Source organism: Cyprinus carpio, chromosome B24, assembly GCF_018340385.1.
Source record: "Cyprinus carpio isolate SPL01 chromosome B24, ASM1834038v1, whole genome shotgun sequence".
NCBI lineage: Eukaryota > Metazoa > Chordata > Actinopteri > Cypriniformes > Cyprinidae > Cyprinus > Cyprinus carpio.
The window spans coordinates 9542065-9686243 of NC_056620.1; the positions used below are offsets into that span (position 1 = coordinate 9542065).

Genomic DNA, 144179 nt, shown 5'->3' on the forward strand with positions numbered 1-144179 from the left:
TCCAGCTTCCCAATCATTTTCCAGTTTGTGCCGTTTCCTCCAGAGTGCTGTTCAATAAGGTTCTAAAATTTGACCTCTTACATCACGTTGGCACACAGGCACTCATAGACACGGACTGATGGGTCCTTAATGCCCTGTTTTTGAATTAGCACATTATTGCTTTGAAATAATAGAGCCAGAGAAAGTAAGAGAGAGCGGGACCTTCAAGAATCAGACTAGGTCAATGCCAGCAAGTACAATGGTGTCAGAATAATATTTGCATAATGAATTGTGGTTGGTCTTCTTTTGTATATTAACGTTTGAAAATTTTGTGGTTGGGGAGATTTTTAAAAACTCTTTAAAATAAGCCTCTTAGGCTCACCAAGGCTGCATTTATTTGATCGAAAATACATTAAAAACATTAATATTGTGAAATATTAGTGCAAAACTGTTTTCCATTTTAATAGGCTATATTTTCAAACGCAATTTATTCCTGTGATTGCAAACTTGAATTTTCAGCAGCCGTCACACAGTCTTCAGCATCACATGATCCTTCAGAAATCACTCTAAGATGCTGATTTGCTCTTTTATTATCAATGTTGAAAACAGTTTCTGCTTCTTAATATTTTTGTGGTGGAAACTGTGATGAATAGAAAGCTCCCAAGAACAGCATTTATTTGAAATCTGTTGTGATTATATAAATGTCTTTACTTTCGCTTTTGATCAATTCAGTGCATCCCCAAAAACTTTAGAATGATAGTGTACATTGTGGCCTTTTTTATTTCTTTACAAAGTCTAATACTTCCCTAAAAATTGAACACTGCTCTTTTGCTGCATTTCAAGTTCTGGTATTTCCTTCAGGAAAAGCAGATCTTGTTTTGGGATGTAACCAAGCGTGTGTCGCCAGACAGTTTTTTTTTGTTTTGTTTGTTTTGTTTTTTTTCAAGACTTCGGCTTTTATTTTTCTCCCACACAAGCCGGAAATAGGCTGCCAAATTCAACAGATTTAAGTCATTTAGTGTTTGGCACCACAAGAAGTTGTGTTTACATGTTCCCATGCCATATGTTAACACTCTTCTTTGAGGGTGGAAATGTTTGATAGCCAAAAAAATAAAACAAAAACTAAACCCTGCTGGTGTGACAGTTTGTTTGATGGTGTGTGTGTGAGAGAGAGAGAGAGAGAGAGAGGAAGAGTTACCAGCGCTGCAGGTAATCCTCAGCAAACAGGAAGTAAGTAAATGTCAGCACAATTACACACACGGTGCACCTACAAAACATTTACACCCAAAGGGGCAAACTGGCCTCCAGGACCACCAGGGGTCCACAGACCATTTTAACCTGGAAAAACAAAATAGAACTGTAAAGATTGGATAAAATGGGTGCAATTTATATAATTTTTTATTATATTAATAACCAAATTAACCAAACAGTAGGAATTGTTCAAGAAAGAAATTATAAATTATAGTTTTAAACTAAAATATTTCTAGATGTTCATCTCTACTTTACAACATGCTTTGTATATAAACAAAAGTGTGTGTGTGTGTGTGTGTATATATATAGCGTATATATATATATATATATATATATATATATATATATATATATATATAAATATATATATATATATGTACAGTGTAAATATATATATATATTATATATATATATATATATATATATATATATATACACAACACACACACACACACACATATATGTGACCCTGGACCACAAAACCAGTCATAAGTGTTTGGACATTATTTGGCCGAGATACAACTATTTGAAAATCTGGAATCTGAGGGTGTGAAAAAAAATCTAAATATTGAGAAAATCGCCTTTAAGTTGGCCAAATATAGTTCTTAGCAATGTATATTACTAATCAAAAATTACATTTTAATATATATACTGTAGGAAATGTACAAAATATCTTCATGGAACATGATCTTTACTCAATAACCTAATGATTTTTTGCATAAAATAAAAATCAATAATTTTGACCCATAAAATTTATTTTTGGCTATATTGCTAAAATATTGCTATAAAATCAACGACTTAAGACTGGTTTTGTGGTCCAGGGTCACATATGCATATAATTAGCATATTATGCTGCACACAGGCTCTCAACAACAACAGCTGATCAGCAATTTCAACAGCAGGCTAGATGGGGGTGGGTTAAATGCAGAGTAAATTCCTACATGGATCAGTAAAAGTAATCCACCAATACACTGGTCACTATGAACATTCACGTCGCTCTAAAATGACGTGCCCACAGCAGCAAAACTGTACAAATGCTGGACATCCACACACCACATACACCTCCATAACAATGTGCATGATTCAATACTCGTCAAATAATAAAGCACTCACCTGTCACTTGTAAATAAAGTCTGTGTGTGTGTCCCTTTACTCGAATTAAAAAGTAAACATGGCCAAATAACTTATTGTGCTCGGTGCTAGCTGTTAGCCAGTCATAGCTACAATCTTTGAAATGGCGCACAAAACCTTTGTTAGCAAATTCAGTTTGAGTAATTTATCCTTTCTCAGTGAAAAAAGCATTTAGTAGATAGGCAACAAGATCTGGTGTAGGTGCCGGCGACTGCGGCTATAATTTTCTTTTTGTTTAACTTCACTTTCATACCTTGGAAATTCCCAACTAAACGCTGGGGACAGTGTTGCCAAATTGGGCTACTTTAACACTGTTGCCATGGGTTGTTTTTCATGTATGCTGGTTGAAGCAAACTCAGTAACGTGATATTTAGCCCCTGGAATGTGAATTTTACCAGGGGAACCCTGCCAAAAATGTGTATTTTACTCCTGGAACTCAATTTTTAACGCGATTGGGCAGGTTTTGTCGAGAATACCTGACAACCCTGGCTAGGGGTAGCACTGGGCACATTGCTGGACCCAAAGGGCGTGCTGTCATTGAACAAATTTGATTGGCTAATGATTCTGTCACTAATGGTCGTTACAAATCAGATGCGACATCTTTGAACAAAAGGAAAGCGCTATCTGTAGTGCTGGCCGCAGAGAGTTTTTTTATGTAGGATATTCCAGTTCAACCTCAATGAAACTAATCATAGACCATTTTGTGTACATTACACAAATGAAAATGGTACCTTAATAATAATAATAATAATAATAATTATAATAATAATAATAACATTTTTCACACAATTGTATTTTTTATAGGGCCAGCAGAGAAGGCCCTGCTGCTATATATATAGCAAAAGTTTTTATTTGATCCAAAGTTTTTTTTATTTGATCCAAAGTACAGCAAAATGGTAACATTTTTGAACAAAAAAAAATTATATTTAAAATAACCGTTTTCTATTTGAATATATTTTAAAATGTAATTTATTCCTGTGATTTCAAAGTTGATTTTTTTTTAGCATCATTATATATATATACATATATATATATATATATATATATATATATATATATATATATATATACTGTATATATCAGGCAGTGTCTCCTCAAAAAAATTGGATGATAAAATAATCGATATTACAAACATAAATTGCAAATATTACTAAATATGGCATTAAAATGTGGCATTAAAATATATATAAACACCCCTTGAGGTTAAGCCAATTTTTCACAGAGGGTGAAAATGAAAATGAAAATGGAAAATGATTTCCATTTTCACAAAAAAAAACTTTCACAAAAAAAAACTTCATAAATTAACCTTGAGAAACAAACATCATATAAAAACTGAAAATGCATTTCATGGCCTCTTTTACAATACACAGCACTGACAAAATTGCAATACTGTGATTTTTATGAAAATAAGAAGAGCACAGACTTCTTTGAAGTACATTGGAGCACAAACAAAATACTTACAGTTTTTACAAACTGATACCATCACCGTACTGTTACCACCACAGTAATTTTTTTGTAAGGGTGACTCATAAATCCAAAAAAACCCTGTTCATACAGGTTCCTAGGTAATATAGCTGCTGTTCTCTTTCTTTCTCTGGTAATGCTAGTTAGTTGGTTTCATGGGGATGCTGGGACTACTCATGCTAGAACAGCCCATGTAAATGTCAGTATGCTTACAGTTTGCATGCATCTGTGCACACATGCACATTTATGTGTGTCCTCCAGGCTGTGAAATTAAATTTGTCAGACTCTTACAACCCCAGCATGTCGGAGAGCCACAAGTATACATCTACATCAGCACTTCTCATCCACCCCTCCTTAACATTTTTATTGCACGCTATTCCAGCCACATGAAATGCTTCTTAAACAAATGCAGTCTATAACCGGCACTCTCTCTTCACTTTACTCTGACTGTGGCATGAGTAACAGAAATGTTTAACATTTATATTCATTGTCTGTGTCAGACAGATGGATAGACCTTTTAAAATATCGGTTCTAAATGCTGCTTGTCCTGCTATCCACCGCAAGAGAATGAATGGCGGCATTAGAGCTTCATCTGTGTGGGATTGTAAATCAAACTGGTTCTGAATGCCTGTAGCCACAAAAACACAAAGCCCTACAAATGTTGAATGATGATAAGTGATACTGTATACTACTATACTGTAAAGTTACTGTACACATTCAAGTCTAAAAGGAATAGTTCATCCAAAATTCTTTTGTCAGTTAATAACCCTTGTGTTGTTCCAAACCTGTAAGATTTTCTCTTGTGGAACAAAAAAAGAGAAGATTTAGCAGAATGTCCATGCTGTCCTTTTCTATATAATGAAAGTGGATGGGGACTATAAAATATAGAATGCACAAAAATTTAAATTCTGGCTGACACTGATAAGTCAATATTTATTTTTATATTCAATAACCAATAAATTATTCATTATTTTGTTTAAATAAAATAAACTCTAAAAACGGAAATCAATTATTTTAAATGACAGAATTTGCCCATCACAGCATTACAAATTATTTATTTTTTTTTTTTATTCATTTGGACTTTTTGCTAAAGATTTAACTACACAGTATAACAGTGTTATCTATTTATTTTTTAGTTTTTTTATTTTTTAAAAGGATAATGACAGCAAAGTAATCTAGCATGAACAATTAAATATTCAATATAATCTAATATACACTATAATTAATATAAAAAAGTCATACAAAAGCAGACTAAAACAGAATAAAGTCTCTTTACTATACTAAACTATAAATGGCTTTACATGTACATATTTATACACTATATAAATAACTCTCTTTCAGAGAAGAAAGTCATACAGGTTTCTTAGTACATGACAGAGAATATATAACAGAATTTCCTTTTTTGGGTAAGCTATCCATTTAAGTCTGCTCTCTGCTTACCGTCTTTCTCTCTTTGTCTCTTTCTTTCTTCACTGTCCCTCTTTCACTCTATTTCTCTCTGACCAACAGGCCAAGTCTATCAATAACAAGGTATGAAGTCAATTTTGTTTCTTCTCAAGGGAATTCTGAGAAAAATAGAGGATAGATAAAGGGATGGAAAGGTAGAGCAGGGGGAGACAGGGTCTTTATAAACATCACAGCATGAGGTAAACCTCTTTTATCAGTATCAGGTACAAAGTATGTGTTTCACAGCTGAGTAACCACACTAAAACACAAGCCATGTTGCTTTTAAAAACACAACAGGTACATGTTTTCATTATTAGCAGAGTTTGCCAGGTCAAGCAATTTTGTATACCCATACTGTATATCATATATTTTGATCTGTCATGATCAGCTTGTAATTATTTACCATGCATGGGTGCGTGTAAATTTTGTGTGTGTATGTGTGTGTGTGTGTGTTGTTTTAAGCTGGGACAGATCTTTCACACACTGCCACTTCCCCTCCTCTTACAGCTTGTCTAGTGCAGATTATCCTTGCTCACGACTGCTTACACAAATCTCTGTGCTTTAGGAGTGTGTGTGTGTTTGTTTGTGTGTGTGTGTGTGTGTGTGTGTGTGTACTTAACCATATTTTGGGGACATATTTGTACCAAAAAGTGAGCTAAAACTGACAAATTCTCCAAAAACCTCCCTTTGGGAACATCCTCATTTGTAAAACTGGTCTAAAAATAAAGTAAACAAAGTTTTTTGTTTTTTAAATTGTAAAAAAGCAGAATGTTTCCTGTAAGGGGTAGGGTTAGGTGTATGGTTGGTGTAGGGCGACAGAATGTATGGTCTGTGCAGTATAAAAACCATTACGCGTATGGAAAGCTCCACAAATATAACAACACAAAACATAGGATTTCGGGAAAGTGAGATGACACAGACCTCATCTAGCCATGTTAGGGTGTTGCTAGGTCGTACACACTGGAACACTTCAAAAAAGACTGCCTCCATATTTTGCCTTATTGGGAATGAATTCAAAATTTAAAACAAATCTTTGATGTTCTGCACCAAATGGCACGATATTCCAGCAAACATGCATTTAAATGAATTTACAGCTGTCTTTCTTTACATTTAATATAATTTAAAACATGTTTTCCCTTGCGCAAGAAAACTGCAGGAAAAAAGCCCCACAGTCTGTTGTAGCTTGTGTTGTATTTTGTGATAACTTAGGTGATGACTTCGTAAGGGTATTTTTAAGCTGTTTTGTAATAATGTTTTTGCAAGTCAGAGTGTGGGAATTTCTTCTAAAGTTTTCTTTAAGATTTTTCTAAGGAATGCAGAAAGTCCTTGAGGAAAAACTGAAAGGTTTTTGCAGTTAAGTTGTGAAGGGGCCAGATTCAAGAAAAAAGAAAGTTAAGAAATTCTTAGAGTTCTTAGATTTTCAAATTCTACATTTGTAAGAACATTCTAAAGTAAAAATTCTTTGAAAAACTTAAGTTCTCAATACGTTTTTGGGAATACAAAATATTGTTAAATTTATTCTTAAATTAGAAAAAAAAGGGTAATTTTTAAGTTTCTTGAATCTGGCCCCATACATTTTCTACACACCTCCAATAAATTTCGGGTGTTCTTTAAAAACATTTAAGAACATTTCCTCATATAATTTAAAAAAAAAAAACAAGTCAATGCAGGAGAGCTGAACAAGAGTTACATCAGATTTAAAATACGCTGCTTTTGAGCTGTATCTTTTGTTTCTGCCCTGCTTCACACGTAACCTGTTGTCATGTTCCTCTCGAAGAGTTAAATGCATTAAGTGCCTGCGGTTCTACCAGGGCTACAGAAGAACAAGTCAGGGAAGAGCACCTCCACTTCATCAATTATTCAATGTTCCTTTTTCATAAATCTCACATGAACTGTACTTTCCCACTTACAGAGAAAAATCCCTTAAGAGTTTCTGGGAATTAGTGGGACATCAACCCACAAAGCTACAGAGCGGCACCACCACTTTTTAAAGATGCAAATCAATATACAATGCGCAACTTGACATACTGTCTCTCTGTCTTTCTCATACACACACAGTGTGGCCCAGAGCTGATTCGGTTTTGGATGGGCAGGAGCAGACACCGCTGACTAAGTTAACAGGCTATTTATTACTGTTATATTATCACACGCGACTATACATAATATAGATTTTAATCAGCATGCTAAAATATTTTGTTCATTGTTATAAACTATGACCTATCGATCGCTCTTTCTGACCAAAGAAGAGCGCTTTATCTCATTCAACGCATTGAAAATAATACATTGGCTCTGCCAGTATTTGTATGGTAACATTTGCTGGCCTGGTTTCCCTGACACTGAAAGGCAGAGGCGCTGGCGCCCTCCTACAACGGCGCTGTTTTTGGTAAAACATGCATTTACGTTTTTGTTTTTAGAAAACTCTTTTTAAAAGATATTCGTTTTTGTATAAATTGATATCTTAAATTTGATCAATTTTTATCAATCAATTGCCCATATTAATAAATCAAGAAGCAAATATATAGCAGACAATGTAATAACCTTAGTGTAATTGACAGAATTACTAAAAAATATTTTTGCTACCTAAAGTTAAAGATTTTATTGTGTTTCGCATTGCAGTCACATATTCAATAGAAAAGCATGGGAATGGCTCAATATCTGGAAATAGAGTATATAAACATACGTTTTCAAATTGGTATTAAAAGAATTTATATTTCAAGCCTAATGTCGAAAGCTCTTTGGTCCATGCAATCACTGATCACAGAATAAAATATGGATAATAAATAAAAAGACTGATTTACCTAATTACAGTCTCATCAGTCGGTACGCTTTCATTTGTTGTGATTTTTGATCCTGAAAGAAAACAGAACCAACTAAACAGGCGAATTTCATATGCCTATAACAGTACTGACGTGTTATGCTTCTTACGCGGACTTTTGGGACTCAGTTTTGAACTGGTGTCAAGGCGCAATGAATTGCACAGAATGGTAATTAAATAGACCCCTGAAATGAACGAATGAATGAATCTGCTTTTATGTAATATTCAGAATATTCACAAATGTGTTAGCTATGGCATGAAATATATGACAGTCAAATACATTTTTGAAGTGTATTTGTTCTTGAAACACCTTTTAACTCATGAGCTGTATGCGCGATATAATTTTTTGACACAAAATTTTGAAATGTAGCGCTTAAATCAAACACATTGTAATTCAGATTCTATGACAACATTATATTATATAATATATATATATATATATATATATATACATGGAAAACAAAAACACAACGAAAAATTTTGCAGCTGGCTGACCCCTGGTCATCAGCATCTGTATGTCATCTTTAATATGCTGTCACTTTCTTCTTTCCTCTTATTGAATAATACTGCCTTTTTGTATGGGAGATGCCTGGTTTTCTGACACACTCGTGGTCATACTTTTGTGGGTGCTTTTATGTGTGTTTGTTTGAGTGCACAATAGGCTATATTAAAGATTAATGGCTTAAATAAATGACTATTAGTCAACTAGAAAAATGGCCCTAACAGGTACTACATGCAAACTCAAACAGTAGGCCTAAATAATGATATTGATGTTCATTCAGTGGATTCATCAAGACTGACTCTAATTTACAGGTTTGTTATTTTTTTTTTAATTTTGTGGTTTAATTGGGGTTTAAGATTTTTTTTTTATGTTTTTTTATTTTTTTTTAACGATTAAATTGAATTGGCGTATGAGTGATTTGTTTGTGAATCAGACAACGCTGGTCATACAGTATGCATATTTTTGCATGCAGCCCACAAGGCCAACTCAATATAGTCTTGCTATTTTTGTGGTGTCTTGAGTTTATTGTATTTTTTTTTGTATTTTTTTAATTATCTAATGAAATTTAGTTTCAAAACTCAAGTAAAATATGGTATATTTTGCAAACTGCTGATGAAGATCTAACACATGCATGCAAATATAAAGATTTATGTTTTATTACAAATTAATGACTTTAATTTCATTCCTCAAACAAAGCTTTGTAAGGTTTCAAAATAATAATGACTTTAATTTCATTCCTCAAACAAAGCTTTGTAAGGTTTCAAAATAACGATTTCAAAATATTTGTTGTATGTCAAAATATTTAAGTCATATGCAACTATCCTTTAAATGATTACGGTATGAAGGACAAATATAAAGATTTATGTTTTATTAAGGATTGATTAATTTTACTTTGTTCTTCAGAAAGTGCTTTGTACGGTATGACTTCAAACTGAAAGTAAATAATCACGCCTTTCTTTTTTCTGTCTTTCTCTTTCCTTCTCATTTTTAACTTGTAAACTTTACATCCTTCCCTGTCATTTTATTCTTTTAAAGTCACTCTCTTGCTCTCTCTTGCTATGTTTGATTGTATGTGTTACGGTAGTGACAGATCAGGGCTGTGAGGCTGACAGTGCCGAGTCATGCCAGAGAATTTCAAAGAAGGCTGCCTTGTAGTCACGTGTCTGTGTGTAAAATCACATTCATTAGCACCCAGTGAGTCCACTGAAGTGAACTGATGGCAGTGCATGTCTGTCTTCTCCAAGTTATTACTGTCTGTTTACATTCCCTTACACACTACACTCTACACACACATCATAAATATAACCGCTGGCTTGCTTAAAGGATGCAGTGCAAGCTCAATGAAGCTGACAGTTGAAGATGAATATAAACACACACATACACACACACACACACAAACCAGCTTTTATGTTCTAGACACAATGTTCAAAAGCTCAGCAATTAACATCAGCTTTGTTCATCATAACGATAATACAGACAATTAATAGATTGTAAAAGTAAAAGATAATCATGTCATTGTCATAAACCTACCATTGCAAATATACGCTTCACTGCTCTCTGACATTTAAATGTCCCTACAAATGTACACCATGTGGGTCGCTCACATCACCACGTGTTCTATACTCTCCAGGCCACATCTCCAACAAAAACTATTCTGTGTTTATTTAAATTTAGCAATGTCCTTTTGTTAGTTACTTGGCTTCTATTTCTGTTTGCTGGGTAGCTCCGCCCACAGTGAGATCTCATTGGTCCAAAATTCTGCTCCATATAGCTGCATGTTAAACATCAAATATGTTCTTGTTATGTTATGTCACTCATATTCTTGATAGTATGCTTGTATGTCAGAGGTGTCCAAAATCAGTCCTGGAGTATCACTGTCCTGAGTTTAGATCCAATTTTCCATAATTTTCTCTTATTTAAAGTGTTACCCTAACCTAATTTCTGTTCGTACAGATTGATTTCACGTTGCATTGTTTTCATTATATTATGTAAACATAAAATTGCAGTGGATGCTTTTGAGGTGCCATGTTAAGACATTTAACTTTTAAAATAAGGTTTTAGCTATTTACTTGAAAAATACTTTACTATACAAACATTGTTTTTTATTATCATTTTAACATTTAGTAAAACTTTATTGTAAGGTGTTCTCATAGGGTTAGGGTTATTATACATGTTACATGTACCTACTATTATAATAACAATAAATTATGTATAATTACATGCAAGTACACCTAAGCCAAAACCTAATCCTAACCCTAAAATATAACCATATAGTAAGTACATGTAGTTAATTAATATTACTCAGTACTTAACTGCAACAAAGACACTTAAAATAAACCTAATATTTGTATAGTTAAATATTTACACAGAGTTGCAAAATGTAGAAAATACTAAATTAATTAAAAAATACATAGAAATATAAAAAATTTTAATATTAAATAATATGAACAAATATTTGTAATGTTACTTTTATTATTTGATAATGAGGGTCCACACTGTCCCATTTCTTCCTGCTCAGCACTTAAGCATGTTTAAACATTTCCATCGAAAAACACCTTTTAAACACTGGTAAAAAAGTTTCACTAATTACATTTGCCATGTCAGTGTATTTTTTCTTCTATCAATTAAACAAAACAAAAACTAGGTCTCCCAAATTTAATTTTTTGGTGCTTAAAGGGTTCTGGAACCCCCGACCACCCCTCAATAAGAATGCTTCTGCATCACATACATACTGATTTTGTTCCTCCTCTTTCTCCTAAATTATTTTCCATCACCTTTCACTTTCCTGTCTTATAAAAGTCTAAAATGGGTGATTCTTATTCCCATCAGTGAGTTCTTGGCCTCAGCATTCAAAGCCTCACTTGTCCTTTATTCCACCTTTTCCAAATTCTCCTCCATCATTCTGAAACAAGAGACTGATGGCTGCTCAGATGGCCTCCCTTGGGCAGCAGAATAGAACACTGAAGAAAAAACGGATCTGGGAAGGCTGAGAGAGGTTCCCGGCTGCCAGTGTCATCATGGCTCCGGAGCTCAGCTGCAGGGCCCTACAGGACTGAACTGTATTTCTCAGCTGTGATAAAGGGCTCTAAACTTCTGATTTGATACTGTGCTGAAATGGATGATTAGTGCGTGAATTTACCACCCCACAGACATGAAGTACACACTTCTGATAAAGGGCTTGACATCTGATTTGAAGTGCACACTACAGCGTAAAGGAGCTTGTATGAGATCTGCCCTAAGGCAGGGGCTACGCAGAGACTGAAGTACAGTAAGGGCTATCAGTGTAGCCGCAGGCTCTGTGAAGATGAAAAACAATCAAAAGGCACAGGACTACACACACAGTTACGTTTATTCAGTACTACACTATAAAAAAAAAAATTTTTGGTCAAAGTTGCAAATAAAGATTACAGGAATACATTTTACTTTATGAAATTACTATTTCAGTCACTCCAATTTTTCATGTTTAATTCAATGTGACCATTTCTTTGTAATTATTTGTTAAATGTAGTAAATTTTGGAGGGAAAATTGATTCAGTCAACCCTACACCAACTTTTTTTTCAATGCAAGGCAGCATCCTTGAAAGCTGTGTTTTTGACATTAACACACAAAGTTCTGCAAACAAAATGAAATTTATGATGTTCATAATATATATTTTATTTTCATTTAACACTCCTGTCAAGTTTTCTAAACTATTGTGGGTGAAGTTATTATAGAAATTGTTTACTACTCTAGTTTTCTGTTACACAAAGATGTTGACACTAATTTGAAAATGTACAAAGGTAGGGAAAAAAATCTCCTGCAAGTTTGGTTTATTATTCAGAGAGTCTCATTACTGCCATGTGCCACAGTGATGCACCAATCAGAAAAACATTCATTATTGATGACCATGCCTGCAGGCAACCAGCTGAACTCTCAGACAGACAGACAGACAGACAGACAGACAGACAGACAGACAGACAGATAGACAGACAGACAGAGATAGACAGAGATAGATAGATAGATAGATAGATAGATAGATAGATAGATAGATAGATAGATAGATAGATAGATAGATAGATAGATAGATAGATAGATAGATAGGAAATAGAGGTGCACAGCTCTTAGGTTAAAAAAAAAATATTTTAAATATGAAACATCTTTAGTTCTCAGAGAACATGTTTGGTCCATTTGAATCCCCTGCAGCATAGAGCCCAGAAGCGCTGTGTGTGGCATGCCTGAGTGTGCACGTGTGTGTGTGTGTACACATAATAAATACACAACCCCCCACATTGTGCATTTATGAAAGAAAAAAAAATCATTTACTCAAGATAGAGTGCAGATGGCCATTCATTGGGTGCATTACAAATAATAAGCAAATTAAATATTTAAGCATTTTTCGGTATGAAGTGTAAGAGCGTTCTATAGAGCTGAACTGGCCACCTATTACCACTCATACTGAATAAGAGTGGAAATATTTGATAAATGCTCAATGTGTTTTGGCTGACAGATGAAGTGATGAGGAGAAAGAGTGTGACGGTCAGCCTGGCAGCTACAGATATGCAAGCAGCCTAATAATGAAGAATATGCAGCAGTGTGGTCCGAGGAGGTAGAAGAATCTCTATCTCGTACACAAATACACACACAGCTCTATTATTTGAATAAAATGACTGTTGAGTGTAAATGGGAACCTAATGTAAGGGAGCAGCCAACAGTCTCCATTAAGAAAATGACTTAGACTAAATGTCTTAATAAAAATGTAAAAATGCAAAATGGTTTGTGTGAGGGTCATGTTTAGGGTTAGGACATTAAAAACAATAATGTTGCTGGAAACAATGAAACGTTTTTGTTTCAACCTGTCATGTTTTATTAATTTACTTCTTAATTTTTTTTTTACTTCCATTTCTATTACAAAGCAGAATCTACTATTAAATTTCTTAAAGAACCATCCATACTGGATACACATAATAACAAGAAATGAAACCAATGAAATCCTAAACATAAAAATGTACTCATAAATCCACACATTTCCATATAGCTAAAAATCACATTCCGGACTCAAAGACATTACAGTAAGAACATGCCACATACTTCATTCATACTGTGTCTGTGTGTGTGTGTGTGTGTGTGTGTGTGTGTGTGTGTGTGTGTGTGTGTGTGTTGTGTGTGTGTGTATTGTTTGGTGTATACATGTTATGTATGTATGTATATATAGTAGCCTACTGTACTGTACTTAAGTATTATGCATTTATTGTTTTATATTTAAAATACATTGACTTGGTGTTCATAGTACAACTTTTTCTCTTAAGTTCCTTTTATTATACAAACCTAATTCATACATTTTTGCCTCAAAAAAGGAATTTACAGGAAACAAACTCTTAAATTATAAGGTAATTCATACATTATATTAAAAAAAATAATACATTGTTATACATATATAAACACATAATTTCTTAATCGTAGGATATGGTAATGTAAACAGGTTTTTACTACAAGATTTTCCTATAGTTACAAACATTGTTTTACAGTGAGTGTTACTCTAAGATGTGTCTATGTAAAACGAAAGAAATACAGAACACAAGCAGTTCTATGTATAGCTTACTTCACGTAAACCTTTCCGCGCGGCTGCCATGCAGTTACGCACTAGAACGCAACACTACATGACGTCATAATTGCCTGAGTCCGATACAGTTAATGTTATAGAAGCAGAAAGATTTATTTATTATGATGCGTTTTGCCTGTGCACTTGCATTTAATACGTGCGTAATAACTTCTCCATTTCCACGTCCCTATTTCTTCAATCTCCAAAAGCGTAGACGTATAAAACACTTTAAAGTCGATCTGTGTAACACATTACACCCATAAGGTTCTCTCGTTCAACGTCTAAAATTCAACGATGAGATTGAAACTGTCTCACAATCAACAGTTCACTGACGCTCCTTATGGTCACTTGAGTACGGTCCAAATTCCCCGCAGCCGCAGGATCGATTGCAGTGACATGTTGAGAATTAAACCGCTTCCCACCAGATAAAACAGTGAGAGATGAGACAATAATACATAATGATACCACTGACATATGCTTTAATCCACGTACTGGAAACCATCCTTGCAGTAGCCTGCGTCCAAACCAGTGCGCGAGCCAAGCAACGCACACACGGCTTCCAACAATTGCATGAAACTAAGCTGTCAATTATATGCACGCTCCTTACCTCGAGAGTTTCACGGCGCAGATAAACACAGTACTTTCGGGAAAACAGCCTGTTAAAAACATTAAATCCGTAACGGTGCAGGTTGCGTGGATCTCAGCGGTGGACTCTGATGGGGTCTCGCAGTGTGAACGGAATTAAAGCCCGGGTTGCAGTGGATAGGAGGTCCCCCTACTATGGCGAGTGGTTCGTGCCACGGATTACCTGCAGAAGGAGACAGTCGTGTACTTTTACGTGTGAGAAGGGTATGGCCTCAACAGACACGTGACAAGTACGTCAGAAGCGTGACACCAACGTTGTTGATAAATATGTCGCTGCATTAGACAGTAATAAAAAAATAAAGATGAACACGTTTATTTATAATAATCCAGTAATATAATAAGTAATAAGTAATATCTTAAGTATATTTAGATGCTTATAGTCTTGTATTTTATTTTACTTAAAGGGGTCATATGATGCTGCTAAAAAGAACCTTATTTTGTGTATTTGGTGTAATGAAATGTGTTTAAGTGGTTTAAGGTTAAAAAAAACATTATTTTCCACATACTGTACATTATTGTTTCTCCTCTATGCCCCGCCTTCTGAAACGCCTCGATTTTTACAAGGCTCATCTCTCTGAAAAGCGAGGTGTGCTGTGATTGGCCAGCTATCCAGCGCGTTGTGATTGGCCGAATGCCTCAAGCTGCCCCGCCTTCTTTACGCCCTAACATATTGTGATGCCTTTTCAGGCCGGAGCGACGAGACATAAACCTAAAACCCATTATAAATGTGATATAAACATGATTTCTAGTCGTATTGACTTTTGGAAGGCCAAACAAAGTAGTTTTGTTTTCTCAACGAGCGTCACTCACCGCGGCCTTGAGTGAGCAGAGGCCCGGAGGCCTAGAGTGAGCCGCGGCCGGCTTGAGTGAGCAGAGGACTGCGGCTTGAGGTGGATTCTATGAAGAGCTACCTTGGGCTTGCAGCAACCACATGTGACAACCTCTGCTTCATCCACGGTGAAAGCGTGTGCTGTGATCGGCCAGCTATCCAGCGCGTTGTGATTGGCCGAATGCCTCAAGTCAGCCCCAGGCATGACGAAGCAGATATCGTCCTCTTTTGGAAGGCCAAACAAAGTAGTTTCGCTTTTGTGACGAGTGGGGCGGGGCCGAGAGCCGTGGGAACGGAGCGAGGCCGGTGGAGTGATTGGGAAATGAGCGACACCTGCTCCACTCACCGGTCTCGAGTCCCACGGAGGAGATCGGGAGGATACAAAAGAGGAGCGACGACAGTGAAGGACGAGAGAAGACCAGGCCTGGGTTTTATTTTGGGTTTGGTTTTATTTGTGCGCGGCAGTCGCCCGTGAGGGGCTGTCACGCTGTGTTTGTGTTTATTTGGTTATTAAAGTTTGATTTGAATTTCGCCGGTTCCCGCCTCCTTCTTCCCGTGACTATGGAGTTTTTTATTATTACATTGGTGCCGAAACCCGGGAGGAAGGAGGGACGCGCTGCTGAAGATCCCTTGCCGCTGGGGGTGAATCCGCGTGGCCGTGGAGCAGGGCGTAGCAGTCTGGCGCCGTGGGACGCTCGAGGCGGTGGCTGGAGTGAGTTGCCGGGGACGGACGAACTCGCTGCCGGGGCCGCCCGTGATGTGGAGGGGCGGCTGCTGTCCATAGCGGAGGAGTCGGCGTTCGCCAGGTGCGCCGTACACCTGAGGCCGGAGCCTGCTGCCATCCGCCATGATGGGGAGGAGCAGGGAACGGGGGACTCCTGTCCGCTGCCCGAATCCGAAGGAGCCGTCTCCGTCCACCAGGCGGCGGCCCCACCGAGGGCCGTCCAGTGCCACCGCCAGGCACCGCGGAGGACTTCACACAGCCGGTGGACGGCCGAGCGGCAGCGTGTCTGGAAACCAGATTTTTTTTTTTCTCCTCTCTCCCCTCTCTCGTCTCTGTCGCTCCTCATCCTTCCATCTCCTTTTATCTCACTCGTCTGTCCTTACCCCCAGTCCGGCGCAGGTCACCGTGAGCGGTCCCCCCCCCCCGGAGGGAGGGGTGGGGGGAGCGGAGTGGGGCGGGGCCGAGAGCATGGGAACGGAGGGGGAACGGAGCAGGGCCGTGGAGTGATTGGGGAAATGAGCGACACCTGCTCCCACTCACCGGTCTCGAGTCCCCGGAGGAGGAGATCGGGAGGATACAAAGAGGAGCGACGATAGTGAAGGACGAGAGAGGACCAGCCTGGGTTTTTATTTTGGGTTTGGTTTTATTTGTGCGCGGCAGTCGCCCGTGAGGGGCTGTTGCGCTGTTTTGTGTTTATTTGGTTATTAAAGTTTGATTTGAATGTTCGCCGGTTCCCGCCTCCTTCTTCCCGTGACTATGGAGTTTTTTATTATTACAGCTTTCACAGTGAAACACACAGCGTCTATATGGCGGCGGCAGCAAAAACAATACTACGACGAAAATAAAAGGTACGCCTTCTTTCTTTGCGTGAACATCTGGGCAGCGTTATGCAAATCGTCCCACATACTGACGTAGAGATGTGGGGGCGTGTTAGAACGAGCCGTTTCAGGGGGGCGTTGACGAGTCTTAACTTTTATAAAAAATATCTCTTTGGATTTTAGACTTCAGTCTTTGCAACTTTACAGATCTTCTTTATTCACCAAGAGCTTGTAACACTCCAAAGAGAAAGGAAAATTTGAAATCGCATCATATGTCCCCTTTAAAGGGATATATTTGTATTTTACTTAAAGGGATAGTTCACCTAAATCAAGAACTTCAAAACCAAGTAATCACTTTGGATTTTTGGCTTCCTTGTGATAAGCACAATGGCTCATTTCACTGTATTTTACAAAAACTATCAACACTAATAACATTTATAATACATATATTTATCCATTTATTTAACAGCCACTGTCCATTTAGTTGCTTATCTATTTATTTTCTGGTATCTTTTTTTCCCATTTTAATTTATGGTGACTCAGTATTTTGCTGTTTTCAAATGTCATCACTTGAAGGCACTGTTCATACTCTGCTTGCTCATGGAATAAAGCTAAGAATTAAAAATTGCCACTGCTTTATTTTATATTGTGGGAAGTGGTCTTAAAGCACTTAAAGCCATCATATTCTTACTGAATCATGAGTTTTGGACTGTGAGAAAACTAGATCAATTAAAAAAAATGCTAAGGATAAAAATCGAAATACGCTTTCATATTATGATCTAATTATTTTGATGACTTAAACATTTTTTATAAATATTCTAACATGAATTAAAATCACAACAAGAACAAAATGTGATGATTCAGATAAATGTTTAATAATTTAATAACAAATATAATATTTTTGCTTGGATATGTTTGTTTTACCTCTGTAAGCATTTTTTTCATATCTTGATGTGATGGTCCTCTTTGTTTTGTAAACGTTTTGCAATTAAATTAATAATCTGTGATTTGTTAATTCACATTAACATTTATTTAATTGACAAAAGTACAAAGAAAAGATTTCCAAAGAAACAGTCTATAAGCATGGTAAATTGGTAATAGTTAAGGGTATTAGGTTTGGCTCATCGGAAGATTATACATCAATTCTATGCAGTGATCCCACATGTTCTCTGTGCCAGAGCTCCTCTCAAATTGTCAAAGAGGCAGTGGAAATGTGTGCTGTGGTCAGATGAGTCCACTGTTCTCAGTCCCAAAGACCAAAGGGACCATCCAGACTTTCACCAGCGACAGATACAAAAGCAAACAATTGTCCTTGTGTGGGGGTTTATCAGAGCAAATGGCATGTGTGAGGGTACCATTGACATGGAGGAATTATATTGGCATTGTACAGAGACATATACTGCCATCAAGAGGACATCTTTTATGAGAAGTCCATGGTTATTAGATCAAGACAACACGCCATTCTGCGTGTGCTACAACAGCATGGTTTCATAGACACAGAGTGATCAGTCCATATCTGTCTCTTATATTGAACATGTATGGCCTTTCATGAAACAAATTTGTTCTCCGCGTGATTTAATGTTGAAGATCGAATGTCTAATATAAATACAACTTTATTTCTGTTAAAATGACACTCTTTTATGTCTAGATCACAAGGATACAAGAAAGAAATATCATACTCAAATCATGCATAGCCTCTTAGTGTTTCCGTACAAACTGAACATTAAAGGGATATTCCACCCCAAAATTAAAATTTTGTCATTAATCACTTACCCACATGTCGTTTCAAACCTGTAAAAGCTCCGTTCGTCTTCAGAAATCAAATTTAAGATATTTTGGATGAAAACCTGGAGGATTGAGGCTGTCCCATAGACTGCCAAACAAATAGCAGTGTCAAGGTCTATAAAAGGTATGAAAGTCGTCGTCAGAATACTCCATCTGCTATCAGACGTGCAATGGGAACACTTTTTGTAAGCGAAGAAAACAAAAATAACGACTTTATTCAATAATTCCTTTGTCAACAGTCTCCTCTGTGTCTGTCCATATCGCCGTATGCTGCGTATGCTGCGTATGCTCTTCTGTATCATCCCCGCCACAAGGATGTGCTGTTTTATTTCAAATCAAAGCTAAATACACGTAGAAACAGCACATCCTTGTGGCATGGATGACACAGAAGAGCATACACAGCATACAGTGATAGAAAGAGACACAGAGGAGACCATTGACAAATGAATTATTGAATAAAGTTGTTTTATTTGTTTTACTTCGCTTACAAAAAGTGTTCCAGTCGCTTCATATAACCCAGATTGCACGTCTGATGGCAGATGGACTATTCTGACGATGACTTTCATACATTTTATGGACCTTGACACTTTTATTTGTTTGGCAGTCTATGGGACAGTCACAGGCCTCCCGGTTTTCATCCAAAATATCTTAAATTGTGTTCTGAAGACGAACAGAGCTTTTACGGATTTGGAACGGCATGAAGTATTGAAAGGTGTAAAATTGATTGCACACACATGCATGCAGAGCTCAAAAACATGCGCACAATAGCCATTAAAATGTATGAAATGTATCAGCATTCAGTCATGTGTGCCCAGACATTTGGCTGCTACTGTATGTATTTGTCCCTTTCACATTCTCTGTTGGACTTTCTTTTGCACACGCACACACAGAAATGTGTGAGGCCACTTCATCATCATTATGAGTGTGTCAAGCTGGCTGGACAGGGTGGGTGTAGTGGTGGCCAGGCTGATTTAAGGGGCAACTGGGGACACAAGAAACATCTTTCCTGGGGGAGATGATAAATGAGCTTGCCTCATTTTAGAAAAAGGAAAGAAAAGTCCCAAATTCACCCTGTCAAGCACACCAAAAGATTTACTAAAAGTATTGTAATGTATCGCAATTCTTTTATACTTCTTTTGATACATTGATCATTTAGGTATAAATATTTTTACTGCACTGTAAATCTTTTTTTTAATGTAACCATTAATTTTACAGACATTTCTCTTAACTCTATAACACAATGCAATGAAGTATGAAATTCAAAATACTGGTAAAAAATAAATACAGAATTCCTTCAAATCAGACAGTATATTGTGCCCTATTTTTACACATTTTTTAGAGTGTGTGCAAAACGAAAAAAAAAAATGAAAGGAACACTTGAATCACACATTGGCTCTTGATGAATGAAATATTCAAGTTAAAAATCTCTACTTACAAACTGTGTAAATCATTGAGAACAACTCTTACAATGGTCAAAGGAAACCAAAATCACCAACCCACTGAGAGTTGCATTCAAAATCACACCAAAAATCAAAGTAAAAAATTTAATTACAGGCTGATCCAACTTGCATGAATTTTATCAAATCAACTCATAATGTAAAAGTCAACAATAACATACTATTTATGACTCCCATGTGCCTGTATACATTCCTGACAATGTCTAGGCATGTTCCTAATGAGATGTACTGGAGGGTCTCCTGTCAGATCTGGATCAGGGCATCACTCAGTTTCACTGAGCCTGGATAGTCTGTGGAGCTACTTGTTGGCTTCGGATGCTCTGTTACGTAATGTCCCAGACGTGCTCAATTGGATTTAGGTTTGGAGGATGTAAGGGCCAGTCAGTGGTATCAACGCCTTCATCATCCAGAAACTGCTGCTGGGTTGTTGCCCTTCTACAGCCCTCCATGCTCTTGAAAGTGTGCCTTGAGTACTAGTGAGAAGTACCCTAGAACTGAGAAGTAGTGAGAAGGACCCTAACACAATGAAAACTAGAGACAAATCAGTCAAGAAGGATAATTAGAGAGCTGTGGCGATCATTTATGGCGACTCATTGTCTTTTTGGGGGTTGTCTTCTTATCTCTCCACTACAAGTTTTGTTGCTTTCATTTGCACCAAAACAATCACAATCACTTATGCTTCATAACTGGACAGATTAATATCGATGAATTTTAACTGAATTGGTGTTATACTGTGATGATCAAGTGTTCCCTATATTTTTTTGAGCAGTATAATTTAGGTATGTTATTATGTTTTTACCAGTTGATATCTGGTGCAATATCTCTTTCTCATTTACATTCCAGTTGAGGCCTATATAGTGATAAATTCAGTGTCTTCTCTGAAAGGAATAGTTTACCTCAAAATGAAAATCTGCTAAAAATGTACTCACTCTTAGGCCACTCAAGATATAGGTGGGTTTGTTTCTTCATCTGACACTACATCACGTACAGTAACAATGCATGCTGTACAGTAAATGGGTGCCGTCAGAATGAGAGTCCAAACTGCTGATAAAAACTTCACAATAATCCACAAGTAATCCACATGACTCCAGTCCATCAGTTAACATCTTGTGAAGTAAAAAGCTGCATGTTTGTGATAAACAAATTTATCATTGAGACATATGAATTGATCAACTGGAGTTGTGTGGAAAACTTGTGGATTACTGCAATGTATAAGCGGTTTAACTCTTAAATTCTGGCGGCACCCATTCAACTACAGAGGATCCATTTGTGAGCAAGTGATGTAATACTAAATTTCTTTAGATCTGTTCTGATGAATAAACAAACTCATCTACATTTTGGACAGCCTGAGGGTGATAAAATGTTCTGCAATTTTTTATTTTTGGATAAACTGTTTCTATGTCAGGCCCCTTTGGCAAGAAATCAGAACAATGATTTAATTTCTGTATTAACTACACTGAAAATAACAAATATGAAGCTTATAAAGCCTGGCAGTGATGAACTGCAAGAATCAGGGTTTTTTTTTTTTTTAACTGCTCATTTTTTGTAATTTTTTTTTTTCTTTATTTTTTTCTTAAAAAAATTAAATATGCTTTTTCTTGTGTAACCGAAGCTGAAAGCAAGATTAATGCAGTAAACAGAAAAATTCAGAGGGACTGTATTATGTCTAATAGCACCGATTGGACATGGTGCATTTTAAATATTAGGACTGACAGTTGACTGGCCATCCTGCTAATGAGAGGCAGCAGCTCAATCACAGATCTTCTCCTTGGTCTGTTCTCCATAGAGACAACCATAGTGTCATTGGTGAATGTGTGTGTGCACTGTGCACTATATCCTCCTCATTATGTCTGTAATTGCTTTAACAGTGTGACCAAAATATGTTGAATCCACCCATCTGCCTGTCCACTTGAGGTCATTTTAATCTGCCATTCATTCCACTTGTCAATCACCAGTAACTTTTTATGGGAGATGCACAAGATTCCATAACTCAAACATTTTCAAGAACATTGTCTGCCCCATTGAGCCTTTATTATTTTAAAATATGTTTGGAATGTATATGTTTCAAATATGTTTCAAACTGTACGAGGTTCACACAAGAAAATTGGAGAAGTTGAGTGATGTGGTCTTACTATGTACAATGAGAATGAAAGAATGAACTCAATCATATCTGTTAATGTTGATAAATATCTTTACTTTGTCTTTTCAGATATATCAAATATATTATTTTTCACTCAAAATAACATCAGCAGATAGACAGACAGAAACAGTCACTAATGTATTATCCTCAGCTGCCACTACAGTCATAACCAACCCTGTAAAACCGCACATATGAAATAATATGAATATTTAAATATTAGTTTGTATATGTGTTTTTGGACACTAGAACTCAATTATGATACAGTAGGTTTTAGAGAATCAAATCATTAATTTATAATTTAAATAAATTAGTTAACACTTTACTTTTTTATTTTTATAGACAGTATGTTGGCAATATGAGTCCACTTGCTTTTCATTCATATTGTCTGGTACAAAGACAGCCAATGAGGAACTGTTCTGTCTGACATTAGAGGGCGCTGTTGTATTTGTTATGGGCTCCTCTGGATCGAATAGATTGTGTGTTTCTTTATTGCAGCTTTTACTTCAGTTCCATGATCCCTGGTTGATTTTCTGAAATGATTAGTTTTAGACACGATAACAATGATAGGTTGAAACCTTAATGTTAGGATATCACCTTAAATAGATTTAAACTTTGATTTATGAAAGCAAATCCAAGACAGCTGCAAATTGCACCACATATTTCTGTCAGATTAATATATATATTATATATATATAATATATATATATATATATATATATTATATATATATAATATATATATATATATATATATATATATATTATTTTTTTTTTTTTTTTATTTTTTTTTGAAAGGGGAATGCATAGTAGATCAACAGTCTATGCAATATTAATTGCAAACTGTAATTTATAATAGGCTATAATGGGTTTTGCACCTTATAAGAACTTTACACTTAAAGGGACAGTTCACCTAAAACGAAAATTTTGTCATCATTTACTCCCCCTCAAGTTATTCCAAACCTATGAATTTCTTTCTTCTGCTGAACACAAAGGAAGATATTTTGAAGAATGTTGGTAACCAAACAGTTACTGGCCTCATTGACTTCCATAGTAATGGAAAGTGTTAATTTTTTGGTGAACTATACCTTTCATTTTGATAGACCCTTTTGTAGTTGTAATATGGAGAGTAGCAGTGCTTGTGAACTTTAACCCTGAAGCAAAGAGTAAGAAATCCATCTCAGCAACAAAGCAAAATCTTTAATAGAAGACTTTAACGAAATTCAGAAGGTAAAGAAACAAAGTAACAAAACTTGGATTCACATATGTTCATAAAGCAATAAAATGAAACAAAATACAGCCAAACTAGGCAAGGTAAATAAGTGAAAATAATGCCATCTAGTGGCTGTTAGGTCTAAACTAAACAACAAAAAGGTCCTCTTTAAAACATAAATTTTGCAACAGAAAATATGCAAATGTGCATAATGTTTACAGTTACTACTTCTATTTATATCTTATGAACAATAACAATAATACTGCAAATAATAGTAAATTAAGGTCCAGTGTATATTATCATTTGATTTATAGCATTTATTTACAAGTGCATAGACATATTGCATACCTGAAATTTATATTCTCAGGCAGATTATGAAGCTTTACTACAAAAACTTATGTCAAGGTGTATTGCTAAGTGAATGTAGAGGATGAGATCATTTGAATGTATTGTAAAAGTGATATTTATCTACCTAGGTAAAATAACCACATGCAATTCTTTCCTCCTGAGCTCTTCTCTAAAGATCCTCAAGTTTCTGAACTCTTTTTTTTTTTTTTTCTTCAGTTCCTTTTGCTTTCTCAATCATGAAGTCCAGATGTCTTAAAGAGGATATAGATGGTGATTTCTTCCACAAGTCTTCTCCTCCTCAATCTTCCTGATTTATTCCTCTAGTTTAATCATTACACACTTGTTTTCTCCAAACTCATTTTCATATTTCTTTTTCAGATCCTCTTTTGTTCTTCTGACCCTCCTTGTCTTAATCTCGTTTATTTTCTCTTCTTTCACATGTTTAGTATGGTCACATTTCCCAGTGCAGACTGTACACTTTCCCTTCGTCATCACATCCCTGTTGAAAAAACAACAGTATATGCTGCTTAGGACCAATTTAATCCAGCTCAGACCAGCAGCCATTCTTTAAAACATACTTAACCAGCATATACTGTTTTTTTTTTTTTTCAACAGGGATCTTTGACCCACCAGCATCCAGGATAGAGACAGTTCTCCTGACAGAAGGTCACCTGAGTTGTCAAGTGCCATCATGATGCATCTATTTTGACTTTTGCTTTGTAGGGTTCATCAAATTCATATTTAAAGTTCTTCTGCTTTTCTCTGAAATTTTCCCACAGCCTTAAAGCTGTTTTTGTTTGCTCCAGCTCTTGTTTTTTTTTAGTTCTGCCAGCATGATTCTGGAGTTCTGCATCCAGTGGTTTTCGGGCTCTAAGCACATCTTCAGACATAAAAAGCTTTTTAGGTTTATCCCATTCAGATAATCAACAATTGCACAAAGCTTTCAGTTAAACGATCCCAGGATGCTTTGTAACTCTCTCTGTCTTCCTCATCAAAGATCACACTCTGACAGTTGTTCGATATGAAATAAACAGGCTGACCATCTGTTGTTTTTGCACATGGAATTTTGGATGTTTTGATAAATTTTTTTATTTATTTATTTTTTATGGGGGGAGGGGACAGTTTCATTAGAGTTTATAATGAGTACCACAATTTTCTTTTCTATAATAATGACAGACTTTCTGCAGACTGCATGAATTTAATAAATGCTATCCCCAGATCTGAACAACTGCTGTAGAGCTACAGCAATGCATTTGTCTTTATCTTCATTTATCTTTATCTTCATATATATATATATATTTTATTTATTTATTTATTATTATGTACCTGCAAGCTCAAGTTCAAAACAACAAATCACTGTAGAAGTTATATATGAACGATTCTGCACTTCATAAATAAACAAAGTTGCATCGATGAGTTTGCACTTTGCAGGCTTGTTTAGTAAAAAGAAAAAACAGCAAAAAATGATGTTATTAAATTTTTGTGTAATATATATTGTTTTTTTTTGGAAATATGTGAGTGTTGTTTTGTGTTGTGTGGAGTTTTTTGATGTGAAGGGGTGTGTATGGTGTAATCCCCACTTTTTCTCCAGAGTAGCTCTGTAAATACCTTTTTTTTTTCTTGCTGTATTTTAATATTTGCTATAGAATTTAGCTTTTTAACTTAATTTAATTTGTAGATTATATTGAAATGCACAATTGTATAGCCCAAAAGCAATGTTAAAGATGAACCAGAATCAGAGTGTAATAATGTGGATGAATTCCAAAACTGTGAATGAATAGCAAAAACTTAACATAATCATATGTAAACTTTCATTTTAACAACAGACGTCAGTGGAGAAAATTTCAAAGACCCACGCTTCTACATGTTTCCCTTACCAACCAAATTAAAAACACTCAGGACAAAATCAATACATGTGTATATATACACCAAACTCATCATTAGATTTACAGGAAAGCCCACCTTTTGAAAATCTTGTAAAGTACAAGAAAGCTTGGGGTTTTGTTTGTTTGTGTGCTTTTTTTATTTTATTTGGTAGCACACAATGAAAGGATAGTTATATAAGAGGACAAATTATATTTATTAACAAAACATCACATCCTATATAATAGCGGTGCTGGTCAAGTTACCATTATTTGTCTTAGTATTACTTCTTGACAAAACAGGTATTAAAGAAAAAGAATAAATTCACACTGAATAGCAGGTGTTAAATCTTCAAAAAAATATCTGAAGATCTTTGAGACTATTTTGGATGTGTGGGCTTTTTTGTTTTATTCATTCAATTTATTTATTTGTTTTCCTGTATTTCGCTAGTACTAATGTTAACGTAGAAAATACGCAGATGCAAAAGTCACATAATTCACAAGGAATTGTTTTTGTTGTAATTTGTTGTTGTTTTCTGTTGCGGCACACAATAACAGAAAAATATGGAGAGGACAATTACATAAGACATTTTTATAATAAAACATCCAACCATAGATCTCTGAAGATAATAACAGGGACCCTTTTCACATTTACAGGGCTCCAGCATCCTGGTGAACCCACAGAGGGTAAGCAGTTTGGTTAATAGATGAAAAATCAGAAGTAACTTCACCCTAAAATGAAAATTCTGTCATAATTTACTCTCTCCTCAAGTTGTTCCAAACCTGTATGAATTTCAAAAAAATATATATTGAAGAATATTGGTAACCACACAGTTTTTGGACCTCACTGACTTATAGTATTATTATTTTTAATACAATGGAATATTCAAACTACAACGTCCTATTACTCATACTTAAAAATTTACATCTTTTTTGTGCATTTATCTGTAATCGGAGTATGCCAGAAGTGGCAGAATATGCATATCAATTTCCCTCTCGATTACAATGAAAAAAAAAATCTTATATTTAAAAATGATCATATCTCAGCAGCAGAATATCACAGAAACCTTTTTTTTGTTCTAGGTGATAACCAGAAAAGAAACATGATTCCGCAAAAGTCATGTGATTTGTGTTTTTACTTGCGTGGAATGAGAAAAACTATAAGAATGCTTTATTCAAAGATATACAGTATGTGTAATCCTTTATTTTCCCTTTAAATTTCAGTCTAGCTAGCTTCTTGGCTATTATTGAATCTTATTCAAAATATTAAGTAGTAGTTCTAAAGTAAATGGAATCCTGGTGACATCCTTTACATTTAGCAGATTATCAAAATATTGTTCTCACAACTTAACAAACCATTATTTTTGATATATATATATATATATATATATATATATATATATATATATATTATATATATATATATATATATAAAGATTTTTCATTTTTAAGTGCATTGCTAGGGTAGATATGTATTTAACATGCCCAATCATGTATTACACAAAATCATACACTAGGGGGTAGAAGTTTGCTATACTGTATATAAAGACAAATATGTTTCCATACATGCAATTCAACCTTTAAAAATATTTATTTGTTAATCACTTTTGACAGTAATGGCCCTCATTTATCTTATGTGTGCTGTTAAAGGTATACTCTACCCCAAAATGAAAATTTTGTCATTAATCACAGTATTAATCACAGTATTCTGACGATGACTTTCATACCTTATATGGTCCTTGACACTGTTATTTACTTGGCAGTCTATGGGACAGTCTCAAGCCTCCAGGTTTTCATCCAAAATATCTTAAATTGTGTTCCGAAGATGAACAAAGCTTTTACGGGTTTGGAACGAAATGGGGGTAAATGATTAATGATAAATTTTTCATTTTGGGGTGGAGTATCCCTGTAAGTTATTGGTAGGTGTCCCTGGCCTTCATAAATAACTAAATGAATGAATAAATAAATAATTTAATGAATTCATTAATAAAAAAACATTCCTTAAAATATGCAAATACATACTAAAGACTCATTTTGAAATGTTCCAGTTTTTAATAAAACAGTTATCTTTTATTTTAACAGTTGTAAGGCATCATGCATGAAAAAGGCATACAAAAGCATATGTACCTCCTTCCTAAATAAAAGGTTGAATTACGTTGTGCAGATTAAAAATATAATTCATTACAAATATATGGAAGAGCTGACTGTCAATCCAAATAAAAGGATCTTATGGCGAAACACAACCTGCTCTCACAGTATTTCATTGTAAACATGAATTCAGCCAAAAAAAAAAAAAAAAAAACATTAGTTCCATGCTTTGACGTTAAGGAGGTTTATCAAAAAGCATGCAACTGAGTTGTAATATGATTTTCACAATGTCAACATCCCTTAAACACAGAGTGAGAGTGAAATTCCATAATTCTTTCAATAATGATTAAGATCATAAAGAAATATATGACTACTAACAGACAAACAGACAGACGGAATGAAGAGTCATGAAGATCCCATCCCCGTGTCGTCCTGTAGAGGGTAGTGTTGACTAGTCTCTGCTGCAGACCGCATGGGGGAGGGACATTTGGTGTTTGGCACAGGAGAGTGCAGGCTTGCTTGTGTTGTGCTATACCACGTTGAAGACCATTGAGAGATACTGCTCGTATGACACCTGGATCCAGCCGTCCTGATCTGTGTCATACCGCCGGAACACGTCAGTTAACCTCTGTTCAAAAGAAAATACACAATCAGTATTAGCTGTAAATCACTTCATAATGATGGACCATTCCAAACCCAGACTTTTGTTCTTCAGCTGAACAGGTAACGCTTTTACATTTAATTACAATGAATGAGAACTCATTGATGATTTTTAACTTCGATAAAGACAAAAGCACTATGAAAGTATAAATAAAAATGTCTATGTGTCATTTTATGTGTCACATATGATTAATGTCTATATGAGTCAAGAGCAATTTATTACGAATCTTCTGAAGTCCAATAATAACTTTATTAGGAACAGGCCAAAATTTTTTGTCTTTGTCTCCAGTAAACTGAACAACTGTAACTCGATCACTAAATCAGTGAGCTGAATTCAAGAAGCAGCTCAGACAGATTCATGAACAAATGATCAAATCTGTAACCAAATAAGTTAATTTTACCCCAAAACTCTTTTTGATGTATGCACAAAAGCTATTTCAGTTTGCAGTAAAAACATTGTATGTAACAGTAACTATGTGTTTCTGGGTACAAGTGACTGAAAATGATGGAGCAGGTTACAAATCATTTAGACTGGTTTTCAAATAGAGAAACTGATTCATCAAGAAAAAAAAAAAAAACTATTAATTCACAAATCATACATCATGGGCCTGGTATTAATACCAGGTATTGGTATTTACACCTGGTATTAAGATCACAAGTGGACACGTTAAATACTGTTGTAAATTGGGTTTAAAGACTAGATGCTTATGTGATCAAATGTGTTTTCGAACAGCCACAAAAGACTGCCTACCCACCGCCCACCCGTCTAACACATGAGCATGTTTTGATAAAGTGCACTGACACAATCAATTCCAACGTTGCTATGTTGTGCCAAAAAAAAAAAAAAGATTAAAAATGTCTGTTATCATTTGTATAGTTTCCATTCGCTTCCTTCCCCTCACTTTTAAGCAGCGTAATGGTTTAATTTGCTCAATCATATTCATGTGCCGCATTTGGCGCACCAGTGAAAGTGATGCAGAGTATAAAAAAACATAAGGGGAGGGTTTAGATCAGTGATATCTAACCCTGCTCCTGGAGAGCTACCGTCCTGCAAACTTCAGTTCCAATCCTGCTCAACACACCTGCCGGTAAATATCATGTAACCCTGAACAGCTTGATTAGCTGGTACAGGTGTGTTTGATTGTGGTTGGAGCTGAAATCTGCAGGACGGTAGCTCTCCAGGAGCAAAGTAGGAGATCCCTGGTCTAGATGAAATCTGAACACAAGTAGTCACAAGAGATGCATTTAAAATGTGTAATCGGTAAAGCGTCTCATCTGACCACCTATGATTGGATCTCTGAAAACGCATGCCTTTTTATGCTATCGGAAACTTCCTACTTCCCACTTCTGAAGTTGTAATTAAGAGTTTGTCATTTTAAAGTGTTTTGTTGTCGGTAAGAACAGAAATCATGGTGGACAGCCTATTCATTCTTCCTTGCTTGCTGGGGACATTGCATCCCATTTATTTGTAGCCATATGAATATTCACATCGATATCTAGATACTCAGCTGACGATTCCTAAATTTATGTCAAATAAATGCTATTTTTGCTATTTCGGACCGAGTCCCAAAACACACTTGTAACCAATCAGCAGTAAGGGGCGTGTTTTGTAATGATAGAGAGAAGAAGAGAGCGCTCAATTTGAGTGCACAGGACGGATATTAGCAGTTCGACTATAGACAGAGAGATGGCAGATAAAAAAAAGAGGAAAATATTGGAGAAACAAAATATTAAAAAGAAGGCTGACGATCAAATTTCGGAGCAGAACTCAAGGAGCAGGAAGGCCCGAAATCGGACTCAGAGGTTGTGTTGTTTCTCTTATTGATAGGAAACGTTGATTTTGTTTTGTTTCAAACAATTTATCTGTGTCGACTTTTGTTTGAATATGCTTTTGTGTCATCTTCACTTGTTTCCATGATTGTCGTTATGCCAGGGTTGTGTATGTACGTGTTGGGCGGAGATATCAAAATAGGGGCAAGGTCCTGTTGGGGTATGGGCGTGTTTGTTTTGGTGCTTTCAAATATACTTAGTGCCCCTTCAAATGGTTATTTTTATATGTCAATATACATGACTGTAATGACATATTTAAAGTTTATGGCTCGCCCAACTCAGAAACTCGGGTATTAAAATTATCTCCAAATTTCCCAGTTGTAAATACGATTAGTCAACCTGTTCATGTCCAATTTCCTACTAGGGGCTGTCAAGTTCAAACTTTGTAATTGTTTAGAACTTAACAGCCCCAGTATTTACATTCATTATATTAAAAAGAGTGGACAGGACATTCTTCGAAAATTCTCCTTTTGTGTTCCACAGAAGAAAGAAAATCATGGGATTGGAACAACCCCATGAATACCGACCGATTTCTGGGTGAAATATCCCTTCAAAGAGATTGCAAATGTTGCATATAACGCAGATCATTACCTGTAGTACAATACAGCACTGAATGAAGTCATCAAAAGCCACTTGGCTCCTCTTCTGACGGTCAAATTTCTCTATCAGTGTGTTGTAGAACTGATCTGAAAGACGATAACCTGTGCAAAGAGAGAAGCGTTTGAAGTTCAGTGTTTTCCTCAAGGGTGACATTAATAATTTTCCATCAGTGGTTCCATCAGTTTATTTGTCCTTCCTCTAATTGGTTTTGTGCATCAGTGCCCTTGCCTCTCATTCCTACAGGATTTTCTTTAAAAACCTCACCAAATGCATCTATCACCTTTCTATTTATAGCAGTCAATAAGCAAGCATTACAAACTCACCAAAGCCGGTGAGAGCCTGTTTGAGCTCGTTCTTGTCGATTAACCCTGAGTTGTCCCTGTCGTAGGTGCGGAAGATGTTCTGCCAGTCTGTGATGTACTTCCAAACACCGGCAAATTCATTGAAGGTAACCCCGCCTTTGTTCTCCCGATCAAACATAGCTGAAAAGAAAGAATTGTGGGAAGGTTTGTTCACATCTAATACTCAAATTCACACTTTGTTGACATTTTATTGATGCTTGGATTTATTGTATTACTTAGTATTATTAAGTGATTGGTTTATCAAAAACACGTATTATGTTTACAAAGAACCACACATACATAACATACTGCCATCAATCTGAAAAGATTGACCATGTTTGAAATGGTCAAAAAAATGTGAAAATGTGTTTAAGAAAGATCACAATTGAACTGTTATTGTGGTCATGTGTATCCACTTGAAATGAGCCAAAAGTGATTCCACCTTATACTGGAGTTAAGAATCATTACACATAGTCAATTATTATTGACTAATTTTCTCAAGAAAAGCGCTGCAGATTTCTGTTGCTTAACACACCAACCTTCCACTTTCTGAGCTACTTTCAATCCAGATGACAGCTACATTTTTCCAGTTTGAGCTGAAACAACTGAACCTTTCTTAGCTAAGTGTGCTAATAGGAAACATTGCAGGTTGTCATGGAGCTCACAAACAAACAGAGGATAATGGGACATGGGAGGTTTTTGTGAATGCAAGAAAATAACAATACTCACATATAATTGATCTAACAGTCACAGGGTTGAAAGGTGTCCATGTACCTTTGGATGATACAAAAACAGATAACAATATAAAATTTAATTATTAAAACAAGCAGAAGCCTGACTCCATATGCCATCACTCCTGCAAGAGAAATGTTGATAAATTGATGTCATGTTCCAGGTAAAAACCAACATGAAATAATCTTCGCAAAGCATTTAATTTCTGCAGTGTGACATATTATATAAGCAAAATAGAATTTTCAATAAAATAATAAAGAGCAGAAATTGATTTTATATATAAAATACATACAATGTTTCATGTTTCTGTCACTAAAATTTAATATTTTGCTAATATTTCCATTTATTAGATGTTTTCCAGTGCTATGTTATTTTTTGGAAATCTGTTAAAACTGATTTTTTCCGCTGTGTGCTGTCTTTGACGTCAATGGAGCTTTGGATTGCTTATTTTGGGGGTATTATAAACTGTTTTCTTAATATACAATTTTTTTATATAATTTATATATATTATATAATATAATCTATATGAATGAATGATTGTGATAGTGTAATATAATAGAGGTTACATCAGCAAACAAAAAGCACTGGTCAAACTTTAATGGGTCTTTGTTGCACAAATAAGAATTTGGAGTTACACTTTATTTAAGATGTTACAGTGTACTTTTACATTTACCTAATAATTAAACACATGCACTTACTAGGGTTCTAGTTAGGATTAGGGTTAGTTGGCTTAGGGTTACATTTATTACTATATTAAGTACATGTAATGTGTAACAACGGCACAGAAAAATACACAATGTAAAAACGTGTGACTTTAATATTAATTAACAACATGTACTTACTATGGTTTAAGGTTGGAGTTCGGTTTGGCTTTGCATTAAGTTACTTGTAAGTATGCATAATTACTGTTATTAACATTGCAGATACATGTAACATATATAACAAGGAACAAGTGTTACCAAAAGGTCCTGCACCTTTTGAAAGCACATGACATTTTAATAATAATAATATATATATATATGAACAAACTCTTAAGAATATTAAACACTGCACAATCATACACACTAAAACCAGGACAACTCATTCAATAGAGTCGGTTTAAATTTCATATCATTTTTAAGATAGCCAGAGGTAACAACACAGCTGGATAGATTCTATTTTTTCCCTCTTTGTAACATGTTCCTCTATTCACTCGCAGTATCCCATGATAGAATCATTAAGGAGTGGCACTGTGGTTATAACATGAGGTAGTAAGAAAGACATTTCAGGTACGCTTCAATAGACACCCTTCACTGACCTTGAGGAACACACTTTATAGTCTATATAGGTCAGTCTCTGATTCCAGCTCAGTGAACCATCCCTTTCTGCTTTGGCTGAAAGAACACTATCATTTGTTTGAGCGTGCTTATCTTAGAACACCTACAACACACAGTGGGGGCGTTGGGGGAAACAACACCAGAAGACACAGGACTGAAACATACAGCTGTGAAACAAAGCCATTCTTCTTCGCAATGCTGAGTCACGGCCTGCCACACACTCACAGAGCTGCTATGAGAGAGAGAGGAAGGACTTGCACTGGTGATGAACAATCAGGCAATCAGGTTATAATCACGATGCTCCTCTAGTTGGTGGGATGGGGATAGTTGTAAACAGAGCAGGAAACAGGAAGAACAGAATGGAAAAAATAACGTGTGTAATGTTTTTTAAAAAGGAGTGTGTTCCTCCCAAACAAGACCACCAAGGTCACCCTGACCATATTAGGTAGGCTATTGGAAATAGTGTGAATAACGTGGTGCCATCTCGGAGAGAGAATGGCTGCTAGTGGCAAGGACTTGAGAGGAGGCGGGTCTGAATTCAGGCACAAAGACGCCCCTATGTGCTGCACACTGGCTCCAGTCACAGCACTGCCTACTCCGGGAGGAATCATGGAAAAACTCACTCCACTAGACAAGTACACAGCAGTCTGCTGCATACAACAACACTGCATATGTTAACACAAGGACTTCTTTTTATATCATATTCGAGAGTCACACAGCTGATAAAACAGCATTTTATGTTAAGTTATGAGCTTGAAAAAGGTACTATATTATACTAAATCCAAATTTTTGATACACCTGCAAGCAGTGAGTGAATTATAAAAATAAAAAAAAATACTGGATGTAAATATTTCTTACAGGTTAGAAGACTGTATTTTGTATAAAAAGTAACTTTTTAAAAAAATAAATTAATACTTTCATTCAGCAAGGGCGCATTAGACTGATCAAACGTAAGACATTTTATAAAACATTTATAATGTTCTTTTGAACTTTCTTCAAAAAGAATCAGGACCAGTTTCCACAGTTTTAATTAGGACAACTGTTTTCAACACTTATAATAACAAGAAATGTTTCTTGATCAGCAAATCAGCATATTAAAATTATTTCTGAAGGATTATGTGACACTAAAGACTGGAGTAACGGTTGCTGAAAATTCAGCTTTTCCAGAACTGAAATAAGTGACATTTTAAAACATATTCCAATAGAAAACCGTTATTTTAAATTATAATAATATTACACAATATTACAGTTTTTGCTGTAATTTTTATTTTAAATTAAATAAATGAAGACTTGCTGAACTTAGGAGATTCCTTTCTTTCATAACAGTTTCCATTACTTCATGAAACCAAAAGGGCAAGACATATTGTTTTTATATTTTCATTTTGGCGGCCTAATGTGAGGAATTTTCTTCCTAAATGTCACCGTGTCACCACATGGAGATCTGAAAAATAATAAACTTCAGGGTTCCTATATAACCTTCTGATGATAAATTTTTCTCAAAGGTCAAAACTGATAGATGTTAGGATCACAGTGGTTTTTAGACAGTTTGATTTGGATCATTAATGTTGCTTAAATCAATGAGGGTCAGACTTTCATTTTTACTTTTCAGTTTAAAGTTGCATTTCTATATACAGTAACAGCCAACTTTCTTTTTAGGTGACCACTGATAAGTCTTAATTTAGGACTAGTAAGCTCAAAACACCCTATTCAGTCTGAACTCTGATGCCATTAACACCACAAGCAACCCTGCAAACTATCCTAAAACAGGCAGCAGTTCACATGCCCTTTAGTCCTATAAAACAGAGTCAACCAAGGCTAAACATGCATAAGCCCTGAAAGCGAGTTTGAATGCTTTCATTTCCATTCATGTTTTTGAGTAAAATCCATTATGCCCTGGTCACAGGAGTGAAATTATAATGCAACATGGCTGGAGCCAGTGAATTGAACGGTTGTGACACAGTAAATCAAAGCTGCCCACTGCCACTGCTTAACTAACAACAATGATGACCTCTGATATAAATCTATGTGAACAGCATTACTCCAGCAAACGCCTAGAGAAGCATCGGAGAAAATCAAGAGTGCATAAATATGTTGAGCCAGCTAAACGACAGAGCTGAGAGGAGAGCACTTTTACTGTAAGACAATCAAATAAAATCAGACTCCCTGAACAACAATAATTAGAGAAAAAGAGAGAGAGTTATTGAAGTTTTCAATAACAGTGCCAACTTGGAGAATTAACAGAAGTGTTAGTTCAACAATGATACTGATTATGTCATTTTCATAAATTTTCATATGGTCACTGTTGTCAATCGATAATACATATAAAATAACAATACAAAATTTAATAGGATAATAAAACTTGTATATTTTAATTAGTAAATATCTAGACTTTAGGTAAATACTGCATAAAACAAGCATCAACTTATTATGTATATCAGCATCTGTCATCCTACTCTGTAGATATAGTTTTCAGGGAATTCATTTTATTACTTTTTCAGGTATAAGAGCTTAAACACATATTGTCAAAGCATCTTTGATTCAGCTTGGTAAATTCAATTCATTTACATGTATCAGTTCAAACTGTCTTTTGCAATTCATCAAAGCAAAACTTGTAAGCTGCCTGCGTACACAGAGGAGACAAATTGTTGAATAAAGTCGTTATTTTTGTTTTATTCACGTAACAAAAAATATTGTCGTCACTTCATAACGTTACGGTTGAACCACTGATGGCAGATGGACTATTCTGACGATGCTTTTCATACTTTTCTGGACCTTGACAGTGTATTTTACTTGGGAGTCTGTGGGACAGTCACAAAGCTCCCTGTTTTCATCCAAAATATCTTAAATTGTGTTCCGAAGTTGAACGAAGCTTTTAAGAGTTTGGAACGACATGGGGGTAAGTGATTAATGACAAAATTTTCATTTTGGGATGGAGTAACCCTTTAACAGTGTCAGGCCATACTTTGTACTCTATACATGGAAAACGAAGTGAAATTATCTGAAATTTCCAATAGTCATCTATAAACTGGTATTAATGCTGGTTATTGCTTGGTATTCCATGAACAAGAACATTTAGTAATAATAGTCAATATGGGCATTTTTCATTTAGCAACAATACTGTGAACATCATTATACACATGGGGAACAATCTTTAAAGATCATCATCATAAAAAACAAAGGAATGATCTTTTTAGTGGAACAAAATTAAAGTATATTTTCGTATGGAAATATCAGCGTGGCACATGTAAACTGTGCTAAATTATATTGCCAAAACAATAGTGTTGATAAAACCATCAGATGACTGTTCCAGGAAAACACTTACTGTTTGAACAAGAAACATGTTTTTCTGCTGTAAGGAAACCTGGTTCCTTTTATTTAATAGTCTGATATTCCAAAATAAAAGTTGTTCAGTGGAAACCCCATACAATAATTATATTTGAGGGACTTTTCATTTATCTTTCAACTCCAGTTGGAATATGTTTATTAGTGACTAAAAAAAAAAAAAAGTAAGAAAAAATAAAAATTAATAAAAATTCAAAATAAAACATACCATTTGATAATGCCTGCTGAAGCTCTGTGTCTGATATTGCCCCGCTCCTGTCTTTATCTACCCTGGAGGAAACAGAAAAATTATGAATTATTTGCTAGCCAAAATAATGTAATTCATGTTTTTAAAAAACTTTTGTTTTATAGTGAATGAATTAAACCATAACAGTGTCTAGAACTGTAATGGGACAAATAAGAAACAGTCTCAGGGTGTGGGCCTGGTCAAATGAAACTGAAAGTAAAAGCTTATATAGAGAACTATTTAGAGACCTTGTGTTTCAAATATAACACTGAAAAAGGTCCATTCATTTACATCTAAACAGTATTCTTTTCCTTTTGAGTTTACATATGGCGCATTTTAGAAAAGTGTCTTGGGAAGCCAGATGATTCGTTCTTTTATATGCTCACATATTCATTCATTGGTTCATTGATGTTGTGAAGGCACGGCCCCATGCTGACATTTTTATGATCCATTTCAGTCAAGACATGTCAGCAATGACTTTAAAAGAGGGAAAGTTTGTCTCACGCAGAGCGGGTTGGCTATTTCTGCTGTTGGGAGTGTCTTTTCCATTACACATATGCCATGAATCATAAAAAGGACACGTTTCCATTACAAGCCTTCTGAGCTGAATTTAAGGGAATGTCATTTCATGTGGAAATTACATGTATTATTTGGTCGGTTTTGTAATAAAGAGATTATGGTTGAAAGGGATTGAGTTTTACAAAATCCTGTGCTACATTATTATGATACAAGCACAAAGCAATATGTCTTAGCACACCAACAAAACCCCTGTATTTCTAGGCAGCTGCTGAAAAAAAAAAAAAAAACATAGAAAAACAGAAGTGACGGGCTAGAGAGAGGCCTCCTCAATAATTTAGACACCTAAAACCTTGAAAGAGAGTCTAGTAGTCTAGGCCATAACCACAGTAAACTGTGAAAGGAATGTCTTGTTGGCTTGTTTATCTAACAAGACCCTGCCCACCCAGGCGATATTTGAACTCGTGACTCTTATTCACACAAGGAATTTTGAAACAACCATCAACTTCAATCAGGCTATATGTAGTGAATTATGATAAGACATGGTTTGAGAACCATTTGATCTAATTTACTAGCTGGACTGACTAAACCACAACTTCCATTCAAGGAAAGTATAATCAGGAACATCTGGGTCACTTTTTCCTAATAGGAAAGTGGGGGAAAAAAACACAAATTACGTCTATATTTATCCCACCTTCACTGAGTTTAGAGTGACTGCCTTTGTTTCAGTAACTGTAGGCTCTCAGATTGAGCTTTTCCCCCTCAATTCTCTATTATATCACAGCGATCAGGCAGAATAACAATCATAGCAATGTAAGTTCATGGGGTTTCAAACTGGGATCCAGGGGAACCCAAGAGAATACTAGGAAATGTCTAGAGAAAAAAAATGCTTTTAAAAAAGTAAAAATAAATAAATCAAACATTTAATAAATAAATTATGCATATAATACAACAGTAGGCTACTATAGGGAATAGAAATGTAATAAATGTAACGCAATAGAAACTAAATATTTTACAAATAATACTTTACACATATATTTATAATATGCATAAACAGTCTTTATACAATAAGTAGCTGTCTTTTACATATAGGATGGGGGTGGTGGGGGGGCTATTTATATAATAATAAACCTCGCAGGAAGATTATCATATTTGTGGGGGGGGGGGGGTCTCTGTTTTCTAAAAAAAAATTGCAAACCCTATCATTATAATAGTAAGCATCCACTTGCAGGTCATATAGGCTACACTAAAGTAATCATAATCCAGCCATAATACGACAAAGTTCACCTTGCATTCCAATATTGTCATGAAAACCCATAAGCAATAAACATACTCACATAAGTCTCATATGTAATGTACAGATCAACGCTGGTGACTCACTAACAACCTTTAGTCATATGACCAAGGGACAATCCTTCATCTGATACTGAGAATATTAGAATATAACAGGAATGTTGCTGTGTTACGTTGTTTGAGTTGTATCTTACGTATTTCTGCGTTTTGACGGCAGTGTAATGCTATAAGGTTAGCGTTTAAACGAGGTCTTGAGTTCAAAACGAAAGTTGAACTATTTTTAACTTGACAAGGAACCTTAAAACGTAACGCTTGTAGACATTGACAGCATAGCGACGCGACGGCGCGATACGTCGTCAGTATGTGTATATAAACCAACAATTAAAATAAATAAATAAATATATTGAAACACAAAAAGATCGCGTCCCGTGTGAACGGCCCTTAAGATTCAGTCTTCTGCAGTGTTACATAATTTATTATTATAAAGACGAGTAACTTAGTTAAACCAAACCAACTCACTCTCTGCTCACTTATACGCGTAAAAATAAGATCATGTGGCTTAAAACTTCGCAAATGTGTAACGTTATTCGAATTCATCTCAAATGCTCAGTTGCTGAGTGAAACTGAGTGAAGTTAACGTAAACTGTCTTGAATGGCGTAATAATGAAAGTCAGACGAGAAGAGTCTGCTATCAGCTGAAAAGCAATCGAAAAACGGCGGAAGTAACTACAAAATATTACAGACATTTGCTTTTGCGAGCTATACATTCCACTACTAGTTTCCCAATGCTTTTCGTATCTACTTGAACGTGACTTGCAGGAACAAGCTCTTTCCTGCAGCGCTTGTCAAATCGACAGGCGTTCAAATGCGGAATCGGTGGTCGTGTTTCACTCACCTCTGAAATATATTCCATAAAAAGGCCTGATCCGGCGGCGCGCTGTTATAATGAGGTGGTCTATACTGATTATGGTAGGCCATGTCCTCTGCTTGCCCCGCCAAAAGATAAAATGTGCTCTATGAGCAGCGAAATTCAACTCGCTTAAAATCTGACTAAAAAATTCTTCACGCAGAGGCGTGGCGTGAAACTCCCCACTTCCCATTAAAAATTCGCGGACGTCACGCAGGACCGCCCCCTTCGTGCTCTCCGGGGACTTTCCGCTGTTTTGATTGGCTCGTCTCATGCTGTTTGCGCTAAATGGGCGGGGCCAACAGTCTGACAACTGGAAAATGTGAAATATTTCTGTTTGACAGATTTTGACAGGATAAATGTATTTTCCTCACAAATAGCAAGGGTATTCAAGCCCTAAGTGATAAATGTTATGGCGTTTGTAGGGTAGCGTAATTTATTAGACATTCTGACTGTCACACAAATAAATAATTTGTCATTGTGTCACTTTAAACCATAAAACATACGTTTGTAAAATTTCAAATTGGTTTTTGATCTGACCGTTATTCTTTTTTTTAGTCATTTATGTCATATAAAGGAAAAAAATATTAAAAAATATTAAAATTATCTAGACCATTGAATGTGTGTCAAAACATAAGCTGCCTACCTAGACAGCACTGTAGAGCCTCAAAACGCGCCAAAATGCTGTCTATGTACGTTAAGTTACGCAGCTCGCTAAGGTTTGAGACGCAGCGTCCGTCAATCAATCCTCACAGAAATAACTGACTGAAAAACATCACCGTATTGATTTAGCGCGTATCTGAGGAAATTCACATTATCTCTTCGTGTTTTTGGCAGAAGTGTTACCAAAGGTTATCAGATTTAAAATTAGATATCGATTGGGTTGAGATTTGTGTAAAACCGAACTCTGAGGTAACGTTAAAATGTTTTATTATCCAAACGTGCTTCAGCGTCACACTGGCTGCTTCTCTACTATTTGGTATGTACTGTAACTTAGTGTAAAAATTATAATGAATTAAACTAACGTTAAATACTAGCCGCTTGTTAAATAAATAAATAACGGTAAGTTACCGTTTTTTCTATGCTAGCTACTAACGTTAGACACGCTGAGGTAAAAAAAAATTGACAACTGGCTAACTTCATAAGTTAAGACAGTCAAATTTAACTCTATAAAATGTGTAAAGTTGAAATAAACTCAATAGAAGGTGTAGTTATATTGAAGCTACAATTAGACACACTATTATTTGAGTCAACAGGACATTTAAGAACAGAGGATTGTGTCAACACATCGAATGAAGTTTTGTTTGTTGAACTTTGGTTGTTTGTTTGTTTTGTTTTCAGGTTGGCAGCTACTAAAGGCATCAGGATTTCCAGAAGAGACTATCTCAAGGTCAACGTCAGGCGAACATGGTCAGAGAAATGTTTCTCATTTAAAATATCACCAGATCAAAGTGGATAATAATCAGTGGTATTGTTTCTTTCATGTGTATTTTGTTCTTTTTCTTATACTTTTTAAATGTTAATCAGTAGGTTGTGTTTGTGTGTATATTTAGTGAGGACATTGTGGATTACGTGATGGTCCAGGTTCCTCCAGTCCATCCCAGTCTTCCCCGGCCCCGTTTCTCTCTTTACCTGTCCTCTCAGCTTCAGTATGGTGTAGTCATTGTCTACCATCGCCAGTGTGCTTTTCTGCTGGGTGAGATAGTCATCATGACTGTAGACGCATTGACTAGTGTAGATAGTACAGCTTCGCTTCACATTTATGAACATTTCTACAACACGCCACTTATTTCAGTCCGACCAGAACCGATCAAAGCAACATGCACAAAAACAAAAACTGTCCCTTGTAAAAATTAAGTACACTTTATAGCATAATATTTAAAAAGAGCACTTATTATGAAAATACTATACTTTTTAAAAGAATATACTTAAGTGCAAACTGAATTTAATGTTTTTGGACACTTAAATGCTGTTATTTGCAATTGAATGAAAATATATTATTGTTTAAATTTATGTTATATACAATTAGCTGAACTTTTTTTTAACCCACTCAAGTAGGACTTAAAAAATGAAAATTTCGTTAAAAAATTAAATGAATCATTTACTCACCTTAACATTGTTCCAAATCTGTATTTCAGACTTTCTTCTGTGGAACACAAAGGAAGATATTTTTAAGAATGTTATATGAATATTATATTTTTTTACCATACAAGGGAAGTCAATTGGAACCCAAACTGTTTGGTTACTAACATTCTTTAAACTTCTTTAAAGCATGATAAAGTATTCAAATATAATGATTCAAAAGGTATTTTACTGTAAAACTTTTAATTTGACGCTATTACAAACTGCTTGTTTTTAAAGTGTACTTAAGCATGTTAAGAAACAATAGTTATGAAAGTGTACTCTTAAGTACATTTAAGTGGTCTTTTATTTTATTAATATTGTATTCTATGCAAGAACAGAATGTACTTTAAAGATTTACACTGTATACTACAAGTGCACATTAAATACGATTAAGCACACTTCTTTTTCACTGGGGATGTGCATTACAAGACCAACAAAACAATTTAAAACATGCACATTGTCATGCATTGAGTGTGTTAGCATAGAACCGATAAGCACCGGTTAATCAGAGAACAATTCAAGTAAGCTAAGATTGAAAGTATTCATCAAAATGACATGATCTCAGAAAATCCCAGACAGAAATGAAGACGCATGTAAAGATGAGCAAACAGATGCATTTTGCTTTAATAAGGTAGCATCTCAAAATAGACAAGCTGAACAAACAGCTTAGAGGTGTTTAATTTATGAGCAGGACAAAACTGAACAGAAATCATTTGAATATCAAATGACCTTAAAATGATGTTTGGACAACAATATTTTCCACTTTGTAGACCAGTTCAGACTCAACCCAAATCATTTATCAAAATTTAACTGCAAAAACAGGCAAGAAATCATCAGGGTTATTATATCAAAATGAGAACATTAACATATGATTTACATATCAATGCCTATTTAATATTCATAAAATGTCCCAACCTGATAAATGTACAGTACACAGAAGTCACCTAATCATTACAGAGGTCATCTGGGTATGAAAGTCTTAAAGGTACAGTAGCAAAAATAACTTGTTTTATTATTAAATTATTTTATCTTTTATTTTATTTAAGCATTAGAGTGAGGTTGTAAAAGTTTATATTGAATTGAATTACTAAATTAAAAACTAAATAAAAATGTTGGCGCAAGAATCCTTGGCTTACATTATAAATAGACAAAAAATGGAGAATATTGTGAATGTGAATTTTTTTTTTCCTACAAATGAATACAATCTTAATATTCCATTACATTATCTGCAAATGTGATTTTACTATACTGAAATAAACTGTAAAATGTTCTGTTTCATTTCCCCACAGAGGAGGTCCAGCAGACCATCGAGCGTTTGCTTCGCTCAAAGAGACACTTGAACATTGACATGCCGGACACTGATAGGTCAGATTCAGGGTTGTCACTGTCATGTTGTGTCACTAATGTAATTCATTCTGACACAGACATTCATATTGTTCCTAAACACCCGTGACAGCTGTTTATATGAATGCTGTTGCTCTGATTCCCCCTGAGAAGCTGTTCTGGGATATTGTTTCCTTCTAGGTTGGTGCTGAATGTCCCTGACACACTGTTCCAGCTGGAGGAGGCAGAATGGGCACTGGAGCCATTTTTTGGAGTGATGGGGGTTGACTGTGAGCCGCCTAGTCCTTACTTGTCATCTCAGGTGATGAACTGCAGCATATACATACAGTTTGCATGAATTATTCATTGGAGTCATATCTAGAGAACAGAATATCTAAGCATCTGCAAAGCAACTGATAAAAACCTCAGACTTCAGAGTTCATAATAGTGAATTTAACTAATACATCATCACATTAATCTCATCCCGACCCTTTTTGAGCCATTAAGCCATGAATTTATTGTTTATCATCAAAGCAGTTTATAGAGGGCTCATCTCCTCTGGTGGCCAGAAAGGAAATTACATCACCTAAAGGTGAGATTTTGAAATATTGCAGCTGATGTGGGTCAAAGTTGCTCTTTATGGTTTTCACCCAATCTCTCCCTGTCTTTCCCTTTCAAGGCCTTGTTGCTTCTTCTGAATCAATCACTATCAAAGACGCAGAGCTGGTGCCTGTGCTAGCAGCAGAGGTGATTTTCACTCTACATGCCTCTCACTCCTCCATACTGGCAATAGAAAACAGATAGAGATCTATATTTGAGTCTGTGTCCGCAGCCTTTGCGAACACCAAACACATGACGCTACTTCTGTACCATTTGCCCCCACAAAATTCATACAGCTCTTTGTGAAGTTTTAGATGAAAACAGAGCATCTGCCCACATGAAGCTTAGTCATGGATAACACCATATGATGTTATTCATTCCTTTTAATCTGTGTTTATTATACCACACAATTCATATGTTGTTTCCCAATCTCGTGTTCCTGATTATATTCCAGTTTGGTGGTGCAGAGTTACCTGAAGCCACGGCTCAGGAGATCGACATGCTCATGGAACAACAAGATCAGTTCCATCTTGGTGGTGAGATTGATAGAAACTGATAGATAGACACTTAAATGAATATTGATCTCAATTAAGAGAGCTAATGTGTCATTATTAGCCATTCACAGGCCCACACAGAATTTTTGCCCACAGAAGTCTGCAGAATGCTTTGCAGATTTCCGCCAAATTGGATTGAACTAACACATCCCCCGCACCTTGTGTGTTCATTTACTAAATATTTTGGCTAATTTGATGAATGCATTAAGTGTAGTACTCTCAGCTCCATTTAATACATTTACCATTTCCATCCCTTGAAATATGACAAGAAAATATATATTTTCAGATAATTACACATAAAATATTACTAATATGCATTGTTACATATATTTACAATATTTTTATATGATCAAAAATACAGTAAAAACAGTAATATTATGAAATATTATTACTATTACTATTAAAATAACTGTTTCAATATATTTAAAATGTAATTTATTCCTTAATATTCAAAATCCATTATTCCAGTCTTCAGTGTTGCATAATTCTTCAAAAAGCATTCTAATATGCTGACTTGGTTCTCAAAAAACATTTATTTTATTATTGTCAATGTTGTGCTGCTTTATTATTTTTGTGGAAACTGTGACGTTTTTTTTTTTTTTTTTCAGGATTCTTTAATGAATAGTTTAAGGAATCAAAGAAATAAATACTTTCAAAAAAACAAAAACAAAAAAAAAAAAAACATTTTTGTGCAGATATTCCCTACAAATCCATCACAGAAAATGCTAAAAATATACTGCCTGCACTAGGGCTGGACCAGAATATTCGATTATTTGAATATTCGTTCAGTGGGTTGGCATTCGATTTTAAATTTCCGGCTCGTGCTGTTCTGTAGTTTATTAAAAGTTTATTAACTCTGAACGTGTCGCGTGTCCATATTGCACCAAAATGTGACACTGCACTCCCTTGGGTCCGCACCATAGACCGTAAAAAAATATGGACGTAGTGTCCGTGATGTGACACTGCACTCCCTCCGCGAAAATCGAAAATGGGGTTGAAGCCACGCCCACCTACCACGCCCTTAATTATGCAGAACTTTAAGGCTTAATATAATTTAAACGGATGAGTTATAAAAAAATTCCCCCCACAGTTGTCACAAAGGGCAAAATTAGCAATATAGACCAAACACTCCCCCGACGCCAAAGTCAGTTTTTTTTGAACCAAAACAAAAATGCAAACACTGACAGACTCAAGCGGCCAGTCGAGATTCCTGTCACTTCCTTTTATTAGAGAGAGAACGCGATATGTTCACCAACACCCCCTCCCTCCGAAGCTTAGAATATTCAGAATTGATTACTACCGGAGCTTTGAAGCTCAACAAATGGTATTCGGACCAGCCCTAGCCTGCACTCATTCGTAACCTGATCACTGAGATCACTTAGACTGTAACTGCCTGCTACAAATAGCATTTTCTATAAGTATTTTCTGTATGTTCTCTCAGATGAGGAAGATAAGGAGAGAGAGAGGGCAACAGAAGTGGAGAAATCAGGAGATCTGGATCCTGGTATGGTCTCTATAGAACAGTGAGTAACACTGAGGGAAACAGAGATAAGAAGGTTAAGAAGGAAGTACAAGATTCAAATTTGGTTAGTCACACAGCACCCAATTCTGATTTGTTTGTCAAATTCTTTTTAGACTGACTGTCTGCACTGTAATTTAGCAAGACCCAAGTGAAACATAATGCATCGATGTAGTTTAATAAATTGTGTACTCATTCACTGCATAGCAGATGCCACAGTTCACTCTATAAGGAAAGAGTGTGCAAACATGGGAGAATTTGAACATTACTGAGCATTTTCTATAATATTACATACAGGTTGAAATTTAAATGACAAAAACTACTTTAAATCAGTCCAAATCCTTTTCAGGTTGAAGTATATTTCATTTCATGCATTCATTCATTCATAAATAAATGAATAAATAACATTTTGATCAGATCTTAGATCACATGTCAATGTGGTTTTGTTTGTGCTTCATGGAAAATACTTTTTAAAGTTTTTTTTTTATTTATTTATTTATTTTTATGGATTTTCACGGTTTTTGCTTTGTTTTGTTTTGAAAATTGAGCAGTCAGGCAGACTCCTGGTTTGGTTGAGACCCAAGAAAACATCAATTTAGATAGCTGTTGGGCCAAATGTCCTTGACCTAAATATATCTAAAATAAAGAATCTGCTTGACTGCACAGTTTAATGGAGCCCGTAATGTTGGCCTGAACTGGCTGCTTGTGTTAACCGAGTTCTCGTGGTTTTTAACCATCACTGAATACATGTTTTCAGACTGAAGAACAGCGAGTGCATCGTGGAAGAGGGGAATGGGCGTCCTACGGAGGTCACCTTAGATAGGGTGGCTATGGAGATGACCCCTCCTCCCATCACCATGCCACCAACCACAGAAGCTAGTGAGAGAGACGTGGCGATGGAGCGCTCCAGTGAGGTTTGTGTGTGTAGCCATGTCCACATTTTCTTGCACATTATGCTCTAGTGTTATATAATCCATATGTGTTTTGAAGCGTGAACGCCTTTGTAGCAAAGGCAGTTACATTGGCCTGAATCCACAACAGTGTGCTCAGTGTCTTAATAACCTCTCGCTCTATCATTCTTTCTCTTGTTTTGTCCCTTTTTCTCAGACACTCCTAGTGGAGCAGTCTGTGCCTCCAAAGAGACGGGGTCGCAAACGGCAACTGATCTTCGCTGACCAAATCACACAGATTTCCCAGGATGCAATGCGGCAACAAATCAACAACCCTCTGATTGAAACTCAATCTCTGGTGGGAGCTCTGTGATAGATAACTAATCTAATCAGTAGTGCTGGAAATCTTTAGACAGCTCATGATTTGATTCGATGTAGTTTCAGGGAGTCACTGTGTGATTACAAAAATGATTCTTGATGCATCTTAATTTTTCAGTAATAGCATATGGACACAAATCTTTAACAGGTTAAGAGTGTCTATCTTATGAAAGCTTACAAAAATATGCAAAAAAAAAAAAAAAAACATTGAAATAGATATTAAATTATATTAAATTAATTATCTGAAAACACTGTAGGGGATATTTTGGGGTATGACAGAATAAAAATATATTTTGCTGTTTGCTTGATTGTATTGACCTTTAAAGAAATATGTCTAATCAGTTGAGAAAAAATGCCAGGAAATAAATTGGCATAAATACTGAAATAAGTATTTATGTTTTTATAACGCTAACTCTTAATTCAGTAATTTCCAAAATAATACATACTTTTAATAAATAAAATAATGTAATACATATTTTTAATGATTTTTTAATACATAGGCCTACTGTTCTAAGTTTTGGTCGATAAGATTGTTTTGATGTTGTTTGAAAGAAGTCTTTTGTGCTCATCAAGGCTGCATTTATTTGATCAAAAATACAATAAAACAGTATTATTGTAAATATTATTACAATTTTAAATAACCATTTTCTATTTTTATATATTTTAAAATTTTATTTATTCCTATGATAGCAAAGCTGAATTTTCAGCAGCCTTTACTCCAGTCTTCAGTGTCACATGATCATTCAGAAATCATTCTTATATGCTGCTTAGCTGCTCAAGAAAGTCATAGATAAATAGAAAGTTCAAAAGAACAGCATTAACTTTTAAACAGTGTAAAAGTCTTTAATCAGTTTGATATGTCCCTGCTGAATAAAAGTATTAATAAAAATATATTAATAAAAAGTATTAATAAAAAAAATCTTACTTACCCTGAACTTTTAAACTGTAGTATGTTTTGCAGTATGATAATGTATGTACATTTAATATTTTAAATGTATTTAAAATATTTTATATTAAAAATTGCAAAGCGTCTGGTTTGCTGGGGAATCTTTTATTTTTCTCCAAATCTATAAATCATTTGCTTATGTGATAAATATGTGATTCTCTTTCTCTAATTCTGTCCATCTGTCTCCAACTTTTTTTCTTATTTTTCTCTAGTCTGACACTCTTCTAAGTATTCCTGCCTCTCGCAAGTCATCAGCAGCAGTTCTGCTCAGCACACCGTGTAACTGTACGTTGTGAAACACTGTGGCCCAGCACCACTCATAAATACTCGCTCGTATATAAAATTGTTTTAATATCATTGGACATAAAGTAATCAACAGAATGTATCATTTTTTATTTGATCACGTATACAGCACAAATATTTATCAACAAACCGGGAAACTACTGCATCAGCTCCTTTAGCTTGCACTGAACAGTTTAGCAAATCATAATAATGAAACCACTGGACCATCAAAAGGCTCAGCAGTTTTATTAGAATACTCTTATAACCACTGACATGCCTCCCCTCCTTGCATTGCAGTGCTCATCCACCCTGACCTCCAGGCACTATGGAAATGCTGCAGCGTTTTTTCCACGCTCCCCCATCCCTCCAGGAAACGGCGGGTGCAGGAGGAGAGTGAGCTGTGGGAGATGGAGAAAGAAAGAGGAACGGAGAGGAGCCGGGAGTCTAGCAGAGAGGTGAAGAAGTCTTAAGTTGCTCATCTGGTCATGTCAGACTCAGAAACCTGATCTTTCAGAGTTCAAGGACATGATCTAGTGGATAATTTTTTTCTAACATATACACTATTGGTTCACCCAAAAATGAAAATCTCATTATCATATACTCGTGATAAATTATTATGTACTCATCCACATGACACGAGGGTCTCTAAATGATATCAGAAAAATAATTTATGGCAGAACTATCCTTTTAAAGAAGTGCACTTGCACTGGTGGTGTACTTCAAATCTTAAAAAAAAAAAAAAAAAAAAAATACAGATATTATCATTCTAATGAAATATAACTCCATTTGAGTGTACTTTACGAGTGTACTTTCACGACTTTGTTTCCTAGCAAGCACACTTAAAAGGGATGTTTTAATTTAGTTGTGTTATTTACATTTACATTATATTTAAATTTTGTCACTAATCAGACGTTTTTATCCAAAGCAACTTAAAATAGGCAATAGAAGCAATCAAAACCAACAAAAGAGCAATTATATGCAAGTGCTATATTAGTATGTTATTATAGTGTTATATTTCAGTTTCACAAAGAAACGTGCAGCATTTTATCCAAGCAATAATAAAAGGACACATTTAATTTATAATTTGTCTTAAATCTAATTTTGAAAAAAAAAAAAAATTATAATAAAAAAATTGTGAATCGAATTATGAGTTGAGTGAATCGTTACATCCCTAGCATTCATTTATCATAAAAAGTGCTCCACATGACTGAGAAGTTAATAAAGGCTTTCTGAAGTAAATCGATGCATTTGTGTAAGAATAATATCCATATTTAAAACTTTATAAACCGTAATCTCTAGCTTCCGTAAACTGTCGTACACGTGTTGACAATAGAACGCCGTCCCAGCAGGTGACGTAGTATGTAGGCATAGTGATGAATGCTGAAGCCCAATGGATAGAACAAAACACCGGTCACAAATTAGAAATACAAAATGAGGATTTGTCGAAAAAAATAAAAAATAAATGTTGGAGGATTTTGATTTACGCCAAGAGGAGATTGGTTTTCCGTTGCTGTAAACAAAACTTGGTTCTCGTGAAACTAGCATATTCTCACCGGAGCTTACACTCCGCCTACGTCCTACATCATCCACTGTGAATGCGAGTACAACAGATAGCGAAAGCTAGAGATTACAGTTTATAAAGTTTTGAATATGAATATTTTTCTTACACAGCCTCTTTGCTTTGCTTAAAGGGTACCTATTACGCAAAATCCTCTTTTACATGGTGTATGGACATAAATGTGTGTTGGCAGTGTGTGAACATAACCACCCTACAATGATAAAAATCCACCCACTCCTTATTTTTGAATAATAACTCCTGGAGCCATGTGGAGCACTTTATATGATAGATAGATGCACTTATTGAACTTCAAAATCTTAACACCCATTCACTGTCATTATGAAGCTTGGAAGAGCCAGGACATTTTAAATATAACTCCGATTGTATTTGTCTGGAAGAAGAAGGTCATATGCACCTAGGATGGCTTGAGGGTAAGTAAATCATGGAGTCATTTTCATTTCTGGGTGAACTATCCCTTTAAGTACACTTTTAAAAGTGCATATTTAAAAGCTTTTACTTTATAGTAATTTTAAAATTATTGTTTTAACCATCTGTTTTTGTGCTTTAAAGAAGCTTTTATTAAAATCTAAAAGACAAGCCATACTGAAAAGTCTCTCAAATAACAAGAACTAGAACAGTGACAGGAACTTACTTGCTATATGTTTTAAAAGTTGTGTGTGTGTGTGTGTGTGTGTGTGTGTGTGTGTGTGTGTGTGTGTGTGTGTGTGTGTGTGTGTGTGTGTGTGTGTGTGTGTGTGTGAGAAGAACTACTGTTTGCTGTTTGCAAGCATCAACATTTAATTTTGAATGTTTTTTTCTTTCTTCTTTTGCTTTTTTTGGCTGATGATGGTATTTTCTGATTTATTGAAATAGAAAAGATATCCAGAATCACCTCTGTAAAAACTATTAACGTCAACAAAATGAAACAAGAATTTTGAACTTGGGCTTTATCCAACGTTCAGATTTCTGTTTAGGAAATGTATGCAAATTAAAGAATATTTAAATAGATAGTGCCTCATTTGTGTATTTAAGTGTCTGGAAACATTACATTCTGTTCACGTATTCTTTTAAAATATCTTATTGGTAGCAAGTACTCTTAATAAAAGTATACTTCTCTAGAGAGTCCTTAACCCACTTCCCTTTCTGTGTGTTTTGTGGATGTTTAGGTGGTCAGGGAATCTGGTGCGGCTGCTCTGGCTCTGTCTGAGCTCTCAGGTGAAAACTAAATCCTCTTTTTCATAATAAAATCAATGAGATTTCAGTGTGAAATCACACCTGTTTTTTTTTTTTTGTGTGTGTGTGTGTGTGTGATGAATATATAACACACCATGTCCAAGCACTCTTTGCTCAAAATGTCAATCAAACTAAAGCTTGTAGTCCCATCAGGGATGAATGAATGGCTGATATGGCTATGTGTGTGTGTGTGTGTGTGTTTGTCCAGCTGGTTCAGACGTGCCGCTGGATGTGTCTAAAGGAGACAAGTCTCAGAGTGACCTCATCACTCCCACCAGCAGATGGTAAGACATATTAAAAGAAAAACACAAAATGCATTCTTAAAAAAGAAGCCATTACTAAACACTGAATGCCAGAACATGCGTCATACTCAGGACTGCAGTTTTACATCATACGATCTTACTGGCATTCATTGTAACAAGAACACTGCTGGTTCAGGTCAGCATGAAATCCTGTGAAATAAACGTTATGTAAACAGGTCTCCTATAGAAGAGGCTCCTGTTTCTATGGAGGTGATATTAGAGGAGCATGTAGAACTGCCACAGGGAGAGACAGAGCTTGAGATGGATGTCATCACCACTGCCGAACTTCTCCGGTTCGTTGAGAAACTTACTATCTGAACATGTCTTTGTGTGCATAACTGTCTGGTGTGATCAGATCTTTTTTTAGTCATTCTTTCTGTCATACAGACTGATCAACAGCTTCATCAAGCGCTTTGGAAAGGTTTGCTTTCACTCACTGCTTCCCCCAGAGCCCGAGCGCAGCACTGCAGCTCATCTGTTCTACAAAATTCTGGGTAATCTAGTTTGTACTGAGTAGATGTTTGTTTTTACTGTTTCACAGTATATATGTGACGTGATCTGTTTGTTCTACAGAGCTGCTCTGCAGTCTGAAGTTAAGTGCACGTCAGACTGAAGCGTTTGGAGTCATCACCCTTACCATGAACCGTTGAACACACACCTAAGTGCAAACATACGTGCTCTCAAACATGTTGAAGCTGTTAGATTGTTCTAAACTTTTGCTGAGTGTACACACATTGTTATGATGAGATATATTAAGCAAGTTCAGATATCAGTTTAAATACACAGTTTGTAGTCTTGTATTCATAACAAACAAATATAGAAACGGTTATAATATTTGTGATGATTATGAATTATCAGTTACTGGGATTATTATGTTAACAGTTGCATGGTTTTAGATGTAGAGTGAATTGAAGTTTATATTACAATGACAATTTTTCATGTTTTTAACTTTTTATGATGGTTAATGTGTTCGTTTTTAACTTTTTATATTTTTGTATTATATTTTTACCTTTTTATATTGAAGTTAATTAGCTGTTCTCAAGTTATGAAAAAAATATTAATTCATTTTACAGAATATAAAATGTATATATGAATTTGTGAAGTTTTGGAAGTTGTGGAATACATATGCTGAATGATTTTGTCTCAATGGAAGTTGCAATATATGACATTAAAATGTAATACAATTACTGTTTGTATATATTTTCTGTGTGGGGTCTGTCAAATTGTTTTACATACATTGATTTATGTTACTTCATACAAATTACTTTTCTTATAGACCTATTATTACTATATTACAGGCCTGCTTAGTATTTACACTTTGTGTACATAGTAGTGTACATTTTTTTTTAAACAACTTTACCACATCTAAGGTAAAGATAAATCCTTAAAGTCAGACTGTAACAAAAGTAGAAATAGATTTTGTACTTGATCATGTCTGTCAGTTCAAGATCAAGTTATGGTGTTTTAACTAGTTCAGTTACTCCTATCAGTTTTAGTCCAGTAGAACTACTGTAGCAATTAACTTTGTTGACAGTGATCTCAGACAGGTCATGATGTCATGCCTGGCTTACCTCACGCTGTTAAACTAGAGCCGTGAAGCAGTTATCACAAATGTAACACCAGCCGGCAACAACGACAGAGGACCAGAGCAGCACACTGGACACAATAAAACCCATGCCAACCTCTGTGCTGCACTGATTACAAAATATGAGGAGTGACGTATGCAAAACAGACATATATGATTAAGCAATAGCTAGCATACAGATGAGGAGTCACGGTAAAACTATGAACGGTCAACAACAGCTTCACACCGTCCTCAGACAACCACCATCCCAACCCATAGCACAGATGCTGGGAATTTCAGATGATCTGTGAGAAATCGTTTAATATTTGGCTTTCTCATGATCAAGGGAATCCCAATAAGTTGTTTATATTACCTGTCATATTGATATTAAGAATTTCATATCACAATTATGCACATAATCAGAATGTACATTAATGGGTGTAATTAATTGTTGGCAAGAGCACAACATTTATATTTAGATTAATATTTACTGTAGAACTTAGTGAGCACAGCATAATGGAATGTTGCGTATCCTGAACAGCTTGTATTACTGGAAAAAGAGGACAGAGGTTCAGAGGCCACACTTAGACTCGTGCCACACGACCATGAACATGCAGAGTTATGAGGTGACATGTTTTCTGAAGGCATTAAAATGTGGCACTTAACTGTAAGCACACAGTAAATCGCTCATTTCAAGTAATCACCTGTCAGACAGGGGGAAAAAAACAAAACATGCTTAGAATGTAGCTGGGTTAGGATCACTTGAGATAAATCTCTTCCAGAGACAGCAAACTGCCAAGCAGAAAATTCTTGACCTTCAAGTATAGAATGATTCAATACTTTTTGTTACTCCAGCACTTACCTGTTTGGTGTAAAAAAAATTTGTAAGAACATTGGTATCTTTACATAGAAATATCTGTGACATTTAAAGGGTTAGTTCACCCAAAAATGAAAATTAGGCTGTGTTTTACTCACCCCCGAGGCATCCTACAATTTTTAATAATACTACTACTACTGGATTCGTGTAGTCAGTTTTATATAAAATTTTGTTTTTTATTTTTAGATCTATAATTGCAGTCAGCGGGTGTTGCATTGCTTCAGTCCAAAAGATGTGAAATAAAAAGCGCCCTTCCATAAAAAAAAAAAAAGCTTCTCACACGGCTCTGGGGGGTGAACAAAGGTGTCCTGTAGCAACCGATGCATTTTTCTAAGAAAAATATTCATATTTTAAACATAACAATCACTTAAATCTAGCTTGTGCTCACTGTTGTAAACAGAAGCAGTTCCTCCGGACAGCTTTGCGCATGCACCACTCGGAAGTGACGCACGTGGAAACGCAGTGGAGAGATCAAAACAAAACAATGGTCACTAATTAGATATACAAAACGAGTATTTGTAAAGAAGAATGTCGGAGGATTTCGATATAAGCCAAGAGGAGACTGGTTTTCTTTTGCTAAAGTAAGGAAACTTTGCTTCTTTTGATCCTGTAAACAAACGTTGAGTTGTTAGATTTTTGGTCGTGTGAGCAAAGGTTGGTTTAATTCGTTGATGAATTGGAGACGCTGTGTTTTTGTTTTTTTAATGTTATGATTAATTTTATTTTTTAGTTAAATAATATCATTAATATCATTTTTATGAAGGGAAACCTCATTTATTTAGTCTGTGCAAAGTTGTTTACTTACTACTACTTGTTAGCTATGTACTAACTTTAAAACCAATATTGTTTTTTTATTTTGTATTTTTTATTGCAAAATTTGGTGCAACATTTCACGAAGGGAAAGAGGCATTAAGCAAGCCTCACAGAGCTAGTTAGTTGGTTCACAGAATAAACTTAAGTTGCCCACAAAAACACTGGAGAGGTGGAAGGTGATTTGATGATTTAATAATAAAAATAAAGTTCATGTTGTTATTGTTATTCGTCTGACTGTGTAATAATAATAAAACTTAGGCGTCGCATTACACACATTCACACAGACCATTTAAATCTCCACTGGACTTCTGAATGTTCCCCAGTGTCTCACACCACCTTTATCCAACAGCACAGAGAGAAGACTCGAGTCTACATCTGGTTTAACTGGATCTCAAATTTGGAAAACAACAGCTGACTTGAGGAGATCAGGGTTATCATTTTAATCAGGGAGGAATCAGGGAAACAACTCAATGATTCTAGACGACAGGAAAGAAAACAAAGAGGAGCGACAGCTGCCAGTTAAAGACACCAGTGTCAAGCTGGCAGGCCAGGACAAAGATCCAGAGGTCCAGCATGGGGTCAAGCCCCGGGAAAAACAGGTGAATGGTGATGGACCCTTAAACTCCCCAACCAATGACAAAATGGAGCGAGCCGAGTTGGACTGGACGGTTCCCATGTGTGTGCACCTACCCATTGAAGTTCTCAGCCCTGACCAGGCGTTTCCTTTCTTGAACACCACACTCGCTGACCTGGGCATCGAAGAGTGAGTTCAGATTTACAGATGAATTTGTACATGCAATTTTGGGTGAAATGTTCCTTTATTGTATTGATATGTCCATGTGTACCCAGATCAGCGGTGAAGGAGCGTGTGGTGTGGGTGGACACTAAGCGCACCCGGGTGAAGGGGAAGTCCGGGAAGCTGAAGGAGAAGGAGGTGACCGTTCTGGAGGTGCGTGTGAAGGCGCAGCACCCTGGAGAGCGTCAGTGTCAGGAGGTTCTCTACAGCACAGAGTCCCACACCGATCGCTCCTTCTGCAAAAGCGGGGTGGACATCATCCCGTGGAGACACACACAGCCAGGTAGGGACATAGAGGAGCTAAAACAATATTTAACTGGCAAACAACTTTCAATTTGACCATTTTTCAGGATTAAATTAGCTGATGAAGTTGATTTAAAGCCAAGACTTTTAAGGTTTATAATAGTTAACTAAAAATAAAACTCTTTCATTAAAAAAAATAATAAAATTATATTCAGTAAAGTAAAGCAATGGTGTTTAGGTGTTTTTTGTATTGTTGAGAGTGATTGAACTAGGTATTGCAGTCCAAATTCAAAATATAGGAGAAGGTTTTTTTTTTTTTTTTAATCGGCCCCTCCTCCTCAGACTTGATGCAGGTTGCCAGATTGACGACACCAACAAGAACGAGCGCACTTGATGATGAATGAAATGAAATCCGCTGTTTTCCGTCAACTGGCAACCCAGTGTGCTGAGATACAATGGGGTAAACTGACAGTGGGCGGGTTTCAAAAACCAAAACAAAGGACATTCTGGCCCAGACTGCACATTTTTGAAAGGAGAATAACTAACTGTAGCATTGTTTTTCAGATAAACAAGTATGTTAACTAAGCATGATTCTTAAATATCTGCAAACATATTACGGTATTTTTATGCTTTAGTAGAGTCAAAATCTTACATACAGCACCTTTAACTAAAACTCAACTAAATTTGTGGGTTTTTCCCTTTATGAAATTTTGCACCAGAAATTCATAAATTATGTTGATATTAATTATATTAACTAAGACTAAACCATAGGCCTCATTTTATTAACATTTGTACAAAACAGTTAACTAAATAAATTTTTTAATTAAATTATTTTATTAAAAAAAGTACTAAAATTACTAAAAAATAAATTACAAAAATAGCAATAAAGAAAGTATCAAAACTAATTATTAAATTAAAAAAAAAGAAAAATTACAAAAAATAAATAGCTAATTAAAATGATTAATAAATACTACAATAGTACACAAGTAATAGTAAAATAACACTTCTGCATATGCAGTCCAATAAAATGTGTCTGTTGGATTTTGCAGTCGTAAGCTTTTTGAGATTATGGTTTCTGTAGTGGCTTTTGGCTACTCAGATTGATTTGTTTTGGCATGTGGATAAGAGTTTAATTCAGAATATCTTTTTGTGAAATGAAGTTCAGCACACATGAAACCTGCCAAATATACACTGAAAAATCAACATTAACACTGAATAATCAAGTAATAGTGAAAGAGTTAAATTATTAAATTAGATTTAAAGGTTTGATTTTGTTGTTTTGTTTCTTTGTTTCATTGCACAAATACCTAATCTCCACACTTAATTACAACTGGTATTACTACAGTCCATTTGAAGTGAATTTTATCAGCATTTTGTTCAGTCTGTCAGTTCGCATTAGGCACAGTGTCAGGGCTTGCAGTATTATAACACTCCATTCCTGACAGTTAGCTAACAGATGACATCTGCAGATCAGTGAAGTGAGCTAACATAACACTCACGGCTGCTGAGTAAGTGTGTTTGGTATTCACATGCTCAGCACTCTCTCCTGTGGGTGTTGAGCGTTTGATGTTCACTCTCTCCCTAAACATACCTCTTTTCCAACCTCAAAGTCTTCCGGGTTTGTGTGTGGAATTTGTCATGGAAATCTGATGTGCAATAAAATTTCCTATCTAAACATGGCAAAGAATATTCTTGTGTTTCCCTCCCTCCCCCACAGCTGAAAATGAACTCCAGCCGGTGGAAATGACTCTGGCTTTGGACACAGTATCAAAGTCCAAGTCCAAATGGCAGAAGACAGAAGAAAAACGAGACTTGCCATGCGAGGAATGAGTGGTAGACGCTGGACAGCTAGGCTAAAGCAATCTAACCCCTCAGATGACACAGATGCCACTTTCAGGTTTTGGGCGTTTTAAACTGGTGCACAACAGTCTAATTCTATGTGCTTTGCTGTAACTGAAGGATATGTTTTACTTATTTTAAGTCACAATATAACTAAAGTTTTGTCTGTTTTGTTCTACAAAATGAGATTTCAATCTGTTTTTTGTATTTTAGAATTTTCATAAATTTCATCAGGGACAGCTTTACCTACACACAATGCATCTCTATATGAAATACATTTTTATTACTTATTACTAAACTAACGTTCAATAGTTGTGGGTCAGTAACTAGTTTTATTTTTTATAAATGCAGTCTTTAAAACCTAAAAACTGTTACAGACCCCAAACTTCATTTTTCATGGTTTAATTTGCTGATGCATAAAAGGGTGCATTACTGAGGCAATGAAGAGTTAAAATAATAAACCCATTCTGCAACATAAAACCCTGTACTTATAATCTGCACTTTTCTATAATAATAAAAATGTGCTTTTTCAGAAACTCTGTGATTTCCTAAACTTATTCTGGATACGTTTAGCATATTCATGGCTTTTCAGAGAACATGCTTATCAGAAATACAGGAACGACAATGAACAATTCATAGAAATATATTTCTTTAACTGCAAGAACAATTCAAAGCTTCACACTCGAATATTAAGCCAGAATTTCATGGAATATTCAATACAGATAGGAAGGCAGAAGATTCATTGAGACATGCAGAAAAATAATAAATGAGAAAAGACAACTCAGTAAAACAAAGTAAAAGTGACAAAAGGCACTGCAAGTGAACACTGCAATAAATTAAGAGAATATAGTCTCAACGTATCTGCTGCAATACAGAAAGCTGGGAACACCAGTGAGGGAACTGAATCAGCCTATTTCTAATATAATAAAATATCTATTATCAATCTGGCTGGCTTTCACAAGAGTGGAAGGCCTTGTGTAAGGGATACTTCAGATAAAGGGCGGGTGTTATGATTGAGTGACGGCCATGGTCATTTTGTTTCTCTGTTCATCAGGAAGTGACATTACCGCACTCTCAAATTCCTTGGTGTGATGCTGTGCTAGACCTCTAAGCAGCACGAGAAGGGTGTTTTGTGTTTCTAAAAAGAATAAATATAAAAATGATAAACTATTAATGTCATTTGAAATATAAAATAAAAATATCCCAATCAAATAAACACTTTCTTACCATTATCAACATCCTTCATGCCCAACAGATGAGCAGCAGCAGATATTATTGGCTTGAGATGACTAACAACCTGGAGTGAGAAATAAAACACAGTCACTCCATTGACGATTCACAATTCAATGTGGTGCTGTGAGCTAAGCATTCTGGGAGTGAAAATGAGCTTGTACCAGCACAGGGTTGTGTGAGTAGAGGAAGGTCAGGCAGCTGTAGATGGTTTTGTTTTCCTCCATGTCCTCCTTCAGAGGGAGACAAGCCACGAGAGCAGGAAAGACCTGAGAGAAAAGAGTAAAAATGGGTATTATGACCTGACATACCACTGTTAATAAATACAGAGTACATTAAATATTAAACAATACATCAAACAGTACATTAAACACCTTCAAACTACCATTGCTGCGGTGTTTGACATGGAACATTTCCGGTTAATCTCTTCTGTTCAGCTCATTAAGGTCAGACATGATTAAAACATTAACACACCAGAGAGCTGCTTTATAAACTGAAATTGAAGTTCTAATGAAAAGCAGCACTGATATTGTTTAATACTGTAAATCTATTGATATATAAATAAACATGAAGTGACTTTACTGGAGTGCTGAATTAAAGAGCAAATATATCTATTTCACTATGACCAGATGCTTTCTTAACTGCTGTTTTCTCACTGCTGTCATGTTTGCTGTGTGTTTATTTTGTTATTGAGAGGAAAATGTGCAACACATTTATATATTCACCTAAACACCACTCACAGCTGCATGATCTGTGTCAGGATGTTTCTAACAGTATAACGCCGCTCTGGTTTTCAAACTTCTTTTTACCCCCAAGCGATGAATGCAAAAATAGTGTGAGTATATTGGACCTTAAAGAAATAGTTCACCCAAAAATGAAAATTAGCTGAAAATGTTTGTTTCTTCATTACATCACTCGCTCACCAAAGGATCCCCTGAAGTGAATGGGTGCCATCAGAATGAGAGTTAAAACAGCTGATAAAGCTCAAGTTCATCAGCTAATGTCATGTGAAGTGAAAATCGTATCTGTGATCTTTCACTTCAAACCACTGCTACCAAAAACCATTCCAGCTTAAAAAAAAAAAAAGTCTATTTAAAATATTGCTTTCTCCAGTCATTTTGTCTGAATCAGGAGAGAAATATGCACCAATCAAGCACCATTTACAAATGAAAACGGTACAAAACGGCTCTAAACAGCTTGTGTTATTGTTTGTTATGTTATTGATGTTGGTACATTTGTTATGCAGCTTTACCTGTATTGCCCATAATAGATTTCAAATAAAGTATATACACGGATAAACAGATGTTGGTGGATTTTGATGTGATGTGAGACTTTTTCACTGGAGGAAGCTTTATTTTTGATTTTGGTCAGAAGCGAGGGTTTAAAGTTAAAACATCAAAAATCATGGATTTGCATCTTATAAACATGAAGCTTTTTACTTTACAAAATATTAAGATAGTCATGGATATATTTGGATTACTTTTGGATTATTGTGATGCTTCTATCGGCTGTTTGGACTCTACTTATGATGGCACCCTTTCACTGCATCCATCTTTTCACTGAGGATCCATTGGTGAGCAAGTGATATAAAACAAAATTTTTCAAAATGTGTTGTGGAGAAAAAAACAAAAACAATCTTGGATGGCCTGAGAGTGGGTCAATTTCCAGCAAATTTTAATTTTTGTGTTGAACCATTTCTTAAAGATGAATATAGAAGTAACCTGCTCGAGTGGAACCCCCTCGATGTGGCTCATGATCATCCTGCACAGGGCAGCACAGAGGTTGTCAATCACTCTTGGGTCAGATTCTTTAGAAAGTAGGTTGGAGAAAAGGGAGAGCATCACTGGGTAATCACTGAAGCACAGGAGTTAAGGTACACAGAGTCAAGGAGATCAGAGAACAGGCTCATAAACACACAGGGATCTATAAAGGATACGAGGCAACGATGGGTCCAGCAGCCTGTGCTAGAGCTCCCAGTGCAAACACACTGTTATTGCGCACCTCTGCATCACTGTCCCTCACTCCGGCCACAAGCACTGGCAGCAGCCGATTGGACAGCCGGCCAGCAACCGCCCTGCCTCCAGCAACACTCACCAATGAGTGCAGGGTTTCTCCAATAGTACCAATGGAGAAGGAGCGGTCTGCCTCTGTGCATGAGGGTTTCTACAAAACAGCGGAGAGTAACCATGGAAATGCTCATGAAATACAAGGCTACAATAGCAACACATTTAATTTATTAAAAATTACTTTGATTTTTACCATTGAAGACAACATGAAGACAACAAAAATACACATATACACACTACTGTTGAAAACTTTGGTCAGTAAGATTTTAAGAAATCATTAATTTTATTCAGCAAGGGTGCATTAAACTGATCAAAAGTGACATTTATAATGTTATATAACATTACTTTTTCAAATTAAACACTGTACTTTTGGACTTTCTATTCAACAAAGAATTTGAAAAAAGAAAAAAACGTAAAAAACATCTTGGCGGTAATATATACAGTTGAACTGTAATGTATGTAAGATATGTTTTTGGAATTTTGCCTTTCAAATAAATTGCCACTGTTGTCCATTCAAATAAATTCAATTTATGCTAAATTCATATACTAGAGATGTATTCTATTTGACAAGATTAAATATTGAGGCTAATGAAAAGGAAAAACTCACCTTGCAACAAGTCAAAAATATTACTAAAGGTTTTAATTATCTATCTATAGGTTAAATTTCAGCAATAGGTTTCGTTTAGCATTAAAGCATGACTGCAGTGTGTTTTGCCTTAATTTAAGTTAGAAACCACTTCTAATATGAAAGTTGTGTGTCATTATGCTCTTGATCTAAATAGGCCTTTAGGTGTTAAAGTACATTCTTCATCAGTGACCAGTGAATGAGAGACTCACAGCTTTGCTCATGATGAGGGGCAGCAGGTCATTGAGGTGAGGGTAGAAAGTTTCAGCTGGTAGAGCCGAGGCTAAAACAGGAATCCCTTCACCGGCAAACTCCTGCAGCATGGCATCATACTCCGCCTGAGACACAAACGCTCAGTTATTCCAATCGGTCACAGTCTTTTTAGGTTAATTGTGTCATTGCTGACAGCGAACTATGACTAAATCATAAAAACTGTGAAATCATCTTAAACACCTGCTGCTCGTCATCATCTGCTTCATCCCCACCTACATCCTGACACACGGTCTGAGCCAAACAGAAAGAGAAAATAAGATCACAAGCATAAGAAACATCCATCCACCCCCTTATGACTGCAGACTTACATAACACCTCGAAGAAGTGAGAATAAGCTGCTGCTTGAATGCATTTGATTATTCAATACCAATTTTCTTGATACACTATAAGCCTTGTGCTTGGCTTCAAAGGATTTTCAAAGGATAATTGTATGCAGTCTTTAAAGAGACAGTTCATCCATAAATGAAAACTCTGTCATCACTTACACACCCTCAAAAGCTGTATGAATTTCTTTCTTCGGTTGAACACACAAGAAGATATTTTGATGAATAACCAAAAAATTGATGGACCCTACTGACTTCCATTGCAAGGGGAAAAAACATACCATGAAAGTCAACGGGGACCATCAACTGTTCGGTTACCCACATTTTTCAAAATAAAAAAAAAAAGGGATTGTAACATCATGTGATTTTGTAAATGACAGAATTTTCATTTTGGGGTGGATTATCTTTTTAAACTGCCTTTTACACACTTTGCCTATTATTTTTTGGTTCTCACAACACACAATTACTATATTTAAAATGATGTCATCTCAGCTGGTCCAGACAAAAAATTACAAGGAATTTACAGCTTTTAATTTTGGGGCTTGATACTAAAACTGGGTATTAAAATTAAATCCTTACCTTTTTCTTCAGTACATCTTTGATGGCGTTACTTATTTCAGCCACTATCCCTGGAGCCTGCAGTGCTTCCCCCTGGCAGGATTTGATGACAGCATTCATGGACTCCAGTATGCCCATCACCACCTGTCTCTCTCTGTCCTGTCTCACCGCCTCCAGAAAACAAGGCAAAACCACCTGCAACAGCTTATGCAGAGCTGGAGAGATATAAAGAGAAATATGCAGGAGTTGATCAAAGGATTCAGAGTAATTAAAAACCAGTCCTCTAACATTCACACTGGATGCTGCTCATTTAACTAAAGAAGTGGGTGGAAAGGAAACGATAGGGAGTGAATGAATGACTGACGGGGCCGTGAGGCGCTCTGCATCAATGAAAGTTAATCTTTTTGTCAAATGAAGCTCCTCCTAATTCTTTCTAGAAGACATCACTAATGAGACAGAATAGATAAAAGGAAGCAGAGAGAGTGATGGGAATATAAACGAGTGCAAATGAAAAATCAGATAGATGTAGATATGTAATAGAGGTGGGTGTTTTGAGCAAAGCCGTGTTATGATAACAGTAAATTTAGCACAAAATAGTTGGAAATTCAATTCCTAAATGTTTCATAAATTAAACTACATGGAATGCAAATAATCTACCTAATGCATCACATTTTTTGGGAAATTTGATTGACACAAACCAAATAACATTTCATTCCAATGACAGTCAAACAATATATCCTAAATATATCCTAAATATATATATATATATATATAAATATAAATATAAATATATATATATATATATAATATAAATATATATATATATATATATATATATATATATATATATATATATATAAATAAAAACTTAATAGTAAAATTAAATTATTACAAATGTATCCAAATAAAACAAAGCAAATTCATAAAAAAAAAATGAAATGAACAATGAAAATATCAGTACTCACACTTAAATAGTAATAAAATGCGTATTATAATTATTAAAATCAGAATGTTACCATTTCTGTTCAGATGTTTGGGTTTGGAAAAATATATACAGCATAAACAGCAATATTGAGAAATATTATTACCTTTTAAAATAATTGTTTTCTATGTTAATATAGTTTAAAATGTCATTTATTCCTGTGATGGCAAAACTCAGTTTTCAGCAGCTATTACTCCAGTCTTCAGTGAAAAAAAAAAATCTTGCTGACCCCATATTTTTTAGCAGTATTGTATAACTTTTAGTTATAATTAAAAGAACATGAGATTTAGTCTTAAACATTTTGTGGTGTTAACATTAACACTTATTTGATCCATTCATTGTTAATTTCTAATCACAATTGATTATTTATGAAAACTGAAAATTATCTATGAAAATAATCCTGAAAATTGACATTTCTAGCTCATGTTATAATCAACTGGGGTATTTTTACTGGAAACCTGCATGTGCAACAGTTCTAAGTGTAGACTATACATATCACTGAGGTATAAACAGCACAGCAGAATCTCTTCTAGCTGACACATTGCTACTATCACATGCTATGCTGTCATCCCACCCGGACCTATTGTGTACAGTTGGTGTGAATGTACCCTGGTGGTTGGCCTCCGTTGGGTTTTCCTTCCACACTTTGTGCTGAGCTCGGCAGAACTGGCCCATGGCACCAAAGGCAGCTCTCCTCACATCCTCATGTGGGAACTGATGGATGCCCATTCACAAAAGAGCACAGACATCAGTAACACATCAGCATTACACACAATCACTCAGGAAACCACACACGGAAGCAGTCACTCACATCGTGGAGCTCATAAACCTGCTGGAAGCTGGACTCCAGGAAAGGCTGGAATGCCACTCTGAGAGAGAAAAATAGGACAAAAATCAGCTAGATTATAAAGACTGTGTTTTGGCAGAAAGGTGGCGGTGTGTAGGGGGATATTAACAAATAATTTTTTAAAAGTTAAAATCAAGCCCACATAATATCCTCAAATAGTGTTTGTTGTGAATGTTGTCTTTAATGCAGTCAAACCAGACAATAGAAACAAAGCATTACATCACTGTACAAAAGTTTAGGGTCTGCAAGATAAAATATTTGCTTAAGAAATCTCTTATGTTCACCAAGGCCGCATTTATTTGATCCAAAATACAGCAAAACAGTAACATTATGAAATATTACAATTTAAAATAACGGTTTTCTATTTTATTATACTTTAAAATGTAATGTTATTTCAACAGCCACTACTTTAGTCTTCTGTGTCATATGATCTTTCAAAAATCATTCTAATATGCTGATTTGATGCTCCAGAAACATTTCTTATTATTATTGATTTTTAAAACAGTAGTGCTGCTTAATATGTTAGTGGAAACCATTATACATTTTTCAGGATTCTTTGATGAATAAAAAGTTCAAAACAACAGCATTTATTTAAGAAAGAATCTTTTGTAACTCTATAAATGTCTTTATTATCCTTTTTGATCGATGTAATGTAAAATAAATAAAAATCTGACTGACCCCAGACTTTTGCACGTAGCGTATATTTACCGAACATAAGCTTCAAACACAAGAACGTTTGTGTAGTATATAAAATATAGCTCATTACCCTGTGTTAAAGGCGATCTCACCCAAAGCATCACAAGCATCTTCTTTCTCATCTATGTATGCATTTTCCACACTGAATCTAAGAGAATGGACAGAATCCTGATTAGTGCTCTTACATAAAAGAAAACGAAAGAGACAGGATGAAAGAGACAGAGACGTACCCTGCAACATCTCTATCATCAACCTCAGTCTCAGACTCTTCATCCAAATCAACATCGCCCTCTTCACCTTCAGCATCGTCATCATCCAGGAGCACAAACTGTTTATCTTCATCCAGATGAGCCTGTGAAGTAGACAAGAATACTATAACACTTGTAAATGTTTGGTGGTGCACAGAAGATCTAATAAAAAAGTCCTCACTGACCGTCACACCCTCTGTGGATCTGAGTGACAGCAGCATCACTGTGGTGATGGGAGGGAGGTGAGGGGCCAGACAGTCAGGACTCACATCAGATACAGCAGAGAATAAGCTATACCTGGAATGAGAGAGAAATTCTAAATGCAATCAGTTTAAAATGTAGCCTCAATATTTAAAAACTTCATGCATCTGTATAAATAAATAAAAATAGTAATAATGATAGCAATCTGACAACAATGGTATCATAATTTAAACTTATAAAATTTTAATCCAAATAAAAACTAGCTATAAATAAATAAAAGCAAGCAAGCAAATAAATAATAATTTGTTTGATCCATCAAACATGCATGCATGCAATGATCGTAATTTAAACTCAAATCATGCTTAAATAAACAAACAGAAACTTAATAAAAACAAAATAAATAAATAAAAACTAACTATAAATAAGCAAGCAAATAAATAAACATTTGTTTGATCCGTCAAACATGATTGTGCATACTAATCTGACAACAATGATCATCATAATTTAAACTCAAATCATGCTTTTAGAAAACAAAAAAAACAAATAAAAATATAAAAGAAATAAAAACAAATAAGTAAATAAAACAAAAACAGTTAAGCAAATAAAACAGAGCAGAATTTTTAAGGTTGATCTATAAAACATGCATGTGCTCTTAACTGAAACACAGAGCTTCCATTTAATACAGCCAACAAATTAAGTTGTACGATATTTCCATTACTCTTTCTTAACTATTCAGTCTCCCTCCCTTTTTACGTTGTCTCTGCATATGTATACATATGTAAAGTCATACGTGCAGCGCCGCAGGTCTGGATCATCCACTGCATCAGTGAGGTTCAAACCTAACTGCACACACTCCGCTGCCAACGGACTAAACACTTCCTTCCCAACAGTACGGGCCAACACTGAAAGTGTGTCTACGAGAGATACAGAGAAAGGCAAATTATTAGATTAGATAAGGCTATATGCCTCCATATGCATGATGTGTGGAAGATGTTGGATCATTGTTTTCTTACCTAGTGCCTGCGTCTGCAGAGTCCTCATCTCCTCACTCGTGTCTGTCAGGAATCCCTTCAGACTCTCAATAATTGGAGGAAAGTAAGGCACTAGCATCTCCTTCGCTGCATTAGCTGACAAAGAGAGACTCGTAAGTCTGAGCATAACCATAACATTACAAAATGCTGTGTTAATGAAAGGAGGATGTTACCGATTGCTCCAATTGCACTGACGGCAAGCTCTTTGAGCTTAAGGTTTTCTGCATTGTTAAGGGCTGACAACATGGTTTCCATTAGAGTGGGAAGATAGGGCTCAATTTCTGGACCTGATCATGAGAAGAGTGCTGAGTTATTTTAGTATGATACACACACAATATACTAATATATATATATATACATATATATATATACATATATATATATATACATACACTATTATATATATATATATATATATACACTATTATATATATATATATATATATATATATATATATATATATATATATATATATATATTTTTTTTACGTTTTAGTTTGAGTTTTTTTGTCTTTTTTTTATTTATTTTTTTAGAAAAATTAAATGTCTACATAGTTTTTATTTTGTTTAGTTGTTTTAATTCAACTTCAACTTTTTTTTTTATGATAACGATAATAACCCTGAAAAATTCAAAAGGAGCAAAAAAGAGTGGTAGCTTAAAAACTAAATAATAACAACAAAATGATATTATAAACAATAAATATTATGAACTAAAAATAAATAGTATTGATAAAGCAATATTATTACAATTTTTTAATAAAAAGGTACACATTTATTGTGTCTGCATTCTAACCCAAGTTCTCTAAGAAGTTCTCCAAGGCATAGAAGGCCTTTGTCATGTGTCCGATTTTGGTCTGATTCACTGCAGACAAGTATCCATGCAACAATGGCATCAGCTCAGCATGGAATTTACTGACATCTGGCTATAAGAGACACAACAACCAATTTTAAACTCAAAGCAAACTATTGAATAATCATAAAAGGCATAAAATATTGAGAGAAAAAAAGTCTTGACATTTCAGTCTGACCTGCAGGTGTTCAGAAAACTGTCCGAGGGCAAAGAGTGCAGCACTACGGACCACCTGGTTATTGTCCGACAGACTGCGACACACTGTCTGAAGCATGGATGACAACATCCTAAACACACATACACAAAGATCAAGCATTGGACAGGCTGTTCGTTCATGCGTTTGGAAATTGTAGAGAAAAGCCTACTTGGTGCGGATGTGATCTGCACAGCCCTCGGCCAGCACAGCCATACACATGAGACCTCCCTTACGCTCATATGGATTCTCACTTGACAAACAAGCCTGAGTGAAAGGCAACTGCAGGATGCAAAAAACACAGATTCGTAAACATGAGATATTTAAATATCATGGGCCACTGGAATGTTTCAGTCTATTTTCCTATTATGGCCAATCCATAGAATGTGTTTTTGTTAACTAACCAGCTGGTTAAAGAGTTTTTCAGGTGGCATATGAAGAGCCATGGTGTCAATGACCTGCAGGGGAACAAATATCATATCATATATTAGATTGAGAGAGGGTGAGATGGGTACAGGAAGAATAAGTGAAAGCAGTAAAGCAGGTGAAGAGATCAACCTGAACAGCAAAGTGCTTGGGATTCTCACTGTCGCCCTCAGTGTCATTTTCCTCATCCTCTGGGTCCTCTTCTCCAGGAGGGGGCGCTGCACTCAAGATAGGAAACACTACTTGCAGGATCGGCTGTAGGAGTTTATGTTTTAATACAGCCTTTAGAAGATAAAAAAAGACAAGTGTTTATTAGTAGTGATAATTTAAATCATCTTGTGTATGGTAATTGCATAGTCTCAGATGGCATGACTTATGGACCCCCACAGACAAAAAAGGCAAGTCCTGAATCTCCAGCTCTAATCTGATATCCTCTGATTTTAGGCAACTTAAGCCGAGTTCAGACTGCACGATTTTCAAAGTAGTCGGGTCACTGTTCTTTTCACACTGCATGACTATCTCGGCCAGCATTCAGTCGCTGCTGTGTTCACACTGCACGATGGATCGGCGACAGAAGGTTTCACACTGCATGACTTTACAATAGGAAGAATCGCCGACAACTCTGTCTGGCATGCAAACTACGTTTCACAACCAAAACACACGCGAGATGTGACAAGGGAAACAACGCGATATCAAGCATGCAAGACCGGAGTTCTCACGTGAGACTGGGCTAGCTCAGATGAAACGTCAAACAGACATGGGTGCTCCTGCCAAATTTCTACTAATTTTTCTTCCATTTCTTGGGTCCACATAGACCGAGAAGAAGGCTTTTTCTGAAATGAAGCCATGCTTGCTGATATTGTGGTATATAACTCCTCCCCGAACTCCCCGCTGCTCTGTATCTTGCTCTCTCATTGGCTGTCAGTCATCGCCGACGTAGTTTTCAGTCAGAACACTTTTCACACAGCATGATTTTGAATCGCCGACAGGTCCAGATATTTAGCATGCCAAATATCTCAGGGGCGTCTGTGACTCGTCGGCGATTCTCTCAGATCGCGTCTTTGCTCATTCACACTGCGTGATTGTCACTCGCGTGAACGAGCAACGATTTGCCTGTGATTTCGGGCATGTGTCGGCGATTTCTCAAAACCTGTCGGCGAGCCAAAAACTGGGCTAAAATCGTGCAGTCTGAACGCGGCTTTAAAAGGCAGACAGGTTTGTGTGCTTAAACAGAAGTAAAAAAAAAAAAAATTTCTAATAAGATAAAAAACAAATAAAACCGAAATCTGAAATTTTAACCCTATTCATTTACTTTGACAAATGTTTACATGTAGTATGAAGACCATGCAAAGTTTTTATTTTTAGAGATTTAAACGTTCTTTTTCAAAAAGCACCTCTTCATAGATGGGTTATCATTTTATAATAACCATATGCATTAACACATATAAAAGTAACATATTGACATAACGCTATAATACATATATTGTAATATATATATATATATATATATATATATATATATATATATATATATATATATATATATATATATATATATATATATATATATATTATATTATATCTAAATGTATTCATTTTTAATTGGTTTATAAAAAATATATATTTACAATTATAATCAATAAATAAATGATAAATTAATTGTAGACCTAATTATACTGATTTTAACTTACATGCACACTGTTTTTTTTTTTAATAAAAAAAAGAAAGCAAAAAATAAAAGCAGATAAAACAAAAGGTGAAACCAAATCATTTGTTTTACATATGAACAGGCAAATTCCATTGATATAGTTCTGTGCTTTAGAAGGAAAAACCAAGGTAAGGAAATACAGTTACCTTGCTTTTAAGTCTGATGAGAACAGCGATACATGACAGAGCCTTTACACGCAGAGAATCACTAAGGGAGACGTCAGCACTGATCTAGAAGAAACAAAATAAATCTTATTACACAATAACTCCAAATCAACATAAGCACTATTAAGATGTGTAAACAAACCTCCAGGCAAAAACGGACAATCTCAGCAATGTGTGGGACAACAATGGACACCTCGCTTTCCATCAGCTCATCAAAAACTTCCATCGCCTCACTGGCTTGGTCTTAACAGAACAAAAACCACACATTAGAACTTATGGGATAAAAAGATGGCCAAAGCCGTTGAGCCACTTAAATCATAAAGACTCATACAGGCAAATAGATCAATCAAGCGGTGCAACTCTCACAGTGCTTAGCACATCATTGAGGAACGTAATAAAAACAGTGATTGGAGCATTAGCATACAAACACAGCAAGCCTGTATCAAAGTGTCCTCACCTGGTCTGCCTGAATGAGGTGCTTAAGAGCAATGAGCAGTTTGGGGATCAGAGATCGCATCAGGTTCTGGAAGAGAGAAAAACAACATTTTGAACATGCCTGCTGTGTAATTAAACACTAAATCAGTCAAAAGAAGCATAACAGACCATCTCCTCTGTGCCGGTGTAGGCCGTGATGGCGGTAAGAGTGAGGATGCAGTAGTAGAGAGCTGTGGGATTGTTTAGGTCTAGGAGAACAGTCCCAAACAGCTGGAGAAGCTGCTTGTAGTGGGGTTTAAAGGGCTCCGGGTTTGATCCAACCACTTTGCTAAGCAATAAAAGACCCACCTGAACAGAATTTAAAGTAGATATGTGAGAACAGACTGTGTAATAATGAAAAAAATAATAATGATCTCAATCATGTGCTCATTCACTTAAAAAAAAAAAAAAAAAAAAAAAAAAAAAAAAAAAAAATCACAGGGTCTTTTTACTTACTACAATTTTTTTTATTTTGTTTGAAGAGTTTTAAATTTATTCATATTTTTGTTTTGTTTTTTATTAATAATTTTCTTCTAATTATTTTTTTCTAATAATAATAAATGGCTACATACACAATAATGCATATAAAAATATGTTATATTGATGCATTTATTATAATTTATGTAATTATATATATATATTAATATATTTACTAGAAATGTATTCATTTTTAAAATGGTAAATCATAATGAATTTACAACTAAAATACATTTAGTTAGAAAATAAATTCATTATTAATAAATATTATTAGTCTTTTTGGTCACTAACGAAATGTTTAAAAAATACAGAGTTTTTTGATATGGCAGTATGGTATTCTTAGAAGTATCGTGTAAAAACCTTGTACACTATTTCTTGTAACAAGTTAACCAGGGTTACCTGTCTATCCTGTGGGTTATTGCTTTTAGTAGACTGGTTTAATAGGGCTAGAAGAGCAGGCCAGCGGTCTGGGGTCTCATGCTTCACCAGGACGGCACACAGCTGAGAGAGAGAGTGGCGAACTGTGTGTCTGAGAAATAGAAATAAATAAAAAAATCTTTAAAACCTGCAGCAAAATGCATACCTTATACCATGGTTTATTAGTAATCTCAGGTATTGCAATAGTTAGTGTAACTCTAAGGAACATAGTATTCTACATTAGGAGTACAGTGCAAATGTAAATAGTCATCATTCAGTCCGATGATCATGGTTTATATTATTATTATGTTATCACTGTACCACATGCACAGTCAGACTTACTCCGTTTCATTTTGTAAAGCCTGCAGCACCACTGCCTTCAGACTGAGGGAGCGGGATGAAAACAAAATTAGAAAGTGTACAGCAGAAAAGTAGATGAAATTATGCTTTATTTAAGTAAAAATTCCCAAACCTTTCTCTGTGGTCTGGACTGATTTTCTTCCAGTGTTTTCTGACTCTCATCCTGAGCATTACTGCAGCCGACTGACGGACCTGAAGCAAGAATTATAGGCTTTAAATATATAGGACTATGAGAACTAACCTAAAGGCTGAAATGAAAGACAATACCTGTGGGTTCTGGGATCCGGTCATAACCGCACATAAAGCAGGGATGATAGCTGGGTCTTTAAATGCCTGTTTCAGCTCAGCTGTGGCCTGATAAGAGACATTACATTCACGGGCGTAGAAATTATGAAAATACAATAAAACAAACACTCAACCCAAAAGCTCCACGCGTGCTAATGCTGGCTAGAAAAGTCACGTATTAATTACACTTTTCCTTACAGCTATAAGCTGAAAACGTCTTACTCACATAATCAATATGAAATGCATCAAATATATCAGGATGGCAGTTCCATGTAATCTAACGTTACCTGCTGAATAACAGCGTTGTCCGGCTCTGTCAGCCGCGCCAGGATGCGCTCGAGCTCTTCTGACATCATTTTCACCGTTAAACCGTTATTTATTCAAAATTATCAAATGAACTAACGTTACACCGGCCAGAAGACCAAAGCTGGTGACAGGCAACTGACAAGCTGACAGTGTTCAGATCAGATTTGGATCAGATGAATCTCATAAAACTTTACCGATGTCTGTCTAACATATAAACTATCATGGAGAAATATTCTTCATATACACACGAGCGTTTATGAAGAGACTTCCTAAAGTTACCACGCGGGATAGAAGGAGAAAATGCCGCATGAGTTGGATGTTAAAGGGGCCACATCCCAATAAAAAAAATCTATGAGCCCTACTATAACAACAGCGCCAGCTTTGGTTAAGGAGGTCGAAATTCACTGTGTACATGCCTATGAAAAAAAAGACAAATCATATGAAACTGTTTGTGTCGTTCAAGGAGTAAAATCTGTAAAGTTGTTCGTATTTTGTTTCTGTTTGTTTTGAAGTAGATCGTGTTGATGCAGATGCTTGCTAGACATGACGTGCTAATGGGCTATTTGCATTTGAATCTCCATTAAAAAGAGATGTTCTGCAGATGACAAACAGCCATCAGCATTACTGCAAATCAAAACTTTTCTGCACTACAGAAAAACAAGCCGCACGACTATGCTTTTGTTTGCGTCAAAAATAAAATAAAATAAAAAATAACAATAATAATAAATAAGGCAAGTTGACTTGCTTGTGCATGAAATAAGCCGATAATTAGTTATAATTAAAGCCACGATAGATGATAACTCTTATTTTTGTTGCTGTTATTATCTGGCAATAATAGTTAAACAAACAAATAAATAAATAAATATATTTCATTAAAGATTAGCCTAAGTTTAGCACTATGTTTGATAAAATTTTTTTATTTGTTTTTTATTTAGATTTTTTTTTTCTGTTTATTTTTTATTTGTTGGAGGTGAATTGGTAAAGTGCAAAAAGATGCATTTCTGCCACCACCTCCGTACTCATTCACACCTCTTTCCCATATAAACAGATCTGTGGTCTCTCCAATCACTCCATGATTATCACATATTTTCACCTCATACTGGAATATTTCCATTCTAATGCAGCAGGCAGGGTGGACTACAAACACACCTATTCAGGTGGTAATTTAAGGCAAACCTGTTTAACACTCCTGCCAGTAACTGCCCAGCAGCATTCCATACTCCACAAACATTTTCAGAAAGAAAGCTTTAGATTATCACACTTATATGGTTCTAAAACGTGTTCACATAAGGCTTTGTCTAGCTTTTGTAGGATTAATCACGCTAATCTAAAGAAATGATTGTGAGCTTGCAATTCCCCTGAAAGAAACTGTGGTAAACATTTAAAACAGACAATAGATTACAGAGATAAGAAGCCTGCACTAATTATGTTCGAAAATTTAACCTACTTTAAGGTTTAAAATGCTAAAACAAATACCAAAACCAGGTGCATTGTCAAAAAACCAAGGGTTAAATGAAATAACTTGTTGGGCACATATAATCACAAGTAATTATTTAAAAAATCATTTTCATGTAGCTTACCATTTTGATGTGCTAAAGTATGCTAATTTAACTAAATGATACATATTTAATAATAATAGTTCTCTGTTTTAGTGTAAAAAAGACTTTAGTTTAAATTTAATTTTAGCGTCGTTCTTTAATTTTTTTTTTTTGTAAAAAGTTGTGGAAAAAGCTGTGAATAAAAATGTAACTTTTTATTTTATTGTCAGCATCATTTTCTTTAATATGTAGGCTAAACAGTATTGGAGGTAAAAATGTAAAACCTAAAACGCTACATGAATATAAGCAAGTATAATAGTTATAAATGTGGTCCAGGTAAATGTGTGATGAGGGTGTGTCTGCCGCCTCTCAGAACTCGCACCTGATTGGTCCGAGCATCTCGTCGCGGTTCCGCCCAACCCACTCCCGCTCACCTGGCTTTATAAATCAGCTTCTCCACGCGTCTTCATCAGGTCATGTCAGGGGGTCTGTTTGCGTTACTATGAGGAGAGCTGTTATATTCATCCGTATTCGAGGGTAGTCGTGCCCTTTGGGGTTTTGTAGTCGGGTGTTGTTAATTAGGCCATTAATTGGTCCAACTCTACACATTTGCTTTTTGCTCTGCGTTCATTTGACGACGGAATGGCGGATTGGAAGATGCCAGTAAGTTACAACTTCAACCCGTCTTATCATGCGTATGCATACGGGCTCGTGTACCCGCAAGTGTCTGAGCACGGCCACCCGAATCTCAGCTGGGCCGAGACCGCGTACACTCACTCCGGCGGGGTCACCGCGACCTATTACTCCGCGCAAACCGCACAGCAGTCGCCGCCCTGGAGCCCGGAGAACGGCAGTACCAGCGCCTACGGCCACTATCCGAGCCACGCGCAGAACGGGCGGCTCTTCCTCTCCTACAGTAAGACTGAGACCGATCCGAAGCCGAAAGACGCAGAGCAGGCCGGCAGCGATACACCCAGTGATTCAGAGGCCCATACGCCAGGTAACCCTCCTCTGACACCCCAAAGCCTCACCAATTAAATCATTTTAATCTCCAATTATCCCAATTCAAGGAGCTACTAATTTATACAGTAAAAATAATAGCTTGACAGTGTAAAAAAATTGTGAAAGGATGTAAATTAATTTTATTTTAAATGGTATTATAAGAATTTTCTGAGTTTTATACCTCTTAATTTCACATTTAATTCTACGTTTTCCTTGCTATTCTGCTGTGTGCTTTAGTAGGGATTTCTGAATGGAAATTACCCCCCCACCCCTGCTTCATGGATAGCCCAAATAAAATTCATTTTTTTAGAACGTTATTAGCAATGAATTATGTAGTTTTAATTTCTAAATAGCAAAGTACTTGTAAAAAATAATCATGTATGTTAAACTCCTCACAAATGAATGAAAAAATAAGTTTATTAATATGTATTTATGGTATTTAATGTGATTTCAATATTTTGTATGTTTTCACTAATTAGTTTAAGCTTTAATTTTGTAATGGGCTTTCTTTTTTTAGCTTTGTTATTTGTAGGAGCCTATTTCAGTTAGTTGCCAATGCAGCAAAATTCAATATTCCCAAACTTAAATAGATACACAATAATTTTTTTTTTTTTAAATAAATCTAATTGACTAAACTTTATTTTGGTCACCAAAACTATCTTTTTCTTTTAAAATAGTTTTATTTGTTGGATGCCAAATTGGCAATAAACCTGCCACTGATGTGTTCTGGTTTATGATCACACTTTAAGGAAACACAAGCAACTTTATATTTGCATTTTAATGTTTCATCAAATTGTTTCAAATGTATTGGTCTACCATGTTGTTAGGGTTTTTTATTTTTCTTTTTTTTATTTTCCCCCTTCATTTGAGTAGATTCCTGGAGCTCGGGCAGCAGTCGTGAGGGTGGTGCTCTGACCAACCTCAATCTTCAGTCCTGGGGAGATCGGGACTATGAGACGGACCGTGGCAGTCCTGACAGTGGAGAGCAGATCCCAAACTCCATCTCTGCAGCAAAAGAGGACCCGGTGAGTCTGAATCTGGGGTTGGAAGCCTTTCCTCCGCTGCCTGCATTGACCGCATCTCCAGCCCGACCTCCAACCCAGACCCGCAAGACCCGGGCTGCCTTTTCTGAGGAGCAGATGAATGCTCTGATTCACCGGTTCAATATCCAGAGATACCTCACACCTGCAGAGATGAAGATGCTTGCTGGAGCAACGGGTCTAACGTACAAACAGGTTTGTGATGAAGAGAATGTTGAAATGGTTTAAGTTTTAGTAGATTGTCATCATAATGATCATAATGACAATCATCATGTTTTTCTTTCTGAAGTGAAAACGTGGTTTCAAAACCGTAGGATGAAACTCAAGAGGCATCAAAGAGACAGTAGTTGGATGACTGAGAGGTATGTCGTCAATGCCGTACCCAGCACACCAGCTTCTCACTCTCAGGTGAGTCTAGTTTCATGTCAAACCATGTAATTCCATATCTGTATGATTTTATTTATTTTGTGGAACACAAAACATGACTTTTAGAAGGATGTTTTTATTTTTGACATTACAGTACAAAAATGCAGCTATTTACAGTATTCTGAATGGCGACAGCATGTATCAAAGTTTAGATAAATTAAAATTTCACACTTAATTTGGGCTTTTCACAAGTCACCATTATTGTAAGAGTGCATAAATATGGTAAACTTGGAAGCTTGAATAAACAGAAGCTCAAATATGCATTACTGAATTAGAAATAAATTAATTGTGCATATTTAATATAGATTGCTTTTTCAAGATTGAGATGTCTGAACACCAAATCAGCATATTAAAATTATTTTTAAAAGGATCATGTGACACTGAAGACTGCTAAGTTCAGCTATGTCATCCCTGGGATAAATTCAATATTTAGACTTTGAATGAATATATGTATATATAATTTGTCAATTAAAAAGAGAAATGTTATTTTAAATTGGTAAAATTTTAAGCTTGACATCTAAGCTTCCATTTCTATTTATGCAACTTGGCATATGTGTAGAATGCTGCAATTCCCTTTTTTGTTTGTTTGTTTAGTTAAACCATGAATATTTCTATTCTGGTTAATGAACAGTTATCGTTGGAAGTAGTGATTTAAAATAAACGTAACTTTGGCTTTATTTTTAATGTTTTGCGAGTTTAAAGTTTTCACTTGTTGTGACAGTGCATGTTACATCCCTCCATACAAGTAAAGTCAGATGGATCCAAAACAACACTGGACCAAATTCCCACCCCAAAAGTCTTTTTGTAGAACAAGTCATACTGGTTTTAAGTGTCTACGTTGTTGCTTGTTCTGTTTTGATAGTAGCAGGACTGATCAATGTGGACATAGAGCAAGTTATCATCTACAAAGGAGGCATTTCAGTAGTTTGGTTAATGTCTTAAAGGCACGATGATACAAATGACCCATGTTTGGTTGTGGTGTGTGCATATAAAAAAGGAAAAAGCCTATTTTAACACCCCATTTCTCTTAGTTTCAGACTGAAACCCCTCGAGCAACCCAAGACCCCTACAGTAACCCTCAGGTGAGAGAGCCTGTGTTCAAGAGGAGTCCTCCACAAACGCCCTTCTACTCCAGCTACCCACAGCCACGCTCTCCTACCCAGGCCACCGCAAGACCCCCGGGAAACTGGCCTGTGCCCCCAGCTGTGACGCACTACGAGTTCCCCAGCCCTACTAGCTACATGCAAGCCCGTGATGGCAGCAATGCGGCCAACAAAGAAGACAGCCCTACTCCAATGGCATCCATGCCTAGTGCCGCCCAGTGGACAACGAAAGGAATGACTTTGCTGTGAGTCCGGCTGCTTATGTATATTCCCGTTCAGCCCCGCAGCCTGGGCGTTTACTGTATTTGTAAATATTTTTTTACATTTTTTGCAAAAAACTGTTGGATAACTTTTAGGCAGTGATGTCATGGGTTGCCAGTTGGGGTCAAATGAGACAATGAGATGTTTTTTTTTTTTTCTTGTAAAGTTAGCTTTTTTTTTTATTTTTATTTTTAATCCTCAGCATGTTTTAAACCGAAATCTATTTTTATAACTTCATTGTACCTTTCAGAATATTTAATATCATGATCCTTTGCCCTTCCAGGTGCTTGTTTACTTTTTTTTTTTTTTTTTTTTTTTTTTTTTTTTTTTTTAATAAATTTAGTCAGGACAAGTTGATTGAGTTACATGAATTTGCATATGCAAGGCACTGCTCTAGATATGATGTGTATTGGAGAAGATTGTCTGTACTGCACTGTTTTGTTCTGTGTATCAATTTCCATGCGTTTCACCACTTCTGTTTGTGATCTGTGCTACATTTGTGCGTTTTCTTAGAAAATTCTTGCTCGCTGTACCTGGTCTATATTAATTGAACAATGCATTGTAACTGCCACTCATTTAGGCTTGTGCTTACAAAATACTCCTTGCCCACCCAAAAACTTCATTTTGACCCGGTTGAGCAATAAATTTTATCTGTTCTTCAACTTGAGCCTTTTCTTTTTTTTTTTTTTTTAAACCAATGTTTTTATTTTAAATATATCTGCCATCTCTCTCTGTAGTCAACTGCTAGTCCTGTGCACTCAAACGGAGCGCACTCCTGTCATTACAAGACACGCCCCCTTACTGCTGATTGGCTACAAGCTTTTTGGTCCGAAACTTTGGTCAAGTGTTTTTCAAAAATCGCTTGGTGTACCTTTTAACCATGCTTTTTAATGTAAACTTCCACACTCTCTTCCTTGAGGTGAATGGTGTCACATGATCATCTAATTTATATTATGCTGTTCCTAACAGTTTTTTTTTTTTTGTTAATTGAGATTTACCACAAATATAAAACTAAACATTTAGTTTGTTCTATTATGAATTCTATGGTATTTGCAGGCCCAGTTCCAGAGTCAAAACAGAAGTTACTTTTAAAGTTGGTGCGTGTGCTCTAGCCTTAGTCTCGCGTAGCCAGAACTTCAGACTGCGGCTGAAGGTCTTGAATTCGTGGCAGGCAGTTTTCTTTGGCCAAGGTCCACCCATGAGGCCGTTTGACCGAAATGTCATTCAACCAATCACAGTTCGTTTGGTTCAGCATCATGTTTCGGGGCATTGAAATGTCACCACGGTGTGTAAACTCTGACGTATTTGAAAGATTCTGTGCCACGACCTTTAAATATTTCACATACTCTTGAAACTCCAGTGTTTAGTTGACCCTGATAAGGACCCGTTGTCACAGTTGTAAACACTACGGCTTTCTTCTTTCTTGAGGGGGTTTGGCACAACAGTATCTTTGTTTCCAGACAGAACGTTAAAGAATGTGACGCGTCTCCCGGAAATCCTGTAGAATTCAACCAATCCGATGACGACTTCGACACTCCTGAAGCGTTTCCACTTTTGTGTCCCCTATGCATCAGATGTTTAGCCAACAGTCTGTGGGTGTGTGTGGGTGGGTGTTTTTAGGACATGTGTAGTGCACTTTTGGTTTGACATTAACTGCATTCAAAATGGCATATATCGCCCCCTGAAGGGCATGTCGGAGGGAAAACCAATAATGGAAATCCAAACCAAAGTGCGTAAAACTAGCCACTTCAAAGGGGCCTTCAGAATGAAGGATTTCAAAGGGTACAACTGTGGGACACTTTGGCCCCCCCATGATTCTTTGGTTTGATTCTTTTCAGGATGATGGCACCTCCATATGATGATGCAGAAGGGCACTTCAAGGAACAGTTTGGTCCTCTACACCCTTTAACCCTTTGAAGCTTTCACTCCGGAGGGTAAACCCTTTGAATGGATTAAGGCATAAGGATGAGCCCTTCCAAATGGAACGCAGGGATATTTTTGTTCCATAGATTGCAATTTTGGGGGTGAATGCCACATTTATGCGGATGTCACTCTCAAAACTTGTGTATGTGTACGCAAAGTGTATGTGGCCGTTGGCCCTCTTAGCAGCATGAATAACAAAACTTTTATTGATTATATAAAGCCAAGAATGCTTGCAAAGAGTGCTCCCTTCATAATGACTAAAAAGCTGACTGACACTCACTTTAATTCATGACAATCTGACAACAAAGTTGTCTACACTGCATGTTGAATTTCTTCTTTACATCGTGACTATACTGTTACAATTAATGATAGGATTCATGAGCTTATACAGAATTCAGTAATAAAAAAATCTCTGCCGTTTCGATTGTTGAATGGATAATAACTTAAATGCCTCTGACTGGCCATTGCGTTCAAGAAATCAGCAGAGATGTCTGTGATTGGTTATATTGCTCAATGTTACATTGACAATGTGTACTTGTTACTGTATTTTTGATCAAATAAATAGAGCCATGGTTAAAGAGACTTCTTTCAAAAACATTAAACTTTTTAACAAAAGTGTGTAAGAATGTATGTCAAAAAGGGCAAGTCATTTCTGAGAATGAGCTTCAAATCAATTTACACATATTATGTTCAATAGACACCACCATTGTTGCATTTTACCCACATTTATTTCTCTTACCGTAATAAAAGTGACTTTATTGAAAACAGTATATTTACATTGCAACAGATCACAGTTGATGGCGACTTTAGAGCATGGTATTGCTTCCATAATCAATTCTTCATTTCTTCAGCTTGCCCCGTTAAACCTTCCTTCCAAAATTACTTTTTTGGTCTAAATGTGTATACTGCACCTTCTGAAAACAATATGACACATCTCTTTACCTCAAAGATTATAATATCCTTCCATAAAAACAACATCCACCTTTAATCAAGTAAACCCACCTACAGTACAAACAAATGCTTCATCTCCTCAATGGTCTTATGAAACATCGATAAGTATGAAGGCCTCTGATTCGTTCCCCTTATGTTTTGAAACTGACATTTAATCATTTTAGCCATATTCACTACATAAACAAAATCCAAAACAGAACTTTCAAGTCTTGGATATTTGAAAAGCAACATTTGAAATATGAAAAGCTGTTCCATTCAGCACAAACGATCTAATACGTCTGTATTTGATGTGCATATAATCTAGCAACTATATATATATCTATGTGAATTAAGTATCAGGGTGTTGGTGAGCAAAATAAAATATTAAATTAGTCTTTAGTCAGTCACATTGTCTGTTCCCCATTCCTTTTAAGATTGGCATCAACAGTTTTGATAGTTTAATATAATTCAGCAACACAAAACCTGCTCATGCAGGGCTCCATGAGGACCTGGTCCATGTGTCTCTTCCCCATGTGAGGAAACTTGAGAGGAAACAAACTCAGTCCATCTTAAGGCTACGGTAGATGTAACGAATAAAAGCCAGAGAAGCCCAGAAGGAGACCGTTCCCAGCATGAGCGAGAAAACAAACGCAGTGAGCAAGGAATATCCGAAGAATTCGATGCTCTGTACAAGGCCGCTCATGTTGGAGCGATTGTGGTAGTAGAAGAGTGAGTAAACAAATATAAAGATGCCAGTGGAGCCGGTGCTAAGAACACTTCTCCACCACCAGCGGTAGTCCTCGCCTGAGAGCAGGAAGTAGGTGAGGGCCACAGAGATGCAGGCGCCCACCGAGAGCAGGATGGCAAAGACGCACAACAGAATGCCGTAGAGTGTGTAGTGTTCACGACCCCACGCGGTGGCAAAGATGTAGTACAGTTCTACTGAGATGGCACTGCAAAGTTGAGCAGAAAAAACATGTGAAAGGAAGCATTGCTTGGTGATTGGTTGACCTAAATTGGTATTTTCTAATTGTGTACTTAAATTTAACAGCTGAATAATTTTTGGTTGATTGTAATCCATTACGTACCTTTCTATCAAAGTTATCTGACATTATCAAGATGAATTTGTTCTGACACAGTTTTAAAAAGTTAAAGGTGTCTGAATAAACTTTGGTTTGACTGTATTTCTATTATATAAACAAATATTTTTAAACATTATATTAAATATAACAGCATACAACAGAGGCACACTGTGTGGGACTAATATAATACACTCACACACACGTTTTCTTACATTTGTTAAAATATTTTTTTATATATAATTTTTTTTATATTTTTTAAAAATTACTATAATATATTTATATGTAATTAATATATTGAATTTATATCTTATGTAAGAAAACAATATTTAATTATTTTAAAAAAATCAAAAAGTTCTAATTTAATCAATTCTATTATATATAAAACAAACTAAATTATATATCTTATTATTATTTTTTTTTTTTACATAATGTAATACAGTATATAGTGTTTTTAATCCTTAAACACACACACACACTCTGTATAGCTATCCTTGTAAGGACATACACTGACACAATGCAATCTCTAGCTCTTAACCCTTAACGTACCCATCAGAACTAAGCGCCTTACCCAAACCCTTACTCTAAACCTAACCTTTACCTAATTATAACCTGACCCCTAAAACCAAGTCTTGACCCTTAAACAGGCCTTGAAAGGGGTCTCAGAAAGTGAGGACTGGCCAAAGTGTCTTCAATTTACAAATTTGTCCTCACTCAGATGGTCAAAAACTCAAACCAGCCCTCACAAAGATAGCTGTACAAGTGCACACACACACACTTTAGATTTATTTGGACCGAATTTCTAAAGGGGTAGGTGACTGTTTTTTTTTTTTGTAGGCTTGATTATGTTTATGGGGTGCAGTCTAATACGTGTTAACATATACACAGTTTACTGGAGCTGATGAGAGAGAGAGAGAGAGAGAGGAGAGGAGGAATTGTTAAATAAAGTCATTATTTTTGTTTTCTTCGTGTACAAAAAGTATTCTTGTCGCTTCATAATGTTACGGTTGAATCACTGATGGCAGATGGACTATTCTGACGATGCTTTTCATACTTTCCTGGACTATGGGACAGTCTCAAGCCTACCGGTTTTCATCCAAAATATCTTAAATTTTGTTCCGAAGACGAACAAAGCTTTTACAGGTTTGGAACGACATGGAGGTAAGTGATTAATGACAAAACTGTCATTTTGGGATGGAGTATCCCTTTAAGAACCGCTGCTTTAGAACAGCAAATTCATTAGAATCGTTAGAAGACAGAATGGTGATTCTTATCAGTATATTTTTCTTTGTGCACCCCTAGCTTTGACGGCATGGCAACAACTCTTCCTCTTCTCAAAAAAAAAAAAAAAAAAAAAAAAAAAAAAAAAACAGCACTTGCCCCCTTTGTTGCATGTTCCTGGTGGCAGGGCTTATGTAAATTTTCTTCAGGAAGTAACTCGTTGTAGTCCCTACGAGCCGTTTTTGTAGGCATTTAACTGCCAGAATTTTAAAAGACGATATCTACATTTGCATTGAACTTTCAGCATCGTAACAGATATTGCAGATATAGTTTATGCTTAAAGAGCAACATTACGGATTAACTAACTTTAAAAGAAAGAAAAATCACAATCAACCACCCCTTTAAAGAAAAGATTCCATTGTCTGGAAACCTTCTGCTGAGATTCACAGCTCTTACCTGAAAGGCAGGAAGCCTCCGATGGCCATGTGCACGGCCGTGTGTTTGTACCAGGGCTGCTGGGGGATCTGGCGAGCTATGTTACGGGTGCGACACGGGGCCTGGAAGTTGCCTGCTCTGTTCTTTCCAACAATTCCACCAATAACGGTGAGAGGGAAACCCACCAGCACCCAGGCACCAAGCAGCAGAAGCACGGTGGTGGCAGGCAGGGCCTGAGTCGATCCACTCCACCAGTGTACAGAGTTCACCACACTCCAGGTGAAAAAGAGAGGGGCTAAACGTATCAAAGAGAGAGACAGAAATGAGAATAACAAAGAGAGCAGCAGTGATTGGACGAAATGTCAGTTACTTCTGCTTATGAAAGCATTGTAATTATGACAGGCTATATTTAGAATAAAATAATAGCATGTTGTACAGTATGTCGGGTAAGAGATTAACCTTTAAAATTAAAATACACTGGAAATAAAAAAAAAAAATCATACTGGGCAGCACATTGCACAGTGAGTAACAGATGCAGAAGATTGTTGTGTCTCACCAGAGAAGAGCGCAGAGGTGAGGATAATATTCCAGACCCAGCGCTGGCCCTGTATCTGTGTGTAGAAGCTGCAGGAACAGTAACCTGACACACAGCTGGTCAGAGCGTACAATACAATCGCTGCCGAGTTTATGGCACCATGACGATGGACATTAAACATCCCCAGCAGCGCCATGACAATGATTCCTAAAGAAAACAGTAAAGAGGATCCAGAAATTAGTGTGTTACCTGAAGGTCATGTTCTTCCTATCTGCAACTCTCTTCTCATTTTCATCCCAGTTCTCAACTGCTTTCACCCTCTTAGTACAAATATTTAACCACTTCATTGCTGCAATTGTTTTAGACAAAATAATGCAAAATCATCTAAACAACTGTGACCCTGAGGCACAAAACCAGTCATAAGTCGCACAGGTATATTTGTAGAAATAGCCAACAATACATTATATGGGTCAGAATTATTGATTTTTCTTTTATGCCAAGAATCATTAGGATATTAAGTAAAGATCATATTCCATGAAGATATTTTGTAAATTTCCTACCGTAAAAAAAATCAAAACGTAATTTTTGACTAGTAATATGCATTGCTAAGGACTTCATTTGGACACCTTTTTTTGCACCCTGAGATTCCAGATTCTCAAATAGTTGTCTCTTGGCCAAATATTGTCATATCCTAACAAACCATACATCAATGGAAAGCTTATTTGTTCAGCTTTCAGATGATGCATAAATCTCATTTTCCAAAAACTGGCCCTTTGTTTTGTGGTCCAGGGTCACAAATAACAGAAAAGTAGTGACTGAGAAAACAACATAAAATATTATTTTATTATTAAAGGGGTCATGAACTTCCTTTTTTTCTGTCTGTTTTGGCCCCTTTTTCTGAACGTTCCGTTTGAATAGGCGTGGCGGAATGTAGACTCGGAAGTAACAGTTGTGTATGTTTGAAAGCCTACATCCTTCACAGATGGACGTTGATGAATAAATGCATAAATACTAAGTACACATCAACTAATGACTAACGAGAGAGATTCGACTTCTGAAATTTTTGTAATGTAGTGTGTCATACCTGTGGCCAGAGTCAGAAACTGTGCCCCGACACCTAGTACGGCACACAGGAGGCTCTTATACGGTGGGAAGCGAAAGACATCCGTGTGGATGATTTTCCATCCATTATCCCCCTGATCCAGGTCATCACAGCTGCCATCTTCCTCCACATTATACCTGTACACACATACAGCAACAGTGTTTGATCAGACCGTTGTTCATTAATGATTTCTGGGTAATAGGTGTTGATCCCTCCTCTTCCCCTATATGGATAATTTAAAAATACTGTCTATTTTATTGCTTTCTCCTGACTTACTATGATAATAAATTAACATAGGAACAATTAAAGGCAACAGTAACACAACAGTTCAAAAGTTTGGGGTCAGTAAGATTTTTCAAAAAGAAATTAATATAATAATATAACAATATAAATATATATAACAATATAATATAACGTGACGTCAGATACACCCTCACCTGGCGAAGTCATTCTTCAGCACCCTCATGAGGATGATGATGACGAAGCCCAGCAGCAGCACCACCAGCACTAGTGAGTTGATGATGGACAGCCAGTGGATCTCCAGAGTCTTAGGAAAGAAGGAATAGTCTCTAAGGCGCTCCGCCCTGCGTGAATGGGGCAAAGTACTCTCAAACCAGCGCACGCTGTAAGTGTGAGTGACCGTCAGACCACCGCTGCTGACACCATGACCTGCATCTCCCCCGCCTTCCTCTATTGGCTCCGGCTTCACGTCTTTCACGGACACATTGGCGAAGATCACAGAGTCACCGTTGTACTCTATATTGAAGTCCAAGTGGGTCCACAACCCCACCTGTTGTACAAAAACAGTGAATAAATCAGGGTTATTATAGTTAACTAAACCTAAAACCATAACCATTTGTTACTTGAAATAAAATTAAATATAAAAAAACCCTGAAAATTTGTCGCAATTTAGCTAGTTCCCAATTAAACATTTTTTTTGTTTTCATTCAGTTTAACTTGATGTACTAAAATAACAAACTCTAAAACTGCAATAAAAATAATAAAAACTATATATATATAAAAAAAGAAACCTAATAAAAGTTTTATTCAATAAATTAGCAAATATTAAAATAGTACACAGCAGCCCCAAAAAGTTCTTGGGACAATTAATGTACATTATTAGGATGGCCCAATTAATCAAATTTCTAATCGCGATTCCACAATTACGTAATCGTTCAAAGCAGCAATTAATCATTCAAGTCCACTTATGTTATTCTGTGTGCTTAAGATGCATTTTTTTCTTTCTACATGTAATCTTAAGGGTTTTTCACATTATTTAAATTTTTGTTTTACTATAACATTATAATACCATTCATATTTTTACTTTTTTTATAATTTAAAGAAACCAATCCGATGTATATTTGACATCTGAGGCTTAATACTATAAAAAAGCACTAAAAGTTTTTCAGTTAGAGTGTTTTCAGCTTGTTTATTTTCATATAAATATATGGCATGCAGTTGCATCAAACAATGGTATAAACACCATTCAGTGTAAATTGTGATAATCATTAATAAATGAATAATAAATCGCAATTACAATTTCAAGGGAATAATCAACACTTATGATTTTTGTCATAAACGTGCAGGCCTAATGTACATTTAATATTTTATATATTTAATATTTTATAAACTCTAATATACACTACTATTCAAAAGTTTTGAATATATTATTACAATTAAAAATAACTGCTTTCTATTTTAACATATTTTTACTTGAAATGTTTATTCCTGTAATGCAAAGTTGAATTTTCAGCAGCCATTACTCCAGTCTTCAGTGTCACATGATCCTTCAGAAATCATTCTGATTAGCTGCTCGAATTTTTTTTTATTACTATCAATGTTGAAAACAGCTGCACTGCTTAATATTTTTGTGGAAACTAAACATTCTTCATAATGATTATTTAATGAACAGAAATTTCAAAAGAACACAATTTATTTGATATTAAACATTTTTGTAACATTATTAATGCCTTTACTGACACTTTTCATCAATTTAATGCATCCTTGAATAAAAATAATAATTTCTTTCAAAAAGAAAAAAAATCTTACTAACATCAAACTTTTGAACAGTAGTAATATTTTAAAACTATCAATGTTTTTAGTATTGATATATTGACTAACCATGGCTTGTCACGCCATTTCACATATTCTTGCTCTTTTGTTGATTTTGGTTAATTCTATTGTACTCATTTGTAAGTCGCATTGGATAAATAAATATTCTTCTCTAATGTAATGAAATAAATACATTTTTATTCATGCCAAAGTGTCTAAGCACGTTTTGTGTGACTGACAGAGACATAAACAAAGACCTTGTGGCTGTGAGGCAGGAATCCACTCTCTTCCATGTATCCCACGAAACCCCAGATGGGAATGTCATCTAGGACAAACTCGAAGTAATACAGCTCCTCGATTGCCTCTCGCAGCTGATCCACCTGTGGTTTCAAAAATGTATCAAATATGAGACATCAGAAAGAATTCCATTCCCCTAAGCCTCTGCCGTTTCCTCTTCCACGGCATGAAAATGTGCTAAATCCTCCCCGAGGCGATCTGGCTTCCTACAGAGTTTAGATCCAATCCTTTAACACACCCTTTACTATCATTCTCAAATGAACCTGAAAACCCTGACTAGCTGGTTCAGCCATGTTTGATTAGAGATGGAGCAGGATGGAGAATCCCTGCCATAAATGCAAACATTTCATTTTTCTCATCATTTCCCATTCCAACTTGCACAAATAAACAGACAAATAAATCCTAACCATCTTTGATGAGAAAATTTTTGCCAATAGGATTGCATTGCTACCTCTTTCTCTGAGAGAGTGAGCTTGCATAGCGTCTGTCTCTCCGTGTTTTCCTTGAAGTGGATGTTGTAAAGAGATTCAGCCATGCGGTCTCCATCCAACACCTCTCCCAGACTCAAGGCTTTATGACGGACCTGCAAACATGTCAATCTATAACAACTTGTATTGCACCATGAGGTCATAAAGCAAGCACACTACAAGATCCAGATAACACTGATTAGTGCAATGCACACACTCACCTCTTTAGGTCTACAGACTGGCAGGGTGTAATAGTGATAGGTTTCCTGGGGGTTATGATACGGACCAACTTTGTTAACGTACAGGATCACCGGATCGCCTTGCTTGTAACTGACTGCCCAGCCAAAGTGAGGCAGCAAGCACAGGACCAGCACACAGAGCCTCATGGATCGACCAGCGACACACGGGCCTGAACATTCCAGTCTTGCTGTCATGACAACACCTGTCAGTGGGCAAACCAAGAATGTAAAGGGGTCAGCAACTATGCAAACAACAAAAAACATTCGCATAATTACTTTAAGTGGTTGACGGGTCCTGCAGTCTGACATGCTAGACTCCATTTAGAACTATTTGAATGACTTTTAATGAATTTGGAGACTACATGAAATATTAACATGTTATTTCATTTTGGGATGAACTAATAATTTAACAGAAATGCTCACAGCACCTAAAATAAACAATGGCTCTTAATCATTTACATAAATTTAATTATTTAAATTTTTAGAAATCATGTAAATATGAATCTTGAAAACTATTATGCATATACTACATGCTAGACTGCTTAAAACACAGGCATATAAATCCATTTTAAATGGCTAATTGTATTATTATAATGTCTTTTTTACTCACATTAATCATGTTATGACTAGATTTAATATTGTAGTTATAAAATTCAAACGTATTGGAAAATGTGCGTGCAAAAAAAATATAATTTTGAGCGAAAATAATAATTTATGTTAATTTAATTATTTAAATTGTATTTACATAAATTGGAATATTTTAAAAAATAAATTAACAACATATACTTATCATAGTGCTGGGGTTTGGTTTAGTTGCTTGTAATTATGCATAATTAACCGATTTTACTAGCGAAAGTAAAATACACTGTAAAAGAAAGAAAGAAAGATAAAAAGTGATACTGAAAGTCGGATTTTGTTGAGTGCAAAAACTAGAACCGTCTCTCTAACGTCTTCAGCTTAATTCAAATCAGTTTGAGAGGTTAAATAAATAGATATAAACGGATACAAATCAATTAGTCTGCACTCTGATTTAAAAGCACTATAAATCAGCTTCGCCTGCTAAGATGCTTGAAATACTTCCGCATCACAGAAATGCAACAGACCTATTTCGGATGCTACCTCGGATTCCTCAGAATCGCTTCTTTTATTTTTAAATTCCAGTCAGCAGCACTCCCGTATGTGTAATATCATATCCGGACATCGCTAGGGTTAGAAGACATCCGAGCTTTGCTTTTAGGCGATGAAACAGCCGAAAGGTCGAGATCAGCAGCGGCGCACAGCGAATCCACGTCACCTTAAAAAATAAAAACACCCTTCTTGGGATCTTCCGGGGTGGGCGGGGCTACAACGCTACACCTGCACCTGCTTCGACAAGTCTCTGCATCATTAATTCACAGCTGTACGTATGATTTCAATGAGATAAAACGTTTATCGTGCATTTTAAGAGGTGATAAGCGTTACCGGGAAATTTCTTCGCTCTCATTGATGTCTTGCCAGTCCTGACTAATCGATCGAGATGCACGTTCTGTTGTTCTCCCTTGCGAAGGCTGAACTAGACAATTTTGAGAAATCGATTCCATCGTCTGCCACAGGAATTTGACTATTTATGCCTGTATAAGATTTCGCGCGAAATTGACAACAATATCTGGCGCGGGTGTGTTTGTGTCTACGACTGAAAAGCAAGAAGCCGAAACCTTTTATTGGTAAGTTTTCTTTTGTTTTAACGTTTTACAGTTTGTAAACCGTTGGTGCAGATATGCGGCGCGCGTAAGCCGCTTTATCATACACGTGAGGGTTGTCACCTTTTATTTTGGATGCTTGTTTTCTTCATTCTTCACTATTCACACTGATGTATGAGTTGCTCCGTGTTTTTTTTTTTTTTTTTTTTTTTCTAATTTACTATTAACTGTCAAATCTTACTTGATGCATTTAATAATTTAATTTCTATGGATTTTAATTATTTCAGATTTCTGATTCAATCACAATGGGAATTCATGGACTTGCAAAGCTCATTGCAGATCACGCGCCTTCGGCTATCAAGGAGCAAGATATTAAAAACTACTTTGGTGAGGCCTCCTGTCATTTAAACATTATTTCTTGAATGATTGTAACCGTGAAACTCAAATGTAGCATATTTAAGTGTTTGCATCATATATTTATGTATTTTACATGCATGCAGGCAGGAAAATTGCTATTGATGCGTCCATGTGCATCTACCAGTTCTTAATCGCGGTTAGACAGGACGGTAATGTGTTGCAGAATGAAGATGGAGAGACCACTAGGTATGTAACGTTAAAGTTGTCTGCAATCATTTGTGCAAGTCTGCATGGAAACATGACAAGCTGACTGAGTTCAAAGTGCATGCTTTGATTTTCTAACCATGTGCCAGATTACATTTGCATGGTTATAATATTCGCACAACCTCTGTGTCTCCCCAGCCACCTCATGGGAATGTTCTACAGGACCATCCGAATGCTGGAGAGCGGCATCAAGCCAGTTTATGTGTTTGATGGCAAGCCACCTCAGATGAAGTCCGGAGAGGTGCGTCACTCTAATGGAATATTCTCAGTTGAAATAAGCAGCGACTCTGACCTGGAAACAGCGTTCCTTAGATCACAACTTCAGTGGATGTCATTTTGCATTTATAGCTAAACAAATAAAATAAAATGCAGCTGTGCCAGAAATTCACTGTATAAATATTGAGGCAGTGTTAACGATATTGCAGGATGTCATACTTGCAATGCAACTTATAACAGTATATTTTATTTACTGATGTACTGTAATGTTAATATACCAAACTACTTAAACTACCAAAATCTGCTTTTTACTCTAAACTGTAATTATAAACACCAATATTATAGAAAGCCACATGATGATGAATGAGTTTGTCAAAAGTGGCCTGTCCATAAAACATGTATATCCCGGTGAGACGGTAACACTAAAATAATACATGAAATAAATGACAAATGAAACAAAAGTCTTACTGAACATTACAGATAACAATAATAAGAGGAAACAATTATTTTAATTAAATTAAACCTTTGAAGTGGATCAAAACCTTTCATTAAAGTTGTCCTACAACCTAAAACCAAAATGCGTTCTTGTCTTAGGACAACTTTTTTTGATCCACTTGTCCAAATGTTGACTATATATAAAATATAATTGTATTGTCTGTATTAAGAGATCTTTTTATTTTAACCCCTACAGCTGGAGAAGAGAGGTGAGAGACGAGCAGAGGCTGAGAAACTTCTAGCTCAGGCACAAGAAGCAGGTACAGACACTTTCAAAACTTTTTTTTTTATTTTTATATATTTTTTTATAGTTCTTTAACATGGATCCTAATTCTAAGATTTCTCCCAGGTGAACAAGAGAACATTGACAAGTTCAGTAAGCGACTAGTGAAGGTTACCAAACAACACAATGAGGAATGCAAGAGGTTACTTACTCTAATGGGAGTCCCTTACATTGAGGTACTGCCACAGTCACTGAGAGCAAACTGCACAGAATTATCTTTTATCATGGATGTAAGCAAAATTGTATACCTTACATGTTAAGCTCCATGTGAGGCCGAGGCGAGTTGTGCTGCTCTGGTGAAATCAGGGAAGGTTTATGCCACAGCGACAGAAGATATGGACGGTCTGACATTTGGAACAACAGTCCTGTTGAGGCATCTAACAGCCAGTGAAGCAAAGTATGTATAGATGCACTTAATATCTGAAATTATCTGTTGATGTAGACATATGGATATATTATAGTCATGGAGAATTGAGGGCTTGTTTTTTTTTTTTTTTTTTTTTTTTTCCTAGAAAACTCCCTATACAAGAGTTTCATTTCAGTCGTATTCTACTGGAAATGGGTCTGACACATCAACAGGTAAGACCTAAGCTTTGTTGCAGTCTTTTCTTTTTATGTAAATATCTACCTAATTATAGATGTTTCAGTTCTTTCTAATTGCTGTTTATGTTTGATTGACTTCCTCAGTTCATTGACCTGTGTATCCTCCTGGGCTGTGACTACTGTGGCACTATAAAAGGAATTGGACCCAAGAGGGCCATTGACCTCATTAAACAGCACGGCTCTATTGAAGAGATCCTTGAGAATATTGACCCAAATGTACGTTTTTTGTTTTTTTTACACTTTTTAAAGGCATTTGCTTACTGTCAGAATGTTGCAATCACATCCAGGATCATGTACTTGCATAATTGTGCCCTCTAGTGGCGGTTAGTGTACTGCTTGGTCAGAAAATAAATTTGGCCATATGGCAAGTGTATTGACAATTTTTCTAGCCATAAATTTTTTCCTGCTAGAATTTAGTTTCATTATATATTTGTTTTTGCTCTAAATTTTTTACTGTCTCTTACATAATTGAAATAATATGTAGCTGTATTTTTTTTTTTTATTATTATTATTTGTAAAATAAGATGATCCTGCCTACCTCTCTCATTGCAGTAAACAGCTTACTTAGTTTTGCATCTTAGCTAAAATGCTAACCAAAACAAAGTTGTGTGCTCGAATATTTATAGCAGCCTTTAACCACTACCTCCTCTTTTAGATGGTCTTTACAATGTGATTTTTCTTGTTTTGTGTTGCAGAAGCACCCAGCTCCAGAGGACTGGCTCTATAAAGAGGCTCGGACCCTCTTCTTGGAGCCTGAGGTTATTGATGGCCCCTCTGTTGATCTGAAGTGGAATGAACCTGACGAGGATGGACTGATTCAGTTCATGTGTGCTGAGAAACAGTTCAGGTACAAAGCAACCAAATCTCTGCAAAGACAAGTTTCTGCTCAAAGATTGTTTCTAAAACCTGCTTAAACTAAATCAATCTTAATTAGTCTTAAACTAGAAACCACTAATGTCAGAAAAGCCAGTCTAAAATAAAATTAATTAATTTACAAATCGATTTACAAATGTTTGTGTGTGTGTGTGTGGACAAACCACTATTTATTTATTTATTTATTTTTAATATTTAAATAACAGTTAAAGCAACTTGTGACGGATGCCATGTTAAAATTGATATTAAATGGCTTGTACACAAAGGTTGTAATGTGGCAAGTTTATTTGTGGGCAGGATATAAATATAAGGTAAAAGCCAGCATCTTATTTGGGGGGAAAGCAGGTAAGGGCAACCTGTTGTGCTGTGAGAAGGAGCAAATAGAAAGGAAGTTGTTCTTTTGCATTTGTGGTTTTCACAGCAGCAGAATGTTTTTCAGACGTGTTAAATTTGTGTGTTGCCAGTGAGGATCGTATCCGTAACGGCTGTAAGAAAATCATGAAGAGTAGACAAGGGAGCACCCAGGGAAGACTGGACACATTCTTTACTGTAACTGGATCAATTTCCTCCAAGCGTAAGGTAGGAGGAAGTAATTACTAAAACTAACTGTTCTATAACTATATTGAAAATTAAGTACTCTGAAGAATAATACAGTCATGATTAATTTTATGGTAATCGTGCATGTCTTTCTTCATTAGACATTGATTGGTTTATCTGTTTAAAGAAAAAAGGTAATTAATTTTTTTTTTTTTTATTATTATTATTATTATTATATAGGAGCCTGAAAAAAAGGGATCTGCTAAAAAGAAGCAGAAGACGAGTGCTACGCCAGGCAAATTCAAGAAAGCCAAATGAAAGCGATTTCAGAGCTTATAGTGTCATTAACAGCCAAAACATTTTGTATTAAGGAACTAAACGGTGAGAACAGTTGCTTTCAGTATTTTAATGTACATGGGGAGAAAAATGTTTTAAATGCCCTATTTTCTGTTTCTATAATATCTTGAATAAAGATAAATATTTAATCATATCAGATTGTTTTGTTTCCGTTTGGTTTGCTTACAGCGTGTCTGAGACCGAGCACTTCTAATAGGCTGATTACCTGAATTTTTTTTTTTTTTTTTTTTTGTTCCTGGCCATACTGCAGGTTAAACCTGTAAACTTTGTTACCTGCCCAGATCTGTAACCACTATACTACAACACTTCATTATTTCAGTTTTATTATAACAGTTTACTGCACGTTGTTATTCTCCTCGTTATTTACCTATAGCAGCTAATGAAACGGAAGTCTCACCCATAGGCTTTGCATTGAGGAAAAAGGTGGATAGATTCAAGATTTTATTTGTCACGTACAAGTTATATGGCATACAACAAGCAGTGAAATGTAAGTCTGGCATACTCTTTTTAGACTGTGCAAAAAATAAGAGAAAATTACATAAAAATAATGAAATAAACGAAAAAATAAGAAGTAAAAAAATAAGATTAAATGCAAATAATGAAATATACACAAGCCTGATAAACAGGTTTGCATGAGGAAGTACTGTTGCATGGAAGGAACTGTTGAATGATATTCTAGTGTTGAAGTACAGAAATGATTTGCATTTAAATGGGTATTCTGGTAATTTGATAGTTTAGATATGTTTTACAGACTTTGGTGACTGGTTCATTTTTTTTGCCATTTTCATTTTTACTCTGAATGAATGATGGATTGTACCACTGTAGGTGAGGCTTTTCTATTATTTTATTGTCTCTGAGCACATTTCAGACTTTATCTAATGTAGAAATGTTCATATTAAAATTAGTGCTGTCAAACGATTAATGGCATCCAAAATAAGTTTTTGTTTACATAATGTGTGTGAACTGTGTGTATTTATGTATATATAAATACACAAACATGAATGTGTATATTTAAAATTTTATATATTTTATATATAGTAGAAATTATATGAAGATAACATTTATACATATAAATATACAGAGTAAACATACATATATTATGTAAACAAACTTATTTTGGTTGCGATTAGTCGTTTGACAGCACAAAAAATATAATTCAGATAAAATAACTTGTCTAATTTAAATAAAAAAATAAGTATGGCACCCATGTGAAGTGCCTTTGTAGATTAAAAATAACATTTTCATGTTTGTGTTTGTACCTACAGCACCTGAGATGTTTGTCTTTTTTTTCATGGTTTTTCTGTTCTTGCCAGTACAAGTTCAAATGGAAAGTGAGTCCGTTCCCTCTTATTAAAAAGATGAGATAAGAAAGCTTTAGTGTTTAACTTATTTAAACAAAAGATTTTAAAGTGTGATGGTTTATATTTTCTGTTTTCAGATCCTACATATTATGCAGAATTGCCTAACAAAATAATGGCACTGAGGGGCTCTTGTGTGCAGATACCTTGTACATTTAACACCCCAGACAATATGTTGAAGAATGCAAAAAGTATATTTGGTTGTTGGATAAAGAAGAACCATGCTTTTCTCCAGCCAGATAGTTTGGTGGTTTTTAATGGAAGTACAAACATCATCAAAGGATTCAGTCATATAGAGATACTTGGAAATCTTAGTCAAAGTGGATGTACCACTGTTTTCTATGATGTCATGAACAATCATACAGATAATTACTACTTCCGGGTGGAAATGAAAACTACAATCCCATCCAAAAAGTACTGGAATTACACATACAGATACATTCCCATAAACATTTCTGTCTCTGGTAAGTGGTATGTTCATTGTAAACTATATTGTTCTTTCTTTTATATGAAATTACTCTGATTATTATTTATAATCATTGACTATTTCATGGGTTCGTCACCAACTTGTAGCCTTTTTCGCATCTTTTAAGCAAATATACAGTGATTATTCCCATGCTCATTATTCATGTTCTCATTCTCACCTTAAATTGGAAAAATGCCTTAAGTTTTAAGATGATTCAGTCACTAGTCTTTAAGTAACTTGAATAGGTGAAAGAATTGTGGGATTTTTCCCTTGTTAGAGGGCCTAAAAATCCCCATGACAAAAGACCGTAGCAAAAACAACAACGCTGCACTGTTAAATTAACAAAAGAGAAACTTTTAATAATATCTGTAGTAAAATCAATGGTTTCCTAAAAGTATTTGTTGTGAAAAATTTGCAAAAGTGTTTTACAGATTACTGCAATTACAATGAAGATTAGTTTGTGTGAAATGTAGCTATACCTGTAGCTCAGATATTGCGCCATACTGTGATAAAATAAAACCGTTAAGTGATCGCTTTAAAGTGCTTTTATACAACAGATCAATAAAGTAGAAGTTAACTTAAAGTGGTCATATGATACTATTTTCAAAGATCATTATTTTGTGCATTGGGTGTAATAGAATATGTTAGCATGCTTTAATGTTCAAAAAACATGTCCACATCAGTTTCACTTTGTACTGCGTCATGACTGCTTCCGTCTTCCATCATTTCACTTTCTGATTGGATATTGTTTCGTTTCACGTGATAATCTTAAGAGCGTGTGCGTGTTTGTCCTCGGGGTTCCCCCCACACATCAGGATTTCTGATCGTAAATATTAAACATGTTGAATATTTAAGATTTGCGATCGGGGCGGCTCTGACGTTCTTCCGATCAGGTTCGGACACTCTTAACACACGTCACACAAAGGGAAAATCTGATAAGATAATCTGTAGAACCATCAAGATAATTGGGACATAGCTAGGATTGTCGGAAGGGGAGAAATTGGCCCAAAATCAGTCCGATTATCTTTTGGTGTGTACCCAGCATTAGTCTGCATCCCAATGTGCATGCTATCCATCCTAAATTCTATGTGGTTATAGTCATTTTCAATATCTTTGGGCAGATAGGGTGGATAGTATGCACATTGGGATGCAGGGTTATACTCTGGAGCTGTTGAATCCTTTAATCCAGGGGTCTTCAATGTTTTTCAGGGCAAGGACCCCCTAGGCCAGTGGTTCTCAAACCTGTCCTGGAGTACCCCTGCCCCGCACATTTTTTATGTCTCCCTCATCTTCCACACCTGATTCAACTCATCAGCTCATTAGTGGAGACTGCAAGACCTGAAGTAGGTGTCAGATATAGGGCAGGGGTACTCCAGGACAGGTTTGAGAACCACTGCCTTAGGCCATTCTGGTGCTAGAGAACACCCAAAACTGCACGTTTTTGGTGTCTCTCTTATGTGACATACACATTTGAGGTCTTTTGGTGCAAGGGTGGCGAATTCCCGTCCTGGAGAGCCGCAGCCCTGCAGAGTTCAGCTCCAACTCTGATTAAAACTCACCTGCCTCTAGCTTTCTAATAACCCTTCAGACCTTGATTAGCTTGTTTAGGTGTGTTTGATTAGGGTTGAAGCAAAACTCTGCAGGGTGGGGTTTATGACCTGTACTGCAGCCAGCCACCAGAGGGCGATCAAAGAGGCCGCAGCTTCACTTTTCAGGATGTGTGAGGCACACCTGGATTGGCTACATTTCCCACGGCTGCAAAAACATGTTGAACATTTCATGTTCTCCAGAGCTCGAACTCAAAAACGTGTTTGCTAAATCTGTTTTGCCAGTAATTTTATATCATTACAATATCAACTGAGGGTACTCTTGCTTTTGTTTCAGGGCTTTTATATTTAAAATTGTCTTTGTGATGTTTTTTTTATCCATGTTTTAATTTTTTTGTCAACAAAAAATTTTGTGATCAAACATTAATTGGCAGACCCCCTGCAGTACCGTTGTGGACCCCCGGTTGAAGACCCTTGCTTTAATCTGATTGGTTGACAATTGTTTGAAGGTGTGCAATTATTTTTAAGGAAATGCACGGTTAAATAGTTCCTGGCAGGTCTTGACCACATTACATGTCCATATCTCTTTGCAAAACGATTTCAGTTACTTCAAACGTCTTTGCCACTGATATGACTGGGTTGCTCATTGCGTTCTAAACTGCCATCAGGCAGTGAAGCCACTGGAAGTGTTTGAGCGGCCATCTTGCTATTCTCTACCGATAGGGCTATGAATCTTTGGGTAGACAGCGATTCGATTCGATTCATAGGTTTTCGATTCGATTCAAGAACGATCTATGCAAATTTAGAACAATTCGATTCACAGTTAAATTGGATTCGATAATAACGATTCAATTCTGCATTCTTTTTAAAAAAGAGCTTTAAAAGTATAAAAAAAACTTTTTGTCACACCAGGGGCGTAGCCATAATTTCAGAAGTAACAGAAATGTCAAATACAATAATTTTATGTATGTATTATCATTATTTTATATATATATATATATATATATATATATATATATATATATATATATATATATATATATATATATATTTATTTTTTTTTTTTTTTTTTTTTTTTTTTTTTTTTTTTTTTTTTTTATTTTACAAGGAATTATTTTTCTTATCTATTACTTTGAATTTGCTATAAGAAATCAAATACACTGCTGGACAATAACTTCTTTAGCTAATTTTCATAAAATAAAATGCTAAATCGCGCCTGATGTCTGTTTGCTATAGCAACAAACGCTACTTTCATGCATCTGATTATCAGATAAACCTCACGCTCTTATTTTAAGGTTGTTGTTAAATGCTGTGGTTATTTTATCAGTTTCCATCATACATTCGGTTCAACAACACTGTTAAAACACATTTATCATTCCATGGAACTGTGCGTATGCTTTAGACACTTACATTTCTGCTCCGTCCATGCAATAAATACGAATTTCAACTGCTCAGTATCACATGTATGTTCCCGTTTTCCTTATTTGGTCCTTCCTGTTCCTGTCCTTGTCATGTGAATTCGTCTCCAGTTGTGTTTGAGTTATTAGTTCATTTGATCCCAGGTGTGTCTCGTCATCCCATTATCTTGTCATGTGTGTAAATAGTTATCCCTGTGTTGAGTTCCCTTGTCTGGATTTGTTCAGATTCACCCCTTGCTACGTGTGGTTTCCTGTTTCCTTGGACATTATTAAAGACTTTAAGTTTGCATTTGAATCTGCGTCTCCTCGTTTCTGGCTCCGTGCACCTCACAGTAGCACACTGTGACAGAATTCCAGAACTAAAACAAAGTAAGCAGCACCCCCTTTCCCCTTGGTTATTTTTCGTTTTTTTCAGAAGGGTTTTGTTTTTCTCGCTCATTCCGACGTGCTGAAATGTAGGAACAGGGGGGTGTTTGTGCCGCTTGCCCTCACCAGCTCCCTCGAGGGGGAAACCCTCGCGACGCTGTTCCAGATCGGGATAACGTTCCATCATCCCACGGAGCTCCCAGACACCACCGACCTTGAACGGAAGGAAACCGTCATCCGGTAGAAAGTCTCCAATCCAGAACCCCTCAGCCAGCAGTTCCCGAGTCCTGTCAGCTGCCCGCGTCTCACCCACGATCACCGGCCAGTAATATGGCAAGTAGATATGGCTGATATGGCAAGCCCAACGAACATTAATGTGGCAAGCCTGCCAGCCACAAAGCTCCCTCCATTGCCTGCTCCCCATAAGTGCCTTCCAGAGTTTGCTCCAGTGTTGGCCCAGACCACGCCTTTTTCCCCCGATCCAGAAGAGGAAACTAGGGGTGAGGAGAAAGGTGTCGCCCCAGAGATCGCATCTAGTGTCGGCCCACCCCCAGAGCAAAGCTCCCGATCCCCAGTATAGCCCAGGAAGGGCTCCCGATCCCCAGTATAGCCCAGGAAGGGCTCCCGATCCCCAGTATAGCCCAGGATGGGCTCCTTATTCTTGATACAGTGTCTGCTCCGGCCCCAGAGTGCCCACCAGAGCCAGCTCCTCCGGAGAGCCCATCAATATACCTAGTTTTCCCAAATAATTTTTTTTTGGGGGGGCCAAATGCCTGTGGCCGTGGTCCTTTGTCTGGAATTGTTCATGTTCACCCCTTGCTATGTGTTTTCCTGTTTCCTGACATTATTAAAGACTAAGTTTGCATTTGAATCTGCGTCTCCTTGTTCCTCGCTCCGTGCTCTTCACAGTTGCACCCCATGATACTCAGGTAACGTCGTCGGTAAGATGCCGAGAGCAATTGGGGGGAAAAAAAGAAAGGTAAGTAATACTTCTTTTTTTTATTATTGGTGGCGAGTTCTAAGGAGAGATCACACATCAGCTTCTCAAATAATGTCAATGAGACGAACGGAGCGCGAGCACAATCCTGTGACCATCTCGGGCGGTTAACAGTGGTGCGCGTGAAGGAGAGATGCAAGGCACAAACACTGTTCAAGGTCTCCATTAATTTGTGCTTGTAGTAATTTAATGTATATTTTGAAAGCATTAAATCACTATAGAAATCGTGATTCATTCAATTCTTAGCGTTTTAAATCGAATAGTGTCCGAAATCAGTGATTCACGATTCAAAAATCATGTTTCAAGATTGATGCATGTGCATCATCAGGGTTTGTAATCGATGCATCGATAAAACGAGTGAATTGTTACACCACTACCTACCGAACAAAAAAGTTGACCTAAAATCACCTGATTTGAAGCGTATCAATCACACAGGATTAGTTTTTAAGATATGTGCATCTAAATTCATTTTTACTTAAGATGTTATCTGCAATGTTTATGGTTTTGTTCAGAGCATGGTCCCTATAAGACTATTCACTATGTTAATTCTGTTCCTATTTCTATTGGCTTTTCGGGTTACATCAGTCAGAGAATATGTGCTGAGTTATGCGTGTACATAGAGTTTTTCGGCAGAAGCGGATAAGCAGTAAGCTAATTAGTTAGCGCTCTTCCGGGATGAGATGCAAGCGGGCTGACCAGTCGTGTAGCTACGGCCCAGGCCCACCCAGTCAGTTGCTTCACAAGGTAGCCTAATCATTGTGAATTCTGTTGCAATAATCACAATACTTGGCCTTTAAAAAATAAATTGTGTTGGTTCTTAATTCTTGTTTGCCATATAATGATGTAGATAAGTTTGCAAACAGCCCCTTGCTGCTTAGCTACAGCAGAGATTGGTATATGCCGTTATACATGCCTTTGTCCATATTCGGGTTTTCCTGGCACCTCACGTTACTTCTATGAGTCGGTTTTGTATTTTCTGCAAGAGAGCGCCTTCCAGCCTCGAGTATGAAACTTCCCCCTCGTATTCTACGTTCAAGCAACTGAACAGCTCTGCTAGTGCTAACGTTAATTCACCTATTTCTCCATCACCAGCAACGCTCCGTTCTCCAGCGTCTACCTCCCCTGCACACCAGTGTACAGGTACATGAATCTTAATTTTCCTACTATATAGTTGCCGAGTCACTATTGTTTATTTTGTTTATGTGGCCGCTGAGCCAGACTCTGACCAAGCATGGTTACATACTGTCCACTACTGTACTACTAGCTACTGGCCTGCTGATTTGATGCTGTCCATCTCTCAGATGTGTGCGCACGTGTGGTGTGGCCGCCGTGCTCATGCTGTTCTTTTTGTTATGTTCTTAACATTGCTTATAATGACATACAGGCTTATGCTCTGATTAAACTGCGATGTGTATTCAAGTAGGTGTGACTGTTAGTTGTGTTGGGCTATTTTGATAACAGATGCATTTTAGGCTAGGCCCACCCAATTTTCTCTGGGTCCACCCAACATTGTAATTCCTGGCTATGCTAGTGAGGCTGACATCATCGCGCCTATGAGACCTGCACTGACTCAACTACAAAGTGAATTGCCAGAGATAAGAGACTTGAATGCTCCACAAGAACATCTGTAAAGTTTATTGCTGTAAAGTTTATTGAAAGAAAAAAAAGACAAGAAAAAAAAAACATAAAAGAAAAGGAAAAAACAAAAAGAAAAGAAAAAAGAGAAGAAAAGAGAAGATAAAATAATAAAAAATAATATAAATAAATTCAGACATGCCCCAGGAAGAATTGTGTCATGGAGCTATGGCAGCAGCCCCTGATTCCAACCAACCCCCAGACTGGCTTAAGACAATGCTCGAAAACCAAAACCAAAATAACGAACAGCTGAAAATGAAGATGGCTCTGTAAGGGAAACAGGTCAATTTAGCTCAGAGGGAATCATTTAAGATTTTAAAGGGAATTTGAACAGAATCACTGTTTGTCACGGCTGGTCACTGAAACGGCCAGCGATTCACTGAACGAGCCGTTTAACATCAAATCTGCGCTGGATATTAATATCCAAAGTATAGTGAAAACACTATTAATTAGCACAGTAACAAGATCGGCAGTTTAAGACATTAACTTGTGAGCACAAAACACAAGATACTTCTCTTTTCAATATAAATAAGGCTTTATTAGATAAATCTAAGACATAAACTAATCTAACACATAAGCACACGCACTCACACATTCACACAAGTTGCAGGAGGATAGAACGTTAGGAAAGAGTGAGTTTAAGAGAATGAAAATGTGAAATCCCAAGTTTACAGCAATACGTGAAATTGCATAGACATGAACAACCATTTAATCACTTAATTAACCCTCGCATTGAGTTCCTCAATGAGGTTAAAATTATATTAGATAACACCAGTACAGATGTGAGTCTGGAGGTTACTTGCGTTGCCTGTTTAACGGGGTTCCCTTTGTCGTCGCTGAAAAGGGGGTTTCCCGAGGTTACTGATTGGCTGGAAGTTCAGTAGTCGTTGAAGTGACGTCTTGGGAAGCCCGTGGTTGGGCGTAGGCTGAAGATGCGGAGTTGTGGGCTGGTTGAAGTTTCAGACGGGCACGCGAGGTCAGACTCGGAGACACGGCGTTACAAAACTTAACTCAGAACACGAAACTCTCAAACGGAAAAGAACAGAAGTAAAGTTTGACGAGACTAGGTGGTGTTTCTTCTCATCGTGGCTAAGTAGCAGCAGGCGTGCAGGCCGAAGCACGCTGGAACGGCGCTCGAAGAATGCTAAAAGTGATGACAAAGCATGACTAAAAGCTAAAGCTAAAAGCTAAAGCTAGGAGCAGGCTAAAAGCCGGCATGACTGATAGCAAAAGCTAAACGAAAGCTAAACGCTAAAAGCATGACTAAAAGCTTAAACTACAAGCAAAGCTAAAAGCATAATTTGGTGGTGTCCTGAGTATTTAAACTGGCCTTTTGGCCACACCTCAAATGTTGTCTTGACCAATTAGATATTGTCTTTTCTCAGGGTGTTCCGATGTTTGTCCCACCCATTCATAAATCATATGTTATCTTATCAAGCTCGTGGTCCGAATTTTCCCGCTCTTGCAGGGTATAATTTGGACACGATTCCTATAACAAGAATATGATACATTTGACAAATAACTGATGGTCAGAAACGTTTCAAGCAAGAATATTCGAACACACACACACTAAACATGAATATGATCCCTTGAGCTATTCAAGAGTTATTTAAAAAGACATACACAATAAGTGATTAGAAACATTAAAATCAAATGTGGGGGTTACATGTATGATATGGAGTTGAGCAATGGACTGATATCCATTTAGAAGTCTTTTTTGAGTTCATTTTGGTGCATATATGCATTGGAAGGCATTCTCTGTGCCATTCTGGGGAGTAAGGATATGTCCTGTGGAGACCAGAGGGGTTAACAGGTCTCCTTAGGAATTTCAGTCTGGTTTTTGCTAGGTGGGGGGAAGTCAATCCAACGATCTTGTTTAATCTCATGGCTTTACATGTGAGGGTCAGACTGTCCATCTCTTCGATTACTTGCCCCAAATAAGACAATTTCTTCTTCGAATTGAAATTGTCATAATTGTTCTAATGGTGTTAATGTTGAAAGCTGTTCTGTGAAAGAGTTGGTTACCAGACTGTGGTGCTGGGAGTTGATTTACAACATCCTGCCTTTCTGTGGAATTCGGCTCATGTTTCAACCAGGCTCCCGATCGAATCTTTAATTTGTCTGGTTCACGCTACATACCCCCCTTTGATCAGCGAGGTGTTTAGCTGAAGACATCGTCGATCGCTGGAGAAACAAAGGCAGAAGAAGCAGACAAACACAGCAAACAACAAGACAACACCTCCATGACAGTTACTGTACTGGTGCAGGCATCAGGTTATTTAGGTACACGTGGTTAAGTTCCATTGGTCAATGTAGTTTAGTACATTGAGGATAATTTAGATCATTTTGGAAATCATTGTTTTATTTTGATTCGACAATCAAATTTGTGGTTAACTTTGTTTGGTTCTTCTAGGTTGTCTTAATTTAAACGTTTACCGTTAATTTTCTAGTAACATCATTTGCAATGAAATGAGTATCGTGCATGGAGCTCTCTGGCTTCCATGCAGTTTAGAGTGGCTGGCGGATATTAGGTGTGGTGAGTCAATCCTAATATCAGACCTTCGACCCTTGCAGGGTGTCTAAGTGTTTCACCTACTCAGGAAAGAGGGGAAGGAGAAGGATAGGTAAAAGAAGAACAAAACAAAAGACAAAACAAAGCTGCTGTGGGTTTTCCTAGCATGGCTTACAACTACTGTTGAGCTAGGATGTCATGTGCAGCTAGTGTGTCATGTACCTTAACTTAGTGTCAGATGTTATAACCTATTGTGAGGATGGCTGCATGTTTCTTCATGGAGGGTATATGTAACTTTGTTACACTAAAATTTGGACATTCTACCTGTGGGAAGAATATGTTTGTTGAATGTGTTATCAGTAGATGTGGTTACCTCTGGGTGTAGGTAATGTGTGTGTTAAAGGTGTAGTGTATGTGTGGTCAGATCTGTTTCAGTCTGTGTTGTCTCCCCCCTTTGCTTGTATGTCACTGAAGACTGGCTCTCTGCATCCTTGGCTTGGATGAGGGCGTGTCCATGGTCTAATGGGGGTCAGGCGCAGCAAGGCAGGAAGTTCTTTAGCAGACAGTCGGAGGTAGTTTGGCATGGCTGTGTGAAGCTGGGTTGCAAAACTTTGTCTCCTATGTTGCATTCTTCTTGTGGTGCCTTCTGGCTGTGGCAGACTTTCTGACCTTCTGTGCTCTGGTGGTTGCTGTTGCACAGACAGGGATGTGGTTCTTGGAGTTGGAGTTCATTTGACAGTTTGTTAGTGAGTGTTGGGTGACTGAGGTGATGTTCTTTAGTACCTCAGATTTTTCATCAACGGTTGGCCGTGAAGACTTGTTCATTCCGGGTGGTTGTTGAACAGGTGCTTGTCATCTCTGATGTGGTGTACCAGGTGATCATCGGCCTTCCATTCTGTCGCTGGTCACAGCAAGCATGACTCAACTTTGTGGTCATAAGTGTGAAACTGATCTTGAAGGAACTCTTTCAGTTGTCTTGTTCCATGTCTTCTGATGGTAAGCTGTCATGTTCTTGTGAATACTCAGCACTGTGCATGTCTGAGTGGTGCTGAGGTGGGTTTCGTTGTCGCTTACCCACACGAGTTGCTCTTGGATGAGTCAAGTGATTACCTTTGGATGTCTGGTTAGGTTTCCAGTTGTTCTTATCCTTTTGGTTTCTTGAGAAGCGTGGCTGGTCCCATGGATTTTTCCAGCGGTTGGGCTGAAAGCCGTTTGTGGACATGGGTGTCACATTCTCTGTGCTCTTGATGGAAGACTCTGGTGTTGTGATGCCACTGGGTGTCGTCCAGTGCAAGGCTTGAGTCTTTGTTGACAGAGTTCAAGAGTGTGGATGTTTTGTTACCTTTCTTTGAGGCCATCTTCTTGTTATAGGCCTTCTGTGTTAGGTCACGCAACTGTTGGATGGTCATGGAGCGTGGACAGGCCATGATGCCTAGATGGTGGCTGACTCCAGGGTGCAGATTCTTTAGGAAGAGGCTTTTGAAGTTCACATCCTCTTCAAGGTCAGGCTTGTTGTGTGCACCAAAGTAGGCTTGACGAAGTCGGTTGTAGTAAGCTTGTGGAGTCTCTTGTCGACCTTGTTTTGTTTTCCAAGGCAGTCAACAGTCCATGTTCAGACTTTGGGTCTGTAAACTCTTTAATCAGGACCTCACGAAGTCGCTGGTAGTTTGACTTTGTTTGACTAGGCTGTCGATCTAGGAAGTTTCGTACCTCGGGACTGGACGTGGCTCTAAGGATGTATAACCTGTCTCTTTCAGTCACATGAGGTCTCATTTCTAGATGAAATTCGATATCTTGCAGGTAAGCCTGGATGTCGTGGCCCTCTGTGGAGTCCGGGTTGAACCTGCTGATGTTTTCAGACAGCTTGTTGAGGTCTTTGATGGTCATCCCGTGTGCAGCTCTAAGGTCTTGGACGGGAGGTTTTCCTTCGTTGGCAGGAAAGGGTTGTGTGGCGAAGGCAGGTGAGGTTTTGGGTTGTTGCCCTTCGCTCCTTTCGTCATATGCCAGTTCTTGGACGTGGGACTCTGCTCTGCTCAGCAGTTATGAGGCTAAGAGATGTTTCTCTTTCCTTGGCTCTTGTTTCTGCTTGTAAGCATACTGGAGTTCTTTTCTGACCATGTAGAGCTCGTCGTTGGTATCGTCTAGTTGTTGGGTCAGATTGTCCATTTCAGTTCTGTACCTTTGAAGGTGGTCTTTCAAAGCACTGATTTCAGAGTTTTTGTCTCTGATGTCATTCTTGGCTTTCTCTAGTAGCTGTTCAGCATACTGGAGTCTGTTTACCAGGTCTCTCTGGGCAGCTGTTGCATGTTGCTGGTCGAGCTGAGTTGCTGCCAGGGCTGCTTGGAGCTTCTTAACTTGTTCCGTTGTTTCCTGCTCCCTCTCGTTGGGTGCTTTGAGTTGATGTTGAACTTTCACTTCCAGTTTGTCTATGCGACGTTGAGCATGTGTCAGCTCCTCTTGAAGGTGGGTGATGTGCTTGTCGCTCAGTTTCAGCTGGGTTGTGAAGGCATAGCTTAGGGAGCTGGTGATCTTGACTAGGTCCTCGTGGTTGTTGTTCTGGCTTGAATCTTGTGTCAGGAATCTTCTCAGGATTAGGATTATTATTAAAAATAATAACAGTTCAAATGTCTTGGGGGTGAGGCTGTCTGTCATGCCTCTCAGCCAAGTGTTCACTTCTTCCCCATGGGCGATGGGGTCTGCAGTCTGCGGCATGTTTGCACGCTGGGGAGAAGAGAGACTGACACAGATCTGTGTGGAGTAAAAGCCTATGTGTGGTGGGACAACTAAGTGTTGTGTCAGTGATTGTGAACCACTAGTGAAGTGTGGTGATGACTGTGTTGGTCTCAGGGTGTCTAAGTAGCCTAGAGATGCGAAGCCTTTGTCACTCTAATGAGGAAGAGGAAAAGAGAGAAAGAGGTGAAAAACAAATTCAATGACAAGCAACAATTTCTGTTTTTCAAATGAGGAAAATTAATTTTCCCAATTAAATGTTATCAAGAAGATAAACAATATTATTAAATCTCTTGTTTTGGACAAAAGAATACGATAATAATGCTGATATCTCTTTCCTTAGTCTGACAGGATTGACACCGTACACCTTACAGTTGGACCGCTCACCAGGGAGGCTGCGAAGGCGACAGTTGTTCAACACGTATCTCTATTAAATGATCTCAGCGTTGGATGAGATGCTAAAACTTGGATTGCGTTTCCAAATGTAGGGAGGTTAGGAAGAACAAAGGAGAGGTTGATTACAATCAAATTCATAAGGGTGATTCGTCTTCTTTGACAAGATTGCGTATTTCATTCACTTTGAATTGATTGATGGTTCTTACATGTCCCTACAAATGTTAAAAGTGAAGAGGAAAGGAAAGGAGAGAGAGGACGGAGATGGTAAGTCTCAGTAGCGGTTATCTCAACTACTAGGAGAGCATTGTTTTAGTTGCTGCAAAACTAATCAAACAAAATAAACTTTAAGTGAAAGAGAGTTGTCTTTCTAATTTATTTGAACTCGTAGTGAGGGATAACAATGTCTCCTTTTAGGGCTCAGGTGTGTCGTTCCCAAGCTAGGATACACAGAAATTAAAAAGTAATAAATGGGCAAAATAAGCAAAAATTAAATTACATAAAGGAGAAAATCTATAAATAAAACAATAGTGGCTAAGTGTATAACCAAAACAGGAAGAAAGAGGGGTAAAACGCAATAAAATAAGTACAGGTCTGAATAGAATATATTCAGATGGGTAATAAATAAATTAGGTAGAATAAGTTTAAACTTTCAAAGTTCAAGTCTTATTCGTACCTAAAATAATTAGGCCCAAAAGAGAATACTAGAAGTAATGATCATATGAAATGATCTGGGGGGAAAATTGGAATGATTCCAAATAAATTTAATGTTTCAATTAAATTTGGATTTGACACAATTAATAATTGTGATTTAGTATTTCCCTTTCTAGTAAAATGCCAATAAATGGTATCTGAGAAAAGAGAGAAATAAGAGAGAGAAAGAGACCAACAAGTGTTAGTTGAGGTGTTTAAAGGGTTAAATCACTTCAGCGTTGCCCAAACAAACACTATTCAACAACTGGATTTTAATGCTAACGGCTAACCTTTGAGGCTAGTGGCTTTAGCATAGACTTCAATGTAAATACAACTGTTTCGTTAGCTTAGCAACACCGTGGAGTTTGTTTACAATAGCGTCGATGTGCTGCGCGTGCACAGTTCAGAGTTGATCCGGAAGTAGGTTAAGACTTCCGTGTCACGGTCGTAACTGTGGCAACCAAAACAAACTCTAGTGGACTAGCACATGAATCATTGCATTGCAAGTACAGTGAAGCATGTTACATGAAATGTCGGCGCATTTCAACACTGTACAAATAACACCCACCGCTTTTAGATGGTTTTGCGATGTGGCGCTTAAACTCTCAGTTCGTACAGAGTTAACTTTAACTTAATTCAAATAGCAGCTTCTTGCTGTAGTTAAGGGAAAAGTGAGGGCGATCTCGGCGGATCTGAATCTCCGTGCCAGTTTCTCTGGACACAAACACAACAGGTTTTCTTCGCTGTTGGTACAAACTTAAAATTTACTTGATCAAGCTTTCAAAACACTCCCATCACACTCGGACACACGCAGTGTTAAGCGAGATTGCATTCACTTGGTGAACAGGGAAACATTATTCTCTAATGTTTAACCCAGGGAGTCGAATAGCATTTGATTCGGCAGTGGAACACGCACTGGCAATCAAACTATGAATAACGAGGCTTTGATAAATAGATTGAGGAACACGCTCAAAACTATTCTTTATTCACCGATTTATTTCCCTTTGAATTAATGTTACAGCAGTTTAGCTCCGTTCAGCGAACGGTGACTGAGATTCCCTGCCGGGAGTAACGTATAGCTTTTGAGAGGCACTGGAACACGCAGTGAAATCAATTTAGCTATAAACAAGGCATTACAAAAATGAGGAACACGCTCAATTTCTACCTTATTGCACGATCTCAGATGTTAACTTTAAGTTCACTTACTGCCGTTTAACAATGAAGAGGCGGACTTGAGTTACAGCCTCCTCTGCGTTCATTCTATTCAAGCGGTCGCGCGCTGCTTACGTCACGGGTCACACACACACACACACACACACACACACACACACACACACACACACACACACACGCGTCTCGAATCAGCTTCTCATCTTTCATCCGCAGCAACAGAAAAGATTAAATAACTTGGTTTATGCTCACAATTTAGATTAAACTGCCCGCAACATTCTCCACCATAATACTGTAAGGGAAACAGGTCAATTTAGCTCAGAGGGAATCATTTAAGATTTTAAAGGGAATTTGAACAGAATCACTGTTTCACGGCTGATCACTGAAACGGCCAGCGATTCACTGAACGAGCCTTTTAACATCAAATATGCGATGGATATTAATATCCAAAGTATAGTGAAAACACTATTAATTAGCACAGTAACAAGATCGGCAGTTTAAGACATTAACTTGTGAGCACAAAACACAAGATACTTCTCTTTTCAATATAAATAAGGCTTTATTAGATAAATCTAAGACATATAAACTAATCTAACACATAAGCATACGCACTCACACATTCACACAAGTTGCAGGAGGATAGAACGTTAGGAAAGAGTGAGTTTAAGAGAATGAAAATGTGAAATCCCAAGTTTACAGCAATACGTGAAATTGCATAGACATGAACAACCATTTAATCACTTAATTAACCCTCGCATTGAGTTCTTCAATGAGGTTAAAATTATATTAGATAACACCAGTACAGATGTGAGTCTGGAGGTTACTTGCGTTGCCTGTTTAACGGGGTTCCCTTTGTCGTCGCTGAAAAGGGGGTTTCCCGAGGTTGCTGATTGGCTGGAAGTTCAGTGGTCATTGAAGTGACGTATTGGGAAGCCCGAGGTTGGGCGTAGGCTGACGATGCGGAGTTGTGGGCTGGTTGAAGTTTCAGATGGGCACGCGAGGTCAGACTCGGAGACACGGCGTTACAAAACTTAACTCAGAACACGAAACTCTCAAACGGAAAAGAAAAGAAAGTAAAGTTTGACGAGACTAGGTGGTGTTTCTTCTCATCGTGGCTAAGTAGCAGCAGGCGTGCAGGCCGAAGCACGCTGGAACCCCGCTCGAAGAACGCTAAAAGTGATGACAAAGCATGACTAAAAGCTAAAGCTAAAAGCAAAGCTAAAAGCTAAAGCTAGGAGCAGGCTAAAAGCCGGCATGACTGATAGCAAAAGCTCAAAGCTAAAAGCTAAACGCTAAAAGCATGACTAAAAGCTTAAACTACAAGCAAAGCTAAAAGCATAATTTGATGGTGTCCTGAGTATTTTAAACTGGCCTTTTGGCCACACCTCAAATGTTGTCTTGACCAATTAGATATTGTCTTTTCTCAGGGTTTTCCGATGTTTGTCCCACCCATTCATAAATCACATGTTATCTTATCAAGCTCGTGGTCCGAATTTTCCCGCTCTTGCAGGGTATAATTTGGACACGATTCCTATAACAAGAATATGATACATTTGACAAATAACTGATGGTCAGAAACGTTTAAAGCAAGAATATTCGAACACACACATACTAAACATGAATATGATCCCTTAAGCTATTCAAGAGTTATTTAAAAAAGACATACACAATAAGTGATTAGAAACATTAAAATCAAATGTGGGGGTTACATGTATGATATGGAGTTGAGCAATGGACTGATATCCATTTAGAAGTCTTTTTTTGAGTTCATTTTTGGTGCATATATGCATTGGAAGGCATTCTCTGTGCCATTCTGGGGAGTAAGGATATGTCCTGTGGAGACCAGAGGGGTTAACAGGTCTCCTTAGGAATTTCAGTCTGGTTTTGCTAGGTGGGGGGGGAAGTCAATCCAACGATCTTGTTTAATCTCATGGCTTTACATGTGAGGGTGAGACTGTCCATTTCTTCGATTACTTGCCCCAAATAAGACAATCTCTTCTTCGAATTGAAATTGTCAATAATTGTTCTAATGGTGTTAATGTTGAAAGCTGTTCTGTGAAAGAGTTGGTTACCAGACTGTGGTGCTGGGAGTTGATTTACAACATCCTGCCTTTCTGTGGAATTCGGCTCATGTTTCAACCAGGCTCCCGATCGAATCTTTAATTTGTCTGGTTCACGCTACAGCTCCACTATTGACTCGTATTACAAGTTGTTCTCAAGCCCTACAAACATCAATGTTTACTGCACCCAGGGGTGACAAACGTGAGAGCTCCCTGCCTACTGTCAGGGAAAGGAGGATACCTTATTCAGATTCACCGTTCCTTCACGTAAAACTGAAAGGTCAAACAACATCAAGGGTGGGCCATTCTGCTGATCTAGAAGAAATACAACAAACAACATGTACTTCAGGTCCCTCCCGAGCTACCCCTCCACCAAGACTGGCACAAGGCAATGAAACATTGGCGTGGTTTCCAGCCATTTCCATATACTTATATTGTTGAACAAAAATCTAGTATGCCTCATTATTAAGGCCAGCCAATTGTTGCAGAGGGTCCCAAGGCAAAGCTTGCTGTTTTTGATGGTAGTGGAGATTGGGAATCATTTCTGGTACCATTTGAGTGGCAGGCCAGGAAGTATGGTTGGAGTGGAGACTACAGAGTGGACTGTTTGTATGACTGTCTGAGGGAGCCAGCTATTAAGTATATCTGTTCACTTCCTGTGCATATCTGTGAGGACTACACCCTTCTTAAGGAGCAGTTAACTCAACGTTTTGGTCAGAGTGACCCCCCAACCACAATCATTAGTGCAGGCTCAAAGACTGTTAGAGGCCCACAAGCACAATTATCGAGCCACCTTGGGTCGTGATATTGATGTAAAGAGCAGCGCTAGACGTATTTCCTGGGCAGATGATGAGGAGCTGTCCATTGATTCTCCAGCAGTTTCACGCAGAGTCCAAAATCCAAGCTACACTACTACAGACCAAGTTGCTGCTCTCTCACAGAAGACTGCATTCCTAACAGAGCAAGTAGAGAAAACTAAACTAATCAAACTAGTAAAGATCAGAACCATGGTACCACTTCAAAAGGGCTAGAACACTGGAGGAGCCGGTCCTCCACACCACAGGTGGGACCAGTAAGCAGACAGCTACAACACAGACATGTCTCCATAATGCAGAATCAGGGAAGGACATGAATGCCAAAAGTGTACTGAAAGTTAAATTCCAAATTGGGACCTGGTACACAGAATGGGAAGTCTTTGTGGCTCCAATATGTGACCCTGTCCCTTTGGGGCTAGGTTTTTTTGCAGGCTGCAAATGTAACCAACCATATTGGTGGCAGAGTGATCATTGCAGAAGAACTAGTTCCGGCTAAGATCGTTGGGGATGATGGAATGGATTATCACGTTGCTCAAGTGGTCATAGAGACAGACACAGTGTTACTACCAGAAAGTGAATGTTTAGTCTGGGGTATTTGAATATACAATGAATAAGCCTCTATTGAAATTCAAAGCTTACTGTGCATCATCTCGGAAACAAAGCTTCATGTATTTAAGTCCATGCCATATGTAGTCACATAAAGCACTGATATTTATTCAGATTTCAGAATGAGCACATTGTCAATTGTAATGTTGAGCACCCAATGTTTATCATATTCATCTGATGTTCGCTACTGTAATGTATATGAATGTGACTTTTTAATAAGCAGGGGAAATTACCGACATTAAACAATTAACCATTCATATATTTAGGACTTTTGTGCTGTACGAATGTACAGGAATACTCCAGATATAAACAATGCTGACTTGTTATATGATGGTTACTCATTAAATTTGTATGATTTCCTGTTAATTAAATAGAATGTATGGGAATACTGGGCAATCCTAATATGGTGGCGTGATGGCTTCACATTTATGACGTCATGAGCAATCCAGTTCTCTATTATAGATCAGTGGTCTTTAAACAGCAAAAACCAAAGACAGTGAACAGACAAATAAATATAATAAACAGCAAGTTAAACATGACAAATTATTTCAGGCAGTGTGAATCAAGGTTTGGTCCTATTGTAGCCCACCTCCTTTCTACGTGGAGGGAAGTTGAAAGACGAACTATCTGGCACAAACATACACCTATTTTTCACAATAATCATCTTTTGTCCAGAAATATTCCCTTTGACAGTCCACATTGGACACATAAAGTAGATACTCTGGGTGATATTTTTGGTGATAATGGTTTGAAATCTTTTCAGGATATCAAAGCCTAATGTAATTTACCAGGTAAGTCTTTTTTATGTTTTTACGCATTAGATCGGCTCTTCGGGCATACGGGGTGCCATGGGACTTTCACTTGCCTATTCACCCTTTATGCAAACGTATACTTCCTGTTGAGAAATCTTCCTCTTCTGTTTCAGATATATATCATAATCTTCTTGAGCATTCTTATAATCCCTTATCTATTACAACTGTTTGGGCTAAGGATCTTGATGAGAATGGTGTATTTTCTTATATGGTTTGGGAGATGTTTTAACTATCCTCAAAAAATCCCAATCACTGAATGATACACTGGAAATTATTACATAGAATTTACTTGACCCCAATGAAACATTTCTATATGAATCTGTCCTCTAATGTAATTTATGTTCTGGTTCTCTGGGCACATACTTACACTTCTTTTGGGAATGTTTCTCTCTTTTGCCTTTTTGGACTCGACTCTCAAAGGATTTATCATACCTACTGGGAATGGTTATATGCTTGACTCCACTTCACTTCTTTTTGAATGATTTTCAGGATGTTTCTTTAACCCTTCAACAGAAATGTTTGTTATTAGCTGCTCTCACTGTGGCAAAAATCTTTTCACACAATGGACAGATGAACATGGTCTGTGTCTTTACTGGACATTATTTCAATGGAACTCTCAACCTCACGTACATGGATCTCATGCTAAGACTGTTAACAGATGGCACGCTGCTTTTGTTACTGTGAACATTTTTGGCTTCTTTGTAAACATGTACTTATATATTTATTAATGTTATTTTAGTAGTATTACTACTATGTTTTATTTTATTATTATTATTATATATTTTTTGAAGGCTACCTGGGGTGGGAAGGGTTAAGTCCTGTATAGCTGATACTAGTTTTTGGTTTTTTACGTTTCTTGAAAAACTTAAAACAGTTGTTTAAAAAAGAAATACAAATTATTTCCATGTTTTTGCCACAATATTACATTTTATTATGTACAGAAAGCAGTCGCCCACTCTCTATACCTTATCTTTACCTTACAATCGCACGTATGCAAAAAAAAAAAAAAAAAAAGTTCACAAAAACGTGTTGTCAATGCTGCTTTGACTATTTTATTGGTAAAATATTTTAGCAACTTAAAATCTACATGACATTTCTCACTAGTGAGGTAATAATGGTGTTGTTCTTGAAGCTGATGAACTTACAGTTTTGCTGTTAGTAGAGAAGCTGCTGCCGAACACTGTTGAGAGACGCACAATGGTTTGCATCATGGCCGCATCACCACCTCAGGTGTGCATGGCCCATCGTCAGTTATTGCTTACATACTTCTTAAAGACAGTATTTACCATTTACTTTGTCTATTTTCACTCCAACAGTGAAAGTAGATTAAAACAGTGCCTCCGAAAAGTCAACTATTGTGTGTCTCCAAGGAATACAGCATGTTTTTTTCAGTAATAATTTTGATTCAGTGAATCGTTGTATTTGAACAAAATGTTTGACTGAACAATTCAATAAAAATTAATAAAAAATAGCTACTCCTCTGATTCCTGAATGAATCAGTGTTTTGATTGAATAGGTCAGGTAAATCATTCAAATGATTCAATTACTCACTTTTTTTGCCACCTACTGGTGTAATTAAGTAACAAGCAGAGCAATTATATTTCATTTAGTTATATTTTATACAATGTTCTCTTGCCTTGTAGATGTACCAAAGCTTCCCATCCTTACACCCACTGATCTGAAAGAAGTGATGGAGGAAACTACAGTCAATCTGATCTGCTCTGCTGAAGCCCCCTGCCCCAAACAACCTCCTACAATTTCCTGGTCTTACATCCCTGAATCTGCCCACATTACAAGAAAGTTACAGGAGAAACCTGATAAAACCCAGTCAGTGTTTTCATACATGACCTTCAAAGCTTCATACAGAGATCACAGAAAAAACATCACCTGCACTGCTACATATCAAAGAAATACATCTAATGACTCAACTGTGGAGAGCAACATAACGCTTAAAGTTCTCTGTAAGAATTTTGGAGTTATTTTGCACTATCACAAGCATTATTATGCTCAGATGTGTAATATTATGATGTCTAGTTTACCTACAGATGTTTCTTTTGCCCTAAAGTTTCTCCAAAAGAGACTCACATCACCATCGATCCATCTGATTCAGTCTCTGCTGGTACTAATGTGACTCTGACCTGCAAAAGCAAAGCCAGTCCAAATGAAATGAACTACACCTGGTACAAACTTGGACAGGAGAAAGAGCTGGATTTTGGAGAACAACTGACCTTTAATGTAAATAGGAATTGTGGCGGCTGGTACTTTTGCACAGCAAAGAACATATATGGTAATCAGAAATCAAAAGAAATCCAGCTAATTGTGGCAGGTGAGTTTAATTCAAACACGTGTCTTTACTATGTATACAGATACTAAAATTAATGATCATCATGGGTAGCTCCAGTTTTATGACTGAACTATATTTTTACATTCTGTCTACTGAACCAACTAATTTTACTTAATGTTTTCAATCTGGTTCAGCTTCATCAGAAAAATCATTGCCTTTACTCATTGGCTGTGTAGGAGGAATTTCAGCATTTCTGTTTATATTTCTTCTGGTAACAATTTTCCTAAGGTAAGCATATTAGATGGCGTTTTTGATCATTTTTTAATCTCCATTGTCCAAATTATTGTAATTACATGGAAAAAGAGCAACCAGCCTTTGAAACATATAAATGATGTTCACAATATGGAGGTCCATTTTGTATTATATGGATTTCTGCATTTCTTATTAATACAGATTGCAAAGAGTAAAGGCATCCATTATTAGGGAAACTGACATCTCAGATCAGGTATGTTCTACACTCTTTTAGCAGATCATGTTTCTGTTGTTTCGAACAGGAAGTGCTGTAAAAAGCAGATATCAACACTCTACTATTCATTTTACTGTAATGGTTTATTATGTACAGAAACCAAAGACAATGGATCCACAGAAAAGGTCATGTATTATTTTTTTCCTCTTCCAGGGTCAGGAAAAACATATGGAGATCAGCTCCATTTATGAAAATAGTGCTTTTGCGACAACTGAAGAGCTAGAAATGCCAAAGGATGAGACTGAAATCCATTATGGACAGATTGACTTTTCCAATTCCCTAACCAAAAGCGTCACAGTGAAATGCCCAGGACAAGAGACGATATATGCCGAGGTCTGTGGTTCAGGGAAAGATTAGTTTAAATTAGAATAAACAGCTTATGAGTGATTTGTGTAAATGTAGTATGCTTTGGCCTGTGGCATATGTGCATTGTCATCCAATATGGAAATACTTTTAAATGAATTAAAAATAACTAATTAATTTCATCATTAAGTTCTTCTTAATGAAGATATTAAGTTCTTCATTGTAGGCTTAATAGAACTGATTTATTAGGAACATCGTTCATCCATCTTTCTGAGGACAACTTTTCTGCATAGTGATTCCAGAGTCTTCCAGTTATGTGTTTAAATGCCACATCTGAAGTATTCTGTAATTGTAAAACTTTTTTTCACTTGTCTTGTTACTTCTCTGCTCAAATTTTTCTTAATTAATTAATTCATTAATTCAAAAATCTGATTATGATCCTAACCCTGATTATAACTCTAAACTGATACCAGGGACACTTGGACTTGTTTTAAGTTGCATTTTGTGAAGGGGTGAAAGCAAATATATTTGTATGCTTTTATCGTACATTTTTGTATTGTTATTTTTCATTGTTGTTTTCAGGCAAAAGAAATAATAATAATAATAAAATCTATATTATGGAAATTTTGAAGCGCTTCCTATGAAGTTTTAAATGCTCAAAGGATTTTTGAATGAAGTTAAAATTTAACTGAGAAGATGAAATACTCCAAGGCAGTCATGTAGTAAAAATAAAAAGCCTTTAATTAGCCGGGCTAAATCACAAAAACTGTTAAAAAGGTAGATCTACGCATTTCGGCTTCACAGCTTTCTTCAGGATATACATCAATTGTTCAAACAAGTGATCTTAAACAATTAGTAAGCAATCAAAGACAGCTGGTTAACCAATGGGAGTGGCTAGAGCTTTTTTTGCTATACAAAACATACCAGCATATATATATATATATATATATATATATATATATATATATATATATATATATATATATATAAACAATAGCGATACATCAATAATAATTATGATGATATATACACATGTATAATCTGCATGCATATAACAAAATAATACAAAAATTTTATTTGTAGATTCAACATTAACTCCAGGAGGGTTCGTCCCCTTAAGTGTATAAATCCAGAAAGTTTCTTGTTTTAAGCCCTCAACACACTGCACAATTTTCGGCTGTCCCAGATGAAAGATTGGCATTGTGAAACAATTGTGGCGATTTCTGTGATCGTGGCTCCTAATCGGTGGTCCTGTGTTGTACAGTGAGAGAGGTTCAAAGATGGCCGTTGTCACGGTCTTGCGATCAAAGAAAGCCTACGATACAGCATGATCATCGCACAGTGGGTTTGCTGCTACAATCCACGTTTACTGTCCATCCAATAAAAATGCGACATAAAATCACAACATGGAGCTAAAACATAAAACTGCTTACCTCAAGCTCTTATTCCTTCCTCTTTCGCTGCTTCCACTTTTTTTCAGCACACATAAAAAATACAACTGCTAGAGTGTGATTTATCATGCTTTTTTTTGTTTACCACTATGGTATGCTGATGACATTTTATTCCTTTACAGTAACATGCGTCATAGCATAAGATTCAACAGGTGTCTTCATCGTACAGTCCACACACGTCGTAGCCAAGTTTATTACTGTAGATCCAAGTCACACAGTGTGACATGCAGTGATCTTATAGGATTGCTAAAATCGTGCAGTGTGTTTTGGGCTTTAGTCTATCTCCCCCTCTTATTGAACTTGGGATAGATTTAATTCTGATCACCTTAAGAGAGCTCTCCCTGACATGACCAGCTTCAATGAAATGCCTCGCCATAGGATACAGCATATTTCCCGTGCGAATAGCATATTTATGTTCAGACACTCTTAAACATAATTTTCTTTTAGTTTGACCATTATAAAAATGTCCACACTCACGTTCTAACCATATATATGACATATGAAGAATTAAAATTAATGAAGGACTCAATTGGATACATTTTAACAGAAATCCCATCAGTAAAATGATTCGGTCTTACCATGTTGTCAAAATGTTTACAACTTCCACACTTAAAATTACCTGTTAGAGAACCAAGCCATGTTTTTTTTTTTCTTTTTTTTTTCTTCAGGGCCAGAAGATGACTATGTACCACCTTATTTCTTATAATTTGGCGGATAACTAAATAAAGTTAGAGTTAAATATTTAATGATGGTAGAGTGTGTTTTGTTCACGTTGGTTGGTTTGTTTTGCAGAGGTGATGTATTATTTGTCTATTATTTAGTATTTTTCTGGTTTAAGAGATTGATGATTATAGATGAATGCTGCAGCATTTTATATGTTACCTGCTATAGTAAAGATCTTATTTGCAATATTAACTGTTTTGGTAAACTTATTACAGGAACATTCTTACTGGAGCCACTTTTGAGGTGAAATGTCTAGATAATCTCAAGCTGAAATCAGAATACTTATTGATTGTACCATTCAAACATACATTTTTTTGTAAAGCTGCTTCAAGTATTGCGAAAAGCACTATACATAAATCAATTTGAATAGAAATAAAAAACTGAATAATCCCTTTGTGTTGATTAAACCTACAGTATCTCACAGAAGTGAGTACACCCCTCACATTTTTGTAATTTATAACATTTTGTAACATTTTAATCAGATTGTTATGCACAAAATTCAATAATGAATTCAAAAGTAGTGTATTGTTCACTTTTTTCATTTAAAAGTACTGCTATATGAACAAAAGTTCAATAACATTTGGTTTACAAACACTTTAAACAAATAAAGTGCTTTTTTACAGCAATATTCCTTTTACATAGTAGGCCTAGTAGTTAAGATATAAAGGGCAGGGCGGGTAGAGACTTGTGTGTGCGGTATGCGGGAGAATAAGGAGGTACTCACTAGGCAATCTTAACCGTGCCTGAGCGCATTCGACCCACAATGCACGGTTTGTTTGACTAGTGTGATTGCTCCGTGCTGCGCTCGGGTTGCGGTTTGTTAAGCCATCCCTGGAGTTATATATAGATCAATGAGTGTGAGCACTAACCGCGCCAGAGCGTGGAACTTCTGATGTGTAGAGCATGATTGTGTGAACATTTCTGAGTGGCAAGAATGATAGATCTGTAAAGCAATATATTGTAAGAGGGCCGTGTACGTGTTACCGCGTCTCAAACGACTCAAAACAATAAACCACAAAGTTAACAAAACGATGCACTCCACTGTGCTAAATGAGATTGCTTCTCTGCTGTCTATACGTGCAATCGAAACTTCCTATTTCCCACTTATGAAGTCGAATGTTGACGCTCAGCCTAATTTTATCGGGAGCGTTCATATGATTGCTGCTACAGTCATTGGTTGAGACGTGTGATGACGCCCATCCCAAGCCAGTACAGATCAACATCCCACCCCTTCTGTGACCCATGATTTGTCTGTATGTGTATTCAGAGCTCGAGCAACAGACTTTCAAAATAATAATAATAAAACTGCGTTAATGCAGCATAAAATAATTGTCTGCGTTAATTAATTAATTAATACATTAACACAATATATAACATGTTAATTTGCCCAGCCCTAGTTTAAACACATTATTCACATTCAGCATGTTGCTAATGTTATTTAGCACTAGGGTGGCCATATGCGCCGTTTATACGGGACATGTCCCGGCCAGGATTTTAAAATTGCCTAAAATATCAAGGTTTTGGCTGTTTGCACTGTGCAGGTCGATCGTTGTGTGACATTTATGAGCTTTCGAATCGCTCTTGCGTGTTTGTTCGTTCGTTTGACTTGAAGCATCACTGCGCAATTTGGTGTCTTTTTTTGATCGGTGCGCAGTGACGCTTCAAGTCAAACTAACAAACACTTGCGCATATTTGCATCGCTTTGATCGTTCCCTGTAGATCTCACCTTCTCACGCGCAGCCCCACGATTGGTCGATTATATACAATACCTGCATGTTATTGGTCAAACTGCTTTGGATGTTTTATGCAATATTAAATTCCTGGCCGGGACATGTCCCGTATGAACCTGAACGGCACATATGGCCACCCTATTTAGCACATTGCTAGCATGCTGCTAACATAATTTAGAATAATGCTGCTAGCATGATTTTGCACGTTGTTAGCATGTCTTAGTACATTGCTACCATGATTTAGCATGTATTAACATGTTTTAGCATAACATTACCATGTTTTAGCATGATTTAACATGTGGTTAACATGATTTAACACATCGCTAGCATGTTTTAACATGTTGCTAACATGATGTTTGTGATATTTTTGATGAAATCCAAGAGCTCTTAAAAAATATCTTAATTTGTGTTCCAAAGATGAATGAAGGTTTTATGGATTTGGAACGACATGAGGATAAGTAATTAATGACAGTGTTGGCAAAATGAGTCAGAATGCACACAGGCTAATTTTGAGCAACAGACAAAAAATGTGAAAAATGTAGATTTTAATCGAATTTCAGGTTTTCACTTAAATTTGCTCATTAAGCCCTTGTCTAGCGATCCCAATGCTCCAAATAGTAATTTATTAATTGCTATTTGGTTATTAATAAATTAATTACCAATTGGCTCGTTTCTCGCGGTGCCATTGACTGACATATGAATCGTGCAGATAAAGACCTTTCCAAAAGCAAACGATCCAGATAAATATACTCATACTGTATACACCGAATTAGGTAGGCTATTCACACGAATATAATCTGTTATGGCTTAAGTGAACTTTTGGGGAACTGTTGGGGAAAACATCTGATGTGTAACATTATATTAGATCTGTGCAGCACATTAGGACTTACTATAGGTTTATAGGCCATCTGTCTCAATGTTAATCTAACAATAAAAGATCATTGCTCTTAAATGAACTGCTTTTGTAGTTTTAATAATAAAAATAATTTGTAATGTGCACACATGATTTTTACATTTGATTATTTGTCTCTTATTTGAATGCTTTTGTTTAGATATAAAATGAAAAAGTAATGTTTGCTTATTTGTTTCTTTCTTATATTTGTTATAACTGTTGTTTTGCATCTGTTCTTATTTTTAATAACAAAGATAATTATTGTAATTATTAATATATTAATTAATATTAAAAAAATTAAGTGGGGGAAACAATGCAATGTTGATAGGTGATTTTGCTTTGGAACCTTCAGAAAACTTCAACTTGATTTTTCTCATAACTGAGTTTTCTGTCTCTGTCAAATTTAAATGGGTGTAGCTTTTTTTTGTCCGATTTCAACAAATCATATATCTGTCACTTTAACATTTAGAATTAATATTCGGCTAAAATGTTGTAAGAACATCTAACAGAACAAGGTGTTTAAAGAGAATAAAACTAATATCAAAAAGAAATATTAGTCCTGCCTGTAGTTGATTAATTCCAGCAGTGATGTTCTTAAGACACACCCTTAGTATGTTTCTAGCATGATTTAACACATTGTTAGTATGTTTTACTATGTTGCTAGCATGTTTATAGCAGACTTAGCACACTGCTAGCATGTTTTGGCATTATTTAGCCTAACACGTTCCTAGAATGTTTTAGCATGTTTTTCTAGGGTAGTCATCATGCTTTGCTAGTAAAAGACAGCTTAAATACTATTAGAGTTATTGTACAGAATTTTTGACCCCCCCACTCTCCTTGAAATTTAATGGGTCTTTATAGTTTTGATTGTGTTTAATGAAAATCATAAATCTGATCAGTTAGAAATGTTATAGCATATTGAGTCTGACCAGTCCAAAAGTCTGACATGAGTTTGGTGGTTGTTTAAAAACTCTAAGAGGTGGTACATTTTAAAATGTTGTCTCAAAAGAAGTAGTTGTAGATCAGGTTGGCTTTTTCAAACCAGCTTAAATATAGTATAGTATGTAAATATTAAAGTTTTTGGCACTTTTTTGGAATTAAGCTTGTTTGTTTTTAAATTTTGTCATGGTAAATCCATAACCTGTTAAAATTACAGAGGAACTGGAAGGATTTAGCTTCCACATTATGTCTGAAAACAATTGCATGTTAGTAAGTGAAAACAAACATAACTTCTGTTTTTCTCTCAATTACTGTACTGCTCGAGGTAAGGAATCTATCAAATGTTTATTTTGTATTTTGTCTTTAAGCTCATTTATCACATTTAATAATAATAATAATAATAATAAAATTAATGTAAGATAAAATGTTAGTCAAAATGGCAATCATAATAAGCCAGGAGTGTGTTTCAAATAATGTGTGGCACCCATGTGAACTGTGTTAATTTCAACTGCTTTTCTGTGGCCATTCTGTTCATGACTTTTCGGTTCAAAAAGCATGAACTTGTACTGGTATCATCAGGTGAGTTCCTTGTGCTGAAAATAAATGATCAGAAAGCTTTAGAAAAACTTGTTATAAAAACCAAAAGATTTTAACATGTCCATATAAATGGCAGCAATGTGAAGTGCCTTTCTAGATTAAACAAAACAAAATAAATAATAATAATAATAATAATGTGTTTTCATGTTTGTGTGTGTTTGTATCTACAGCATTTAAGATGTCTGTCTTTCCTTTCATGTTTTTACTGTTCTTCCCGTGTGAATGTATACTGCCATTTTCAGGTGAGTCAATTTTTAGTGCTGTCTAACTCAATAGACAATGATCAGAAAGCTTTTTGTATTACACTAATTATGCGAAACAAACAATTTTAAAATGTTTTGTATGTTTATATTGCTTTCTGTTTACAGAATCTAAATATTATGCAGAATTGCCTAAGAGAATAAAGGCACTTAGTGGCTCTTGTGTGCAGATACCTTGTACATTCAAAGCACCAGAGACCATAATGAAGAACACAGAACGCATCTTTAGCTGTTGGATAAAGAAGAATCAAGCTTTTCTCCATCCAGAGAGTTTGGTGGTTTTTAATGAAAGTTCAAACATACTAAGAGGATTTCATCATATAGAAATACTTGGAAATCTTAGTCAGCGTGAATGTACCACTGTTTTCTATGATGTAATGAACAATCATACAGACAATTATTACTTTAGGGTGGAAATGAAGAATCCAGATTGGAAAAACACATATCAGTACAATCCCATCAACATTTCTGTCTCCGGTAAGTTGGACTCCACTGTAAACTATATTTGTTCTGTTGTTACATTTTTTAAATTACTCACTGATTATGATTCATGATTATAAAGTCACTAAATATCTTTATAACAAAACTGATTATATGGTTTCCTCAACAGATAAACAAAATGTTACAACTGATACTTCACTAATTTTTGCCCTCTTGATCAATGTCTCTAACTCAGATAGGCTTTACAGATCATTCCATAGGAATAAAGTGAAGATTTCTGAGAGCGGCATGATTTTTAATAAAATACTCTCTTAAAATATATGTGTAGGTGCGGGGCCATATAGCTAGGGTATGCATACATATGTAGTTGTTGTATGTTTTTCTTAAATGTAACCCTACTTTAACCCTACCCTATTTTTGTCCATTAGATGTACCTGAGCCCCCCATCCTTACACCCACTGATCTGCAAGAAGTGATGGAGGAAACTACAGTCAATCTGAGCTGCTCTGCTGAAGCCCCCTGCCCCAAACAACCTCCTACAATATCCTGGTCTAACATCCCTGAATCTGCCCACATTACAACACAGTTACAGGAGAAACCTGATAAAACCCAGTCAGTGTTTTCATACATGACCTTCAAAGCTTCATACAAAGATCACAGAAAGAATATCTCCTGCACTGCTACATTTCCAAGAAATACACCTAAAGATACAACTGTGGAGAGTACCGTGATGCTACGAATCCAGTGTAAGAGATTTAGAGTTGTTTTTATATTTCATAAGCCTTATTATGTTTAGATGTTTAATATTGTGATGTCTAGTTTTTTTAGATGTTTTTGTTTTTTTTTATATTTTTCCTCCAAAAGAAACTCACATTACCATTGATCCATCTGATTCAGTGTCTGTTGGCACTAATGTGACATTGACCTGCAAAAGCAAAGCCAGTCCATCAAATGACATTATCTTCTCCTGGTACAAATGGGGAGATTCAAAACGACTGGATTATAGAGAACAAATGACTTTTGGTGCAAACAGAACTAATGCAGGCTGGTACTTCTGTATAGCAGAGAACGAATATGGCATCCAGAAGTCAAAAGAGATCCAGCTGATTGTGGCAGGTGAGTTAAATTCCGAAATTCAGCATGCCAATTATAATCAAAATTTTTTTTTATATTTGACCTCATTTCATATTGTCTGAAGTCTACTGAACAACATGTCTTTATTTATGTTTTATCTTCCACCGGTTCATTGGGTCCATTAGAAATATCTGTGCCTTTGATCGCAGGCTGTGTAGGAGGAGTTTCAGCTTTACTGTTGTTGTTTCTTCTGACAACAATTTTAAGGAGGTAGGCAAAGACTAAAAATGATGTTCCATAAGTGTTTATATTTGTGATTATGATTTATGAATTTCCTATTGATAGGGTACAACAGGCAAATGCATCCAGTGAATCCAATGTTAGGGAACCGGGCTATGCAGATCAGGTATATTTTCTATGCTCTTTTAGTGGACTGCATTATTGTCGTTACTAACCTTGCTAACTTTTTCTCTTTTTTTTGCCTTATCGGGGTCTTATACAGCTTGACACCATTTATGTTAATGATTTAATGAGAAGAAAGTAATGGCACACCATATAATGACAATCACATAATCCTCTATTGAACGATTGACGTTTCCCCTCTTCAAACTACTGCCACGGTGAAGTGCCACTATTACTTCAAATCAGAATCATAAACAAGTTATAAAAGTGAACAGAATATGTCACCTGCTTGGATAATATACAAATGTGTCATGAACAAAATAGCAACTATTTCTTTTACTGGTTATAAAAAAAAATGATGAGAGGATATGACATGATAATGATTGGCTGATTTACTTAATATTACACATTCACATTACATATATGATACTTTTGTTCTTCAGACTGCAGTCATATGTTTAGATTACTCCTTTTTAGAATGTTTTGTGTTTATCTTTGTTTTTGTTTATAGCTTTATACACATGCTTTTTAAAATCTTTTATTCATGTTTCATGAATGTTCATTCAAATGTGATTTCCAGTCTAACCCTATGTTTTCTTAAACTAGTGCCACAGTTTTTTTTTTTTTTTTTTGTTAGTTTTTTTTTTATATTACCACATCAAGCAGGGTCAGAACATTTCTTGCAAAATAATAAAACAATAATCCACTCACTGCTCTTTGTTAATTTACCACGTATAAAGAATGTTAATTTACTGAATCAGTGTTTGTGTGGATCTTCAAAATCTTATGATCAACTTGAGTTTCATCATTATGTACTTCTGCATTGTATTCGCAACACACTCTGCTCTTCTGTTCTTTACAGATTTGATTCATACTGCTAACCTGTATGACAATTAACCATGGTTTTACCACAAAAAAAACAAAACAAAAAAAACAAACATGCATCATTTTCCCTTATCTTTAGGACCACAATAGTTAAAATTGGCGAATCTAATCCTATAAGTATTAGACATTTAATTTAATATTTTACAGCATAAATCTATATTGTATACTAATAAACAACTAATTTAGAACATTTATACTATATTTTTAACTATTTATAAGCCTACTATTAAGTATTTACTACTTCGCTCTTTCTTTCTCTGTCTTCTTTTTTGTGAAGGCAATTATTATTATTATTATTTTGTCTACAAAGTGTGCCAACAACAGCAAATTTGGTGTTATCTATATTAGATCTGATAGATTAGATCTGGTACAATAATTTGATTAGACATTCTAATTCTATGAACATGGATACTTTGTACAACACTTTTAGAAGGCTGAGACATTACAGACAAAAACAAAAACAAACAAACTACTAACTAATTACGAATTCCCACTGACTAATATGGATCGTAATGCATCTTCCTGGTAATGCCATGACCTTCGGGGACTGTGTTCTCCACTCTCCAGAGAGCGGCACACAGATTGTGAATGGTGCTGCGGAACGGGTGGATTAAACACAGAGCGGAATCAGCGGATCTTTAGCGGAGCAGTTACAGACAGCTTTGAGGTGGGGTTATGGGGGGATTGGTGAGAGGGGCACCTCAGCCCATGAGGGGAAAGAGGCAGTAGCTCTAGCCACCGGGCCACCCCCCGTGCATGGCCCTGGTTCGGGGAACACACCTAGGAAAGGTAAACCACTAGTTATTTCAATTCAAGTTTATATGTATAGCGCTTTTTACGATACAAATCATTGCTAAGCAACTTTACAGAAAATTATGTTTTTACAATATTTAGTAGTAACTTATCAGTGATGACTGTCAGTTTATGTGCATACGGCAGAAATGTTCAGAAAAATCAATAAAAGACGTAAACAAACAGATGATTAACACTATTAACAGCAATTATGCAATCAAACTTATAGCAAAATGTGGTAGTTCTGTATGTTGTTTCAGGGTTAGCATCATCTGAGGTCCTCTGAGGGGTTGGTATCTTCTCTTCTCAGGTGTTCTGGATCCAGACTAGAGCTTGTGTAAATCCTAGTTACATCCCGTGGCAAAACAGAGAAACCAATATAGACATTATTAGCGTAGCTGCTGTTCCAGCCAAGTAAAATTAGTTAGTTTAACCCAAGCTAAAGAATAATAAAGCACATTTGATCAGATATAACTGCAGTCCAAAATTATGAGATGCATTATTTGAATGCTTGGCCAAAGATGTGTGTTTTTAATCTAGATTTAAACAGAGAAAGTGTGTCTGAAGCCCGAACATTATCAGGAAGGCTATTCCAGAGTTTGGGACCCAAATGCGAAAAAGCTCTACCTCATTTTAGTGGACTTTGCTATCCTAGGTACTACCAAAAGTCCAGCATTTGTGACCTTAGGAAGCATGATGGATTGTAGCCTGGGTAGTAGACTAGTTAGGTATGCAGGAACTAAACCATTAAGGGCCTTATAAAAAAAGTAATAATATTTTGTAACTGATACGGAACTTAATCGGTAGCCATTGGAAAGAGTGTAGGATTAGGGTAATATGATGATATTTTCTTGACCTGGTAAGGACTCTAGCCGCTGCATTTTGGACTACCTGTAGCTTGTTTATTGAGGATGCAGGACAACCACCTAGAAGTGCATTGCAATAGTCCAGTCTAGAGGTCATGCATGCATGAACTAACTTTTCTGCATCAGAAACAGGCAACATGTTTCGTAGCTTGGCAATGTTTCTAAGATGGAAGAATGCTGTTTTTGTAACATGGGAAATATGATTTTCAAAAGACAAGATGCTGTCTAATATAACACCCAGATGTAGAGGAAGTAACAGTACATCCGTCTAGTTGCAAATTGTAATCTACGAGATTCTGTGTAATGTTTTTGGTCCAATAAGTAATATCTCTTTCTTATCTGAATTTAAAAGGAGAAAATTATTGGTCATTCCAATCTTTTACATTTTTAACACACTCTGTTAGCTTAGATAATTTATAAGTTTCATCAGGTCATGCTGAGATATATAGTTGAGTATCATCAGCATAACAGTGGAAACTAATCCCGTATTTTCTAATATTATTACCAAGGGGCAACATGTATATCGAAAAAAGCAGAGGACCTAGGACAGGTCCTTGTGGCACTCCATATTTTACTGGTGATAAATGAGATGACTCCCCATTTAAATAAACAAAGTGGTAGCGATCGGAGAGGTAGGATCTAAAACATCTTAAAGCCTGCGCTTGAATCCCTGTATAATTTTGTAATCAATCTATGAGTTTGTCAGATCTATGGTTTTAAACACAGCCCTAAGATCAAGTAAAACTAGCAATGAGATGCAGCCTTGGTCTGACGCAAGAAGCAAGTCATTTGTGATTTTAACAAGTGCAGTTTCTGTGCTATGGTGGGGCCTAAAATTTGTTTGCAGGAAGGAGCACAATTGAGCAGACACAATTTTTCTAAATATTTAGACATAAACGGAAGATTTGAAATGGGTCTGTAATTTGCCAGTTCACTAGGATCTAGTTGTGGTTTCTTAATAAGAGGCTTAATAACCGCCAGCTTGAATGGTTTTGGGACATGACCTAAAGTTAACGACGAGTTAATAATATTGAGAAGCAGTTCTTCTGCTACAGGTAACAACTCTTTCAGTAATTTAGTGGGTACAGGATCTAATAAACATGTTGTTGGTTTAGATGCAGTGATAAGTTATTTAGCTCTTCCTGTCCTATAGTTGTAAAGCACTGCAGTTTATCTTTGGGTGCGATGGATAAAACTGAAGTATTAGACGCTGCAGAATCTACATTTGTTATTGTATTTCTGATGTTATCTATTTTATCAGTGAAGAAATTCATAAAGTCATTACTATTTAACTGTGAGGGAATATTTACATCGGGTTGCGTCTGGTTATTTGTTAATCCAGCCACTGTGCTAAATAAAAACCTTGTATTGTTTTTGGTTATTTCTATGAGTTTGTGGATATGCTTGGCCCTGACAGTTTTTAGAGCCTGTCTATAGCTGGACAATACTGTTTTTCCACACAATTCTAAAAACTTCCAAGTTAGTTTTTCTCCATTTGTGCTCAAAACTACGAGTTTCTTTCTTGAGAGAGTGGGTATTACTGTTGTGCCATGGCACAGTACGTTTTTCTCGTACATTTTCAATTTGATGGGGGCAACAGCTTCAGCTGTAGTTAAGGTGTATCTTTAGAGTCTTCGTAGCGCGCTAAGTGACACAGTTATCGGGAAACGCAGCCCAAATGGGGCCGGTTGCACCAGCTATACGTAAGTTACAACTTAGCCAAGTTTAGACATAAATGGGCACTTAATCTACTTGAGAAAATAATTTCAGAATAAGTCAGAATAAATCAAATGTAACAATTTATTATCAGTCAGGTAAATATGGATTATGCCAATTACATAGCCAATTCAAATATATCAAATCAATACAAGGCATCAAATTCTCAAAGATGAATCTAAGAGTAAGATGCATACCTGACTTTTAGAAAAATACATAGTATGAAGTGTGTGGACACACTTCATGCTATGGGCTCATTCTGGCTGCAGAAATGGAGGCATGTACAAACAATTGGAATTTGCAGTAAGCCAGGTCCCAGACCTGAGTGGTTTACACCTCAGTGGGAACAGAAGGAAATTTACATGGAAGACCCTGGGAAAGGGCACTCCCATTACAGTAAGCAAAATATCTCTTAACTCTTAGGATCTGTATTATCTTTTAGTCTACTTTTGTAAGACTGAGACCATTGTACCACTCACCCTGAGACTATTCAAATTATACCAAACATGACTGTAAATATTATTTGCATAATATTTTTCAGGGGTTGGTATGGATATTATGTCTTACACAATGCTGGTTGATAGTTTAAGCTGAATTCAGAGTGCTGAGAGTTTCACCAGAGATGGGAGGGAGAGCAGAACAACAGACAGGCAGACTGAGAGGGGATCCCTGACTTTTTACATGTTTACTTTAGTAAAAACTTTACTCTCTCTCTCACACACACAAGCACACAGAAAGTCTATAGGGACAAGGGCTCTCTCTCTCTCTCTCTCTCTCTCACAAACACACACACACGTGTACACATTCAATCGTCCCCAAGTCTTATTTTCTTCTTTTAAATGAAAATAAATAAATCATGTAATCTCACATGATATAAAACAAAGCAAAACATTTACACTAGTTTTAATCATCACTAAAAATATAAAAATGTTGTACATTTTACCAGGATCTGAAAAAAAAATATATAATTTAACAGGCCAAACGATATGGGCTATTGGGGACCCTGACATGTTCGGACATGTCATTGACATGTTTTATGCAGATTTTCCATAGGCACAATTCAATTAACATTAATTGTCAACACATTTTCTACATGGTAAATTTATGGTAAACAAACAACTGAATATCACTTAAACACACGTCGGGATATACTGTCAGTTAAATATACTGCTTTAAATAAAGAATATAATATGTTTTTTGAAATATTTAAACGATAGATGATATGGAATGATATGGAATATGAATTCAGATTAAACTATCAACCGGCATTGTGTAAGACGTAATATCCATACCAACCCCTGAAAAATAAGAAATTCATTTTCAACTCAAATTTTCTTATTTTCATTGAATTATTTATATTTATTCATCAAGCTAAACAATTTTTATTTCTTTATTTTCAATTCGATATACAATGTTATGTATTTGATTTAAATTCTTTTATACAACCAACAGATTATTTGTGTGATCTGTTCTCACAAAAATGTTTATTTATTATTGACCTAAAAACCAATATCTTTCTCACATCACCATAGAGTGAGAGAGAGGGAGCAAGTATCCCCTGGTTTGGTATGCAACCGGACATAAGGGGCCCCAGATGAGACAAATCCCTGGATGTCAGAACAGACCATAAAATCTTTCACCCTAAATTTGCCTGTCACAGGATGGTCACGCACAGACAAGATTTGTCTTTCACCCTGAGGACACCTGTCGCCGGACGGACACACACAGACAGACAATATTTGTCTTCTTTTAACAGACTACATAACCACTATCGCAAACGGATGTCGTGTCACATACCGGAAGTCCGGTGTCTACATTACAAACAGATGTTATAACACGTGTCATAAGGATAATCCCTAATGACATGATATATTACAAAAACAGATGTCATCAATGTTACCTCTAAGCTGCGCGCGCGCGCGGCCGCGCACTTCTTCCACCGCGCCTCGCAGAAGAAATAATGTGCCGCGCACACGCATAAATGAGTTGGGAAAGCTATTTGCGAAAGCGAATGAATTGCAATGCTCGGATAAACCGCTATAGAGTTGATATCACGATAGAGTTAGAACCGGTGAATGAGGTTTACTGTTTCATAGAAAGGGAATGATGTGCGCCAAATGAGTCGCTGTGAAAACCGAATACTTTAATGGTTGCGGACGAAATAGCTCAAATCGAGAGCCGACGCAAACGCAATGACGTGAAAAAAAAACGTCATCATGTATTAAAGAAGAGTGGCTTGATTAAGTGCTGGAAATAGCGGATGATGGGCACAGAACGGTAACAAAAACTCAGAGACATTTACAGTCACACAGGTGTAGTGTGCAAACTGTACATCATAGGGATGTTTAGATAGCTATAGAAGAACTGACGTTCACGTTTTTTTTGTTTTTTTTATATTTAACTTACAGATCTCAGTTTAAATGCTTCAGGTTTCTATTCTATTCTATTCTATTCTATCAGTTTAAATGCTTCAGTTTGTTTTGATATTATATTATGTTAGGCCTATATTTATTATTAACCTAATAAATAATTGACCTTGTTTTTTAATGGAGTCTCTGCTCATCAAGGATGTATTTATTTTATCGAAAATACAGAAAAAAAAAACAGTAATATTGTGAAACATTATTGCAATTTCTAATATTGCTTTCCTGTTTTAATATACTTAAAATATAATTTATTCCCGTGGAGCAAAGCTGAATTTTAAGCATCATTACTCCAGCCTTCTGTGTGAAGCATCAGCAGAGGCGGGATCCATTTGCAGCTTTATTCGGATAGTCAGACAAGACAGGGTCAATCACCAGTAGATACAATGGAGAAGGCAAGGCTGAGACAGAACCAGGTACAGGCACAAGATCAGGGTAGATAGCAAACAATCACAGGAACAGGTCGATCCGAGTCAGGGCAGGCAGAGAACAATCGGTAAACGTTAAACAGTCCAGGTCAAAACAAGAAGGCAGAATCAAAGTATACAAAACGCTCAGTAGTGACAGCCAGGGGCAAATCAAGACTTCGCGGTGTGTAGGAGTGAGTGAGCTGCTTATATGTGTGTGTGTGTCTATTGGCTGCAGGTGTGTGTGTAATTAGTCCCTGGGATGAGGCAGGATGGGAAATGGAGTTCAATGGGTACAGTCAATATTCAGGTGAGAGTTCCCTCTGGTGGTGGGAAGGAGGCAGCACGGGAGCCTCCTTTGTAACAGAGCCCTCCCCCTGCGAGCGGCTCCTGACGCGAGGAAGCAAACGACGCCGGGGTCTACCACGAGGTCGAGGGGCCGTTTTTTTCCGGATGCGTCCGATGAAACTCCTCTGTGAGTGTGGGGTCGAGGATATCTCCAGCTCTGACCCAAGAACGCTCCTCCGGTCCGTACCCCTCCCAATCGGCCAGATACTGGAGAGTGCCACCCCGGCGCCTGGAGTCAAGCAACTTGTGCACTCGATACGCCTATTCGCCGTCCACCAGAATAGGCGGGGGATTCTGCAGTCTGGCTCCCTCCTCCAGCTCTCCTCCCGGACCACCAGCGGGTTTTAGAAGTGATACATGGAATGTTGGAGAGATACGGTAATTAGTGGGCAGCTCTAAACGGAACGAAGAACTGGAGTTATTTGTTTTAAGATTTTGAAGGGACCGACATACCTGGGACTGAGTTTTTTGCATGGCAGTCTGAGGCGTAGATCTTTAGTGGAGAGCCAGACCCACTGCCCTGGGATGTATGCGGGGCTGGGGCGTCGGTGTCGGTTAGCCTGCTGTTCCTGTCTTCTTACTGCATGAAGTAAGTGGGTATGAGCTCGGTCCCAGACCTCCTCACTGCGTTGCAAACCAATCTGTGACTGAGGGGAGGTCGGTGGGCTCGCCAGCCCAGGGGGGAACAAGGGTGGTTGGAACCCCAGCACGCATTTAAAGGGGGTCTCCCCCGTGGCTGGTTTCATGATGAGAGAATTCTGTGCATACTCCGCCCAAAATAAGTACCTGCTCCAGTCCGCCTGTCGTTGTTGGCAATAGGATCGTAGGAACCGAATAATTTCCTGATTCAGGCGTTCAGTCTGTCCGTTGGACTGAGGATGGTAGCCAGATGTGAGGCTGATGTTCACGTTCAGATGTTTGAAGAAGGCAGTCCATACTCTTGAGGTGAACTGAGGACCCCGGTCCGAGACAATGTCCTCAGGTAAACCGTAGAAACGAAATACATAATTGCACATTAGTTCAGCTGTTTCAAAGGAGGTGGGAAGTTTCGGCAGGGGAATTAGACGGCAGGCTTTGGAAAATCGATCGATAATAGTGAGTATAGTAGTATTACCTTGTGAGTTGGGAAGATCAGTGATGAAGTCGATGGCGATGTGAGACCAGGGGCGTTGTGGCGTGGGCAGTGGTTGTAACAGTCCTGCTGGTAGCTGTCTGGGGGTTTTAGACGTGCTGCAGATGGTGCAGTTCTGGACGAATTTGGTGGTATCAATTAACAGAGTGGGCCACCAGAATTGATTCTGTAGCAGATGTGCTGTGGCAGTGATTCCGGGGTGTCCTGAACTGGGTGGAACATGTACCTGGGTTAATAGGCGTTCTCGTAGGGATTCTGGAACATAGGTGAGATTTGCAGGACATTCAGGAGGTGGCGGGTTCTGAAGATTCAGGTTGTTTATTTCAGTCATGATGTCCCACTGCACAGGGGCAATGAGAAGTTTTGCGGGAAGAATACTGTCATTGACGATGGAGCAGACCATTTCTTCAGTTTGACGAGAGAGGGCATCGGCCTTGGTATTTTTTGAACCCGGTCTATACGTTACAGTAAACTGAAATCTTGTGAAGAATAATGCCCACCTGGCTTGTCTGGGGTTTAGTCCTTTGGCCGAGCGGAGATATTCAAGATTCTTGTGGTCAGTGAGAACTACAAATGGGTGTGATGCTCCCTCCAGCCAGTGGCGCCATTCCTCTAGTGCTAATTTCATGGCCAGAAGTTCACGATTGCCCACATCGTAGTTCCGTTCTGCTGCCGTTAATTTGCGAGAAAAGAAGGCACAGGGATATAACTTCGCTGGTGTTGTGTGGCGTTGAGAGAGTATACTGCCTACCCCGGTGTTAGAAGCATCGACCTCGACAATGAATGGATGGCCTGGATCCGGATGTCGGAGGATGGGCGCTGAAGTGAACCGAGTCCTTAGTGCATCGAAGGCCTGTTGCGATTCCGAGGACCAGGTTAATTTGGTGGATTGATGTTTAGTCATGGCGGTCAGAGGAGCGGCGATAGAACTAAAGTCTCTAATGAATCGCCGGTAGAAGTTTGCGAATCCTAGGAAGCGCTGTAACTCCTTGACCGTCCGAGGACGCGGCCATTCCAGGACTGCCTTTACCTTTCTCTCATCCATTGCTACCCCCTCCTTGCTGATCACATACCCCAAGAAAGTGGTGCTTGTTTGATGAAACTCGCATTTCTCAGCCTTGCGTAGAGTTGGTACTGAATTAGGCGTTGTAACACCGCTCTGACCTGACGAATGTGTTCCTCGAGGGAATTTGAGTACACCAGAATGTCATCGATGTACACGATTACTCCTTTGTTGAGCATGTCCCGAAACATATCATTCATGAAGGATTGAGAAGATTGATTCGATTGATGGACTGTTAGCTAGGCCGAAGGGCATAACCAAATATTCATAGTGCCCACTAGTGGTTGAGAATGCAGTTTTCCATTCGTCCCCCTCTCGGATGCGAATCAGATTGTAAGCATTGCGCAGATCCAATTTAGTGTAGTACTTAGCCTGGCGGAGCTGTTCTAGGGCTGCTGGGACCAACGGCAGGGGATAACGGAACCTTAACAGTGATGTCATTAAGGCCGCGGTAATCAATGCACGGCCTCAGTCCTCCGTCTTTCTTCTTTACAAAGAAGAACCCAGCCGAGGCAGGAGACGTCGAGGGTCTAATGAATCCTTTGGCCAGTTCTTCTTCGATATAAGTTTTCATAGCTTCTGATTCTGGTTCTAACGGGAAGACCTCTCGAAACTGTTGAAGGAAGGTCGTGAAGGTGGGAAATGAGGAGCCGTCCGTTCCCCAAACTGCGGTGGCCCAGTCCAGCGCTCTCCCGGTAAGTAGTGAGCACACAAAGGCAATGCGGCTAGAGTCTGTGGGGTATAGTGAGGGTTGCTGATTAACGAACAGCGAGCACTGAAGCAAGAACCCTTTGCATCTGGCAGGATTCCCGTCAAATTTCTCCGGGAATGCCAATCGTGGGCTACTGGTGAAGTTAGGGGGGAAGTGGTGAGATTGGAAGCCGGGGCTTGTGGGAGGCAGCGGTTGCGGCCGCGGCTGGTGTTAGTTGCAACCCCTGCAGTGCCTTCACTAACTCATCGGTAAGGGTGGTAAGCCGATTTAGTTGGTGGTGATGCAGGGCGAGCTGCGTCCCCTGTACAGATAGCTCAGTGGAGAACTGCATTATAATTGGTGGGTGTGGTTGGTGAGTTTATTTGGTTGGTGTTGATGCAGGGCTGGGTGGATCCATTTGCAGCTTTATTCGGATAGTCAGACAAGACAGGGTCAATCACCAGTAGATACAATGGAGAAGGCAAGGCTGAGACAGAACCAGGTACAGGCACAAGATCAGGGTAGATAGCAAACAATCACAGGAACAGGTCAATCCGAGTCAGGGAAGGCAGAGAACAATCGATAAACGTTAAACAGTCCAGGTCAAAACAAGAAGGCAGAATCAAAGTATACAAACGCTCAGTAGTGACAGCCGGGGCAAATCAAGACTTCGCGGTGTGTAGGAGGAGTGAGGGAGCTGCTTATATGTGTGTGTGTCTATTGGCTGCAGGTGTGTGTGTGTAATTAGTCCCTGGGATGAGGCAGGATGGGAAATGGAGTTCAATGGGTAGAGTCAATATTCAGGTGAGAGTTCCCTCTGGTGGTGGGAAGGAGGCAGCACGGGAGCCTCCTTTGTAACACATTATTTGTGTTATTGTTCTTTATGGTTGTTTGTAGTATGCTGATTTGTTGTCTGTTTTGTATCTGTTGTGTTTTTTTGTTTTTTTTTGGAACGTGTTACTTTTTTCTTTGATTCTTAGATTAATAAAAAAAAGTTAAAAAGAACAGCATTTATTCAAAATAGAAATCTTTTCTAAAAATGTCTTTATTATCACTTTTTATCCATTTAACACATTCTTGCTGAATAAAAGTATTGATTTCTTTAAAAATAAAAAAAAAATAAAAAAAAAATACTGACCACAAACATTTTTAGTAGTGTATATTGTAACACAAAATTTCTATTTGAATAAAACACTGTCCTTTTTAACTTTTTATTTATCAAAGAATCCAGAAAAAATATCACAAGTCCCAAAAATATATTATGCAGCACAACTGTTTTCCAACATTGATTATAAATATATTAGAATGATTTGTAAAGGATTTTATATTAGAATGATTTGTAAAGGATCATGTGACACCGAAGACTGGAGAAATGATGCTGAAAATTGCTTTGCTTCATAGGAATAAATTATATTTTAAAGTATATTAAAATAGAAAACTTTTATTTTAAATTGCAATAATAATTCACAATATTATTTTGTGAAATAATATTCAATATTTTTATCAAATAGATACAGCCTTGATGAGCATAAGAAACTTAAATAATAATAAACATTATTGATCCCAAACTTTTGAATGGCAGTGTATTATACTATATATATATATATATATATATATATATATATATATATATATATATATATATATAATATATAAAGTTTTCTCAGGTAATCTAAAATGTACATCATTTAGTCACGGGTCAAATTAAATACAAATAGCACATTAAAGTAAAAAAGTTACAAACTTTTTTTTTGTGCGCACTGTACATGTCTGGTATAAAGAATGTTTTTGCACAGGTGGCCGAAATGTCCGCCCAATAGAGAAAAGTTTTGCTCAGCAAGAAAAAAATTAGAGGGAACATTGGATGTCATATCTCAGCTGCCGATCATTCACGGATGTTGTAAATATTGAATAATTTCACAGCTGATGATATATAAGCATGATTTATTACAAACAGATGTCATATCACATGTCATAACAACAGCTGCAACCATTAAAAGGTCAAAAGGTCAAAGACACATGGGTGGGGGAGGGGTCAAGGTCAAAAGGACAAAGCCACGTGGGTGGTCGGGGTGGGGGAGGGTCAAAAGGTCAACGTCATCAATCAAACATTTTGATGTTTGGTGCAGTATACTTCTCTCTCTAATGAGTCAGTCAGTGGTACATCACATCACTAAAGTTATGTTTAAAGAGACTAAAGGACGATACGTTTTAAAAACACATAAGCTGTAGTTCCTTTTTTAAAAGCAGGATTATAAATAGACTTTTACAAGCACTCTGGTAGCATCCAGTTAAAAATGGTGTTAAACTGGGTTAATGGGTTGCAGTGTTGCTGATTTATATCAGCCACATGAGCACAAAGACAACTAAAGCTCCTCAGCAGTCAACAGATGTGCTCTTAATTGGTTAGTATTAGAGACAAGAAGTTTCAGAATGTTTAATAATGTATGAGTGAGTGTGCAATGCACTTTAATTCAGCTCAGCTGAATGAATATCAGTGTGACTTTGATGTCACACTTATATTCTACAATTCATTTTAATTTTCAAGTGGTAATTAGAAAAAAAAACAGCATTCTGACCATCTTCGTCTTTCCTTTCTTCTTTATTCTTCAAGCATGGGTGTTTAATCACAGAATGAGATTCATAGTATATCGTACTATAGCGCTGCTGAGAGGTAGTCAGTGGTATTTCAGGTCAGTAAGATCTCACAGAGAGGAAGACATTTCCATGAACTTCTGATTTTCTTTGACTGCATTGCTCTGAGGTAAGGCTTTTCTCTTGCAAACTAACTGATTTCAAAATATTAATCATTAGAAAAAATGTTGTACAGAAAGTTCATAATGCTTATTCATTTGATAAAGATATTGTGTCACAAACAAAAGAAGTGGCGCTCACTGCACTTTCAATCACTCAGCAAATATCTCAGAATATAAATCAGCATACAATACCTGCTCCAGCAAATCCAGTTCCCAGTCAGTCTCTCTCTAGCTTCCCGTTTCCTGGTGGCTTCTCTCCACACCAATTACTGAAACGAGACACTTACCTACTGACCCGCTCTTCTCCTGCCTCTCTCTCTTGTTGCAGACCTTGCTGAACCACACTACCCTCGCCACATATCCCCACAACTCGACTCAGGCCGGGGAGCCCTCTGGCTTGTACTCACCCCCCCCCCCCCATTTCTGGAGAGAAAGTCAGCTACAGCCATCCGCACCCCAGCCTGTGGACCACCTTGAATTTAAAGTGTAAATTAAAGTGTGAATTTAACTGTAATGCCAGATACCAACGGGTGATCCACGCGTTGGTATCCTTCATACGATGGAGCCACTGGAGGGGTGTGTGGTCCAAACAGAGAGTGAATTCCCATCCCAGGATAATAGTAGTGGAGAGTGAGATAAAACATGCAAGACAATTTTAATAGTATTCTAGTTAAGATCAAAAGTGACATTCAAAGATGGAATAATATTAAAATTTCTCTTCAAGGTAAAATCTCCACAGTTAAAATGAATTTGTTTACCTCAGTCTAACTTTTTTTCTCTGTGCTGCCACTGTCTCCCCCCTCTAGGTTAATTTAAGGAGATAAACTCTATACTCTCCAATTTTATATGGAATGGTAAGCACCCCAGAATCAAACTTACCACGTTACAGTATCCTATATGAGCAGGAGGACTGGTTGTACCAAATTTTAATTTGTATTATTGGTCGTTCCAACTTAAGGCTCTTTATAATTGGGCTGACCCTCAATCTAAAGTTTTATGGAGAGTGATTGAAGCTGACAAAGGTTAAACCAAACAGACTTCAAGATATTTTATTTGCTGGCACAGGGAAAAAAGGCGATAATTACAAATTCTGCCTGGTTATAGCTAATTCTATTAGAACCTTGAAAACGGTTGAACGTCTGATAGGACCCTTCAAATTTTGTAAATGTGCACATTATGGCACAATCTCAATTTTTTATGTGGAAATCGTCCATTTGTCCAACCATCGTGGTCTTTTTTAGGCATAAACACGTGCAGTGATTTATATGATGACCAAGGCTTTTGTTCATCTCAGGCATTGAGAATTAAGTTTTGTTTACCAGCATCATCATATTTTGTCTTTTTTCAGTTACGTTCTGCTCTCAAATCATATGGAGTTCCTTGGGCATCTCCTACTTCCTCTCATCCTATGAGAGATTGGATTGCATCATGTTCTGGTCGACCATCTGTTTCCTTGATATATAGTAAAATTATTGATCGCATTACAAAACCTCTTTCTATTAAATCTGTTTGGAATCTGGAATTATCTGATCCTAATTTATCTGTTGACTCGGAGAGGGTGTGGTCTAACCTCAGTTTAACCTCTAAAAACTTTGCTCATTGTCTCATACATTTCAAAGTTATTCGTAGAGCATATATATAGCTCCTTAAAAAAGATTCAAATGAAACTTCATACAACCAAATTACAACTGCCACATCTGTAATACTGTGTCATCAGATACTTTTCTTCATATGTTTTGGGAGTGTCCTATTTTCAATAATCTGTGGACACATGTAAACTTTGTTTTATCCTCTTATTACAAAATTGATTACAGCAGAGTTTATGTCTTCTTGATGATTCTGGCTTCTGTATAAGCTCAGCACAAAAAAGAGTGTTGTTTGCTGGTTTTACAGCTGCGAAAAAGACAATAATACATTACTGGTTTACACCATTCTTGTTTGTGTATAAGCTCAGCACAAAAAAGAGTGTTGTTTGCTGGTTTTACTTTAATACGGCCAAACCTAGTACTATTGATGTTTGGCAGTGTTTTTTTTTTTTTTTCTTCAAAAATACTGGATTATAGTATATAGTATATTATATATATCTATATATTTTTTTTTTCTCCCACTTATCCCTCTAATTGGAATATGTAAAATGATTTTATGTCTGTTGTTGTTGTTTTTGCGTTTTATCCTGAATGGATATTATGATGTTATTGGTTATATTTAATAGATTTTGTTAAAAATAAATTTGTTAAAAATAAAAAATAAAAAAGTTGATAGAGTGAGCACAGCTCATCTTATCGCCAAGCATTCCTTTTCTATGGTGCTGTACATCATCTCTCTCTTTGAGGGCTTACGACGAATGTAGAGCACTGGTCATTCCTCACCCTCTATCTCCTGGGACAGGACCACTCCAACGCCCCCTGTCTGACGCATCAGCCTGCAACAAAAAAGGGAGAGAAAAGTCATGGGAGTGTGCAGGGGTCGGCCAGCCACACAGAGCAGGCCTTTATCTGGGTTGAAAGCTGCTGGCACTGCTCCGTTCCACTGGACACCGGATCTGGTGCTTCCTTTATAATGAGGTCAGTCAGAGGGCTGGTGAGGTCAGAATAATTAGGTACAAACCTTCTATAATATCCCGCCAGCCCCAGGAACTGCCCTCACCTCCTTTTCGGTCTTTGGGGTCTCGGACAGGTTGTAACTGCTGCTGTCTTATTAATTGGGGATGCACCTGTCTGCACACTTTTTTGGGTTGGCTGTTAGTCCGGCCCCTCTCAGCGATCGTAGAACAGGACCGAAGATGCTGCATATTGATGCTGCCAGTCATTACTATAGATCAGGGTTCCTCAATAGTCGGCCGCGGGCCACATCCAGCCCCATGAGCCGAAAAAATGTTTGGCCCATGCTAATGTCAAATAATGTGGCATGAAAATCAAATGCAGCAAGCATCAGAAAGTGACACTAAACTTACACCGGACGCGAGCAGCACGACGCAACCAAATACTATATAACTCATTATAATCAGTGATGCTGTGCTACCACTGGATGTGGCATGACAAATCCCAGACAGAAAACTGCTGACTCGTTCTTACTGTACTGACACAAAGTTAAAATGATTGGAATGCTTTGTCATGTCCAGTGTAGATGTGACAGCAAAAACATGACGAGTGAGAAGAAAAAAAAAGTGAACACGGAAAATAGATGATTCAGTGTGATTGGACCTAAAACAGTTTTTGAGTGTGACTGATACCAATACACATTGGTTCACAGTGAGTTCACAGTTTCAATGCAAAAACACCACAAGTTTGCTTTAATATGTTTTAAAGATCTGAGGTAAATATATATTGTTACTTCTCACTATGGCTAAAGATCACGCCAAAATAATATGCAAACTCCAATTAGACATTTTTAACATTGAATAAAGCACATAATCATTTATCTGAGATTATCACTGTCATATTTTGTATGTTGATCCTGCCGTGACGTCACAGAAAATAAAAAGCATTTAAAAAAAAGGATCCTGAGTCGCTATTGTCACGTGTGTCGCTGGTCGTGGGTGGTTAGGACAATAACTACATGGAAAAGATGCATTTTATCGCGGTCGTGTCTGGTTGAGACACACGTTGTTACAGATTTTTTTTTTTTTTAAATCTAAGTATAAAAATATAATGCTGACAGATATAATAATTGAATCTGCAATTAGGGAAATGGAGAGAAGAGATCCAGTCTGGGGATGGCAGGAACAATTGATTTGCATGGTAGAACATGGAGATCTAGGATTTTTTGTTTGTTCATTAGTTTTAATATCAACAGGCAAAGTTCTTCTGTAAATGCCAAAATGTTCATAATTGTTTGAAATAAAATAGAGACTACTGGGGAAAAAAAACTGCCTGTTTATCTTGTGACCATCTTGTTTTTTTTTCAACAAAAGCATAATTATAATAACCTTGTAAGAATATATACAGGTGATCTCAATTAATTAGAATGTCGTTCGTGAAAAGTTCATTTATTTCAGTAAAATTCAACTCAAATTGTGAAACATGTGTGGTAAATAAATGCAATGTCACACAGACCTGAAGTAGTTTAAACGTCTCTTGCCCTGTTCACTTTTAATTGTGATGATTTTGGCTCACCATTTAAACAAAAAACCCACCCCTTCTCAACAAATTAGAATACCTTCATAAATACTCCACAAATTATTAGTGATTACGATTAGTATGGCCTCGTCTTTGTGGTTACTAAGTACTCTGAGTGCTTGAACCTCTTCGTTGTGGCCACTTGTAGTTCCGAGGTGTATGTTCAGCCAAGTTCTGTTGACGGGCCTTCTATCATGCCTCATTTTTGGGTCTATTTGTTTTCAGGTCTCCCGGTGAGGTTTACGGGCCCAGTCAAGCACGCCTCAACACCATAGTTATTTTAACCAAACTTTTGCGTGCTTGCTAGAACAGTGTGGGCAGGTGCCAAATCCTGATCGGAATAATGAACTCAGGCATCTTCAACAAGCTGGTCAGCAGAAGGGACGCTATGAAGTGCTCCTAACTAAAATTTCTTGGTTATAATCGGGTTTGCAGTGGACTTTGGTTTTCCAATTATCAACCATGGACCAACATCAAGCAGATGACATTCTGGCCCCCCAAATCTTATCACATGGACTGTGGAAACTGAAACACATGGAACTTCAAGCAACTTGGGCTATACGCTTCTCCACCTTCTCCTCTTTCTCCAGACTCTCCAGGGCCTTGGTTTACAAATTAACAATACAAAATCTTGCTTTCATCTGAAAAAGAGGAACTTTTTGGACCAGGGGCAACGTCCAGTTCTTCTTCTCCTTAGCCACAGGTAAGATGCCTTCTGACATTTCTGTGGTTCCGGAGTGGGCTTCCTGCATGTCTGTGTGTGCTGTCTGATGCCTGACCACCGCATCAGGCCATTCCCTTGTGCAGTTCACTTCAAATTCCTGACTCAAGTTGCTTGACAATCCTCTAGCTGCGGTTCTCTCGGTTGGTTGGCATCTTTTCTTCCACACTTTTCCTCCACTCAACTTTATGTTACAGCTTGGATACAGCCACTCTGTAAACACCAGTCTTCTTTGGCAATGAATGTTTGGGCTTACCTCCTTCTGAAGTAGTGTCAATGATGTTCTGAACAACGGTCAGATCAGCAGTTTCCCAATGATTGTGTCGCTAGTGAACCAAACGAGAGACCATTTTGACGGCTCCGGAAAACCTTTGCAGGGTTTTTTGATTTAGCTGATGGGCATTTACCATATTTCCTATTGTTTGTGAATTGGGGGGTTTTTTGTTAAATGTGAGCCAATCACACAATTAAATAACCAAGACTTAAAACTACTTCAGGCTGTGTGCTTTGAGTTTATTAATACACAATTTTCAAAATTTTAGTTGAATTACTGAATAAAACTTTCCATGACATTCTAACTTATTGAGATGCACCTGTATATTATATATTATATATAATTGTAAAAGAGAGAGGTCAGTGGCCCTTGGCTTGGTATTTTTGGCAGAATTCGACATTCGCGAAAACAAATTGTGAACCCCTGCTATAGATGATAATATCATCTAAATAGGCAGCGGCAAACACAGTGTGGGGTTGGAGAATCCGGTCCATGACTGCTGAAAGGTCGTCGGAGCCCAGAAATCCCATAAAGGGAAACGTAACAATTGGTGTAATCCAAACGGTGTTGTGAAAGCTGTCCCTTTTCTTTGGATATAGTGATAAGGGGATCTTATCTGCCAATACCTTTAGTTAAATCGTGTCGATAAAATCGAGCAGAACCCAGCCGATCAAACAATTCTCAACGGGTGCATTGGATATGTGTCGAATTTTTTACACACATTCACCTTCCGTTTTAGGGACTAAACATCAGGCTCCCCAATCACTGGTTGAATTCTTCTATTACTTCCCATATCTAGCATCGCCTCTAATTCAGTCTGAACTACCCTTTTTTTTGTGTTTGGGCAATGATACAGCTGGCTGCACAATACCAGCCGGCTCGATCTCAATGTGGTACGAACAAGGTTTGTGCGACCAGGCAAGGGCTGACGTCTGTAGAGAAGCTTTGAAGGGGGAAAACCCCGTGGAGGCTTGGGAGACCTCACACAAGGCAAACATAGGGGTTTCCAGCCATCTGTCCCAATTTTTGGCATCTTCATGAACGAACTTTCGAATCA

General features: G+C 36.9%; 10 protein-coding genes across 20 annotated transcripts in view; 6 read left to right on the forward strand and 4 right to left on the reverse strand.

Annotated features, from left to right (window-relative positions):
• The window catches only part of LOC109077236 (disks large-associated protein 1-like), a 123447-nt gene extending 108359 nt beyond the window's left edge, over nucleotides 1–15088 (reverse strand). For 2 of the 6 annotated variants that reach the window (XR_006158392.1, XM_042751579.1), the window contains exon 1: nucleotides 14775–15088. The gene's annotated coding sequence lies outside the window, so the exon portion shown is untranslated. The remainder of the gene's footprint in view (nucleotides 1–14774) is intronic. The other 4 variants (XM_042751578.1, XM_042751575.1, XM_042751574.1 and 1 more) reach the window with 4 other exon arrangements.
• Nucleotides 15089–28013: 12925 nt separating this feature from the next.
• Nucleotides 28014–40033, reverse strand: LOC109049575 (programmed cell death protein 6-like). 2 transcript variants are annotated; one of them, XM_019067222.2, is made up of 6 exons: nucleotides 39824–40009; nucleotides 37102–37163; nucleotides 32233–32277; nucleotides 31486–31644; nucleotides 31154–31263; nucleotides 28014–28700 (listed from the first exon to the last, which is right to left on the reverse strand). In XM_019067222.2, exons 1-6 carry the CDS (start codon nucleotides 39904–39906, stop codon nucleotides 28602–28604), a joined length of 558 nt encoding a protein of 185 aa, XP_018922767.2. In that variant the 5' UTR covers nucleotides 39907–40009; the 3' UTR covers nucleotides 28014–28601. The 2 variants fall into 2 exon arrangements, with proteins under 2 accessions (XP_018922767.2, XP_018922766.2); XM_019067221.2 differs by lacking the exon at nucleotides 37102–37163 and having other exon boundaries at nucleotides 39824–40033.
• Nucleotides 40034–40527: 494 nt separating this feature from the next.
• Nucleotides 40528–52451, forward strand: rec8b (REC8 meiotic recombination protein b). 2 transcript variants are annotated; one of them, XM_042752269.1, is made up of 18 exons: nucleotides 40528–40814; nucleotides 41177–41245; nucleotides 41389–41531; nucleotides 43249–43324; nucleotides 43484–43604; nucleotides 43817–43874; nucleotides 43962–44029; nucleotides 44337–44418; nucleotides 45878–45959; nucleotides 46713–46869; nucleotides 47063–47203; nucleotides 48382–48454; nucleotides 48749–48906; nucleotides 51176–51224; nucleotides 51451–51526; nucleotides 51721–51837; nucleotides 51932–52038; nucleotides 52118–52451. In XM_042752269.1, the coding sequence occupies exons 1-18, from the start codon at nucleotides 40759–40761 to the stop codon at nucleotides 52192–52194; spliced, it is 1710 nt and encodes a 569-aa protein (XP_042608203.1). In that variant the 5' UTR covers nucleotides 40528–40758; the 3' UTR covers nucleotides 52195–52451. The 2 variants fall into 2 exon arrangements, with proteins under 2 accessions (XP_042608203.1, XP_042608205.1); XM_042752271.1 differs by having other exon boundaries at nucleotides 43820–43874.
• A 2638-nt stretch (nucleotides 52452–55089) lies between these two features.
• Nucleotides 55090–58171, forward strand: si:ch211-196f5.2 (uncharacterized protein LOC556372 homolog). The gene is made up of 3 exons (XM_019117853.2): nucleotides 55090–55561; nucleotides 55648–55877; nucleotides 57555–58171. The coding sequence occupies exons 1-3, from the start codon at nucleotides 55269–55271 to the stop codon at nucleotides 57665–57667; spliced, it is 636 nt and encodes a 211-aa protein (XP_018973398.1). The 5' UTR covers nucleotides 55090–55268; the 3' UTR covers nucleotides 57668–58171.
• Nucleotides 58172–58303: 132 nt separating this feature from the next.
• ipo4 (importin 4) lies at nucleotides 58304–72752 on the reverse strand. Its single transcript, XM_042751852.1, has 30 exons — nucleotides 72398–72752; nucleotides 72093–72179; nucleotides 71938–72017; nucleotides 71808–71849; nucleotides 71448–71577; nucleotides 70701–70880; nucleotides 70555–70620; nucleotides 70240–70341; nucleotides 70080–70163; nucleotides 68358–68507; nucleotides 68204–68257; nucleotides 67972–68081; nucleotides 67785–67893; nucleotides 67550–67679; nucleotides 66930–67043; nucleotides 66739–66852; nucleotides 66516–66639; nucleotides 65710–65821; nucleotides 65507–65628; nucleotides 65347–65424; nucleotides 64545–64602; nucleotides 64342–64447; nucleotides 62773–62966; nucleotides 62051–62101; nucleotides 61810–61935; nucleotides 60843–61069; nucleotides 60628–60760; nucleotides 59071–59175; nucleotides 58904–58973; nucleotides 58304–58814 (listed from the first exon to the last, which is right to left on the reverse strand). Exons 1-30 carry the CDS (start codon nucleotides 72464–72466, stop codon nucleotides 58684–58686), a joined length of 3258 nt encoding a protein of 1085 aa, XP_042607786.1. The 5' UTR covers nucleotides 72467–72752; the 3' UTR covers nucleotides 58304–58683.
• A 1655-nt stretch (nucleotides 72753–74407) lies between these two features.
• Nucleotides 74408–78051, forward strand: nanog (nanog homeobox). Its single transcript, XM_042752190.1, has 4 exons — nucleotides 74408–74954; nucleotides 75830–76192; nucleotides 76286–76404; nucleotides 77454–78051. Exons 1-4 carry the CDS (start codon nucleotides 74597–74599, stop codon nucleotides 77772–77774), a joined length of 1161 nt encoding a protein of 386 aa, XP_042608124.1. The 5' UTR covers nucleotides 74408–74596; the 3' UTR covers nucleotides 77775–78051.
• A 2367-nt stretch (nucleotides 78052–80418) lies between these two features.
• Nucleotides 80419–98606, reverse strand: tm9sf1 (transmembrane 9 superfamily member 1). Of its 3 annotated transcripts, XM_042751584.1 has the most exons (10): nucleotides 89528–89544; nucleotides 89170–89360; nucleotides 88049–88269; nucleotides 87812–87943; nucleotides 87321–87443; nucleotides 85449–85801; nucleotides 84994–85148; nucleotides 83931–84116; nucleotides 83396–83669; nucleotides 80419–81592 (listed from the first exon to the last, which is right to left on the reverse strand). In XM_042751584.1, exons 3-10 carry the CDS (start codon nucleotides 88259–88261, stop codon nucleotides 81199–81201), a joined length of 1830 nt encoding a protein of 609 aa, XP_042607518.1. In that variant the 5' UTR covers nucleotides 88262–88269; nucleotides 89170–89360; nucleotides 89528–89544; the 3' UTR covers nucleotides 80419–81198. The 3 variants fall into 3 exon arrangements, with proteins under 3 accessions (XP_042607518.1, XP_042607519.1, XP_042607517.1); XM_042751585.1 differs by lacking the exons at nucleotides 89170–89360; nucleotides 89528–89544 and adding an exon at nucleotides 98512–98606; XM_042751583.1 differs by lacking the exon at nucleotides 89528–89544 and having other exon boundaries at nucleotides 89170–89403.
• Nucleotides 89598–93863, forward strand: fen1 (flap structure-specific endonuclease 1). 2 transcript variants are annotated; one of them, XM_042751586.1, is made up of 12 exons: nucleotides 89598–89769; nucleotides 90033–90132; nucleotides 90246–90348; nucleotides 90505–90607; nucleotides 91274–91337; nucleotides 91427–91536; nucleotides 91621–91757; nucleotides 91873–91939; nucleotides 92048–92179; nucleotides 92659–92810; nucleotides 93301–93415; nucleotides 93614–93863. In XM_042751586.1, exons 2-12 carry the CDS (start codon nucleotides 90051–90053, stop codon nucleotides 93689–93691), a joined length of 1143 nt encoding a protein of 380 aa, XP_042607520.1. In that variant the 5' UTR covers nucleotides 89598–89769; nucleotides 90033–90050; the 3' UTR covers nucleotides 93692–93863. The 2 variants fall into 2 exon arrangements, with proteins under 2 accessions (XP_042607520.1, XP_042607521.1); XM_042751587.1 differs by lacking the exon at nucleotides 89598–89769 and adding an exon at nucleotides 89882–89917.
• Nucleotides 98607–114094: 15488 nt separating the features above from the next.
• Nucleotides 114095–116984, forward strand: LOC109066699 (cell surface A33 antigen-like). The gene is made up of 5 exons (XM_019083728.2): nucleotides 114095–115269; nucleotides 115374–115634; nucleotides 115787–115880; nucleotides 116046–116097; nucleotides 116272–116984. Exons 1-5 carry the CDS (start codon nucleotides 114933–114935, stop codon nucleotides 116473–116475), a joined length of 948 nt encoding a protein of 315 aa, XP_018939273.2. The 5' UTR covers nucleotides 114095–114932; the 3' UTR covers nucleotides 116476–116984.
• Nucleotides 116985–123135: 6151 nt separating this feature from the next.
• Nucleotides 123136–124660, forward strand: LOC122142197 (sialic acid-binding Ig-like lectin 10). The gene is made up of 4 exons (XM_042751899.1): nucleotides 123136–123490; nucleotides 123883–124200; nucleotides 124283–124570; nucleotides 124653–124660. Exons 1-4 carry the CDS (start codon nucleotides 123217–123219, stop codon nucleotides 124658–124660), a joined length of 888 nt encoding a protein of 295 aa, XP_042607833.1. The 5' UTR covers nucleotides 123136–123216.
• Nucleotides 124661–144179: the final 19519 nt, after the last annotated feature.

Excerpts from the sequence above, each read along its gene's own strand:
- LOC109049575 (XM_019067221.2), bottom strand. The coding sequence starts at position 40,028 with ATGGGAAGTGGGGAGTTTCACGCCACGCCTCTGCGTGAAGAATTTTTT. Across the intron at positions 32,278-39,823 it reads TTATGGAATATATTTCAGAG|GTACATGGACACCTTTCAAC; the intron begins GTGAGTGAAACA and ends TATCATCCAAAG. Across the intron at positions 31,264-31,485 it reads ACAGGCTCTCACCGGCTTTG|GTTATCGTCTTTCAGATCAG; the intron begins GTGAGTTTGTAA and ends CTCTTTGCACAG.
- rec8b (XM_042752269.1), top strand. The coding sequence starts at position 40,759 with ATGTTTTATTATCCAAACGTGCTTCAGCGTCACACTGGCTGCTTCTCT. Across the intron at positions 43,325-43,483 it reads GACATGCCGGACACTGATAG|GTTGGTGCTGAATGTCCCTG; the intron begins GTCAGATTCAGG and ends GTTTCCTTCTAG. Across the intron at positions 51,838-51,931 it reads ACCACTGCCGAACTTCTCCG|ACTGATCAACAGCTTCATCA; the intron begins GTTCGTTGAGAA and ends TCTGTCATACAG.
- si:ch211-196f5.2 (XM_019117853.2), top strand. The coding sequence starts at position 55,269 with ATGATTCTAGACGACAGGAAAGAAAACAAAGAGGAGCGACAGCTGCCA. Across the intron at positions 55,562-55,647 it reads GCTGACCTGGGCATCGAAGA|ATCAGCGGTGAAGGAGCGTG; the intron begins GTGAGTTCAGAT and ends ATGTGTACCCAG. Across the intron at positions 55,878-57,554 it reads GTGGAGACACACACAGCCAG|CTGAAAATGAACTCCAGCCG; the intron begins GTAGGGACATAG and ends CCTCCCCCACAG.
- ipo4 (XM_042751852.1), bottom strand. The coding sequence starts at position 72,466 with ATGATGTCAGAAGAGCTCGAGCGCATCCTGGCGCGGCTGACAGAGCCG. Across the intron at positions 66,640-66,738 it reads TCTGCAGACGCAGGCACTAG|ACACACTTTCAGTGTTGGCC; the intron begins GTAAGAAAACAA and ends TATCTCTCGTAG. Across the intron at positions 62,967-64,341 it reads AACGGAGGCCAACCACCAGG|CTCTGCATAAGCTGTTGCAG; the intron begins GTACATTCACAC and ends ATATCTCTCCAG.
- nanog (XM_042752190.1), top strand. The coding sequence starts at position 74,597 with ATGGCGGATTGGAAGATGCCAGTAAGTTACAACTTCAACCCGTCTTAT. Across the intron at positions 76,193-76,285 it reads GGGTCTAACGTACAAACAGG|TGAAAACGTGGTTTCAAAAC; the intron begins TTTGTGATGAAG and ends TTCTTTCTGAAG. Across the intron at positions 76,405-77,453 it reads CACCAGCTTCTCACTCTCAG|TTTCAGACTGAAACCCCTCG; the intron begins GTGAGTCTAGTT and ends CATTTCTCTTAG.
- tm9sf1 (XM_042751585.1), bottom strand. The coding sequence starts at position 88,261 with ATGACAGCAAGACTGGAATGTTCAGGCCCGTGTGTCGCTGGTCGATCC. Across the intron at positions 85,802-87,320 it reads TCCTGCCTCACAGCCACAAG|GTGGGGTTGTGGACCCACTT; the intron begins GTCTTTGTTTAT and ends TTTGTACAACAG. Across the intron at positions 83,670-83,930 it reads CACCTCTGCGCTCTTCTCTG|CCCCTCTCTTTTTCACCTGG; the intron begins GTGAGACACAAC and ends TGATACGTTTAG.
- fen1 (XM_042751586.1), top strand. The coding sequence starts at position 90,051 with ATGGGAATTCATGGACTTGCAAAGCTCATTGCAGATCACGCGCCTTCG. Across the intron at positions 91,338-91,426 it reads AGCTCAGGCACAAGAAGCAG|GTGAACAAGAGAACATTGAC; the intron begins GTACAGACACTT and ends GATTTCTCCCAG. Across the intron at positions 91,758-91,872 it reads CTAACAGCCAGTGAAGCAAA|AAAACTCCCTATACAAGAGT; the intron begins GTATGTATAGAT and ends TTTTTTTCCTAG.
- LOC109066699 (XM_019083728.2), top strand. The coding sequence starts at position 114,933 with ATGTTCTCTTGCCTTGTAGATGTACCAAAGCTTCCCATCCTTACACCC. Across the intron at positions 115,635-115,786 it reads AATCCAGCTAATTGTGGCAG|CTTCATCAGAAAAATCATTG; the intron begins GTGAGTTTAATT and ends AATCTGGTTCAG. Across the intron at positions 115,881-116,045 it reads CTGGTAACAATTTTCCTAAG|ATTGCAAAGAGTAAAGGCAT; the intron begins GTAAGCATATTA and ends TTATTAATACAG.
- LOC122142197 (XM_042751899.1), top strand. The coding sequence starts at position 123,217 with ATGAAGAACACAGAACGCATCTTTAGCTGTTGGATAAAGAAGAATCAA. Across the intron at positions 123,491-123,882 it reads CATCAACATTTCTGTCTCCG|ATGTACCTGAGCCCCCCATC; the intron begins GTAAGTTGGACT and ends TTTGTCCATTAG. Across the intron at positions 124,201-124,282 it reads CGTGATGCTACGAATCCAGT|ATGTTTTTGTTTTTTTTTAT; the intron begins GTAAGAGATTTA and ends TAGTTTTTTTAG.